The following is a 121,896-nucleotide window of genomic DNA, read 5'->3' as shown; positions in this document are numbered from 1 at the left end:
TAATTGGCCATCTAATCATGTTGTTCAAGATTTATTAAGAGGGTCTAAATATCACCAGAATCTCAGAATGTTACTACATTTAGTATGTCCTCCAGATTGTCTTGAGTACCATTGGACTTTGCATTTAGAAGAAAACGGTTCATTAGTCAATATGGCTCATACCCCAACATTCAAAAACAAAGCAACATGAAGACTTGGGAGGACTCAATATTTGATTCTAGCTCATAGCCTAGAATCAAATATTGAGTCCTCCCAAGTCTTCAGGTTTTTCCACCCTCATCACTTAATTTCAGCAGCCTCAATTATGACACCCCAACCCCCTGCCTTTTTTGTACAAATGTTGATATGCAATACTGTGGTTCAGGCCAACTTCAGTGGACTAGGAATCATCTTAAAGGTTTCTTTCGAAGTAGGTAAAAACAGATGACACACACACACACACACACACACAGAGGGACGTCTTAGGTGATAGATAAAGATATGTTTATTGACACATATCCATCAGTGCGGCCTCCAATACAATTTAACATGCAATTCAACCAAGACAAAACAGATCATAGTTCCAGTGCTTAATTAACTGAACACATATGTAAAAACCATGTTGGATAATTCGGGAGGTATTCATGATCTCGTTTCATATATTGTACACTGAAGGAGACGGTTTAAAGGGGAAGGTGGGAAAGTGAACTGCTTTTATATATTTTGAGATTAGAGAAAAGTAGGTCGTCATGCCTTCATCATGTTGCATCATGCAGAATGCTTAATAATGAACTCGAACTTTGGTTGACAACGTTTAATGCGATAGAGTGGATTGTTCGAATAAAATCATGACGCGGTAGATATGTTTCTTTTATGTTTTCAAAGGATGATTATAGTTAATATTTGTCTTGTTTTTGGAGAGAAACACAAACAGATATGGCAGTAAAATCGTTATCCAAAAGGCACTAGGTGAGCCAAATGCTACACCTGTTTAGTCTTCTACAAATAACTTACAATTCAAACAGTGCAGTTTTACATTTGTTAACTTAATGTTTTCCTTTTTGAACCATTTATCTATGAATCAAATGTAAGGCAATACATTACAAAAAAGATAAACAAAACATATTACAGAAACAATGTACCCAATGAACACACACAAAAAAGACTTTTCAATGGTTTCTATGACATTTTATATCTCCTGATGCCATTATGATGGTATTCCTATGGCTTGGAGCCTCCAAAAACAATAATAATGATAATGACAAATGCGATAATATTATGCATAGACTGTAATGATCTTGCATGCTCCTCGAAAAGGAAACCCCTCAAAGCTCACAGTACCCAATACTTTGCCCCAAACAGATTTCTTTTTCATTCAGACTTTGAGGGAGAGAATAAGGCAACCAGAGTCCATCAGAGGAAGGCATCAAAGTCCATTTAAGTGGAAATACTTTGCAAATCAGAATGATTGTCCCCAAAGACTTCTTACAGTTAATTCCCCAAAATGTACCCTTTCACCATGGAATCAAGCTATGGTCCCAATCCCAGAAGTTCCGAGTCCAAACAGAGAGACATGGGCTTGTGAGCAGCTTATTGTTTCCTTCCCATGTTGTAAATAAAAGAAAAAGAAGTAGAAAAAAAAGACGTCCAAGCGTTCTTCTGGGAAGTCATGGGGTGGAGCAGTGTTATTGAGAGGACAGGGCAGAAAAGAAGGCCTTAAAATGTCCACGATGCCTCGTGATGGGTGAATCCTGAATTTCAGCACCAATTACTGTCTGTTTTGTTTAATTAAATTGTGAAATGTAACTTTAAGGTTAATTCCAAATTTTGTTTACAATTTTTTTGTTTAATATGTATAATGTTTTTTTTGTTGTTTTTTTCTGAGAGGAAAACAAAAAGTCCCAATTCAATCCAATGGCTGAGATGGTTAGCTGGAAGAAAGAAGAAAAAGAAATGTCCAGTGTATGTTTTGTAAGGTTTTGTAATGAAGTTTGAATTTGGGATCGTATGGTTACTATAGTGCTTTTCATGTTGTGATCCAAAATTCAACACACATCTCAAGTTAGATAACCCAGACGAATCTCACGAAAAATGTACAGGTCAACTTTTCACCCCCAAAATCAAGAAGAAAAAAATTATGAAATTATATTTTGCTTAAATGAAGCCCATATTTGGTACTATTAAACATTTTGCACTGTAAGATCATTTTCATGACAGTTAAGTACATTTTCCCCACCCCCCAAATTCTAATTCACAAGTTTGTTTTCTGAAATACATCGATGTATTATTATGTTACTTAAAAATGATTGTAATACAATTATTTTGTATTTAAATTTGCATAAATTAAAGGCAGTACAACAAATAATGCCATGTTTTACCATGCAAATATATTATAACTTTTTTCACAATAATGAGAATTATTATTAATTTTTTGCATTATGGTAATGAGAATGACTATTTATTATCAAAATAATCTTACAATGCAATTTTTTTTTGGTCCTAAAAATAGGCTTTAAACAATTACAATAAAAATGAATATATATATATAGATATATAGATAGATATGACATATATATATATGAATTTCTTCTTTTTTCTGATAAGGATTGAGGGTGAAATATGAGCCGACCGTATTCTTGACAGGTTTCGTGAAATTAACCCATGTCCCTTAATTTGATACCAAAGTATATAAACAAGGAAGTAACATCTACATCACATTACATCTTGATTCATGTTTTGAGTTTATGTTGACATTACTTTAGACTCCATTTGTAGTGAAAATATGAGCTCCACAATGGCAAATGGAAACCTGAACTTGTGGTATTTTTGACAAATGAGTGCAAATGTGCAGATTTGAAGAGCGTTGGGTTGAATGCCAATTGACAATTTGGGGGTGCACAAGAGCACATTTTCTTACAGACCAAAATGGAAGAATACAGACTAAAAAAAATCTGTTTTAAAGCCAAGCCTGCAGTAGTCTACAGTAACTTCCCTTTTAATGGTCCCAAAGATGGTTAAGTTGTTTAAGGACAGAATGTGCCATTCTGGTGCACAAAACCCCAGAGTAAACAGAAAAAAGCCATCCCACAAGAGGACAAGTCACCACAGTCAACCTCAACCTTAAACACTGTTAATGAATGCACTAGACAAACATGGAAGAACGACTAGACTGAAGACACCATGAGAAAATTAAGGTCTGGAGCAGCTGCATGTTGTTGTCAGCATGTACTGGATGTTGTGTCAGCAGCTTGGAGAATGGACTGCGCCCTGCTACAAGACAACAGCAGATAAAGAGCCAGTCATGACACTACCTCCCCTACAGCCTGCGCTCTCATGGCCTTCATGATCTCAATTATAAATCTCTAAATCTATAACTGCAAGGGTTAAAGGGTGAACCTCACTAAACATGTCAGAGTCACACTTAACTTAAAAAAAGCTTTATATTATATTGTTAAATATTTTTTTTTCCCAAGATGGAAATAAATACATTTTGACATGAAGAGATATACATAGTGTCAAATTTCAGCACTTTCAAAATCTGTGATTAACTACAAAATTCTGTGATAAATCACAATTAAAAAATTGTATCGAATGACAGCACTAATTCTATTGAAATCAATAGAAATTCAAGGCAGAAAAATAAAAACCAACACGATTTATAAATTAGGGCTGTTATTTAACGGGTTAATTCAGTGCGATTACTTATATAAACTATAATGCGTTAAAATCTTTAATGTAATTAATCATGTCCACAGACCGTAATAAGGAAGCTATATCTACTATATGAGCAATTAAAGATTGAAGTACCACCTGTTTTCTCCAGGGGGCAGCAAGCGAAACACCAACCGTATAGGCAATGCACAGCTTACAGAGAACAAACCACACTTACCGACAGCAGGCAGCACAAGAAAAGAAATGCGTTCAAACATAGCACGATGGAGCGCAAATCAGAACTCAGGGGATCTCAAGACTTGTTTTTTTAAAGTTTCAAACTACATTCAACTTAACATTCAACTTTGCGACCTTTCTCTTTAAATATTTATATATGCTATTAATTTGATAAATTAATTAGTATACAATGCAATTAAGTCTATTAAGCATTTCAATCGATTGGGAAGGCCTGGGTAAACTCAGCGAGTATTGACACTGGCCACCACCCCTGGAGTCACGAGTTGGAATCCAGTGTGTCTGAGACTTGTCCTCCGCCACATGAATTGTGGTGAGTAACTGCGCCACCATGAGGACCTACTTAATAGTGGGAATTGGGCATTCCAAATTGGGAGAAAAGGGGATTAAAAAATTAAATAAAAAATGTAATCGATTGGCAACCCTAATATAAATAATTTTTTAATTTAAATTGTATTAAATTATTATAATACAATTATATTCCTTTCCACATTAAAGATTCGATTTGATTCTGATTCATATGGGTTTTTAAATATAAAGTCAAATCGAGATTTTATCGAAACGTGAATCTCATTTTGTTAATCAAACCTAATCTTGAGAACCATATCATCCCATCCCTAGTGATTAGATTTAAATGTTTCTATTTCTGTTGTTATTGATCAACATCTGATGGTAAAGAAGAGAAAGACATTTTTACATGGATCTTGTCTTTGGACACACTACACGGAACTTTTAAATTCGACGAGTCAAACCAAACTTTTACACAACAAATTAGAATTATTTTTTCCATTAAAGTAATGAGAATTCGGAGAAAAATGGGGTTCATTTTCTTTGATCAAAATATAATTTATAATTTCTTTCTTTAGATTTTGGGGTGAAATATGACCCGGACATGTTCTTGACAGGTTTTGTGAGATTTACCCATTTATTTAACCAGTTAATGCTCACTGGTTAACTGGGTTAATATACTAAACTGCAATGAAAACGTCTCTCTTGCTAAAGCAAGTAGTGTGTGATGCATAACCTGATTTCAGATGAGAGTGGTACTGCACGGTTGTAGTTACCTTGGCTTGCCTGGGTTGTTTTTGGGGTTCTTGCGGAAAGACTGGTTTGCTACGGAGCGAGTGGACATGGTGCGTGGAGATGCCCTCGAAAAGTTTGAAGGTGGAGTCTTAGGGATCTTCTTGCCGAGATGCCCGATCCATTTCTTCTGCTCATCTTGAGACAAAGCCAGAAGCAGCATGTCTCGAGCTGACGTAACATCGTAATTCACTGAGGGTTAAGAACAAAATGAAATATGAGTATATTTTAAATCAGGCACTTTCACATATACAAGCTTTGCCATTACATTTAGCCAATTTTTTTTGTTTTAAATGTCACGTGTAAGCAAGTCCGGCATATCAGCGATGGAAATTTGCCAGATTAAGGAGTTGTAATATTGCTGGAAATATTTTGTTTCGATGCCATGTGTGAACAAAGCCATTATACAAATGCTTTGTGCAAGCACACACAAGGTTAGGTATGCTGTCAAAGGAAGTGGTTCGCCCAACAACAGACTACTATATTTGCAGTAAAGCTGGTTAACCATAATTTCTGGAAAATTACATAAGAGTGTTTCAACATCACATAGCTGGTGAAGTGTGATTGGTAACAATACAGTGGTTTATGTAAGATTTACTTATTTAGATTGAAAATCTTATGTCAATAATTTTCAAGAAACACTTGCCTATAAAACAAGAATCAAAGTGAAAGCAAAATTCTGTAATTCTATAAATCACATGGATTGCACTACAAACCTGATGGATTTAAAGGATCCTAATGTAATTGAGAAAAGAACAAACATCTGTTTCTGCTGGTGTCTCACCTTTGCAGGGGGCGATAACATCCTCCTTCTTGTCCAGATGGTCTTTGTGGCACTTGACATGGCATCTGCGGCATTCCAGGGCTGGCGGGGGCTTGAACACGTGCCACAGCGGTTTGGAGCAAGCCTCACAGTTAGAGGGGAAATGGTAGAGGGTGGGGATGAACTCGTGACCTTTGTGGGGCAAGCAATTGGCTTTATCGCCCTGAGGAACGCTCTCCATCTCTGCTTCTTTCCTACACTCCCCTTCATTGGCATAAAGGATCTGAGGAACAAAAAATACATTTTTCATTTTGCTTCATCAGTGGAATATAAAAGATGTTAAGAACAGTGTACCAGGTGCTCTTTTCCATACAGTGAAAACATAGTGACCAGGAATGTGAAGCTGAAACAAGAACATTAAAGCACCCTAAAATAATCCATACAATGTGCGCTATAAACCAAATCTTCTACAACAGCTTTGTATGATGAACAGACCGAAATCAAGAATGTTTTACTGAAAATCTTCCCCTCCACCACAGCTCTAATATGTCTTAGTCTTATGTGAATGTTAACAGTTGAAGTCAGAAGTTAACATGCACCTTAGCCAAATACATTCAAACTCAGTATTTCACAATTTCTGACATTTAATCGTAGAAAACATTCCCTGTCTTAGGTCAGTTAGGATCACTACTTTATTTTAAGAATGTGAAATCTTAATAATAGAAGAGAGAATTATTTATTTCAGATTTTATTTCCTTCATCACATTCCCAGTGGGAAGTTTAAATACACATTGGTAGTATTTGGTAGCATTGCCTTTAAATTGTTTAACTTGGGTCAACATTTTTTGGTTTGTAGCCTTCCACAAGCTTCTTACAATAAGTTTCTGGAATTTTGGCCCATTCCTTCAGACAGAACTGGTGTAACTGCTTCGGGTTTATAGGCCTCATTGCTCGCACACTCTTTTTCAGTTCTGCCCTTAAATGTTCTATTGGATTGAGGTCAGGGCTTTGTGATGTCCACTCCAATACCTTGACTTTGTTGTCCTTAAGCCATTTTGCCACAACTTTGGAGGTATGCTTGGGGTCATCGTCCATTTGGAGGACCCATTTGCGACCAATCTTTAACTTCCTGACTGATATCTTGAGATGTTGCTTCAATATATCTTCCTCATGATGCCATCTATTTTGTGAAGTGCACCAGTCCCTCCTGCAGCAAAGCACACCCACAACATGATGCTGCCACCCCCATGCTTCACAGTTGGGATGGTGTTCTTCAGCTTGCAAGCTTCACCCTTTTTCCACCAAACATAACGATGGTCATTATGGCCAGAAAGTTAGACATTTCTCCAAAAGATATTTGTCCACATTTGCACTTACAAACTGTAGTTTCCCTTTTTTAATGGCAGTTTTGGTGCAGTGGCTTATTCCTTGCTGAGCAGCCTTTCAGGTTATGTTGATATATGACTTGTTTTACTGTAGATATAGATACTTGTCTACCGGTTTCCTCCAGCATCTTCACAAGGTTCTTTGCTGTTGTTCTGGGATTGATTTGCTCTTTTCGCACCAAACTACATTCATCTCTAGGAGACAAAATGTGTCTCCTCCCTCAGTGGTATGATGGCTACGTGGTCCCATGGTGTTTATACAGCATACTATTGTACAGATGAGTGAGGTAACTTTTTTAGGCATTTGGAAATTGCTCCCAAGGATGAACCTGTTTGTGGAGGTCCAAATTTTTTATTTTTTTCTGAGGTGTTGGCTGATTTCTTTAGATTTTTCCATGATGTCATACAAAGAGGCACTGAGTTTGAAAGTAGGCCTTAAAATACATCCACAGGTACACATTCAGTACACCTCCTATCAGAAGCTAATTGTCTAATTGTCTAAAGGCTTGACATCATTTTCTGGAATTTTCCAAGCTGCTTAAAGGCACAGTTAACTTAGTGATGTAAACTTCTGACCCACTGGAACTGTGATATAGTCAATTAAATGTTAAACAGTCTGTCTGCAAACAATTGTGGGAAAATTACTCATGTCATGCACAAAGCAGATATCCTAAACAACTTGCCAAAACTATAGTTTGCTAATAGTAAATCTGTGGAGAGGTAAAAAAAAATGAGTTTTAATGACTTCAACCTAAGTGTATGTAAACTTCTGACTTCAATTGTAAATATGCCATATGAAAATGTTTCGTGGCAGATTTGACATCAAGGATTCTGAACGCTACAGTTTCTCTTGTGAAATTTTAATAAGATCTAAGAGCTACAGCAGAGTGGAAGATTTTCAGTGAATAACAACTTGCACTAAGCTATAGCATGACTTCAGAAGACTTGAAATATAGCGTACAAGATGTGTGGACTACTTTTATGATGTTTTATTTCATTTGTAGAGCTTGACAGCAAAACTCCTGTTTTATTGTGTAAAAAAAGAGCAGTGTAAAAATTCTTAGAAGAATTTCCTTCTGTGTTCCACCAAGGATAGAAAGTCGGAAGGGTTTGAACAACATGAGGATGAATAAATAATTATCAATGATGTGAATTGTTCTTTTTTTGTGTCAGGATCTTTTAAATTATTAAAAAATACATTTAAAATGCCATTCACACAAAACAATTACTTGAATAAACCTCTACTACGATGAACATGAGTTCAAAATCATTTTGATATATTGGATTCAAAGTTAAAATGTCTAAGTGTTGTAACCATCACCAGACAGTAAACAATCCAAATTGTATTAAAATCTGAAACTGGTTTGAAAAAAAAAAAAAAAAAAAAAAATGGAATATGTAGTTTAAAATAATCTTTTATTGATATTTCTTTAAAAACAAAAGCAGTGAAACTATTCAGTCAGTTGGTCTAACCAACATGAAGGTGGCCATTTTGTTGTCATCAAAAAAATATTTTTATTAATATTTAGGATCCTCAAGACCCTCAAAAAAATTAAATAAAGATATTGACATTTTTATAAGAAATAGGTAATACGGAGTAACCCTGTGAAACTTTGTTTAATTTCACTCAAAATGAAAAAAATGATTCAAAAAATCATACCTTTAAATATATGTTTGTATACATTTATGAAATTAATGATTAAGTTGTGTACGCTCAAATTTTTTTAAGGTGCAAGGAAAGTATTTTTTTTTTTACTTGGTCACACCACCTGACATTTTTTATCTCTCTCTCTCTCTCTATATATATACTTACTATACATATATTTATTTATAAATTTTTAAGACAATGCTATAAATATTTGTCAAAAATGTATGCAACCAACATGGACACAAAAATGTAATTCTCAAAACTTGATACGTGGGTTTTAAACTAGATTTTTAAAAGATTTTCTCTTTTTAAAAAGATTCCTCAGGTAATCTTATTTGTCATCTTGTTGAAAAGGGCAGTGGTGGCTCAGCGGTTAAGGCTCTGGGTTACTGACCACAAGGTCAGGGGTTCAAGCCCCAACACCACCAAGACACCCCTGTTGGGCCCTTGAACCTATCTGCTCCAGGGGTGCTGTATCATGGCTGACCCTGCACTCTGACCCCAGGTTAGCTGGGATATGTGAAAAATAAATAATTTCACCATGTATATGCAGAAATGTATGTATAATGTGTGACAATTGATCAATTTATTTATTTATTAAAACAACTAACCTGAAATATTCTGGGAATTTCATCTGTCTCAGCTCGATACACGTCGCCTTGTGTGACAGGACGTACATGAAACAGTTTGCTGTTTGCAAAAGTGTTAACGTGTTAGAAAAGAAAACATTTCGTTTTATTGTTCAGCTTCAATTTGAAGAAAACTGACATGAAAACATTTTAGATATTCATCAGAATACTTACTCAATATCTAGTACCATAGAGGGGTTGGACTGCTCCTTGTCTTGCTCATCATTATAAAACAGTATTTTCTTACTGCTTACAACAACATACTGACGGAAACAAAAACACATGTTTTTTTTTTGTTTTAAAGGCAGTAAACTTCTTTAAGCAGAACCACAATTCTTCATGTATTGCAAAAATCTCACCTGCTTCTTCCAGCCATATCTTTTAATGTTGGGCTTATTAGGTATTGAGAGCCAACCTTCAAGCCTTGATTCTGAAGACAAATGAATAAGTATTAAAAAAACAAGCCAGATTACATAAAACAAACTCTTGAAATAGACATGCAGTAAATGTAAAGATATCTGGGAACAGAAACTAAAGTCGACACACAATGCATAAACATCAAATAGCTTTTACGAACATGCGTAAACCAGGTACACCTTAAAACAACTGCCTCACAAAGTTGTAGTCTTATCATCCCATGCTGTTGCTTTGACTTGAGCACACTTAAAACCCAATGAATGTTTTGTTTTTCTTGCGGTATAACGGTATTAGTGACCAAAATAATATGCATCGTATTAGTTATTTAATTAATTTTGTTATATTTATAAGGTTAGTTCAAAAGCAATTTGAACTATCATGTCGTTCCAAACCTGTATGACACTGACGGTTTTTCTTCCAGCGTACAAAAATAAAAAATAGATTTTAGGCAGAATGTTACAGACTTACAGCCTCTGTTAACATTCACTTTCATAGTAGGAAAAAAACGATGAAAATGAATGGTTACTGATGCTAACCTCTCTTTCCACAGAAAATATAGAGTTAAAAGGGTTTGGAGTGACATGAGGGTGAGTATATGATGAATTTTCCACTTTTGGGTGAACTATTCCTTTAAGTTAAAGTGACAAGACTGGTTAATGATAAGCGTGTAATGCCAGGAAATGTCAACCAAACATTATTTAACAGACTGTGACACAATTAGGTTAAAATGTTACTGGTTTGAAAGTACACTTTCACACAGTGGTGGTAAGACAGACAGGTAAAAACAGGATATGTTGAAGGATTATTTGGATAAGCATAAGACAAGTATTTTTTACTTATTTCAACTGCTATATTGCAATTTAGTGCAATACGTAATTTACATACAATCACAATTAAATTAAAAGAATGTTAGAAGTTCTATCGACAGCATTTGTGGCATAATGTCAATTACTACAGAAAATAATTGACTTCATTTTGATCAATCGACTAAGTTTGGAAAAACAAGTAAAAAGCTTGTTTACAATAATGCACTTACAATATAAGTCAATGGGGCAAGGCATTATACTGGAATAGTCATTAAAATACACACAGTTTCAAAACAAAACTTAAACACTATACCTGTAAACGTGAATTGTGTGATAAAGTCACTCACTAACTTTATGTGTGAAAAGTCATATCCATTTTTCAACTCATGTAAAGCTGATAAAACCAGAAGCTCATCCACCTAGTACAGTAGTCTTACCACCAAAAGGATCATTTAACAGATCAAATAACACACATTTGTGTAAGAGTTAATATAGCACTTTAACAAACATACAACCTGCACATTTCTGTTTTAAAACCTTCCAGAATATCTTGCCCCATTGATTTGTACCGTAAGGGCATTTCTGCAAAAATGATTTTTGCTTGTTTTTACAATTAGGGCTGGGTGTCGATATAGATTTCTCAATTCTCACGCTCCTGATTCACTTTAATTTTAAGTGTTGCTACGGCGGTTACTTCGTAGCCTGATGTGCACCTCTTCCAAAATGTAACTGTTACAGAACAGAAAATGTAAAAGTTACAGAACTGCTCAAACCAGCCCATCTGGCATCAACAATCATGCCACGGTCCAAATCACTGAGATCACATTTTTCCCCATTCTGATAGTTGATGTGAACATAACCTGAAGCTCTCGACCTGTATCTGCATGATTTTAAGCATTACACTGCTGCCACATGATTGGCCGATTAGATAATCACATGGATGATTGTTGGTGCCAGACGGGCTGGTTTGAGTGTTTCTGTAACTGCTGATCTCCTGGGATTTTCACACAGAACAGTCTCTAGAATTTTCTCCGAATGGTGCCAAAAACAAAAAGCATCCAGTGAGTGGCAGTTCTGCGGATGGAAATGCCTTGTTGATGAGTGAGGTCAACAGAGAATGGCCAGACTGGTTTGAACTGACAAAGTCTACAGTAACTCAGATAACCACTCTGTACAATTGTGATGAGAAGAATATCATCTCAGAATGCTAATCTGAGGAATGTGGGTTGGTGCTGTTTTGGCGGCACGAGGGGGACCTACACTGTGTACATTGTATCTACATTAGACAGGTGGTTTTAATGTTGTGGCTGATTGGTGTATATTGGGATATTAAGAATCGATATCGGTATCGTTCATATGAAAATAGCGATTTATCTGAAAATCTATAATTTCACCCAGCCCTATTTACAAATTGAGGGACAAGTCAAAAGATCTTCTGTGGCGTCTCAGGATGTCATAGATGCTTTCAACAGAGCGTGATACAAAAAAATAAATATACAAGTACAAATAATTTTTATTTAATCCAGAACATTCCTTTAAGGCAACACTGTCCTATGCAGTTATAAATACTCAGAGTAGTTTCTTTCTGAGGTATCACCAAAACAAGATGCATCCATACAAAGAACGAAAAGCAAATAGACAAAATGGTGTAAAAAATAAAAAATAAACCACAATCCAGGCATGATGGGAATGATCACAATGACCAGGTTACTCACAGAAGAAAAAGAATAGAAGATACAAAGATAAGGAGGAACCGACTAGACATGAAGGAGAACAAGAGATGAGAGAGAGAGAGGACTATTAACATAGGCAATGGCAATGTACAGCACCAGGCCGTCAAGTTCCGGAGAACTTTTGGAAAAGTGCATTACAGTAAGCTATAAGAGCTCTTTGTATCTTTATAAAGACGGTTATATAAAATGTTATAAAAATACACCATAACCACTTGACCCTAGTTTTAGGCGTTTAACAACCAGTTAAAGGGTTAGTTCACTTAAAAATGACATTTTCGTATTGACTCACTTTAAAGCATTCCAGATGTGTATGACTTTCCTTCGGCAGAACCGAAGTGAAGATTTTTTATAAATACATTTCAGCCTTTTATGTCCATAAAATGTAAGTGAATTTTTGCCATTAGAAAAAGCATCAGTGACATAAGTGCAATGGCGCGTTCACGCGAACAGTCTGAAATGCGCACTTTGTATGCAACAGAAGAATAAATGTCAAATCGTGCTGTCAGTCGATTACATTTTTTAAGCACGATTAATTGCATACTTTTTTTTTTTGTTAATCACGATTATCATAGATTTTGAAAGTGCTGAAATTTGACTATCTATCTATATATATATATATATATATATATATATATATATACACACACACACCTGATTCCTTGCTTTCCTACAGCAATCATGAAGCTGCATTCATGATTTGCATCAGGGCGGCAACACCAGCGTTGAGTGCCACTTTGAACTCGCCATGCGGCGTAAAAAAAACATTTTAATTATCGAACCAACCTATCGGTTTGCTTCAGAAGACATTAATCGACTGGAGTTGTGTGGATTATTTTATGCTGCCTAAATATGATATTTTGACCATCAAATAGCCAGCAGTCTAATGGCACCCATTCACTTGCATTGTATGGACAAAAAGAGCTGAAATGTGCTAATAAACATCTTTATTTTGGTTCTGCTGGAGAATCCACATCTGGGATCAAAATCATGAGAGAATTTAAATTTTTAGGTGAACTAATCCTTTAAAGGTATAGTTCATGCAAAAGTTTAAATTCTGTCCTCAATTACTTGTGTCGTTCCAATCCTAGATTAATTTCTTCCATGAAAAGAGGGTACATGATGACAATTTTAAATTTTGTCTGAACTATCCCTTTAAGGCCTATTCACACTCAGTCTGACAACAGCATCCAAGAAACTAATGGCGACTTATACTTACTAGGTGAACAGGCTTTGCTTAAGCCCAAAGTATACATTTTGTATACAAGCGCTTAGCTAATGCATGCATTTGAACGCGAGCCTTTCAAATTATCCTCCATTTGACTGTGTGCACAAACACAGATGGTTGATGCATGCATGCTATGACTGCTATGAGATACTGGACTATTTCTCCTCAGGAGTTTAGACACATAAAGATGTCTTTATATTCTTCAGACTGGAGTTATAAAAATGCAAGTATCTCCTGACATTGCACACACGCTCTTGATGTGCACATACACCGTTGTTGTTTCCACATTTGTCTATTACATCTTCTAGCACTTCTTCATGATCGGAAAGGCTCAAATGTGAGTGTTGCCACCTTGTGGACCCACTTATTCATGCAAATAATTCCAAACGCTTGCACATTCTGCACTTTAAAAGCCTCACGGTTAGAAAAATTGGGCGTGCAATCAGTGCTCGAACCCTCTGATGATGACGAAATTTGCTTCATGCATCCTGTACCATCTGACTGAAGTATACTTTGGCCTTTAGTTCACCTACAAATCATAACTAAATACAGTGAAGTTTTGTTCTGCCAATCAGTTTGTTTGGTGATATTTCTCCTGTTCGCACACATCTCTGAATTTCTTTACCTAAGAGAACTCGGCTGGTCAAAGAGCATTGATGATTGGTTGAAACTAATTGTGGGTGTGGTTTGGATGTCCATCCATCTTCAAACGCTTATCCGAAGTCGGGTCGTTGGGTTTTCAGCAGGAAACCGATGGAGTGCGTACTCCAGGTAGGGAATGAGGTTTTGCCCCAAGTGAAGGAGTTAAAAGTACCTCGGGGTCTTGTTCACGAGTGAGGGGACAATGGAGCGGGAGATTGGCCGGAGAATCGGGGCAGTGGGGGCGGTATTGCACTCGCTCTATCACACCGTTGTCACGAAAAGAGAGCTGAGCCGGAAGGCAAAGCTCTCGATCTACCGGTCAATTTTTGTTCCTCCCCTCCCCTATGGTCATGAAGGCTGGATCATGACCGAAAGAACTAGGTCGAGAGTACAAGTGGCCGAAATGGGCTTCCTCAGAAGGGTGGAGGGCTTCTCCCTTAGAGATAGGGTGAGGAGCTCAGTCATCCGCGAGGAGCTCAGAGTAGAGCCGTTGCTCCTTTGCGTCGAAAGGAGTCAGTTGAGGTGGTTTGGGCATCTGGTAAGGATGCCCCCTGGCCGCCTCCCTAGGGAGGTGTTTCAGGCACGTCTAGCTGGGAGGAGGCCTCGGGGAAGACCCAGGATTAGGTGGAGAGATTACATCTCCACACTGGCCTGGGAACACCTTGGGGTCCCCCAGTCGGAGCTGGTTAATGTGGCTCGGGATAGGGAAGTTTGGGGCCCCCTGCTGGAGCAGCTGCCCCCACGACCCGACTGGTTTGGATGTGACTTTTTTTTATTTAAAATGGCGCAAGCCAGCTGTTACCTAGGTTACTGATGTTAGAATTGATGATTCTTTCGCAAGAGAGTTGACTGCCTTCCGTGACATCACCCTCAATTAACTAATTTTAAATTGACGTCCAGGATAAAAAAAGTTCAGCTTCTTCCATAGTGAAGCGTACAATGGGACTGGTACTTCTTTCTTACTTGGCTCTCTGAAATGCTTTTTTTCTAAATTTTGTGGTAATTTGAGCCATTCTACAGTCAAATATTTCTGTATAACGTACAAGTAGCGCAAGCTTCATGACTGTATAATCACTCTGGTGTCTCTCTCTGAATTTCTATTTATTTGGTAAGTAGCTGTGTAATAAGTGGGATAATGTACAGTCAGGTCATTATTGCAAAACAAACCCCTCCGCTTCTTGAAAATTTGGCATTGAACACAATTTGAATAGTTTTGGATGCATTTAATTTTTTTTTTTACAATTCAAAGAATTAGACTTGGTGTGAATGGGCCTTTACTGTGGCAACAGGAAACAAAGGGAAATTAGGCTATTGTTGTTTTGATGTTTAGGTCATTGAGATGAGTCATCAAAAATACAATGAACGAATGAGATGTAGTGTAATGACATACAGTTGTATATACAGCAAGTGTATACTTGGTGAAATATGGATCAATTAAACAAAAAAAAAAATCCTCAATTTTCATTTTGCAAATGCTCAATGACATCAGAAGTTTTATGAAACAATCACTCATATTTAATATTTAAATTCCTCCCATAAATATGGATGAAAACTAGACCCATGTGTGTCTTATAATTTGTGAATGTATACTTAAAGTTGCTCTTACCGGCGATGTTGCAGTCCATTTCATCTGTCTGCAAGCTCGTTACGCTGGAGCTGTCCATGCGGAGCTGCAGATCGTTCAGTTTCTCACGAAGTTGCTCAATGTCACTCTCTTTACTGTCTAACTGCATTTGCAGCTCATTGCGATACGTGCACTCTTCTGACAATTGCTGCAAACATGATTAAATGGCATCATTTACATGACCACATTTTAAAATTAGCATTGCTTACAAAGCAGTAAAGGATCGATAAATTCTGAGTTTAGGTTTTAGAGTTTTCATTTCATTAAATTTTATTTGGTTTATCATTAACAAATATACAATAACAAATATTCAACTCATCATATACATAACTTTTGATTAAACCAAAGGGTATAGGCTGAAGCTCAAGGCTTATTGACGCCTATCCCTCTCAATTTTTACAACAGTCAAACAGTGCTCAATTCTCTTCTTACAAACACTTGAAACAACAAAGTCATAGATATTAATTACCCAAAACCTATCTATATGAAAGTATCATCTTGTTTCTTAGGAGCCGTTTAAATCCACTTATTGTTTGTGTCAATTTAAGATCTATATGCAAACAATTCCATAAATTCACTCCTCTTACAGAGATATTTCTACATCTAGTATTTATTCGTACCTTCAGTTTTTTGAACAAACATGTTCCTTTTAACTCATACTTACGATAACGTTTCTCAAACATACTCAAAACTTTATCAGGCAGCATTTTATAGTATACTTTATGCATTATCAATATAACCTTGTAATCCAATAAAACATAACATTTTAGAATGTTTAATTTTAAAAATAAATCGTTAGTATGATCCCTATATTGTGATCTTGTAATAATACGTACAGCTCTCTTTTGTAAAATAAAAAGTGGTTGGGTGTATGTCTTATACGTATTACCCCAAATCTCCAGACAATACGTTAAATATGGAACAAATAATGATGCATATAACATAAATAATTCCTTCTTATTTAACAAATTCCCAATCTTATTTAATATCGCAACTGTCTTTGAGATTTTAGATTTTACATAATCAATATGCTTTTTCCACCCCAATTTACAATCTAATATAACACCCAAAAATGTTATTTCATTTACTCTTTCTATTTCCTCCACCCATATTCTTACTTTCACTTCTGTCACTCTATTTTTACCCCAAATCATAAACTTTGTTTTACTCATATTCAGTGACAGCCTATTAATATCAAACCATTTCTTAACCCATTCCATCTCCCTTTCCACATTTCTCACAATGTCTTTTAACTCTTTCCCAGAATAAAAAAAATTGGTATCATCAGCAAAAAGAATAGGCTTGAGAACACATGAGACCCTACAGAGATCATTTAAATATAAAATAAACAATTTTGGTCCCAGGACCGAGCCCTGTGGAACCCCACAAAGAATTTTCAGGGGACTTGACATAATTCCATCAACTGAAACAAATTGTGTTCTATTATTTATATATGAACAAATCCAAGAATATGCAACCCCTCTGACCCCATGCTTAAACAGCTTCTTCAAAAGAATATCATGATTTATAGTGTCGAATGCCTTTTTCAGGTCAATGAAGACACCCAGACTCACTCTCTTATCATCAATAGCCTTGCTTAACTCATCCACTAGTTTCATTATTGCAAGTCCGATTCGACTGCTTGGCCTGAAATCCATACTGCTGCTCAATCAAAATATTATATTTATTAATAAAACTATCCAACCTTTTAACAAACAGTTTTTCCAATATTTTAGAAAACTGTGGAAGAAGTGATACAGGTCTATAATTTGATAAATCATTTTTATTACCTGCTTAAAACAAAGGTATGACCTTTGCTACCTTCATCTGGTCCGGGAATATTCCCGTCCTAAATGAAACATTACATATGTGTGTCAATGGTTTAAGAATTTCTTCTACGGTTTCTTTCACTAAGGACATATCTATGTTATTGCAATCTTGTGATCTCTTACTTTTATAGTTTAAAACCGTTCCCCTCACTTCAGATTCACTAACCTCACTTAGATACAAACTTTGCAGATTGTTTTCAATTAATTCATCCAATCCATTTTTCCCTTTTGGTTCAACAATATCCCTTGCGAGATTCAGTCCCACATTAACAAAAAAATCATTAAATTCTTCAGCCACATCTTGTTTCTTGTCTATGCACATATTATCTTTTATTATAAATTTAGGATATGCAGCTTCATTGACTTTATTTCTTATTAAACCATTTATAACTTTCCACATTCCTTTCATATTTCCGATATTTTCCTCTAAACAACTACTATAATATGTCCCTTTCCTTAACCTAAGTATTTTCGTTAGTTTATTTTTATATGCCTTATATTTCATCACAGCTTTTTCCGTTCTTTGTCTTAAAAAGACCCTATATAGTGTGTTTTTCTTTTTACATGCATTAAGTAACCCTTTTGTCATCCAGGGTTTTTGTTCCCTCTTTTTCTCAATGTACATTTTTAAAGGACAATTCATTTCATATAACTTTAAATAAATATTCAGAAAAGAGCTATACGCTTCATTTACAAATGGTTTAGATCAGCATTGCCGTTGTCAAGACACGAAGCATGTGCCTTGATTTTCTGTCTTTTGTGTATGAAATTCAAAACACAATATATGACACCGTAAAGGCAGCTACAGAATATGGCTAAATAAATGCATGGAAGACAAGGCCACAGTTCAGTGCAGATAGAGGTAAGAATCAATGTCAATGGCAGACCAAAACACTTTGGTAAATACTGTGGGTTATGGGATTAGAACAACCACCAAGCAGAATGTTTGCGGAATATCAATATTATATCAATATAGGAATAGGAACAGCAATAAATTGCTGCCTTCAAGCACTGTAATTAAACCAATAACCAAGCCACATAAACAGTGAATTCTTGAAATAATACTGAGCTAACAACAGGGATGTCATAAGGACTAGTACCAGAACCGGACGAATCTCGGTTGCCTCCGCGTCTGAGACCATCAGTCCGCGGATCTTATCACATGGCTTATTGAGCGTATTACCGCGGATACATAGCACATGGAGGCTTCACGCTATCCACCACGGCATCCACACACAACTCATCACGCACCCCACCGAGAGTGAGAACCACATTATAGCAACCATGAGGAGGTTGCCCCATTTGACTCTACCCTCCCTAGCAACCGGGCCAATATAATTGCTTAGGAAACCTGGCTGGAGTCTCTCAGCACACCCTGGATTCAAACTTGTGACTCCAGGTGTGTCAGCGTCTTTACTTGCTGAGCTACCCAAGCCCTATTAAAAAATGTATTGTGTGAAAATAATTGATATACATTTTCCAAAACTAACCACTGTCCCACAGTTCTGGTTTCATTTCCAACACACAAATGTTTTTTCACCCCAATCAAGTTTTTTTCAAAATGTTTTAACCAAGTCGACAAATGCTTTGATGAAATACGAGACGTGCAAAAAAATAGATTTAAAAAATATGGGTGTCATTCCAATCAAGCTGTAATTTTTCCAAATGATTTATTTAGTCTTCTAGGCGATGCTTTTACCCAAAGTTGAAGAAACACCCAAATCCAGAAACATGAAGCTCGACCTGCAATGCAAACACGCTCTTTCCAGCTTACCGCTTGCATCTCGCTAAGCTCCTTCTGGTACTTGATGGCCATGTGATTGAACTTCTCCTTCTCCTGGTTGAGCTCCAGCTGCAGTTTGCGATTCTCCTTCTCTTTCTTGCGCAAGTCAGTGGTGCTGCCTTTCTTCTTCTGGTCCAGCTTCATGTCCTTACGGTTCATGATCTCCGCCAGCTTATTCACCGCCTGCAGTAACAAGAGGATGTGGAAAGAGCTTTAGAACTCCATACAAAACATACTGAGATAAATACATCCACAAATGGTTGACATAGTTTCTCTTTTAAAGTTTTGTCTTTTAATGCTCTCTGGTCATACCTGGGTCTTCAAAGTTCTTTCATTGTTAAGAGCCTTTTCATAGATCGCCTTGACTGTGTTCTCCACCTCCTCCTTCACTGCTGCAAACTCTAGAGGGGTGACAGGTGACAAAAATCAGTCAGAACAGTTATTACTGTAAACATGTATGAGATTTTCTTCCCAATAAATTGTATGAACTAAAAGTGAGCAGGGCTTGATTACCCTCTTCTTGAGCTCGGATTCTCTCACTCAACTCCGTCTTCTCCTTGGTGAGGATCTCCACGTCTTTGGTAAGGGTTTTATTAGATTCCTCAAGCTAAGTGAAACAAATGCAAGCTAATTATAATCACATTTAAAACCCCTCACATAACCTCATGGTTGACCATCATGACAAAACAATGTTTTGAATGAATGGACATTAAGACCACATTCACACTAATCCATTTTCAGCTTCTTATCATCACCGTTTTCTAAAATATGCAATAATGGAGTGTTCGAAAGTCTCCATTTTCAGTGGAGGAAAACACTGTACTAATAAGGATGAGCAAAAATGTATTAGTGTGGACGTGGCCCAAGGGAATATTTCACCCGAAAATGAAAATTCTCTGTTCCTCCAAACACATATGACATCTTTCATGCAACAGAAACAGTGTTTACATGCCATATTTTAAGTGAATAGTGACTCCAGGCAATAAAACTCCAAAAAGGACAAACATAAATACATACATACATTTTAAAATCATAATAAAGGTAATCGATATGATTAATGCGCTATATTCTAAGTTTTTCGAAATCTGAAAAATTATCACTTTGTGTGATGACCTAAACGAAGGTCAAGTCGCTATTCACTCTAAAATCTTATTAACAGAAACATGTGCTTTAATCAAATGTGGCGGCTATGTTGATAACATCAAACCTCTGTTGGAGAAGCTAGTTTGAACAGAAGTTTCCCTACTACAAAATGTTAAAAAAGAAAAGAAATTAGCTACACTTCAAGCTACTAACAAAAAGTAGATAACTACATGTAAGCTATTAAAGAATATCTTTTAATATACAGAATATTATATAATAAGAATAAATCAGATTAGAATACATTTTTGTTTATTTATAATATAATTAATGAAAATATATATTTTTGAAATATTTCGCTTCAGAAAGAGGAAGACGCATTGATTGCGTAGAGGCTCAATTGAATCAGTTGAACCGGTTATTTGAAAAGTTTCATTTACTTGTTTACATGAACTGTTCGAATGACCCAATTCATTAAAGGAGGTTGTTAGCTCAGTAAATAAAAGAATCTCTGACAGCGCTTTCCTGTCAGTGATAAAATGATGGAGAAAGAAGCTCTTAACGCTATTTGATGTACAAATAAAGCCTAGATGAGACTCGTGATAGAAATTAAGTATTTTTCAGCCTATGTACGGCATGTTTTAATTACCACAGAAGCACAACAAATCTAAACAATCACAAAAAAGCAGAATGAGACATTGCTGTCTGCAAGAACTTTTCATGGTGAGTTCAAAGCGCCGCCATGGACGCAGCTTCACGATTGCTGTAACAAAGTGGAGAGTCACAGTCTACCGGCAGATTAATATTGTGGAGGATGAGAGTTTAAAGTATTTATTGCCCATTAAAAATGAATGCATCCTATGTAGGGGCTAGTTCTTTCAATTAGTCAAACTCCCACTTAGACTTTGGGAAATATTTAATGTTATTTGAATTGGTGATATTTTAGTGCATTTCAATGTTTATATAGTGGAAGGCTTTGGAAAATGTTAATTAATATGTTAGCATTTTATTGCTATATATTGTTTTGTTTTCTTTCCTAAGATGGAAATAAATGAATTTTGACAAGAAAGTAAGTATATAGTGTCAAATTTCAGCACTTTTAAAATCTGTGATTAGTCGCGATTACACAAAACATTATGTGATTAATTGCGTTTAAAACTTTTAATTAACTGACAGCTCTAATAAATACATAAAAATATATATGAAACTAATAAAAATAAAAAACATAACGACATGGATGAAGTTCTCAAATTCAAAGATGCTCTACAGACCCGCATGATGGTTGAGTCCTTATCAGAGATCTCTTGTTTGTAGCGAGCGGCAGCTTTCTTGTTCTCCTGAGAGATCTCAAAATACTGCTCCTCCTCTAGTGCCCGGGCCAACTGCTCCGACTCAGCCCTCGTCACAGTAAGATCCAACTGAGCAGAGAGCGACTCCCTACAACAAACACATAAATGGTTTGACCCTGGACAACACTGCACAGATGATTTGGTGCAGCATATAACAAAACATTTATTCAGTTTGAACAATATTTCAATGTCCTAAGATGTCACTCTTTGGTTCCTATTTTTCAAAAGCAGTCCTTGTACAGATGTTACTTCATAAAAAGGTTTACTTCTCAGAGTACAGATCCTGGACTTTTCTATGAGTCTCCTGGATTTGTCGGTTCCTCTCCTCAATCTCCTCTTTCAGCTCCTTCACCTGAGTTTTATAGAGTGTCTGAAATAAAGTAAACAATTGTTTGAGAATCAAAAAATTTTCAGATGATTTCTTTTCACGGTGTTATGACGAGCCGTAATGTGAGAAGAATTCTAGGGGTTTAGTGAAATTAATTTCAAAAGCCAGTGGCAGATTGTATCATAGGTATTTATTTAGGGTGGCAATGTTCTCTGGGCGTCAATACAAATCCCAAAATTAAATGTAACCAAAACCACCCCCACTATTTATATACATTCACCTGGCATACAGATGCGGCTTAACTTGAAGTATTTGAAACACATATATATATATATATTTAAGCAATATCACACAAGTAAGATTACGATATGGCCCTACATCAGCATCAGTGCTGATTTAGGGCTATATAGCACGATTGCGAGTGTGATATTGCGTATATACAACAGTTCAATTAACAAGTACATATAAAAAATTGTGAAAAAACACATTTGTGCATGGAACTACTTTCTTACGCAGCGGATCAGAATCTGCTGTTGCTGGTCCAAACGATACGTTCGAGCCTTCTTTAGTAATGAAAAAACGTCACTTAAGAAATAGTATCATGGCTTGTGTGTGTGCACGCGTGTTAGAGAGAGAGACGGAGCGTGTGCGATCACCTGTTGCCACACCCAAGCAGAGATGGTGTCAGCTTTCTGAAGCTTTCTCAGTGGAAAATTAGCCATCCAAGCGGGGGTATATCTCCCCATTTCGCGGTAGCCAGTGTGCAAGGGTCTTTCACTATAGAAACTACAATCTCCTCTGCCATTTTGAACAGTACCAATGTGGAAAGTCTGGTAAGAAGTCAGCGCATTAAGTTCTGTAATCAGTCTGTTGTGTCTCTCAGCTGTGATGAGCCTTAATGTTGACGTTGCTCATTTAAAGCAGTTTAAAGCTATTTTATAGCTTTAGTAGTGTAGTAGTAATACAAGCGATCATGGAGGGCTGTTGTATGTAAACACTAACTACGTTTCCATCCAAGGATGTTTTGCAAAAAAGTTTGAGCATCAAATTACAGCTGATGGAAATGCAAATTATTGCAAAAATTTCACAAATGTAGATATAATATTTTCCCGTTTAACTCTAGTGCATAAACTCTACGACCAAAATAGCATGAAAAGTGGATGGAACAAGGCTACTGGCTGACGCAGCTTCACTTCACGTCACCAAACTGGCACATATTACTTGTACACAAAAATTATCTATTGTCACCATCTGATGGCTAACATATGTAATGTAAAATACAATTTTAAATACACCTAAAAGACACACATTTCTAACTTAAAGGGGACCTATTATGCAAAATTCACTTTTACATGGTGTTTGCACATAAATGTGAGTCGACAGAGTGTGTGTATACACAACCACCGTACAATGTTAAAAGTCCACCCACTCCTCTTTCTTATATTTCAATTAATCATAAAACAGTGTGATCGCTTAGATTGACAGGTCTGCACACAACTGAAATGGTGCTGATATTATCACTTGTTACTTATTCTATGTCATTATGTTTCTGGTTTATTGTGGCATCTACATATATAAGCAGTTCTTAGGTTCAGTAAAACCCTCATATCACTTGCTTGGAAAGGTTTTTTGGATTTTTGATAAAAAGGCTACCTTGTTTCCAAATGCCAACAAAATGAATAAATAAACTGCATCACTTTCTCAGCAGTGTTGTAACATAAGAGCCTCCAAACATGAGCAAAATCTATTTTTCTTCTAATTTTGAAAGGTATTCTGTCAAATAATACCATGCAATTGATTGGATTTTGGAAATATTTGTGTTTATACTTATATCATATTAATGACGCAAGTCTGATTACACTATTCAGCACAAACTGTGCAAAAATAATATGTGAGCGAGATGTACATGTTTGCATTTTTTAGAAAATCAAGATTATGGCAAGATTAAGTCACTGAAATAAGGCCATCAAACACATAACAGATTTTGTAGACTGCAGATTTCACTCACAAAATGTACTTTGTGAGACACTTTTTGTGTTAGAAAGGCCGTATCGTATCACGCTCTTCTTCCCAGGTAAATTCACAGCATGTCTTCTTACAAAAACGATAATGAGCTCAAACAGGAAAGACTATACCTCTTGTTGGTTTCATACGGATTACACAAACAGAGAATATTTGTTTTAGATTTAAATTGGTTCATTTAAAAGTAGACAATTTAAGCTTTCTATTGACCAGGGGTCGGGAACCTATGGCTCACGAGCAACAAGTGGCTCTTTGTTAAAAATCAAGAGGTTCACATGATCATTTAAAACTTTATAGAGATACTTTTACAGCGGAAAGTGTGGGTGCGATTGCAAAGCTTGAAGTCAATGACACTGTTTTGATTTCCTTTCTCCTGAATTTTACAGGCTACTCCTGGTGAACAAGGTTTGAAATGAACACCCACCAAATGCTGATTTTTCAAGCCAAGTATTTTGCAGAAATTAGACACAGACACATGTTTGACGAAATGTGATTATATTTTGAAGAACAGATGAAAGAAAAGCCGCTGATGCGCGTCTGATTTGATGTGTGCGCAGTGAGCTCTGAGTGCAATGAAAGCGCTTCTCCAACACATGAACATTCATAGAGTTCTGGGACTCATTTCCCAAGAACTATTGATCTTAGCTGTTAAGAGCATTTTCTACGAGCGATTTTATGAACGTTAGTTATTTTTTATGTGCACCCAGGGTGTGATATAGCACCCGCAAAATGCGAGACTCAATCCAGTTTCCGAGCTCCTCATCTGAATGCAGGTATTTCATGTGCAATAATTTAGCTCATCTAATGGACTATGACCTGTAAGACGATACATGACAAGAAATGCTGTTATTTAAAAAGATGCACTAGAAACACACTTTATACTTTTATGAACAGAAAAAAGAGAGCCGTCAATGCTCGTGTCTGATTCACTGTTTGTTCAGAGACATGCTGTCTCGTGGAACAAGCCCATGTAAAGAGATATCACACCTTTTTCTCGGTTTCATTCAACTGAAAACTGTTTGCAAGAATAATGTAGTCTATGAGAATGCTGCACATGATCTCTGATCATCTCATGAGGTACTGCGAGTTTAGTTCGATATTACACATTGTGAACGCAACTCTGCAGCTCCAGTAATATATACAGATATATTTGTATTAAATAAACAAAGACAAAAGTGATTAAATCATAAATCATATTAAATATAATAATATTTACATTTATAATTATCGTTAGTTCTTAATTTGTAGTTAACAATATAAGTAATAATTTTTATTTTAATAAGTAATTTTTCAGCTGTTGTGATACTTGCGTGATGGCAAATGGTCCATTGGAGAAATGTTTGGATTTGAGGATATGTATATGAGATTTTATTTTTTTTACTTTGTTATTTTTAATAGCTTTTTTCGTTTCTTTAAAGTGCAATTTAGAAATGTCTTTTTGTTTTACAATAAATTAATCAAAATCTAAATAATTAAAGCAAAATCAATCAAGCAAAAATATTCACCATATATAAAATCGGATATCGCGATATTTTAAATACGATTATCGTTAAAATATTTTTTAATATCACCCAGCCCAAATGGGAAGTTACATTTTCATGAACAATTGCGGAGACCCGCACAAACACGTGTACTAAATGTTACCTATTAATGTTTGCATATTTGTTTGTTTTTGAGTAGCCTATGGGCAATATAAACATTTTATTTTATTATTTTAATTTTTTTGAAAATGTTAAATTATTCATTTGTGGTATGGATCTTTCAAAAAAAATGCATCAACCAAAAATGCATAAATTGGCTCCTTAGTGAAAAAAGGTTCCCGACCCCAGCTATAGACATATTTCTCATGTCTGTGAGGCAAGTATACACTGAGTTTCAGTTCATTTTCATGTCGCACTCCAGACAGAAGTTCACGGAGACCGAGGCAGCAGAAAGTGCATCTTGAATCATTTCTTTATTTTACAAAACCACAACGTTTTGCTGTTATTGTGAGTGTACACAAATAAAAGTAAACCCTTTATAGTTTCAAATGATGTCTTACTCTTATCTGTATGACCAAGTATTTATTTCTGCTGTTATCAGGGAAAAAGTCAGGTGATCGCGCCAGCACCTCCAGTGACCACAGAGGATTGACTTTATGTTATCAATATAAAAAAAACAACTCAAACAGAAGGAATTTAAATATTTAATTTTGGGGGCTTTTCCGACCCTGCGCGATGCTATTTTGAGCCAGCGACTGATTAGCTTGCTTGTTGTTAAGCTTAATGGAGGGCTTTTGCCTAAGTTCTGCTGACTCTGTGGAGATCAGCAAACAATGTCTAAGTTTAGGGCAAACATTATCCTTACCTGGCTGCCACAAATGAAGGCTGGTCAGGTAGACTTCGATGTTGTGTGGAGGCTGTGACAAAGAATGTCAAAGAGGGGGAGGGGCAGGGGCTTGCGTGGTCTCGCAGAATTACAATTTTATTTGCAGATGTCGGGCACATATTTAATTGAGAATTGAAGCCAAGGGACAAATTTAAATAAAAACTAAAATATAAATAAGAAACGATTTTTTTTAAATCCACTAACGGTCGACCTCTGTTGTTTTCATCTCATGAGGAAAGAGTGAAGCCCAAAGAATACTTCAGTCAGACGTGGACACAAATTTCTTCATCATCAGAGTGCTTGAGCACTGAACGTGGGCAGCCTGATTTTTCTAACCGCGCATATGGAATTATGTGTAGTACTTAGTGGGTCCACAAGGTGGCAACACTCACAGTTGAGCCTGCTGTCACAAAGAAATGCTAAAATAAAGTAAACAACAGGAGACGAATGTGGAAACAACAATAGTGGATGTGCATGTCAAGAACGTGTGTGTGAAGAGGTCAGGAGATACCTGTATTTGTGTTACTCGAGTCTGAAGGACAAAAGACACTTTAATGTGTCTAAACTCCTGAAGAGAAATGGTCCAGTATCTCATAACAGTCGTAGCATGCATGCACCAAACACCTGTGTATGCGCACGGTCAAATGAAGGCTAGCGCTGGACTGTTAGCAGACACTAAGCGTTCGCGTCAAAACCAAAGTATACTCTGGGTTTAGGAATGGAAGCATGTTGATCAGTCTGTGATACTCACTGAGAAATACTGCTCAGCCTCCAGCTGGTCTTGAAGTTCCCTCATCTGACCTTCATTCCCTCTGTACTGCCTGAGGACATACAGTTCAATCAGTCACAACCTCTTCAGCTCCACAAACTATATTCATTTAGCCATTCAAACTTCACAAGTTAAAGGTGTTGCAAGTAATTTCCGTCATTTTGCTAGGCTCCACCAGACTTAGCCATTGACTCCCAATGGTAACACTTCTTTTTTAAATCATGTTATGATTTTAGAAAGGACACCATTATCTAGAACAGTAGCCTGAAACACTGCCTAAATAGCTATTTGGCTATTACTGTAACTATTCGGCTATTGTCTATTGGTTATTTCCAGCCTACATGATGTAAGCAGAAAAGGAATGTTGTTTTAGATCCGGACAGGTTAATACATTGTTCACAATAAGACCAGGAACATGAATTAATTAAGTAAATAAAGTCCATTTTTATGTTACGTTGACTTTAAAGAACAGAATATGACAAAGCTAAGCAATCAATCTCCTGTCGAGCTGGGTTAACTATTAATAACCTCCCGGCATACGAGGGAGTTCCACCTGAACCTTCCACAGAAGGGAAGGTGGTGGATTAACAACAGTGGGCGGAATCAGACACAGGGCAATCCTTAATCCACTTGAGTAAATATTGGCAGTCAACAGCTTTGGCAAGGTTTGAACATAAGCTGCAATAATAGCCTTTTCTACGATAATGCCCTTAAATAGAAGACTCTGGGTACAGGGTACAGGGTATTGTAGTAGCGGATGGTAGTAAGACTCAGAGCCAAAGGAATGACGTTACTTGTCCAGTGTGGTTTAACAATTGTGTCAAACTGAAAATGAAACCAACAGAAATGCCTGAACTAAATACAGATCTAGCGATAAATCAAACGTTAGGCTTAATGCTCATGGACATTTATTACTTTGAACACAGTAAATATGCCAAATTAGTCTCTGCTGAATAATGTACATGTAGCTTTATTCTTAGCAATATCCTGTTTTCCCTCAGAGACAATGGACTGGGCCAGGAACTGTTAATATGCTGTGGTTTATAATGAGTGTACTGTAAAAAGGCACTTTCCATGAATAGGGTAAAACACAGGGCTAGAAAATCGTGCATTTTTTCTTTTCTTCAGAAAATGTTGTTTGTACACCTCAGGTGGTCAAACTAAATATTATATGAGTTGTTATATTTTAACCTTATTTTACATAAGGTTTGTGATGTTTGCAACCCTGATGTGAAATATATAAGTAATAGAACACAAGTTTGTGACCTATTTGTGGAAAGTGTCCACAATGGCCACTTTCTGATGACCCTGAGAGGACAAGACATGGCATAGGTCATACTTGGTGAGCTGTGCGAGCTGGAACTCGAGGGAGCGTTTGTTCTCTAGGGCGGCATTGATCTCTTGCTTAAGCTGTTTCTCTGATCCCTTCAGCCGATCGGCCTCCATTGCCCAGCTCTTCAGGTCGTTCTGGGCAAGAGATCGTTTCCCAGACTCCTGCTCCAAATGCACTCGCAGAGCCTTCACCTGCAGAGGGGAGAGAAGACGAGAAAGACTTGGAGCTAAAACACTATGGTAGCCAGTCTATAAAAAATCCTGTTGTAGGGATGGGAATCTGATGGATAAATGAATGAATGATTTCACTAAACTGTTCCGGTTTCAAAATGATTCCATTAATGACACTTTGAGAACTTGAAAGAATGAATGGTTCCAACTATATACTTAACAAATTTACTAAACAACAACATCTCTCTTTTTTTAAAGTACCATTTATTATGACAAAACTCTGTTCTCAATGTGTATTTTTAGCTGCATCTTTAACCACACTGAGCCACTCAATTCAGTCAGTGATTGAGTTGTTAGATTGATTAAAACTGATAGCTTGTTGCATTAGAGACTGATTTTTTACCAAATCGATAAAAAGAAAAGGCTCTTAGTTGTTTGTTCGTAATTCAGACAACACTCTTACCTCGTCCTCCAATCTCTCTTTCTGCTTCATCAGCTGCTCCATCTTCTGAACAGACTGCTTGAGGTCAAACTCTAGCATTGAGCACTGCTTCTCCACCTCCACAACCCGGCTCTCTACCCGCATCCGCAGCATGGTCTCCTCAGATACCTTCTGCTCCACCGCTAGACAGACCACATGAGGTCATTTTTATTAGAGAAAGAGTGAAACACATTCACAAGATCCACGCCCACACTTGATTTCTCATTCGATCATACAAGCTCAAAAACATAAGAGTATATAAGAGTATTATTATATAAGTATTATTAGGTGTCTAATCATATCAGTACCACACAATATTTGAAGCACATAATATAAGGGCATATTTTTTATACTCAATCAGTATAGTCCTTTTCTTTGACAGATTTAATAAGCAATACAGTTATGCATCTTTTCTACTGATTATTTACATTTTTGGGACAATATCGGCAATAGCCATAATTAGTGTTTTTTTTTTGTTTTTATCATATTGATCATATCTTATTGGTCTGATTAGGCAGATACTGAAAACAGATAATACTGGACCTTATTTTTTTCCAGTTTGAACAGTTTAAATAATATATATATAAACTTCTGACCCACTGAGAATGTGATGGATGAAATAAACGATGAAATTAATAATTCTCTCTACTATTATTCTGACATTTCACATTCTTCAAAATAAAGTAGTGATCATAACTGACCTAAGACAGGGAATGTAAATAATTTTTGGGAGAACATTTTTTTTAATAAAGAGGAATTCTGGTCCTCCATATCTGTGAGTGTGATTCTCGGAGGCAGTGTCTAGGCACGCAGCTGAATAAGATGCTGTACAGTGTCGGGGCATGCTGTCGAAGTGAAGTGCCCTAAAGCAGGACCAGCCACAGGTGGCACAGATCGGTGTGGCGTGTCTGGCACGCAGACATACCATGCATAGCAGCTGACTTTGCCTCCTCGATGGACTCGTATTTGTCTGTGAGCTGAGCTCTGGTTACGCGGTGCTCAGTCAGTTCCTGGTCCAGACGCTGCTGCAGAGTCTTCAGCTTGTAATTCAGGTCGATTTCCAGACTGTTCTTCTCCTGAACAGAGACAGAACAAAGAGAAATGCACATTACACTATAAACAATTACTGAATTTTAAAAAATGACTGTAATAAAAAAACACTGGTCCTAATGGAAGTCCATGGAGCAAGGTATTCTGGGGGGTTTAAAATAGGGATGCATGATTTGGACAAAAAAAAATCTAATTGAGAAAGTGTGATTGTGATTTAATGTGATATATTGCACATATGTTAAAAAAAACAGTAAGTGATTCATTTTGACCAAAATTAGGTCATGTTTTGCACATTATTGTATATTAACTTGACAACTATATTCATATTTTTTGTTTTGTTTTTTGGAACCCATTAAACTTGAATATTATAGTATTGAAATATTATACTGAATAATAATAGTTAAATTAATAAACCACAGAAATCCATTACCATTGTAAAAATAGCAGAGTAATAATTATAAAATATATATACAATATTATACAATAATATTTCTGTAATATTTTTTCTTAACTTGCACGTGGCATTGCTACCATTACATGGTGGATGAGTCAAAATGAATTTCTGTGGTAGCATACAAAATGCCACAGATTCTGCTGATAAGGCTCAAGTTATATTTAACCCATAATATTCCTTTAAGGTGTGGAAGAGTCTGAACTTGAATGGCTCTATAAGGTAAAGGGTTGATGTGAAGTGCAATACACACTGCAGGCAACAGGTAGACTATTATTAATATTGCAACTGCGAACACCCGCAAACCATGTTATGTGAATTTCAATGGCACGATCACTGAGAAAAAGGACTGGTAAGTGGTGTAGCAACCATAATAACCACTTTAAATTTCAAGTTCAAACGCAAACTTTCTGGGAAATATTCACATTAAATTTTGAGAGTTTCATATGTCAACTTTAGGATCAAGCAGAAGGCTCAGCCAAGCAGTACCTCATGCCATCTCAGATGTGTGACTTACTTTCTTTTGCTGAACACCAACAAAGATTTTTAGAAGAATATTTCAGCTCTGTAGTTCCATACGATGCATGTAAATGGGTACCAAAGCTCCAAAAAGCACATAAAGGCAGTGTAAAAGTTGTCCACACAACTCCAGTGGTTAAATCAATGTCTTCAGAAGTGATATGATAGGTGTGGGTGAGAAACAGATCAATATTTAAGTCCTTTTTTATTATAAATTCTTCTCCCTGCCCTGTAGGTGGCGATGTGCACAAAGAATGCGAATCGCCAAAAACAAAACAAAAAAAGAATGTGACAGTGAAAGTGGAGATGGATCGTAAAAAAAGGACTTACATTTTATCTGTTTCTCACCCACACCCATCATATCACGTCTGATGACATTGATTAAACCACTGGAGTCTTATGGATTACTTATGGATTTATGACTACCTGCCTTATACGCTGTTGATCTTCCAAATGCTGCCAAAACAGCGCCAACCCACCAATACATGGACTCTACAAGACCCCTGAAGGTCTCCTGTGGTATCTGGCACCAAGAAATATGCAGCAGGTCCTTCAAGTCCTGTAAGTTGCGAGGTGGAGCAATCATGGATCTGACTTGTTGGTCCAGCACATCCCACAGATGCTCAATGGGATAGAGACCTGGGGATTTGGAGGCCAGGGCAACAACTTGAACTCATCATTATGTTCTTCAAACCATTCCCGAACAATGTGGCAGGGCACATTATCCAGCTGAAAGAGGCCACTGCCATCAGGGAATACCACTGCCATGATGGGGTCTACCTGGTCTGCAACTATTTTTAGGTAGGTGGCATGTGTCAAATTGACATCCACATGAATGGCTTGACCCAGGGATTCCTAACAGAACATTGCCCATAACATCAGACTCCCTACTTGTTGTCAACCCACAGTGCATCCTGGTGCCATAACTTCCCCAGGTATATGGTGTACACATACACAGCCATTCCTGTGATGTCAAAGAAAATGGGACTCATTGAACCAGGCAACCTTTTTCCACTGCTCCAAGGTCCAGTTCAGACGCTCACGTTCCCATTGTAGGCGCTTTTTGAAGGTGGACAGGGGTTATCATGAGCACTCGGACCGGTCTGCTGCTATGTAGCTCCATACATTGCAGGGTGCGATACACTGCGTGTTGTGACACATTCCTCCCCTCTGCAGGTGAAGGCTCTGCGAGTGCATTTGGAGCAGGAGTCTGGGAAACGATCTCTTGCCCAGAACGACCTGAAGAGCTGGGCAATGGAGGCCGATCGGCTGAAGGGATCAGAGAAACAGCTTAAGCAAAAGATCAATGCCGCCCTAGAGAACAAACGCTCCCTCGAGTTCCAGCTCGCACAGCTCACCAAGCCTTGCCATTTCAGAGATTCTCTGACCCAGTCATCTAGCCATAACAATTTGACCCTTGTCAAAGTCTCTCAGGTCTTTTACTCCTGCCCATTTCTCCTACATTCAACATGTTGACTACCAGAACTGATTGTACGCTTACCATCTAATCTACCTAGACCTTGACATGTGGCCTCTTTAGGAGATGATCAGCATTATTTGCTTCACCTATGAGTGGTCAATGTTTTGGCTCATCAGTGAATGCTTTTTGGACCTCAGTCAGTCTGGATCGGGAACAGCATCTCTACCACACTGAGCACTGGGGCCCCCCAGGGCTGTGTGCTCAGTCCACTGCTGTTCACTCTGCTGACTCACGACTGTGCAGCAATGCACAGCTCGAACCACATCATTAAGTTTGCCAATGATACGACCGTGGTGGGTCTTATCAGCAAGAACGACGAGTCAGCATACAGAGAGGAGGTGCAGCGGCTAATTGACTGGTGTAGAGCCAACAACCGGTCTCTGAATGTGGACAAAATAAAAGAGATGGTTGTTGACTTTAGGAGAGCACAGAGTGACCGCTCTCCGCTGAACATCGACGGCCCCTCTGTGGAGATCGTCAAGAGCACCAAATTCATTGGTGTTCACCTGGCGGAGAACCTCACCTGGTCCCTCAACACCAGCTCTATTGCCAAGAAAGACCAGCAGTGTCTCTACTTTCTTCGAAGTCTGAGGAAAGCACATCTCGCATCCCCCATCCTCACTCCATTCTATAGAGGGACTATTGAGAGCATCCTGAGCAGCTGCATCACTGCCTGGTTTGGGACTTGCACCGTTTCGGACCGCAAAGCCCTGCAGAGGATAGTGAGGACAGCTGAGAAGATCATCGGGGTCTCTCTTCCCTCCATCAAAGACATTTACAAAAAACACTGCATCCGCAAAGCAACTAGCATTGTGGATGACCCCACACCCACACGCCAGACTGTGTAACAGCTTCTTCCCCCAAGCCATCAGACTCCTCATTACTCAGAGACTGGACTGACACACATGTGTCCTGAGTTGCACTTTAATTATTGTCACTTATACCTGGCTGCTACCTCAATAACTGCTATGTGCATAGAACACTCATCTCATAGTATGTTATGTTTACCTTTGGCATTTTTATAAACTGTCATCTTTTGCATTACTGTGTACTGGTCGGCGCTGCACTGTCTCTCACTGTGCCCATAGTCCTTTTAATTTTTAGTAATTTATTGAACTGTCCCGTACTTTTTGCACACGTTTGCACGTGCACTTTATATAGGTATGTTATTTAGTCTGTGTAGTCTCATGTGGTTCTGTGTTTGTCCTATGTTGTTTTATGTAGCACCATGGTCCTGGAGGAACGTTGTCTCGTTTCACTGTACTGTAATAACTGTATATGGTTGAACGTCAATAAACACCACTTGACCTGACTTGGCAAAGTTCTGGCCACTATTCACTTTCATTGTATGGAGCTACAGAGCTGAGATATTCTTCCAAAAGTCTTTGTGTTCAGCAGAAGAAAGAAAGTCATACATCTGGGATCGCATGAGGGTGAGTAAATGATGAGAGAATTTTCATTTTGGGTGAACTGTCCCTTTAAAAATTAAGAATTTTTGTTTGCAATCCAAAGGACAGTATTTTGAGTAGATTAAGGCAATAAGAAACCTTTTCAAGGGTGTTACATCTCTCCTGGACTTGTTTCCTCTCCAGTTCCACTTTAGAAAGACTCTGCTTCAAGTTCTTGTTGTCCTCCTGCAGACCTGTGACACGAGCTACAAAAAGAGATGAAAAGGAGACTTAATAAAGTGCACTGTAAAGCAAGCTGCCTGTGTGTACCAAAACAAGACACTTTACTTGTGGGTATTTGGGTAGATGCCGTGAAATACTTTTGGAAAGTTGACATGTCCTGCGCTTGACATGCTATATGGTATCTAAAACTATTTTTAAAAGCATTTTGCTAATTCTTTTGTACAATTGCAAGCATCTTTTATGACCTTTTATTAATTGAGACTACATGGAATATCTGTAAAAATGTATGTGTCATACTCCAGTACCATTTAATATTAACCAGGACGGCAAAAGGTCATTAAAAATGGTGCAACATTAGATTTCCCTTATGAATAGATAGATCCTGTATATATACAAACATCAACTATCCATTTATATGTTTTGTGAATGTCATTCCCATGTATAATTCTAGTCTAGTTGCACTAAAATTTTGAGAAATTAATATGGGAACATTCTTACCTTGCAGTTCTCGGATCTCCTCGGAGCCCTGGCTGCAGGTGCGTTTTTCGGTGTCTAGCGTGGTCTGCAGCTGCAGCAGCTCTTTCTCCAGCTGTTGTTTGGCGCTTTCTGCAGCGCGGCTCTTCTCCTGCAGCTCGCGGTTCACTCCCTCCAGCTGACTCACAGATTTCACCATCTCTGTGTGACTTTTCCGCAAACGTGCCACCGTGTCCGACTCAGCCCGCAGAAGATCGTTGGCATCCCCCAGCTGTCAGTGACAGGGATGGGTGAGATGTTATTAATTGTGCAACAGTAATTTCCGGTAATTTAATCTTATTGGATGAGCGCTGTTCCAGGAGTGCTAAATTACAGTCCAGCAGCACTAAGACGCTTTACTTTTTCCATCACTTTGATTCACCATGTTCAAGGCTTTCCAAAATCGTTAAATAAAATTTCATTCACCGATTTGTTCAGAGACCATTTAGGGAAAATGCATATTTACGCCAGTAGGTGGCGACAAATTAGTGTCTTTTCCATTATCATTTGTTAAAAATGATTCACCACCAAAACAATGAAAGTAAATGAGAACAATCAAACGTCTGTCAAACGGATGGTCCCACTTTTTGGGGAAAAACAACTTACGAATGGGTTTACTTATAGTTGACTGCGTATTAAGATGGGATAGGAGAAAGTATTTTAACATTGAACAAAAGTGCTCATTTGTTTTAACTAACAGCAATTTACAACTAATATTATTATCAACTGGTGATATAAAACTGTTGATCCAATTATATCTGAATAATATTTATCTTTATAATTCCAAAGCCTTAAGATATATTGCTCACTTGGTTCTGGAGCTGGGCAATCTTGTCATTGTTTTGGCTAATCTTCCTCAAGTCTTCCAGCTGCTCTTTTAAAGTTGACACTAGAGAGAATAAAAAAAGACAATGAGAAAAAGAGCATTAAGAAAGAAAATAAATCTGTAATACATCTTTCCTCAAAATACTCACTAAAATATGTATTATACCAACCTGCACATCAATATCAGTGTGAATAATGATTTAGTAATGACTTTGGGATCAAAGCTCCATTTCCACTAGCTAATGCGTTTTGTACTTTTGTTTATCATTGTGCAGACCATGGATAAAACCGACCCCTATGGATCGGAGAGACATGTCTAACTGCTCTCTGCTGGTACTAAACTACAGGAATAATTTCTGAACCTTATGAGATAGAAGTGTCAATTCACAAATCTACGGAGAGCAATGCAAATGGATAATGAATATTTACTCCTTTAAATCGTTTGATGAATTTTGAGCAAATATGGTGTAAAATGAGTGTTCGTTTCATTTTAACAATTTTGTACATGTCTCATTTGCTGTCAATGTAGTTGACTACACTCGATATTGCCACTGGTCATTGAAGGAAACTAAAAACCTAAAAGTCTTGACGGATTAATATATTAATGGCTCACCAATCAAAAGCTAAATTGCTTTTATTGTTTTTATTATAAGTAAGAGGGGTGAGAGAGAGAGAAGGTATTCTGCACCTTCATTCTCCAGATTTCGTCGTTTTTCGGCTTCCTGGTCAGCTTTCCTCTGGTGTTCTGTTGCTCTGTGCTGGATCATGATTTTATCTTTCTCCAGTGAAGACATGTTAGCCTCCACACTCTTCCTCAGGCTAGTCTAAAACATGCCACGACAATGGAATGTAAAGATACCGGAAAATAAAGTACTAAAAATAAGTCATTTAGCTTTAATCATCTATTGGAGAATCGTGTACAAAATACATACCTTTGTAATTATTTTAGATTCATGGTTTAGAGATAAAATCATTTCACTCACCTCCTCATCTAACTCTTTCATTATCTTGTCTAGTTTTGTGTTGGATGTTCTGAGGGGAAAGTTAATCAAAAAATGTATTTCAAAAGCTTGATTTTTATTAAGAAAAACATTTCACTGGTTTCAATGGAAGGACGGGCAGTTTGATTTGGAATGAATGGATGAAGTGTTTGATTGGTTTGTCTGTAAGGATGAGGTGTTTGGTTTGGAAGAATAAATAGATAAATTAATGGATGGATAGATGGCCATTTGGTTTAGAATAATGAATGGATAAATGAATGGATAGATGGATGAGGCATTTGGTTTGGATCTATGAATGGATGGATGACGGATGGGCCGTTTGGTTTGGGTGGATGGATGGATAAATGAATGTATGAATTGATGGAGAGTTTGGTTTAAATGGATGGATGGGATGTTTTGTTTGGAGGAATGAACGAATGGATGGGGTGTTTGGTATGGTACAGTGCCCCCCCAAACACTGCATATTTTGTGTCTCTCCCTTTTCTGACACACCCAATTCAGGTCTTGGAGTCTCCACTAATGAGCTGATAAGTTGAATCAGGTTTGTTTGATTAGGAAGATATCCAAAATGTGTAGTGTTGGGGGGGTTCCAGGAACAGGGTTGAGATAGGTTGAGAATGAATGGATGGATGGATGGGGTGCTTGGTTCGATTTGAATGGCTGTGGCGTTTGGATGGATGGATGAAGGGGTTTAGAAGATTAATTGGATGAATGAATGGATGGACGGGGTATTTGTTTTGGATGGATGAATGGATGGTCCGTTTGGTGTGGAGGATGAATGGATGGGCTGTTTGGTGTGGTGGATGAATTAATGGATTGATGAGGTATTTGACTGGTATGGATGGTTGTACGATGGAGGAAGGTTGGACAAGCTTGATTGTTTTGAATAGGAGGCTGGATAAATGGATGGATGATGCGTTTGATGTTTTGGGTGGAGAGGCAAACAGACAAACACCTGCACTTTTGTTCCATCTCGTCTCTCAGCTGCATCTCACTGTGAAGTTGTTCTTCTAGCTGATAGATCCTCTTCTGAAGATTCTCCAGCTAAAAGACCAGAGAACACAGTCACTCATCCTCAAAACACAGTTTAATAGACATGCTCATTGCATTCATTCTGGAGTGAACTTTTGTTTAAATTCTCTGCTTGGAGTTTCTTACCTGACTCTTATCCTCTTTAGCCGAACTGCTTTTGACACTTGTCTTTGTGGTTGATTCCCGAGGAAACCTGAAAGACAGAAATTGTCACATTTCTTCACCCTGGCAGATACTGATACGGATTCTAAGAGCTGATCTGCAGCTGAATACTCACTGGTTATTGCTGTAGTAGGTGAAGCCCACAAACGGAAGCTGGTTGCCAACAAAAGCTTTAGGAATGGGGAACGTCTCCTCCTCACCCCTATCCTCCTCAATGTCATCAAAGTTACTTGTGTCTATGTCACTGCTCAACTCTGGCACAACTGGAGCAGCAGCTGCAAGCAATGAAGGCACATTTTAATAAGACTAACCAAAAATGTTACACACAACAAAGTCAAGTAACTAGCTTCTCGTTCTAGAGAAGATTTTATTGGACAATAATTTGTGCGAGATAAATATTTGTGGTAAATGTGTGCATCTACTCAACTTTTAAGAATACACTAGTATAGAGATGGCTTCAAAGTTAACAGACATGGACTAAACACTCTAAAATGTTAAGGTAAAACAAATGGAAATACAACTAATCAGCCAGAAAGTGTGTAGATTATAAGTTTGACTGACCGTCTCTGAGGTTCTCCCAAGCCCACTGGTCATTCTTGAAAAACGGATGTCGCTTGATTTCGTCCACTCCATTGCGTCCCAACCGCACCTCCCTGATAAGAGGAGATGAGCAAAACTATTTAAAATAATTGGGAAAACATTCATTTTCAGTTAAATAGCTTTAGTTAAAAGCTTTGCTACGCAAATGAATAGCACTGAAAACATGTGGCCCTGCAAACTGATTCAGGGCGTGTTTTAACAGAAAGCTCACGAGAGGTTGCGGTGCTACGAGAGGGGTCATAAATCAACATCTTATCATGTTACCCTGATGTTTTGAGATGGATGTGAAAGCTTTGAACTCCCTCACAGAAATATCCTCTCGCAATGCTTGGCCTTACCCATTCAAGGCTTTGTGGCTATTAGCCTAATCTAAGTCTTAAAACGAGTTCATTACAGAAGGGGTGAAAACAAGGAGGCATGCCCACAGGCTGATGAAATTGAACTACTGAGAGGTACTAAGAGCACTAAAACTATTAATGGTACCAGACAGATGTCACATTGCCTGAGGGGACACCATCAAAGAGAAGCTTTATCTGCTCTGCAGTGATTCGGCACATGGGTTAAACTGGTTACTAAATAAAACAAAAGACAAATCTCTGTCCAGACACCTACACCACTAGCTGGTCAAGATGAAACAAAACTTGCTACACAAGATTTGCATAAGAACGGAAGTCACAAAGGTTTGCCATTTTTTAGATTAACTATACCCATTAGATGTCACCCAATATGCTTTTTGTAACTATTGGTTATCAGCAAAAATCTAGGTCGATAATCTTTTCAACTAACTTTTCAAAATAAGAGTCCCTGGTGTATTTAAGCTTGTTTATAGTTAAAAGTCTTGCATTATGGACCAATTTATATTTTCTGTTTCATGGTTTTGTATAGATATTTACAAATTAATTGTATAGATTTTTTAAATATCAGCTTATTTTTAAATTAATCGGTTAATGGCCACTCTCATCACCTTAGTTATCGGTATCTGCAAAATCCAATATCGGCTGACCAAAATCCAATATCGGTTAGTACCTGTGAGTATTTTCTAAACCAAAATGAAACTGTGTCCACAGAACTGTTATACAAACTGAACTGCACAATAAAATTAAGGACCTACACTAGGCCACAAGAGTTGCAAGAATAGATTTGACTTAAAATGGGAAAGGAGGCGGCGGGGACTGGCTGAAGAGTCAAAGTAATATTTAATTTAAACTTAAACAAAAAGACACAAACACAAATGCACACACGGCAGCTACGTGTGGCTCTCCGAACTGCCGTATCTGGCTGAATTTATTCCTTTCCTTGGCTGATTAGCCCGACTGGGGGCCGGACGTGCATAGTCGCGGCCCGGCCCCGCCCTCCTCCTCATCATCAGAATTATCTATTTGCAGAAAAAAGAAGACAAACTTTATATGCAAACCTGTCCGTGAGGAAAGCACAGATGAGGTTTTTTGCATCCTTGGAGATGTCGCTGTCATCAGGGAAGGTCAGGGCGTTTTTGTGGTTCATAATCTTGCTGTAGGTGCCCACCAGTGAGTCGGCATAGAACGGTGTGTCACCTGAAGACACATTAAATGACACAGATGTTTATAAACTTCCCTGCTTTGAGCTATCTCAGTTCATCAGGAAGTCTCACATTCTTAGGAATCTCATCCTTTTCATGCAGAGTTTAGTTTAAAGATTTAAATCAGAGTCTAAATGCACAATTACTCTAGTGTTTCTGCCTGGGAAACCTCCTGACTGTGGGGAACTACACTCTGAAGTGTAGCTTTTAATAGAAGACTTATGGAAATCTGCAATGTAAGCAGCATTCTGACCTCAAGAAAAAGCTCTAAAAATGCATTTTCAGCAACAATGAGAAAAGGTGTACCATAGACTTGGAATTATGGTTAAAAGGTTACAATAAATTGCATCAGAGGGAAAGGACAACAATGACTATAAAAAAAAAAAATGTTGCGTTTCTGAAAAGAGCAAGCTCCTAAAATGAAATGCATGACACTGGAGCTCTATGATATACAAATGTGATATTCAATGAAAATATCAATTTATTAAATTCGAGTAGAATTCAATTCAAAAGAAGAATGAACAAAATATTTTATCATGGGAACACCATACCACAATGTAGTTATTTTTGCTTGAAATTCAACAGCAACAACAACAACAACAACAAATGGTTTAAATGAGTAGAAGGCATGAAGTAACACTGTATTTATACACTGTATAAAATAACTGTTTTAAGCCACATTTGGACAAATTTTATATGAGCATGCATTTGTTTGAACTCATAGTATTTGAGAGACCACATAGAAAATGTCTACTTTTAAAAATCCACTAATCACAACGCAGGACTTAAAGATAAAAAGATTGAAATGGTAAGAATCTTGGTAAGAAGTTTTGTTGACCAATTACACTTTCCCTTAGAGCTTCATTAAGATTTTAATCTAAAAACTTACATACAAAAAAAAAGGTCTTTGAACAACTACCCATATTAAATAACCATGTGCTAACACCCATTTTTAAATAATTTAATAAATAGTCTACGGTAAATGCTTTCGATCTTCCACATTTCTTTTGTTTAATTACTTTTAGTGACTGATTGAATTAATAATAGCAAATAATCAACGACTGCTTAAATAATAATAACCCTAATATCTACATCTATCTCCGTAAAAGATCAAATAAAAAAAAATTATTAAATTAAAACTGACCTTTTCATTTAATCCTGTCATAATTACAGTGTTAACGTTAAGAAAATGCTTGGGGGAAAATTAAATATTTACAATTTCTTTTTCACATTTACATTTTCATTTTAACAATGCCAATTGCCTCAATATAGCAGTGCAAATGGAATATCAACATTTTAGTTTTCAATTTGACACGGACGTCACAGTGTTACTGTGGGAAAAAAAATGGAATTAGTTAATTTTGGCACATACTTTGAAAACACTTCGCAGAAATGAAATGGTTCATAGGGATTTAATATTTTTTACAATGTAATTATTTATTTCAAATTGGCTGAAAATAAGCTCCACAGCAAATCAAAACACAAGATTATTAATAACAAATCAGTAGGTCTGGCTGCGCAAAAGCAACTTCACATTGTGTAACATTTGCATTAAAAACAGTCAAATTAACTATATAAATTGGATAGTTCCGATTGGATGAGCCACATTCGAAGCCATTTACAAAAGAGTTGCTTCGTGTTGGGCCTAAAACATTTCAATATCTAGTTTAACTCGATCTACCCATGTTTAGAACTCAAATATGGGAAAACAGGCCATGGAAATCAAAGATTTTATCTATTCAAAAACAACGTCTGGACGCCAATTTTTGCGTACATGCAACACGTAATACAATAGACTATATACAGTAATCACATCATAATGAAATTAAATTGAGTAATCATGACAGCATTATTACAAATATTAACTGTAAGTTTAGGTCAATGCAACAACCAATAGAACAAGGGACAGGAAGATCTATTGATGGTTTATGACCATAAGTACTGATACTGGATTACACTGAAACTCACCAACTAGCATCTCATACAGAAAGACCCCTACAGACCACCAGTCACACTCTCGGCCATAGTAGCCGTCTCCACCCTGTGACTTCAGTACCTCTGGAGAAATATAGTCTGGAGTTCCTACTGCTGTGTCACATCGTACCATACCGTCCTGAAAGGGGAAAACCAGAGAATTAGCCACAGAACAGAATCTAAAGCAGAAATGAAAGAGAACTAAATGTGACTGAGTACCTTGTTCATTTTCATGCAAGTCCCAAAGTCAGCCAGCTTCAAGTGGCCTGATTTGTCTAGTAACATATTGTCAGGCTTCACATCCCTATGACAAATATTAAGAAAAAAATAATAAAATAAATTGTATTGGTTATTTCCTAAATTTCAAGTTGGAATGTTTCCCAGAAGAAATGGGAAGATGTTTGTCACAAATAAATCTGTTGACATTGTCTATCTATAACTTCACTTTGTCAGATGAACAACCAGTCAGTGATGATACTGACTAAAGCTTTACTAACCTAAGTACATAAAACGATTGCTAGTTAATTTCGAATTGGACATGACTGAGAGTAATGACTTGTGGTTCAATGACAGTCTTGACAGATTCAGTGAGTTCATTAAATGAAGGATTCATTAGACTGATTCAAACCATGAACGTTCATTTAAAAAACCCACCAATATGAGTGATTTGATCGCTAATCGGACTACACTATTCATGCTGTATGATTGTTCTTGACGCAGCCAGTGTAGACAATGCAAAAGAAAGGCATGTTGCCTTTGGAGACTGAAAAGATGTGTGATGATATAGAATTTATGCCATAGTGCTGTAAATATTGGTGCAGGAAACACTGGTTTAATGTGCGACAGAATAAAACACATGGAAAAGAGGAAAAGAGAGATTCAAACCTGTGAATGAAGCCCATAGAGTGGATGCCGTCCAGTGCCAGCACCACTTCAGCAGTGTAGAAACGCGCCCATTTTTCAGGAACGTCATAGTTGCTCATTAGGTTCACCAGGTCTCCACCTGGCATGTACTCCATCACCATGTAGAGGTAGCGGTTATCTTGGAATGCATAAAACAGCTGGAAAACAGTGTCAAATAATATAACCAACGTTTTAAGGCATAAGTAAAATAAATAAACACTCTGCTAAAACACAAAAATGTAGTAAAATGTCTTTGCTTAATAATTGTGATTAATCAGTTGACTTATACCTGTACTACCCAGCTACTATTGGCAAAGGCCATAATATCCCTCTCTTCCCAGAAGAAAGCGGAGTCCGACCTCTTGATCATCTCAAACTTGCTGAGCAGCTTCATGGCGTACACTTTCCTCGTGGCTTTGTGCCTCACCTTTTATGAAAAAGAAAACTCTCTATACATATAGCCTATGGACTAATTTACAAATATCAGTTGCAGATTTAATAGAGTCATGGGATATATTACAGACAAACAACAAGAGTACAACTGTTTTAACAAGAGCATGGACGAAGAGAATATACAATACACTCACCAGTTGCACTTCTCCAAATGCCCCTCTGCCAATGACCTTAACCACTTCATAGTCCTCTGCTTTCATTCGAAGCTCTCGAATTTTGCTGATTGTGTCCTTATCTAGAGACAAGCACACAGAAGCAATGGAAAGTGATCAATCACAGGTAATATGCACACTTATTCGTTGGGCTGTGTATTGCCAACTACCACATTAAAAAATGATACAAACCGCAATAGGGCTGGGCAATATGGCAAAATCAGCCTATAGACTATGTTCGATATATATATCTCGATAATTATGCATTTGCTCTAAAACGGCTCAAACGTGATTTTTATGCATGTCAGAGGAACCATAATTTAATCCAAACAGCCATTGTAGCTATGCAGAATCAGATTCATTAAAAGGTGTAGAATAAAAATACATTTTTAAATAATGAAGGCACTTTTCCTCAAAGAATGGGATCTAATCAGTTTTAATGACATGCACATTTATATTTTATATACAATGATTTATAGTAGCTTAATAATTCATATATTATTTACTTAATTTTTTTGTGAATGAACAAGGTGGAGCTTTTATTTTGACATTACTTTCACCTGGAGCATTTATTTTGACACAGATTGTGTTGTGTCCATCACAATGTTCAGCATCTTGTGAAATGATTTCATCTCCTCGTTTTCTGTTATAGAGTACCACCTTTGTAGATTTTTATAAATGGTGGTTTAATAATGTTTGGAATTGTGAATGCTAAAAACCTGCAGTACTTTTATTTCACAATGCATGTGAACTGCTCTAAAAGCCCATAAGCCCCGCGCATACACAGAACAGTGCACCTACTGAAGAGCACACAGACATGTTAATCTGTCTTTCACTGCAGCCTTTTGCGGTTTAATAATCACATATGACCATAAAGCAATTTGGGTGTTATTTAATTAAATGTACAGCACTGAAGGATTGTGAAATTAGTCAAATTATGCTCTTTATGAAATTATATGGCCAAATAGAAAGCATTTTAAAATCATCCCAATATACACGATATTGCTTATTTGTATATTGTCAGCAATATCATCTTGATTACATCATTAATATTCTATATATTGCCCAGCCCTACATTGCAATACATGTTGTGATTCAATATATTTGGACCATATTTAAGACCTTCTTCATCAGTTGAGAACTGTAGGAAATAATACACATTAATACAAAATAAAACAAATACAAAAAAAAGTATCTAAAGTATCGAATATGCAATATTGTGAGAAGAAGAATCACAATACAATGATACACAATTGTATCGGAACAGTCCTAGTAGATATGGGCATGGGCACCAGAGTACTCCGAAGTAACAGCAGTTATTGTCATTAAAACAATGTGCCCTTCAAGTGGAGTCGGAAATATCGTAATTATGAGTTCCGAGCACATAAATGACCAAGCAAGTCAAATTAATGCATGGGAAAGTCAGACTAGATGATACCCGAGTTTCCGAGTTGGGATGATGGAAGAGGCATTTCTACATGAAAGATGATGGAAACCAATGAATTGCAAAATCATGTCATAGTAACAAATGCTCAACTCAAAAGGTACGAGCTTCCCAGGTCTACTTGATGGCAGCATAATTGTGTGACAATGTGTCATAAAAACACAACGCTCATAGCGTGTGACACTAAAAAAATATGCAATGGCTGTCGCCTGTCTGTACTGCAATTTAAGCCCAAAGTACAAAGTACACTAATAGTTAGAGTATTTTAGTATGCGTTCTGTTGCATTAGAAGAAAAAGGTGCATTCAAGAACCGTTAATGGAACCAAAAGTCATGAAAATCATACAGTTCCAAAAAAAACATAAATGTACAATTCAAACTAGGTGGAATAATAAATAAATTCCAGAATAAATCCACAGGATTCTTCATGAACATCAAACATCTACATTATGTACAGCTAAAAACAATAAAGTTAATTCAATCTTATAAATTAACTTAAATCTTTAGGCATTCAACACTGGTTGTCTAATCTTCATCTCGATCTCGCCACTCAAGCTGTGATTTGACCAGAACTGTTTAATCATATGCACTTCTTGCTACATCTTTAAACAAGCATCTGCATCTTGTTAAGAAACTAAATTGAACCAAAGAGAGAGAGGAATGAGGCGACCTCTCCTCAGAAGGAAGGGAAAACCCTCTGAACTCAACAAAGAAACCCTCTGGCCAGTGCGAGAAGCCATTTAGCTGAATCTGTGTAACAAGCACTGAGGGCCCTCGTGGCTTTATCTAACATAACAGCTCGGATTCCCTCAGGGACAGAAAACATTCAGCCAAATTTGGTCATTGCTGAGCAAGAGAGATTCTTTTCTTACTTGTACGGGTCACATTTGGCAGAAGCATGCACGGATTGGGCGGAGGGGCATCCAAGTTCAGTGCATTTAAAAATACAGCAGAGAAACACTCTAATGCACAGAAATGATATGATTTGAGTAGTATTTTGTTGGTAAAGAGAACCCAGCGACTAGAAAGAACTTGAGACGGATTTATGGACATTCGCCATGCTTGACAGTTTGCAAAAACATTCCAGTGGGAATGAAATCTTTCAATTCAGTCACTTTTGATGTGGAACAAAACTGCACTGATGACGATTTGCGAATATGGCTGGGCAATATAGCTAAAAAAATTATCTCTATATATTTTTCAATCCACATTTCAGTATTTATGCTCTGGAATGGTGTGATAAGAGTGATTTATTTTGTTCAATCAGAGGAATCATTATTTCAACCAAAAGCCACTGTAGCCAATTAGATTCAAAATGATTAATGCAAGTAGTAAATAAACTAGCTAAAATGTATTCACAATATTTACTCTGGTTAAACATTAATGACATGAATTGAATCAAACTTAACCACTTTAATTCCATTCTTGTTACTTAAGTTTAAATCAGAGTGTGGCAAGGAGGAGGGCAGGGCCGGGCCGTGATGACGCATACCCGGCCCCTAATCAGGCTAATCAAGCTGACGAGAGGGATAAAGGCCGACGGAGGTGGCAGTTTGGGAGAGAGAGAGAGAGCTACAGGCAGTTGCCCTTTATGTGTTTATGTTTGTGTGTTTTTGTTTAATTAAATATTACTTTGATGCTTCGTCTGGTTCTCGCCTCTTTTCCATTTTACTCCGTTACATTTGTACGGAAATCCGGGAAGGAGGTAGGATGCGCCGTAGAAGAGCCCTCGCCACTACTATCCAGCCCAAATGACCAGCCGCGGCCATCCACCGGGGGACTGAGGAGCCCGGCCGCTTGAAAGTGGAGGAATGACCGCTGACCACGAGGGGAGTAGGGGCTCCCTACCGACCACCCGCCTGCAGTGGTTGGGCTGCTAAAATGCAGTGGGGTCAAAGAGACGACCGCTGTCCGCGAGCGGGGAGGGGCTCACTGCTGACCGCCTGGAGTGGGAGAACCTACCATCCACCAAATCGCGGAGGGGTGTTCTGTCCGCCAGGTGCTAGAAGACTGCCTCCGATACACCTGGGGAGTAGTGGCTCTCATCCAATAGAGGGAGGAGGAGTGACCGAGGACCAGGCTATGGTGTATCAGAGAACCGGCAAGTACATGGGGCTGGGCCGTGATGATGCATGCCCGGCCCCAATCAGGCTTATAAAGCCGACGAGAGGGATAAAGGCCAACGGAGGCGGCAGTTCGGGTGAGAGAGAGAGAGCTACAGGCAGCTGCCCTGTACGAGTTTGTGTTTATGTTTTTAATTACATATTACTTTGATGCGTCGTCTGGTTCACGCTTCTTCCTTTCCCTTTTACCCTGTAACACAGAGATTATTAAAACGTTTCGGTTTAAAAAAAAATTACTTTCATGAAAGGAGAAGGGAACAAGAAATTAATTACCGTAATTTCCGGAATATTGAGCGCACCTGAATATAAGCCGCACCCACTGAATTAAAAAAAAATTATTATTTTGAACATAAATAAGCCGCACCTGTCTATAAGCCGCAGGTGCCTACCGGTACATTGAAACAAATGAACTTTACTCAGGCTTTAACGAAACACGGCTTGTATCAAAAATAAATAGGCTTTAATGAAACACGGTGTGGCAGCGGGGGCGTGGTCAAGCACCCGTCCGGGAGAGAAAAGCGGTAAGGGCGCTTACATCAAGTGCTGAAAACTGTCACACTGGTGCCAGTGTGACAGTTTTCCCAAGAAGGACACGTGAAGCAGGGCACTTGACGTTCCAGGTAAGGCTTTTAATGGCCACAGCAATGTTTACAATCAATGTTATAAAGTTTCTCAATTCTTGGTCTTCTAGGCGCCAACACTAGACTGACGTGTGTCTGTCTGTCACTCACTCACTCTCTCACAGCTGCCTTTTTATGCCGCTCTCCCCACTCTTACTGAAATTAGACACAGGTGTTAGACATTAGCTCAGGTGTAAGCGCCCTTACCGCTTTTCTCTCCTGGACGGGCGCTTGACCACGCCCCCGTTGCCACACACGGCTTGTAACAAAAAATAAAAAATTAGCAGTAAACAGTAGCCTAGCAAGAAAGTCATTGGTCACTATCTTCCTCCTCTTGTGCACACGAAACCACTGAAGTCATCTCCTTTGGTGTCGGAGTTGAATAGCCTCAGCAGAGTCAATTCATCACGCTGCTGTTTCCAACGTCTCCCGTGCAGCAGCTCTATTTCCTTTTCCAACAGCCAGATCAATCGCCTTCAACTTGAAAGCTGCATCATATGCATTTCTCCGTGTCTTGAGGGTGACAAAATGACTACCGTAATCAGAATGATGGGAAGTTTGAGCGCGCTCGATTTAATCTAAACAGTAAACAAAAAAGTTGTTTGACCTTAACCCGTTCGGCAATTTCATTGGTCTAATGAAAGCTTCATGCCGCCAAAAAACTGAGCATGTCACAGAATGTTTTTTTTTTTTTTAAATAAAATTTGAAAGCGGGAAAAATCCATATATTAGCCGCGTCGTTGTTTAAGCCGCAAGGTTCAAAGCGTGGGAAAAAGTTGCGGTTTATAGTCCGGAAATTACGGTAACTTAGTCAGATTACCCTAATTGCTGCCTTTGATATTGTACTTCTCGGCAGCTAATTACGAACACAATTTAGGTATGCAGATGAGTAGTATGAATACATTCCAGGACATACTTTATATGGGAACGTGGGCATTGTCCCTTGACCCGAGTATTTGACATAGTAACAAAAACTGTGGAAAAAACATTAAATACAAATTATGTCGATTTTCATACAGTTGCTTAATTTGGACACACTTTACACCAATCAGCCACAACATAAAATTTGCCTGCCTAGTTTTGTGTAGGTCCCCCTCGTGGCACCAACCCGCATCTCAGTGTACAGAGGGGTTATCTGAGTTACCGTAGACTTTGTCAATTCTAACCAGTCTGGCCATTCTCTGTTGACCTCTCTCATCAACAAGGTGTTTCTTTCCACAGAACTGCCACTCACTGGATGTTTGTTCTGTTTTTGGCACCATTCGGAGTACATTTTTAGAGATTATTGTGCGTTAAAATCCCAGGAGATTAGCAGTTACAGAAATACTCAAACCAGTCCGTCTGGCACCAAAAATCATGCCACGGTACAAATAATTGAGATCAAATTTTTCACCCATTCTGATGGTTGATGTGAACATTAACTGAAGCTCCTGACTCATATCTGCATGATTTTATGCACTGCTGCCACACGACTGGCTGATTAGATAATTGCATGGATGATTCCTGGTGTCAGATGGACCACTAGTTGCTAAGCTTTATGATGAAAATAATATCTACTGTCAGATCAACCCTTCAACATCTAAGACACAAGTAAAAGCCCAGAGGCAAGTCAGTATCCAAAAGACCATTAACACATTTTATCATGTGAAGATAAAGTCGGGGTCAGCATAACTTGTGACTGGAGTGTGAACAAAAGGATCACAATAAATTAGGTTACATATGTGCTAGATGTTGCTTTCATCTAATAGAGAGAATAAATAAGCTGGAACTGATACACTTGAGTCCCCTGAGGGAGTATGTGTGTTTTAGGGGGCTTTTAATGGCCACAGCAATGTTTACAATCTACGGTAACTTAGTCAGATTACCCTAATTGCTGCCTTTGATATTGTACTTCTCGGCAGCTAATTACGAACACAATTTAGGTATGCAGATGAGTAGTATGAATACATTCCAGGACATACTTTATATGGGAACGTGGGCATTGTCCCTTGACCCGAGTATTTGACATAGTAACAAAAACTGTGGAAAAAACATTAAATACAAATTATGTCGATTTTCATACAGTTGCTTAATTTGGACACACTTTACACCAATCAGCCACAACATAAAATTTGCCTGCCTAGTTTTGTGTAGGTCCCCTCGTGGCACCAACCCGCATCTCAGTGTACAGAGGGGTTATCTGAGTTACCGTAGACTTTGTCAATTCTAACCAGTCTGGCCATTCTCTGTTGACCTCTCTCATCAACAAGGTGTTTCTTTCCACAGAACTGCCACTCACTGGATGTTTGTTCTGTTTTTGGCACCATTCGAGTACATTTTTAGAGATTATTGTGCGTTAAAATCCCAGGAGATTAGCAGTTACAGAAATACTCAAACCAGTCCGTCTGGCACCAAAAATCATGCCACGGTACAAATAATTGAGATCAAATTTTTCACCCATTCTGATGGTTGATGTGAACATTAACTGAAGCTCCTGACTCATATCTGCATGATTTTATGCACTGCTGCCACACGACTGGCTGATTAGATAATTGCATGGATGATTCCTGGTGTCAGATGGACCACTAGTTGCTAAGCTTTATGATGAAAATAATATCTACTGTCAGATCAACCCTTCAACATCTAAGACACAAGTAAAAGCCCAGAGGCAAGTCAGTATCCAAAAGACCATTAACACATTTTATCATGTGAAGATAAAGTCGGGGTCAGCATAACTTGTGACTGGAGTGTGAACAAAAGGATCACAATAAATTAGGTTACATATGTGCTAGATGTTGCTTTCATCTAATAGAGAGAATAAATAAGCTGGAACTGATACACTTGAGTCCCCTGAGGGAGTATGTGTGTTTTAGGGGGCTTTCACACAAGCACTTTTGGTGCGCACCCCGGTTCAAATGACGTCAGAGTTCGGTTCGTTTGGATGATGTGAACGCTGTCTTCCGAACTCGGGTGCGCACCCGCGAACCGTACTCGGGTCCGCTTAAAAAGGTGGTCTGGGGTACGGTTCATGTGAACTCCAGTACGGTTCGCTGCTGATATGAACGCAATCGAACCAAACCGCGGAAGTGAACCGCTATTGATGACGTATAATGTGGTCTCACACGCGTCACTTTCAAAATGAGCAGAAAGAGTTTACTTTCGTGCGTGCGTGTGTGTGTATATACACTTACCTTGACGAAAAGCAGGATTGACGCACACGTACACGCACTTTTGAACGATTTCAGTATTTTTGCGGCAGACAGACGCAACTGTGTTTCTGTATCTTGATGTTGAAAACAAAACCAAAGGTTAAAAAATAAAAGAACAAATGTGAACCGAGCAAGTCTATTCATTGAATTTTGACGCCTTTTCATTTCGCGGTTATCAAGCAACACGATTACGCACCAGCTGCAGCTTGATGACGCAAGCGTACCGCGGTTCGGATACAAATATATAATGCGAACACAGTCCATCGGGGGCAGGGGGGAGCAATCGAACTCGGGTTCGGAACAGGCAATCGAACCAAGTGTGAAAGCCCCCTTAGTGTACTATCGAGCTGTAGAGGCTTTCTGACGGAAACCACCAACAAACGTGTGTGAACTTTGATCTTGATGTACTACAGACACAATAAACTTAAAACACACCCAAGCAAAGCCATCTATTATTCAATTATGGGTTCATGGAGGGTCACAATCTATAAACAATGTGAGAAATAATTAGTTTAAATACATTTTTTTAATTTTCTGAAGAAAATATGAGCAATGCGTCACAATTACAATGCTAGGATGTTGTTGGTGGTTCATCAATCCTTCAATCTTAAATCCGACCACTTACAATAGTAACAACACATCAATCCTTAACAAGCCACACGATTTAGGCACCATCCATGTCTGTAGCACTAACTTAGTTTAACACTTAGGGAAATGATATGAAATACCACCCTCCACTGTAACAGTGTAAAAGGAGGGGGGTTGGAATCATGTGGAATATGACATGCAGGTCACCACCACACAATTCTGAAAGGCCTTTTGTTGAGGGAATACCAGGACAAACAAAATAGTGTCTGACTGAGGGTACTGACCCAAAAACAACCCCCACCCCTGCACTAAAACAGCCTGAAAGTGTTTTAACATGTCACTCTGAACTGATGAACCTGAAAGACACTTTAAGATGTGAGAGACACATTCTAGACAAAATACTTACATCTATTTAAGAAGTTATCAATGCTTTTGTTTTTCCTCAAGGCTGGAAAATCAAGGTCGTAGACCAGAGCATCCAAACTGTCCTGGAAAAGAGGAAAACATAAATATTAGTTAGATGGAATGTGAATATTCATTCTAATAGCCTATTTGGACTATTATCTGTTATCTCAACCATTGTAAAGCTGTAATATTGTTTATTTTGCCCATCATAAAAAATGCTTATCTGTTAGTGTCTCAATGTTTGACTGACAACAATTTAAGTTTAGCATTATAAGCCAGTTTTTACTGGTAAGTATTGTAGAAATCTGAGGAAGAATGAGGAAGGAACAGGAATTATGCTGATTATATCGACACAAACATTTGCTCTACAGTCTGCATTGATATAAACTCAGTGAAACTGAGATAAAAAAAAAAATAAAATAAAAAAAGCACAATTTTTTTTATTAGTCAGCAGCCATATCACCCTGTAGCACTAGACTAGTTTCCTACTGAAGCCAAGCAGGATTGAGCATGGTCAGAACCTGGATTGGAGTCCTCCTGGGGAAATCTACGGTTGCTACTGGAAGAATTGAGGTATTAGGGAGCCCAACAGGGGGCTCTCAAACTGCAGTCTATGCGTGTCCTAACACATCAGTATAGTGACAGGGACACTTTACTGTTAAAAGGCACCATCCTTTGGATGAGATGTTAAACTGAGGTCCTGACTCTCTATGCTTGCTAAAAATATCGAGGAATTTCTCAAAGATTATGGATGAAACCCCACTGTCCTGGCTAAATTCCTAACAATCCCCCATCCATGAATTGGCTATATCCCTCTACTCTCTCCACTGGTGGGTAGCAAGTGCACTGGCGCACTATGGCTTCCGTCGCATCGTCAAGGTGAATGCTGCACACTGAGGTGGTTGTAGAGAGTCCCCTGTTCACTATGTAAAACGCTTTGAATGTAGTGTCAGAAAAGTGCTATAAGTGTAACGTTAATTAATTCATTCATTACAATTAGAACTAAAGGTGTAATTTTGTAGGGCTGTCATTTTGATGTGCAATTAATTATAAGGACAAATGTGTGTAAAAAAAATTATGCAATTAATCGAGCCCCTGATTTGAATACCATCGGAGCAATTCAAGCTTTATGTAGCACCTTGTTGCAGTAGGGGGCAGTCAGCTCCACATGTACAAGCAAGATGCCACATTAAACCAACGAGACAGCTCAAAGTCAGCTGGACCAAGCTAAGCTCTCAAGATGCATTTTTCAGCATTTCAAACCACATTTAACTTGACACAGCATCCTAAAAAGACTGGCATTAGGACTAGAGACGCTGAAAACTAGTGAAATGTGACAAAACCAAAGTGATACATCCCAAAAGCTCTCAGTAATGTTAATTATGTAATGTTCTGGGATCAGCTTTTCAAAGGATACTTTTTTTTTATCCCGAGCCAATACGGATGCGGTCAACGCTCATGCAATATGTTTTGTGATACTCTTTAAGCACAGTCAATGCCAGTCGTATGCGCCAACGTTGTGCAAAGTTGCAGACAGTCTGCATGTCAACAAAATCTAGGCTGCACATGGACTTATAATAGTTTTAAGCAAATTTTATGCAAAAATAGTTTACTTTGGCCTTTTGAAAAATCTAAACATTATTTCTGCAATACTGTTCAAGAATACTTGTAAGATGCAAAAGCACAAATTTTTAAAAAAGTAGTATGGGAACGCTTGCCAGATTCATTCTGGAACTTTAGCACAATGGCTCGTGAGATCTCTGGCTCTTCTTGATAAACCATTTTTTAGGTCATCCTTTCAAAGAGCCCATTTCTAAAACTTCTGTTCATTGCTGTTTGTCTTCTGCCGGTCAGTCACATTTAGAATAACAACTTAAAAGTCTCGAGTCGAATGTCTCTCAAGCATGGATTAAATGTTCTTTTGACTTTCAACCAGAGATGGAAAAACCGTCCTCTCTATAGCCAATGCAATTTGATAACGCCTGATTCTTCACAGAACGTTCAACTACTTTGTTCTAGTATTTTATTACTGTCACCATCCGGCCAATACAGAAAAACAAACCAACAAAATCAGTTGGACTGAAACCTTTCGGCAGGATCAGAGATAGATTAAAATTCATAGTGGTCTAAATTTCTCCTCAGATAGTGCTTCTCTGTTTAAAAATCTCACAGTCCTTGGTTAACCCTTTGCAGGGGAATCTGGCCCTTACTTAACAAGGATACGAAAAAACACATGATACATTTTATTTTATCTATACAATGTTCCTTTGTGCCCTGACTTGTCAAAACTCCTTTATGGTTTACATTTAGGTTTGAAACAGTCACTGCAAGTATGCAAATGCAAATACAAACGCCTATAGTGATACAAATACGAGTAACTTTAGCCATTTATTTGCTCAATACAGTAATGCTAATTTTTCACTACTAAGAATTTGAGGACAGAACAATTTAAAGGCCACAGACAATCTAGGCAGGTTAGCAGTGGCATAAATGACATCAACAGGATTACTCCTAATCTGCTGTAATCCTGGAAGTCTCAGTCACTCGTGAGGAGTAGTTCAATGTGGTCTATGTGGTCACTCAAACCCTTGGCCTCATGTGAAGAGCCTAATGTAGTGTGTTTAATTCATGTGACCTCCTATACACCCTTCAACTCTGAATGTTTGTAGATGGAGCACAGTTTCAACACATATTGGAAAAAGTTTCCATTTGATTTTTTTTTTTCCTGGACTGCTAACATCCAAGAATGTTGTTTTTATGGGACAATAAAGCAATTTGCTCCGTGATGTTGCAGGAAGAGTTAATTGGCAAAGTTGAATACTTAGTGTTGGGGTTTTAAACCTAAACCCAATACATGAGCAATAAATTGTAATGCTAGCCTTAGCAAACACCATAAAATAAGAATAAAAAACTGAAATGTGTAAGTAACAGAAGAAACCCTTTTCTAAAACCACAAGAGATTAAATCAATATCTCTGAATGTCATTTAACCAGCCCATTCATTAAATCTGATTCAGTTTCAGTCTTCAAAGTTCTCAGTTCTGAATTGCTGTCATTCATAACTGCTTACACAGCAGGAGTCAAGTTAGCAGGAAGACATTAGAGAATCTGCGGTCTTATTTAAGACCCACTTGATGACTCAACACTTTACAGCGTGAGTATGAGGAGTATCTCTCGCCTCTGTGTGGGTGAGAGAGGGTGAGAGAGAGAGAGAGAGAGACTAGTCAAATGAAGTCCTACAAAAGAGTGGAACATATGTTTTCTCACAATAGATCTAATTAACAGACCACAAATACAAAATTCAGGTAAAAATTCAAGTATAAATCTACAACTTACATTTGGTAATAAATAATGATTACAGATTAAGTAGATTTTTTTTAATGCTTCTATGGAAAATATTATAATTCAGGTCAATAAAACTTAAGATGTCCCAGGTCTCCTAAGCAACCAAATTGGATCGGTTATTAGGAAGGGTAGAGTCACATGGGGCAACCTCCTTGTGGTCGCCATAATGTGGTTCACTGTCAGTGGGGTGCGTGGTGAGTTGAGCATGGATGCCACGGAGAATAGCGTGAAGCCTACACACATGCTAAGTCACCACGGTAACACACTCAACAAGCCATGTGATAAGATGCGGGGGTCGACGGTCTTAGACGCGGAGGCAACTGAGATTTGTCCTCCGCCAATAAAATAATAAATAAAATTACAAAACACACCAAATCGTGACAATTTTGCGAGACGAATCTCTGACGGAAGGTTTATTCACAGACAGTCATGAAATGAAAAACTAGAGATGTTAGAGATTAATATATTCGGTGATGATCTGGGGGTGCTTCAGCAAGATTGGAATCGGGCAGATTCATGTTTGTGAAGGATGTATTAATCAAGCCTCGTACAAGGTTATCAAGGTAAGAAAACTTGCTTTCTTCTGCTTTGACAGTGTTCCCCAACTCTGAGGATTTTATTCTTCCAGCAGGACAATGCTCCATGCCACTCAGTCAGGTCAATAAAGGTGTGGATGGAGGACCACCGGATCAAGACCCTATCATGGCCAGCCCAATCTCCAAACCTGAACTCCAGGATAATGGATTGTCACAAACCATCAAACACCGCTGAGCTGCTTGATTTGTTTTTGTGCCAGGAGTGGCATAAAGTCACAGTAATGTGAAAAGACTGGCAGAGAATATGCCAAGACGCATGAAAGCTGTGACTGAAAATCAGGGTTATTCCACCAACTTCTTTTAAAAATTTTTTTTATAATACCTGTATAATATAACACAAGGTACAGTGATATAAATACACATGGAATAATGTGCATTAAGAATAACAGTTTAGTATAAAATATGATGCATATATTAAAAATAATATAAAAGAAAATACTGGCTCACTGCCTTTTCTTTATATAAATTATAGCAATATTTTGTTATATTATTCTTGCAATAAAAATAGCAGTGTGGTTCTGCAATTCGTATGTCTAAAACATTGCATGTAACATATTACAGCTGGGCGATATGAAGATATATATTGTGGTGACAATATAAAGTGTCAATCGATAAAGATTTTGCTATATTATGTATATCGCGATATCTAAATATCCATGTGCGTAGCATGGACTTATCTATCAGTGGGCAGGGCTTCACGTGAGACTGAGAGAATTGAAGAAATGTGGACAGAGTTTTTCCGGCATTTAATCTTTTTCTGTGGCTACCCAAGCAAATTCAATGTCATTGATTGTTTTATTGACCTTTCAGCATTATTACAGTTTCATAAAGACAGTTGTCATTAAAAACACTGAATTATTTTGCTGTTATAATGGGACATCAATACTTTAAATAATTAAAAAAATCAACCAATTTATTTTTATTTAAATTAGATCATTTAAGATCTAGTATCTCATATCACAGACTAAATTCTAAAAACGCAGTCATTTAGGAGTCTGCACATATAGAGGATTGGTGAGCTCCTGTATCCTGAGTTCGACATCTTGGGATGTCAACTGTTTTGAAGTCCTTGTATGCCTACCTGTGAGCACTTGGACTTAAACAGCTATCTTGCAAAGCCAAGAGAGAGATCTCTCTACCAGATGCACAATCAGAGAGTGCAGAAAGCCTCTGGGTACCCTGAATACCTCTGAACAAGAATGTTTTAACAAGCCCCTTTCTGCACACCTTCAAGTCTTTTGACCTGGTCTACAGTCAAAGAACTGTGCCATATAGGGACTGCGTACTCCAGTACATAGCCTGTATAGATGGAAACCGATTCTGGGTCTCGGACACCAAATTTCTTCAGGTGACTAAGAGCAAATAGCTTCCTGTTCGCTGAGGTCAACATGTGGTCCACCTGACTGTCCCATCACAAGTTACCCTGAATCGTGATCACCAGGACTTTGACAATGTCAGACTTCCAATATGTTCTGATCAATGGAAAGAGTCGGCCGGGCTGGTGTATGTCTCATGCTAGTGACATGAAAACTTTACATTACTTTGGGTTGAGTTTCATTTTATGCTCCTCTTCCCAAGTGCCAAGACCATTCAGGGTCTGTTAGAGGGTACAGGGTAGTTGGGGCATACACATCTGGGCCAGAGTCATATCTTCCACATATTTCCAATGATCTATTACACTCCAACCAATTTTAGAGGGAGAACATTCACAGATTGCCAATATGGTGACCAATATAGTCACATTTTGAGCTGGAATGAAAACAGACCTTTTCTATGTGGATTGTGCACCGTTATGACTATGCAAAGGTACTCAGAATGTTGCTTTGTTAAATATTTTTATCAAAGAATATTTGACATTGTTATTATGCATTGTCAACAAATTCTAGAAAAGAAAACTGAGGAAATAAAGAATAAATAAAAATACAATAAATAGTTTAATAAACATCTGTACTGTATGTTCAGTATCGGTCAATGGCTGATCATTAAAAAAAAGCAACTTTTGAAACAAAAAGAAAAAGGTTAGAGTGAAAGAAAACGGACATTGGACAACAGATAATTGGAAAAGAGTGTTTTGGATCTTAACCCCATTGAGCATTTTTGAGATCAGCTAGACTGTAAGGTGTGAGAGGAGCCGATAAGACAGCCACATCTATGGCAAGTGCTACAGGAAGCGTGGGGTGAAATGTCACCTGAGTATCTGGACAAACTGACAGCTAGAATAACAAGGATCTGTAAAGCTGTCATTGCTGCATGTGGAGTATTTTTTGATAAGAACTCTTTGAAGTAGTTTAAGAAGTTCTGAACACTATATATTGTGATCAGCTGAATACCACTTTGGTGAATAAAAGTACCAATTTCTTTCCATAATAGCAAAATCTGTACATTATTCCAAAGTTTTGGCCATCAGTGTATATCCTGGAGAGCACTGTTGATCAGTGCTAGGAAGACTATAGGCCCTTGTACGGTTCCCTGCGCAACTCAACATGTGGGGTATTCCCAGTCAGAGATGCCCCTGGTAGTGCACTTTCTGGCGACGGTTGGTCATGAAGCTGCAGATAAATGGAATGAGACCCTGTCTCACTCCAAGATAGAGGAGGTACTGTACTGCCACTGTGTGATCTACAGCATCAAAGGCCTTGGCAAAATCATTTGTAATTATTGTGCACACTGAGCCCGAAACACCACAATCCTTGTACACAAAGTCCATCAAACTAACTAAATTGTGTGTTGTTGAACAGTTCTGTTGGCTCAGATACTGCATAGGATCTAGATTTGGCGTGATGTCATTCAAAATCCATTGTGCAGCAAACTGTTTGCAAATTTTGGAGCTGTTAATGAGATCAGCCTCAATTCGTCAATGTTTGGAGGGGAAGATTTCAGCTATGGGGACAACAGTAGCCTATTTCCATTGTTTAGGAATTACCCCTTCATCAAACAAACTATTGATTATGTCACAAAGAGGTGTACTGATCTCACATGCAAACTCCTTCAACATTCTTGGGGTATTCATGTCTGGGCCAAAGGATTTAAAGCAATTAATGGAAGACAATCTGCTATATATATATCCCACACTGGAATAGTAGGCAGTGGGAGGGTTGGTAAAAAAGGAGATAAAGCTGAATGTTCAAAAGGTGGAAGTGACTGGGACACTTTGACAACCTTTGTGTTGATTGCATTAGCAATTGTCACAAAGTCCTGGGACATTAATTCTGCACGATATTGGAAAAAACTGACATGCAATATTTTGTTTTTCTGCTATATATATTGCGATATGAAAAAATACAGGATGACTTCGCTAGATGACTTGAATAGCTCTATTTGAGAAGAATGAATTATTCTAGAATGATTGGGGTGATTTTGTAGGAACTGCATCTTCATGGAAAATTTTTATTTAAAAAAGAAACTGAAAATTACTTTTTACTTTGAATTATTTTGGGTAGTTTATTTTATTATAATAAACACTGTTTAATTCACCATGGTTCCACTGTATTCATGTAATACTCCTCTATCAATTCACCCTAAAGTCAATGATCTAACAAGTTATGATATTAATAATAAATGTTGCTTACCCTAAAATAAAGGAGCTCATTTGTGAATGAAGTGTGGTCTCTAGAAGGGATCCAGGAGATTACAGGAGGCTTTATCTCTGTACTCCAACAGGTTAAAACAGAGCATTACACTAAGGAAGTTTCATTATCACAATAGGGCATTAATGTGAATGTAATGTAATAAAATGTTAAATTACTTATTTTGTCAAATTAGATTACAAACCTCTTTTTTTTTTTTTTTTTAAGTAAACAATAAATAGCTTTTCATATTCGAAAAGAGTGCAGCTATACACCAACCCTGAGTGGTTTACAAAAGAAATAACTTAAAATAGTTGCGTGATTGTATTACATACCGCTTGTCAAGCGACCAGATCATGTTTTTAAAACCCTAATTTGTAAACGTGTTAATTGGTACCATGTCTTTCGCAAGGTGAAATGTTACTGAATCTGTGATTTTTCTCTGCTGTTTGGAACCGTTCTCGTATGATGTAACACTGTTATGCACAAATGTATTGTTATGTTCTCTATGCACAAATGCATGAGGCAGCCACCATGGGCCTCCTTATCTTCTAAACATACTTCATAGCAACAACTGATCAAGCATTTGGTGCTTTAAAGGTGCTAAATATTCTTCTCATCTGACACATGAATGTTTCATGTGACATTGGCGCACGCTGTCTCTGGAGCTCCGAAGTGCATGTGAATCCAGCAGGCTTTATGATATTTGTGCCCCAGAGACAGCAGAGCTCAGAGCGGGATCACTCACTCTACTGAATAATGTTTGACCCCGGAAAACCCCAACTGGAGTAAGAAATCTCAACAGAATGGAACGACTGCCAAACAGGTCAAGAAAATGAAGAGGAGGTTGATATTAAGACAGGTGCAAGATGGTGTTCATAGCAGAAAAATGGCATCTGTAAAGTTTTTCGCACAACGATAATAAATTGTAATACAATATGTTTTACCACCTCAAAATGAAGCACACAAAAGAATATTATTAAAGTCAAAATATGAAAACAACACCAATTCGGATTTAATTTTTTTTATTTATTTAGCAAGAAGTGATATTTATTTTCTTTGGATATTTTCTTTTCTTTGTCACGTTGCTTTGAGAAGATCTTAAGTTTCTTGAGCACAGTTTATAATAATAATAATAATAATAATATTATTGGTCAACAACATTTAAACTGATGAATATAACATGCTGTTATATTTATCATTTTGGTAAATTAAGATTTTTAAAAACAAGCCGATTTTTATTTATTAAATTTACTTTGACATTGATTGCTGTGTTCCAAATATTTACACTAAATATAATACTAGTTTTAATTTATTACGTATTTAATTCACTGACTTGAGTTCCAAAAACAACCATTACAATATGGTCATTTAATATATAAACTTTTACTATATAATGATATATATCGTTATTGTGATATAAAATGTATCATATCATGATATAAGATTTTTGTCATTTGAGCAGCTGCATCGACTGACAAAATTCTCTTATCTCATTGGTCAGTTAGTTTTCATCAATGTCCGAAGAAAACAAAAATCAGAAAAAGAAAAAAAAAATCATCGGATTGTCGGAGAATGAATTGTCAGACTCTGTATGAGTAGCAGCATTGGAATCCATAGTTAACTTACAAAAGCTTGTTCGGAAAGAACATTTGTACCTAAAAAAAAAAACTGATTTGGTGTCCAACTTTCTGGTTAAGAACTACACTACACGTGATACTGAAGGGAAAAGATCCACCAATCAGAGAATCACTGCCAACAAAGTAACCATTCACTTGCATGACGCTCTCCCTACACTCTCAAAATATTTACATATTTGTATATTATCTGAATATTATGCAACCATCGCGCAATAAAATGTATCCATGCCAATTAATTGGACGATATTTGGCCATTTTACGATTATCGGCATCGGCCTTTAACCATGTTCCCTTGGCCAATTAACAGAAGTGTTAACTTTCCATTGTGTTGGTTCCAAAATCTACCAATAGTTTTGTCAATGCATAGTTAACACTTTGTTTTCAAGGTTTTTTCTTTTCAAGTTTATGCAAATTAGTAAATATTGAATAAAATAAATGTTTGTTACACTTCAGAAATGTTGTGCACATCTGATTTTCTGTTGTTAAATTGTATTATGTTTATCAGCATTTATATCGGCCATCCTGCTCTGTAGATATCAGTATCGGCCATTAAAAAAAAACAATATTGGTCGACCACTAATGAAATGTATTGTTTCTATTCTTATAATCAATAACTTTAAATTGTTTTTTTATTTTACCATCATTTTAAATTTGATTACATAATTTGCAATGCTACATGAAACATGTAAAGTACACAGCTTTGTACCTTTTTTGGGTCCAATTTTCAAATGCTTTTATGCTTAAAATCATTTTATTTGATTGGTTTATTTAATGTAATGTAACTCCTTTTATGAAATCCATATAGAAAAAAATTAATGGGGAAAAATACTTAGAACAAAGATGGCTGAAAAAGAGGATGGACACATCCATACAATATAATGTGATGCATTGCTATAACTGGTTCACGATTTAAACTTGAGTTTGCACTTTATAGAACTTGCTTCTTCATTAATTGTAGTTAATTCATTCATTCAATAAATGTAGGAAGTGATTTGATGATCTGATTTTTTTGACAAAAGAGTCCTTGTTTTTGGACTTATAGTCCAAAGCAACTTATTTACATAATTTCAATGTTGGCCAGTCAAACACACTACACACCAAAACACTTGTGCTTACACACAAACAGATGAAAACCTCAGTCATAGAGATGGTACGAGTGTTTTTAAGCAACCTAGTCCGAGTGTGTTGACTTTATTAAGTATTTTTTTTGCAACCAGTTGAAATATTCTGTCCATCATAACATTATTGTGCCAACAAACTCCAGATCGACAATTAGTGCATAGCAAATAGGGTTGCAAATATCAGACATATCCATGATCTACAGACATTCAAGTTAATGAATAATAAACAACAAGCAGACTGTTTCACTCATAGAAACTATGCATTTCTCATAGGGTTCTCTAAATAGCTGGTCCTAAGGAAGCTCTGTATAATTACGCCAGTTTAGGGTCATGTTCACTAGACTCCTTTCTGACCTGTTAATGGTCTCATCACAAGGGAAACTGAGAAATATAGATAATACTGTGAAAAAAGATGAAAATTCAAGATTGAAAAACTAGTAAATAATCCTGACAAATACCTGGCACATATCTGGTATTTGTAACAGAAACATGTGGTTTTCTGTACTTGTCACAAATGAGAAATAATGAAGGATTTAGTATATTAACACTAGAGCTGCACAATTAATCAAAATAAAATAGAAATTGTGATTATGGCCTTTCTGATTATTAAAGCTGCGATAGGGCTGCGATTGAATTCAATAAATAAATAGTCTGCTTGTGCTTCTCATTTCAAAGTTTGTGTGTGCTGCTCTGTACAGTATTGTGCATTATTACCATGTTTTCAGAGTGCTTCTGTGCTCCACAACACAATCTTGTGCTCAGAGAGTAACAGATGTGATCTGGGTTAGGTGTTTATCATATCACAGTTCAAATTACAATAGCAATATGACTTTTTCTCCCAAATTGAACAGCCCTAGAAAACACTTTATATTAAGGTTATATTTTGTTAACATTAGTTGAACTATTACTGAACAAAACTTGTAGCCTATAGCATTTATTTATCTGGGTAAATCAGATACTTACACATCTGTTAAATATTGAATGCATTATGAACTACCAGAACTAATAAAACTAAACTATATATGTAAATTAACATTAAGAATGTTTAAAAACACTGGAAAAGTTAGGCTAGTTCATGATACCTAATGGATTTATTATGTTAATGAATGCAGCCTTGTTGCAAAATGTTACCGATATCTCAAGCCATGTGCCAATGTGCTGGAAGATGTGCTGGAGTGATATGGAAGCCCAGTTGCTTTTCATGCAAAGTGTGGGATATTTATTAATTGAATTGGTGGAGTAACTCCAGTTATCATTTTAGGCCTTGTATCAAATGTCATTCATGATGGCGTCCCTGCTGGCCAATACCGTGAGTGCATGTTGGTTATAAGACAGCTTCCAGATCAGCCACGCACATTTGCATAACATCCTGCCACAGAGTACTCTGGACGGCCACAGTCGCATTCCGCAGTAGGACGTACACGTCAGAGAGCTATTTTAAGAATGTGGCCAAACAAGCTCAACAAAGTGGGGGGAAAAACAGCCAAGTTCACAGTCAGAAAGTATAGTAGGTCTTATTTTTAATTAACACCCTTGGGTTAAGACTAAACATTACTGAAAGTGTGAGAAAGTGATGGAAAAGAAAACAGGAGTGCTTAAATCATGGAGAGTTTTAAGGTTTTGTAAGAACATATAAGAAGAAAAGCATGAAGACTGGGAACAGTTACTAAAAACAGGTCACGAGCCAAGGCTGTAATAAAGAGTAAAAACAAACAGACCCAGTTCCCATAATTTTTTTAAACGTCTATAGTAACCTCTGCAATTATAGCATAGAGGTTAATTGTCTACAAACATCTCCAAAAATCTGGCCACAAAATATAGTGTTCTGTAAAATCTGGTCTCATAGCCACAAATTAATTGCAAACCATTCTACTTCCAAAATCAGACATATTTCTGTGTGAAACAGGATGTTAAAAAAAAAAGAGGAAAAAAATGTAGAATGGGACTTGATTATATTCATAAGCAATTGGATGGATTGTGAGGAGATCCAGGTAGGGGCCAGGTTATCAGAAGGGAGGGGTTGAAAACTGTAAAATTGAAAAGTGACGTCAGCCGAACAGGAAGGGCAAAGCAAGTTAATATATTTTGATTAAAGATCACAACGACAAATTATATATTTTTTCTTTTGGAATAACGTGCAATGATGAATCATTCATAATAAGACCAGAAATGTGTATTAAAGGAATAGTTCACCTAAAATTATTATTCCCTCGTTATTTACTCATCATTATGTTGTCTCAAACTCGCATAACTTTTATATAGTTTTATACAGTATCAAGATATTATAATGCAGATATGACATCTGTTTGTCCATAAAATGCAAGTGAATGGTGACCAAACCTTCAAGCTCCAAAAAAGAGATAAAGTAATCCATAGGACTCCAGTGATTATATCAATGTCTTCTGAAGTGATCCAATCGATTTTGGGTGAGAACAGACCAAAATGTATATCCTTTTTCACTGTACATTTTGACATTGCAGTCTCTAGGCAAGATCATGATTTCAAGCTCGATTACACTTCCTAGTGCTTGACGCATGCGCAGAGCACTAGATGGCGCTAGGAAGTGTTATCAAGCTTGACATTATGATTGCCAAGGAGACTACTGATGTCATGATTTATAGTAAAAAAGGAGTTATATTTTTCTCTGTTTTCATCCAAAATCAATTTGATCACTATATACACTCACCAGTGTTCCCACTCTTTTCAAAGCAAAAATTTCAAGGACATTTTATGTGCCCAACAAGTGTAATATTTAAGCGAAAACACATTTTCATTTTGCTGTTTCTGTGTGTTTTTGATGGTAGGTTCTCACCTCAACATAAGCAGTTTGCCCCATGGCCCTGTGCGATTATTAAACCCCATAAAGCTGTGATTCAACATAATTAATACATAGTCTGTATGTGCTGCACACTTCAGAGTACTCTGTCACTTCACACACAAGATCATGATGAGGTTTTTTCAGTGCAGGGTTTCCCGCAGCACTTTGAAACTAAGGCGGCCGCCTAAGCAACACACGCCTGCCGCCTTAACTACGTCGTCAAAAAATATATATATGAGCGATATTCGCTGTTACTCTGTCCTGTTTTCTCCCTTTCCATCTTTAAATATGTGATAAGCCTTCGTGTTCGCTTCAGTCTTGTTATCAGCTGTTCTTCCAAGCAGCGGCCGAAGTGTGTGTGTGTGTGTGTGTGTGTGTTCATCTGAGCCTCATTGGTCTGTCACTGCTCATCAATGTCAGAATATCTGAGATGACCAATCAAATCAAAGTAGGCGGGCTTTATGTTCACAGCGCAAATTTTAGCAGAGCGACTCGACGCGCTTCAGTTTACGGTCGGTCAAGTGCTAGCTAGATAAGATGTAAGTTGCTAAACTAAACATTTGCTATTTGACTGTTTTTTAGGTCATAAATGTTATTTATGAAAATATGCATAAATGGTCCACTCGTAAAAGAGTGCAATTACCGAAGGGCCCTTGAAATGTTGTTTTCTAAACCAAGGAGGATAGCCTGTAGCGATGCTAGGTGTCAGCTCTGCCATAAGCAGTGATTGTAATAAGCTTTGCACATTTTGACGGACTATTAGATGTAATGTTATTACCTTGACAAACTAATACATCATTAAAAAGATATGACTCAAGTTTCAGTATTTGTCTTAATTTGTGTCAGGAGTTATGCAATCCCACCCCCCCACCACCTTAACTAACAAATTTTCTGCGGGAAACCCTGCAGTGTATGAGCAGCCGTCTTTAAACAATCACTTTGAAGTGCACATCACTTGCAGATTATTTATTTATTCAATTAAATCAGAAACATTTTTATTTTAACACACATTTAAAAAAAGAAATACAAAAACAAATCAAACACCACATAGTGAATAAGACATTTACTTGTAGCACACATGAAGCATTTTTACTTTGAAGATGCACTCACACACGAACCTCTGGATTTTTTCTGGATGCTGGATTTTTGTGAGGTTCGTGAATTACATATTTTTAAACAAGATATCTGCATATTTGCAGATTGTAAATAATAGATGTTTAATTGATATTTTCCTTTTATCATTAGAAAAGTTACAGGGAACTGTTGAGGAGAGACTGTTAGAATACGTGCTTCAGAGGAAGATTTATGAGTGCTCCATAGGATGCTAGATCTGCTGAAGTTGTGTGAGGCTGGTTTATTACATCCATTTAAATGAGATAAGCGCATATTTGCAGATGGTATATGATATTAGTTTTATTGATATTTGCCATTTTATCATTAGACAAAACAGTTAAAAGTTACATGGAACTGTTGAAGAGAGAGAGGGAGAATGAAACAGGCAAGTACTTTAACATTATGAGCTCAAATGCGTCTGCCGTGCTATGAGGACCGTTTAAATGACACTGTGTTGCATATTGGCCTCGGTGATATATCGCTTTAGTATTATTACATACAATGACTCACACATAGCCTCAAAGATTAGGCTAAATGCATGACATAAATAAGAAGGTCAGTACAGCAAGTAACAAATGCAGGTCTGAATGAACATCAGGCCATATTGATCAGTTACAGTATAACTCAATTTGGTTAATTTTGGTCAAGGCTTGGCTTCACATTTAGGATTACTTTCTTGGAAGCCTCTTGAGTTTCATGCATTCACAGTGAACGTAATAGTCCACTTCTGCGTGAGCTTGGACCTGGCATATTAAGCAGTGTTTGTGCCCATCAGACAGAGGGATATAACACTTACAAGGGGGAAAACTTTGCAACATTTTGAAAAAGACGACTAAGTAAATGTTTCTTATAAGTGCTTTATAGTCAATAAAATGCACAACACAATTGCAATGCAATACCGTTACAAATATGTAAGTGATAAAAGGATACGCTGTTTGTCAGAGCACAAGCAGGGAGGTATAAAATAATTCACACACTGTTAAAGTGTGCTGTTTCAACAACGTAGCGAAGATTCAGGCATTCAGAGCACGAGAGATTACATTGCGACCCTGAAGAGAAAAATTCAGATGAAATGGTGCTGTGCTCTGGTTTATATGCTTGTGAGTGTGTCAGCGCACAAACCGCCATACACCAATAAATTATCGTAATTTTAAAGGGCTTTAGAGATTGTCACTTCTGGGAGGAGGTTCCCATTGCATCAGCTACTGACACAGTGTCAAAGTGACTGACTTGAACGGGAACTGAATTTAGGCTTACAGCAAGCAGACAGTTAGACAAAGTTAAGCAAACTTACACTTGTAATGTTCACTTGCTAGCTCCTTGCTTCAGCTTCTGACATGGTAATTACATTTCTTTAAACCTTGGGGGAAAAAATCTGTGGAAGCACTTTCCAGCCATCGGAACATTAATGTTTCCACGGAGTCAACCACATCATGTCTTTCCAGCAGAGTACCAGTGGCCTAAGGGTTGTGCCTCTCATTTTGTATCGCCACCTCACACTCAAGAGCACCCAAATTTAGGCCCTGTCGTTGCAGCTCAACGCAAACACTCCCTATACCAACTCCCAGGCACAATAGAGCACTTCTTTCCCTGTGAACATGTCTTTGCAGAGCGATTTAGACATACTGTACTGTGGCACATCACCTCTCAAAAGGGCTTGTCTGTGAGAAACACAAGTGGGATCTCTATCAATGGACCCTCTGTTCTGAAACCATCATGAAAAGAGTATTGCTTCTACAACAGGATAAAGATCCTAAACACACCTCAAAATCCACAATGGACTACCTCAAGAGGCGCAAGCTGAAGGTTTTGCCATGGCCCTCACAGTACCCTGACCTAAACATCGAAAATCTGTGGATAGACCTCAAGAGCAGTGCATGCAAGACGGCCCAAGAATCTCACAGAACAGAAGCCTTTTGCAATGAAGAATGGGTGAAAATCCCCCAAACAAGATTTGAAAGACACTTCGCTGGCTACAAAAAGCATTTACAACCTGGGATACTTGCCAAAGGGTTTTTTTCTAAATACTGTCCATGCAGGGTACCCAAACCTTTGCTTCGGGCCCTTTTCTTTTTTGTTATTTTGAAACTGTAAAAGATAGAAATTAAAAAAAAAGTAATATTGCTTAAAATATTATACACATGTGTCATCTTTAACTTTATGCCTTTTGGAGATCAGGCCATCTTTAACTCGCTTGGATATTCACAGCAACAGACATTTTGATCAGGGGTGCCCAAACTTTTGCATGCCACTGTATATATATTCCCAGACAACGAAATACCCGACCAGTAGAGAATGCACAGATGAAGTAGGTTCTTTGCCAAAGAGATGTTGCTCATCACAACTGCTGTAAACCCATCTTTCAAAACGTTGAACAACACACATTTTAATTGCACGTAATTGTTTTCCAGTTTCATTTGAATCTTCAGTTAAAATAAATAAAACATAAAATCCAAAGTTTGAAACAAGGTGTCTTGCTATATTGTGTAGGCTTAACCCTAAACCTGCTAAAAGAAAATTACCCCCAAAATACCACCTAGCGTCAGACCTGCGGTAACCTGCAGTGTTCACCGGTTTCCTGTGTAGTTTTTTTTTGCGACCAACCGACCAATCAAAACTTAGCCTAGTCGACCAAGATTCTTCTCATAGACTAATGTTGATGACTATTAGGAAGCAGCTCTAGTTATAATGTTGTGATGGATTTCACTGTTCTATTTTGTGTGTAACCAAAATAGAACAGTGAAATGGTGGAAAAACCTAGTCAGAAATTCTCCGCATTTGGAGTTTGATTCATACATCGACAGATCGTTAATCTAGTGAATTAAATGAATCATTGAGATAGGGCGAAACAATTAATAGAAATAAAAATCAAAATTGCGATATGAAGTAGTGCAAATAATCAAACTGCAAAGGCTGCGATTTAATAAAAAAATTGTTTGCACATGCTGCTCACTGCATCTACTCAGATCTGTTCTCAGTACAATATTTACACATATGTAAAAGCATGCTTGAGACTAATGAGCTGAGTGCATTATATTTACAGCAGTCTAGATTCACTAACTGCACATTTATAAAACAGACCTGTCCTGGATGCTGATTGGTCAACAGCTGTGCTTTATTCACTCATAGCTGACAGTTATTCCTGTTGCATAGCAATATATGTTCTGGTGGAAGGATGGCATTTAATGATTTTATTTGAAAAATATAAAGTTTTAATGAATATTAGTGTCCTTAATATATTTATTATGTGGTGACTGGCTCGAGGGTGTGCCATATTGTGAAATTAGTCACAGCTAATGGTGTTGCAGCCAGGCACTCCATTTCGCATCGTGCCTAACAATGATATGACAATATACACAATATAGCACGGCCTTTGAAGCCTTATTGCTTAATTGCGTATTTCCAAATATGCTTGGCCTATCAAAATAAAATGTAATGTCATAACACCTGGTTTTGTGGACAGAAGAGCATTAAAGAGCATTGTCAACTCTCCCAAAAACAGAAATGTAAGTATTCTGCCATAATAAAAGCTTCTGCCAAAATAAAAGCTTAAGGGTCTAGCCGGACAGAACATGCTACATGCAGGTTAACAAAATAAGGTAGATACTGTTTTCTAATATGGTAATGTTTATAATAATACAAATAAATAATAAAAAAACGAAAAATATATTTCCATAATAATTTCCTATCTTCTTATCAGGTTCCAAAAACTGATACCAGTGTTTTTGCAGTACCGGTAGAATCGAGCACCGACTCTATCCGTTATCAGAGCGCACGCAGTATGACTGGCACATGATAGCTTTAAAATGCTCACAGGCTTATTTTAATGCATGCTCTGTAAACCCTTGTACACTGACATGGAAAATTACATCATATGTAAATCGTGACATGTCCTAGTAGTATTTATTAAACCGCTACAGGCTGCAATCTTAAGTGTGGAAGAGCTGCGTACTGTGTACTAACCCGACCGCTCAAACACTAGAATCTTCACAGACATTGAGAATCATTCACGCTGTTTGAGATGACAAAGCAGATCACTAATCCATTGTGAACAACGCAGCACATGTAAACTATATATTTACATAATTAAATTACAGCATTTGCGCTTCAATCTCAGCTCTACTTGTTTCGCATTTAAAACAATAGATTTGACAGTGCTTCACAGGAGCTCTGGAAAGATCTGGAAAATAATAATCATTATTAAACTATAATTATTCAAATAATTAAGCAATTAAAAATAACTAATCAGGTGTGTTCACTAGCATATTATAATATTAGCATATTTTTGCTGTCTCGAATTTGGTATTGAGAACATGAAATTTCACTGGTATCGGTACCGACTACTGAAATTGTGTCACCATTATTACGTTTTGTATGCCGAGTGTTTATGTCTGCGTGTCTAATAGACAACTTAAGAATGATATCCTTAAGAGGCAGTATCTGTTCACCTTGTCACAACTGTATTGCATTGACCACACTTTATAACCACATTTGGTTAGTATTACAACATATTGTGGAAATATGTATATTTTCATGGGAATGGTGAATTTCATGTTTTTTTGACTTTCAATTCATACACATAGGATGAAGTCATGTGAAGGAGGGACAAGCCACAATTATTTGTTGTGATTATCAACATTATGCCAAAAACCCTTGCAAAAACAGAGAAACTTATAGCAAATTGGCCATTGTTGCCAAAGATTTGCTACATGAACACCCCTACCCGTAAAGAGCTTCAAACCTCTGGCAAACATTTGCGGTGAATCACAAGACAATTTGCATGTTAACATAATGAGAGGCAAATTTGCGGCTAGTTTGCCAGAACTCTAGATTTTTTTTGTAAGGGAATGCTGTTGATTGAGCTTAACTTGTTTTGAATCTGAAATATTCCTTTAACATTTTCAATACACTTTAATATTATTTGCTATTTGTGATTTATTATTAAAACCAGATGCCGTCTAGCATGACATCATATTTTGTCCGTTGTGGTGTCTTAAGTACTTCTGCATTCTAAAAGCCTCGTTTTTGCTTAACTGACCATGCTAACCAGCTAATCCTTGACCCTCTGATGATATCAGTAGATCACACCTTCAAAATGTAAGCGATCGGTTCATCATTGATCATTTTTTATCGCTGCATCTGCGATGCTCTTGACTCGCCTAAAAGTCCAGAAATCAGATCAGTTTGTGCTCTGATATACGCACTGCGTTTATAGGCACTGGGATAGAAAGGAACAGTGAATAAAAGTAGGCCTAAACACAGTTAGCCTTTATGTTATGACCCCTAAACTTCTCTCATCATTTACTCACCCCCTCATGCCATCCCAGTTGTGTATGACTTTCGTCTGCTGAACACAAATGAAGATTTTTAGAAGAATATTTCAACTTTGCTAGTAAATGGTGACCAGAACTTTGAAGCTCCAAAAACAACATAAGGTAGCATAAAAGTAATCCATAATCCATAAGTGGTTAAATCCTTGTCTTCAGAAGTGAGAAACAAATCAATATTTAAGTCCTTTTTACCATAAATCTCCACTTTCACTATGAAAATGTGAAAGAATGTAAAAGTGAAAGTGGAGATTTATGGTAAAAAAGGACTTGGTGTCGATTAGTTTAATCAAACTTAAAATCATGATCGCCAAGGAGACTGCAGATGTCAAGATTTATAGTGAAAACTAGTTATATTTTGGTCTGTTCTCACCCAACACTGACTGGATCTCTTCAGAAGACATGAAATCACTGGAGTCTTATGGATTATGGATGCTGCGTTTATGTGCTTTTTGGAGATTCAAGGTTTTGGACCCCATTCACTAGCATTGTATGGACCTACAGAGCTGAAATATTCTTCAAAAACCTTTATTTGTGTTCATCAGAAAAAAGAAAGTCATACACATCTGGGATTGCATGAGGGTGAGTAAATGTGAAATGATGAGAGAATTGTTATTTTTGGGTGATCTATTTATATAAAATACAAAACCTGGTTGCAGCTAGAAGAATTAATAAGCTATTAACCAGAACATTTCGTGTGGAATCTATCATGCTTCATTTACCTGCCATCAAAATCACACCTAAATCGCTTCAACAGCCTCAAAGTCTTACAAAGGTGTGGTTCTTCCCTGCATAAGTGCAAGTGACAACATCACAGTTGAGACACTACTTGAGCAAGCACCGACAAAACCACAGAAGGGTGTTTCTCTACTAATTATGTGACACAAAGCTGGAAGTCTTTATTCAGTGAACACAACCTCAGGGTGAGAAAAAAATCTGGCAAAAATCCCGCTGGGCCGCTACAACTGAATTGTATCAGGAAACAAATATGTATATGTATATGTATGTGTGTATACATATATAATCTGAACATTATTCCAAACTATAAAAGTTCAGAATAATGTACAGATTTTGCTCTTATGGAAAGAAATTGGTACTTTTGTTCACCAAAGTGGTATTCAGCTGATCACAATGTATAGTGTTCAGAACTTCTTAAACTACTTCAAAGAGTTCTTATCAAAAAATCCTCCACATGCAGCAATGACAGTTTTACAGATCCTTGACATTCTAGCTGTCAGTTTGTCCAGATACTCAGGTGACATTTCACCCCACGCTTCCTGTAGCACTTGCCATAGATGTGACTGTCTTATCGGCTCCTCTCACACCTTACAGTCTAGCTGATCCCACAAAAGCTTGGGGTTAAGATCCAAAACACTCTTTTCCAATTATCTGTTGACCAATGCCTTTTTCCCACTCTAACCTTTTCTTTTTGTTTTTCTGCTCTCACTTTGTGATCAGATGAATGTCACTTTGGCGAATTAAAATACCAATTTTCTTCCAAAACAGCCAAATCTGAACATTATTCCAAATTCTGGCCCCCAATGTGTGTGTGTGTGTGTGTGTGTGTGTGTGATATATATATATATATATATACACACACACAGTATAAACCTTAAAAGAAACTGTGAACAATTACAGCATCAAAATACATACACTTTCCCTTAAACAAATATATACATTTTAACGATGAAACTGTTTATGCAGGGCTCTACGCTAACTTTTTTCCCAAGGAGTACATGCGCTCCTAAATGAAAATATTTAGGAGCACACAAAGAAATTTAGGAGCACAGTGAAAATTAAATACTGAGTTTATTAACAAACAATTTATTACATACATATTTATACTGTGTGTATGAGTGTGTGTGCGCGCGTGTACTAAGGGACACACATCTGTGGAACAGCACATACCTCCCAAATCACATATTGAACCCATGCCTACTAAAATCAAAGGATATCAGTTGTCCAGCTGCTTTTGTATGTTGAACGTCTGGCATACTTAGAGGTCAGCCAGCAATCTCTCATTATGTCAGCAATTTGACCGATCATCTCCACACGTTGTCGTATGTGGGATTCATGTAAACTCAGTTTTTGTGGTGGAGTCTGATAAGCGGCCCAAATTTGACGAAAGGTTCTTCTTTCACAATAAAGTATGTGCTGTTTATCTTTATTTTCAGCTACTTCCACTTCTCCTCCTCAGACTGCAGCACTTGCCTCCTCAAGGCTGCTGACACAGAGCCTGATGGTTTCTCCGGTCTCATCCAGAGCACTGGATATGCCGCCGCGAGATGTTTCGCTACACTATCTCTTTTCAGATTAGCGATGGGCATTCCGGCTCTTTTCATAACTGGTGTTAAAACAATTCTAATTAAATTATTAAATGTAATTACACTCTACCTTAACCACAATGTATTTAAAAATGCATTGATTTGTTAAGAAAAATAATACTATTAAACATTTTGCATTTAAAGTATAACTTATTGTATATAAACAAAGTGCATATAAATCTAACCAATCAAAACGAATACAGTCTGAACAGCATAATAGACAGGGCCACCGCTGGCCAAATTGATGCGTGATATGAGCGTGAAGCGATTGTCTGTTCCGCAACTGCTTTCGGGTCCTTGAATAACGTATAGCGAAAGAGTATGGGCAGCCGGTGGCCTTTCTGGTGCCATCCTAGGGTAAGATGGTACCCCCCTAGGGAGTTGATGCCCTACGCAAACTGCGCAGTATGCATGTAGGTAGCGGCGGTACTGATAATAGAATAATGCACCATATCAAAAAAAAATAATAATTTGCAAAATTGCAGCATCCCACAAATCGAAATAAATGTAAAAATTAGGATGTTATTTCACGTGTGCATTTAAAGTATAACTTTTCAATGTATATAAACAAAGTGCATATAACTGTAACAAATCAAATACAATCTGAACAACATAAGTTGTCTCCGCCCTCCCTCACGCATCTTTGGTTCATTGGTTGACACTGCGTGTCTGATTGACAGGAACAACAGGTGAGGCTTTTAGTCTGAGCGGACAGTCAGAACTAATGTGTGCGCTTGAGCATTTAGGCCTATATTATTTAATTCTTTTTTTCGTTATTTTTAAATCTTTTGATTATTCGTATCTTAATTTGTTTTTAAATATTTTTATAAATAGATTCTGATATGCGAGCCGGCTCCCAACGTTCACGAGCCGAATCGTTCGCAAATGACCATCACTATTTTAGATGCGTGTTTCCTGACACCAAGGACGAGATGCCCACCTGTTTCTGCCCTCTACGATATTTGCAGAACATGATGTTGTTATCGAACTCTAGCCATGAGAACATTTTGAGACAATTTTCATTGAATCTGTTCTCCCTCCAGTCCTACAGTGGACGTTGAAGTGACAGCTGTGGTCACGGTAGCTTTGCTCTCAGCATCCCTAACGTTAGCCGTCTCCGGTAAACCTTCTGAAGAGACTTCATTAGTTGAACCTTGCGAATCCCCCTTTCTCCTCATCTCTTTTTCGCTTAAAATAAAATGCGATGTCGCCTATACCGATACTTTTTTCCATTGTTCACCTTTCTCTCTCTGAATGGACCGCGTCATCACAGAAAACTCCGCTTTTGGAATGTGGGTTTTGTCATTTTTAAACAAATATCTTAAAAGGGGGGGTTACGTTTGTAATCTTTAATCGCACACTGTGCTCGTAAATAATTTTTCCAGTTCGCACATATCTATTTTTAGGGGCAAATGCGAGTGAAATACTCCATTTCTCAACATCTCTGATACATTATTTTATATTCTATTCAGGAACAATACTATAGGACTGGGACAAAGTGTTTTCCAGGAGTGACAGGTGATGTACTGTATGTTGTACAGTGTAGGACTGGTCTAGGAGTGAGACTTTTTTAAGCTAAAGATTATTCAGTTGACCATATACCCTAAAGGCTTCTTTGCACAACTTTACACACCAGCAACACTGTACAGGTGGAGTATGTAACAACTTGTAGTCTGGTTATCTTGTCAATAAATGCTTAGTTGACAAAAATTCTACGTGAGGCATCTTACAGTCAAATTTGATTATGTAACAGTTAATTTGCTTTTTGACGTCACTAAGCTCCGCCCCCTTGGTTATGGTCGCTCACTCCGACAAGCTCTGGAACTGACCAGTTTTTGGCTATATATTCTCATAAATGGAATGGATAATATCACATGGGCTGGAAGAGTGACATTGTAAAGCATATTTATCTAATGTTTAATTGTCAATTACACAGTAATTTGATTGAAAACAGTGGAGACTATGAATCAGAATAAAGAAAAACAATTATCACAGTCACTTGAAAAGAGAAAAGCGTCATTTGATAGTGATCACAAACCTCCTACTGAATTGGAGGTGTACCAGTGGATGTATTTTAAAGCCTACCTTCAAACTCAGTGCCTCTTTGCTTGACATCATGGGAAAATCAAAATAAATCTTCCAAGACCTCATAAAAAATTGTGGCCCTCCACAAGCCTGGTTTATCCTTGGGAGCAATTTCCAAATGCCTGAAGGTACCACATTCATCTGTACAAACAATAGTACTCAAGTATAAACACCATGGGACCACGTAGCCATCATACAGCTCAGGAAGGAGACGCAATCTGTCTCCTAGATATTAATGTAGTTAGGTGCGAAAAGTGCAAATCAATCTCAGAACAACAGCAAAGGACCTGGTTAAGATCCTTAAGGAAACAGGTAAAAAAGTATCTATATCCACAGCAAAATTTGTCCTATATCGACATAGCCTGAAAGGCTGCTCAACAAGGAAGAAGCCACTGCTCCAAAACTGCCAGAAAAAAGCCATACTACAGTTTGCAAGTGCACATGGGGACAAAGATCTTACTTTCTGGAGAAATATCCTCTGGTCTAATGAAACAAAAATGTAAGTGTTTGGCCATAATAACCATCGTTACGTTTGGAGGAAAAAGGGTGAGGCTTGCAAGCCGAAGAACACCATCCCAACCGTGAAGCATGGGGTTGGCAGCATCATGTTGTGTGGGTGCTTTTCTGCAGTCTTATTTGAAGTTGTTGCATACAATGTCTTTGAGTTTGAGCAACTGCATTAATGTAAACACATTTGCCCAAAAATTTAAAACATCCCCAACATTACCGACTGCATATGTTCAGATACAAAATAATACCTCACCACATTTTCAAACAAGCCTACACTTCCAGCGCAGCCGAGTAGATGTCATTTCCAATAAACAACGTCACATAGATTAACAGCATTTGGTGCTGATGTGTGAATGAATGGTACCATCAAAACGGAAGATGGAAAGTCATTGCATGTGTGAACAGCATGTGGTTAATTAACCAATAACGGCAACCCAACAATTTTTGTTGTCATTTAACTGGTTGCATGTCATTTAACTGGTTGCATGTGTGAAAGGGCCTACTGAGATATAAATGAGAATTACAAAGAATGTATTCTATCTATTATGGCAATAAAAAAAAAATTATTTCCCCACATCACAGACAGTGTTAATCTCGCCAACTAAAATACTGACTAAAATGTGAATTGATGAAGGGTTTTTTGATTTCATCAATGATAATGAAGACGAGACGAAATAGACACGTCATGACAATAAGCAAACGATTTTAATGAATTAAAAATGTATTAATAAAAATTCATTTTAAGCAAACTGTTCACAAAAAAAAGCAGAGAAAAAAATGTAAAAGATATTTATATAAAGATATTTACAATACATTAAAGGAATATTCTGGGTTCAATACAAGTTAAGCTCAATCAACAGCATTTGTGGCATAATGTTGATTACAAAAATAATTAAATATTTTGACTCGTCCCTCCTTCACTCTAAAAAAAAAAAACTAAAATCCAGGTTACAATGAGACACAATGAAAGTGAACGTGGACAATTTTTGAAGGGGTTAAAAGGCAGTTATATGAATTACTCTATTAAATCTCATGTATTATTTGAGCTGTAAAGTTGTTTAAATCATAACTTTTACAGTCATTTTAGGGTTTGTTGACAACATTGTCATGGTATGTGTGAAAATTCCAGGATATCAGCAGTTACAGAAATACTCAAACCAGCGCGCCTGGCACCAACAATCCTCCATACGACTATCTATTCAGCCAATCGTGTGGCAGCAGTGCAGTGCATAAAATCATGCAGATACAGTTCAGGAGCTTCAGTTAATGTTCACAACAACCATCAGAATGAAGAATATTGTGATCTTAATTTGATTAAAGCTGTTCAGTATGTATTTAATTAAATACAATTTGATCATAACTTTTATTAAAACATTTAACATGGAATCCAGAAAAATTTAAAAAGTCATAATTTGTATCTATAAAACTTTATGCAGTTCATTTAAAAAAGAAGTTTCTGTGTATTTTCATCAAAAATCTGCGTTTTTTATACATTTGTTGCATAAGTATCGAGTTAGTATCGATACAGAGGTACCAGAGCTGGTATCGTATCAAAGCCAAAATTTTGCAACTCAAATATATACAGTGCCTAGCTAAATGCATTCAGACCCCTGACCAATTCTCTCATATTACCGAATTAAAAATGGTATACTGAAATTTTATTCTGATTGATATTTTATTTTAAAACACTGAAACTCAAAATCAATTATTGTAAGTTGACATTGTGTTTTTGTTGGGAAATATTTTTTATGAAAAAAAAATATATATATATCTTGCTTGCATAATTATTCAACCCCCACACATTAATATTTGGTCGAGCCACCTTTTGTTGCAATAACTGGTTTAAGTCTTTTGGGGTGATTTTGATTTTGGACCATTCTTCTCATTCAATCCAGGTTGATCAGGTTGGTTATGTGTCTAAATGGGATTGAGATCAGAACTTTGACTGGGCCACTGTAGGACATTTATCTTTTTTTTCTTGAGCCGCTTCAATGTTGCTTTGGCCTTGTGCTTGGGATCATTGTCATGCTGAAAGGTGAATTTCCTCCCAAGCTTCAGTTTTTTAGCAGACTGAAGCAGGTTCTCTTGCAGTATTTCCCTATATTTTGCTCCATCCATTCTTTCTTCAATTCTAACAAGATGCCCAGTCCCTGCTGAGGAGAAGTATCCCCACAGCATGATGCTGCCACCACCATCTTGTCTTGAGGCATAGGAAGTGTTAGGTTTGCACAACAAATAGCACTTTGAGTTTTGGCCAAAAAGCTTTTTCTTGGTCTCATCTGACCACAAAACCTTCTCCCACATCACGGCTGGGTCACTCACAGGCTTTCTGGCAAACTCCTGACGTGCTTTCAGATTGTACTTTTTGAGTGATGGCTTTTTCTTGCCACCCTCCCATAAAGGCCAGCGTTATGCAATGCTCTTGATATGGTTGACTGGTGCACCATTACTCCACTCCCAGCCACTGAACTCTGTAGCTCCCTCAAAGTGATTGTTGGCCCTTCTGTGGTTTCTCTCACAAGTCTCCTTTTTGTTAGAGCGCTGAGTTTTGAGGGACAGCCTTTTTTGGCAGTGCCTGGGTGGGGTGGTGCAGCTTCCACTTCCTGATTATTGATCCAACTGTGCTCACTGGGATATCCAAACATTTTTATATTATTTTGTACCATTTCCCTAGTCTATGCATTTGTATTACTTTATCTCTAACTTCTGTGGAATGCTCTTTGGTCTTCATTTTCCTTCAGATTCACAGCCTGACCAATAATACTTCAACAATGGGTTTTTTTAACCAGAAAATGTGATTTCAACTTTAATGATTCACAGGTAGATGCCAATGGTAAATTAATTGTGTCCTCATTAGGGCAATGTCTAACCTGGCAGCTTCCAAAGCACATGAGTTAAATACTTGTGCAAGCAAGACATTTCAAATCAAATCAATTTTCAGTTTTTTTTATTTTGTTTTTATATTTCCCAACATAAAACCAAATTCAACTAACTAAATAATTAATTTTGAGTTCCAGTGTTTTAAAATAATATATCAAACAGAATGACATTTTATTGCACCATTTGTAATTCATAATATGAGATAATTGGTCAGGGGTCTGAATACTTTTGCAAGGTACTGTGTGTGTGTATATATATATATATATATATATATATATATATATATATATATATATATATATATATATACACACAGTGGGTACTGAAATTATTCAGACCCCTTAAATTTTTCACTCTTTGTTATATTGCAGCCATTTGCTAAAATCATTTAAGTTCATTTTTTATTGTACACACATATTGACAGAAAAACACAGAATTGTTGACATTTTTGCACATTTATTAAAAAAGAAAAACTGAAATATCACATGGTCCTAAGTATTCAGAACCTTTGCTGTGACACTCAAATATTTAACTCTGTCCATTTCTTCTGATCATCCTTGAGATGGTTCTACACCTTCAATTGAGTCCAGCTGTGTTTGATTATACTGATTGGACTTGATTAGGAAAGCCACACACCTGTCTATATAAGACCTTACAGCTCACAGTGCATGTCAGAGCAAATGAGAATCATGAGGTCAAAGGAACTGCCTGAAGAGCTCAGAGACAGAATTGTGGCAAGGCACAGATCTGGCCAAGGTTACAAAAAAATTTCTGCTGCCCTTAAGGTTCATAAGAGCACAGTGGCCTCCATAATCCTTAAATGGAAGACGTTTGGGACGACCAGAACCCTTCCTAGAGCTGGCCGTCCGGCCAAACTGAGCTATCGGGGGAGAAGAGCCTTGGTGAGAGAGGTAAAGAAGAACCCAAAGATCACTGTGGCTGAGCTCCAGAGATGCAGTCGGGAGATGGGAGAAAGTTGTAGTAAGTCAACCATCACTGCAGCCATCCACCAGTCGGGGCTTTATGGCAGAGTGGCAAGACACATGAAAGCCTGCATGGAGTTTGCTAAAAAAACACCTGAAGGACTCCAAGATGGTGATAAATAAGATTCTCTGGTCTGATGAGACCAAGATAGAACTTTTTGGCCTTAATTCTAAGCGGTATGTGTGGAGAAAACCAGGCACTGCTCATCACCTGTCCAATACAGTCTCAACAGTGAAGCATGGTGGTGGCAGCATCATGCTGTGGGGGTGTTTTTCAGCTGCAGGACAGGACGACTGGTTGCAATCGAGGGAAAGATGAATGCGGCCAAGTACAGGGATATCCTGGACTGAAAACCTTCTCCAGAGTGCTCTGGACCTCAGACTGGGCCGAAGGTTCACCTTCCAACAAGACAATGACCCTAAGCACACCGCTAAAATAACGAAGGAGTGGCTTCACAACAACTCCGTGACTGTTCTTGAATGGCCCAGCCAGAGCCCTGACTTAAACCCAATTGAGCATCTCTGGAGAGACCTGAAAATGGCTGTCCACCAACGTTTACCATCCAACCTGACAGAACTGGAGAGGATCTGCAAGGAGGATTGGCAGAGGATACCCAAATCCAGATGTGAAAAACTTGTTGCATCTTTCCCAAAAAGACTCATGGCTGTATTAGATCAAAAGGGTGCTTCTACTAAATACTGAACAAAGGGTCTGAATACTTAGGACCATGTGATATTTCAGTTTTTCTTTTTAATAAATGTGCAAAAATGTCAACAATTCTGTGTTTTTCTGTCAATATGGGGTGCTGTGTGTACAATAATGAGGAAAAAAAATGAACTTAAATGATTTTAGCAAATGGCTGCAATATAACAAAGAGTGAAAAATTTAAGGGGGTCTGAATACTTTCCGTACCCACTGTGTGTGTATATATATATATATATATATATATATATATACACACACACTGATCAGCCACAACATTAAAACCACTGACATGTGAAGGGAATAACATTCTGCTCATAACAATGGCACCTGTCATTGGGTGGGATATATTAGGCAGCAAGTGAACAATCAGTTCTTGAATTTCATGTGTTGGAATCAGGACAAATGGGCAAGCGTAAGGATCTGAGCAACTTTGATAAAGGCCACATTTTGATGGCTAAACTCTAAAATGGCAGGTCTTGTGGGGTGTTTCTGGTAGGCAGTGGTTAGTACCTACCAAAATTGGTCCAATCAAGGACAACCGGTGAACCGGCGACAGCGCCCAAGGACCATTTATGCTCGTGGGGAGCAAAGGCTAGCCTGTATGGTTCTATCCCACAGAAGAGCTCCTGTAGCACAGGACTTACACAACTTAATGCTGGCCATGACAGAAACGTGTTGGAACACACAGTGCATCACAGCTTGATGAGTATGGGGCTACATAGCCACAGACCGGTCAGACTGCCCATGCTGAACCCTGTTCACCACCGAAAGCTTGTGCGCCGTTTACCTGGGGAAGAGATGGCAGCAGGATGCACTATGGGAAGATGGCAGGCAAGCGGAGGCAGCGTGATGCTCTGGAAAATGTTCTGCTGGGAAACCTTGGGTCCCGGCATTCATGTGGATTTGCAACTTGCAACTTACAGGAATTAAAGGATCTGCTGCTAACGTCTTATTGCCAGATACCACAGGACACCTTCAGAGGTCTTGTGGAGTCCATGCATCGATGGGTCAGACCTGTTTTGGCAGCACGAGGTGGATCTACATTAGGCAGGTGGTTTTAATGTTGTGGCTAATCGGTGTGTGTGTGTGTGTGTGTGTGTGTGTGTGTGTGTGTGTGTGTGTGTGTGTGCATATTATTTAACTCAGCAAAAAAAGAAATGTCCCTTTTTCAGGACACAAATTTACACATGCTAAATTTGCTGAAAATAAAAGCAGTTGAATCTGAGAGGATGTTTATTTTTTTGCTGAGTTTATATATACATTATTATTATTATTTTCATTTATGCAAATTATTGTATTTACAAATAAATTATTTTTATTATCTACATTTTTTTTCTTTTTTAGATTATTACTATTTTACTCATTTTATTTATATATCATATTATTTATAATTATTTAGTATAAAAACTATAATGTAATTGTATAACTTTGTTTAATTTTACCAACACTTGAAAACACACTTTTAAAAGGATTCCTGGGTTACAAAAATTTAAATTAGGTCAGTTTGTGGAAATAAAATATTCTGTATGAAAATGTCTTTCCTAACACATTCCTCCAGGAATGTAAAGTCTGAGGAAAATATAAGAGGCTGGAAACACTGATGCAGGTCATTTGGTCCAGGGAATAGAGTCATCCCCAGTGTACCGCGAGAAACTGTCACAAACTCTCCAAGAACACAGTGGGTTTGATCGGCCCTTTGCCCTGCGGTACATGCAGTTCTAGAATCTCTGCACACTGCAGCTTTATTAGACAAGTCATATCTCGAGCTACCTCTGTAACAGGAAGTATCACAGGCGGATGCAGGGACAGGTGAGTTGATACACATGGAAAAGACAGGTAAGAACAGGCCAGAGGTGAGGGAAAGCTTCAGATGAATAAAACAAAAGTGCCTCTACTCTTACTCTTTGCGCAAGTAAACACAAGGCTTAGGTCTATACAAAGGCTGTGTAACTAGGAGGTTACGGAATTGATCATAATCACTTGTGCCATATAATACACAATAGTTTGAACAGGATCTTTCTATAAATCCATCAGTCCAAAGCTACAGATTTAGAAGACACTGCAGTAACCCAATAATGGGTTACTGTTCCTTGTCTTTTCCTGTGAGTCTCCAAGCTCCCAAACAATGCATGGCAAAGCATATTTTGAGTAAAAGTACCATAAGAAACTTTGAGAAAGAGCATTTTAGTCAACCAAACATTTCAGTCAGTCAAATGTTAGATATAGGCAAACTGCGAATTCTACACATAAAAAATGCCAAAATCAACAGTAATGTCACATTCTATTAAGTTATCTCAAACTGATTTCGGTTCTGATTTAAAACTCAATACTACAATGGATGACAGGCTTGCATGCATCATTTGCTGTGTGTTGCATCAAATATATTTCTTCATTCTTTCACTTGTTTACTCATTCATTTATTGCTGCTAGACTCAATACAGCCTACTCTATTTAGTCTGCTCACTACAGTTCCACCTACACCATTACATACTCCAATTGTGTATTCTGCTGCTGAATGTCTACTGTGCATTACTGAACTGCATATTGTATATTGTGTCTTGTATATTCTGCATACTATATATTGCATGTAATGATAAATGATGAGTAACTGGAATTTGTTTTAAAAGCTTTGGAGCAAACCACATGGCCATAAGACATGAATTTGGATTCTGATTTAGGACTGGGATGAATGGTTTTATGTTGATAGAGGCCTACGATAAGTTAAAGAAAATGAATAGGCCTACAAAGTTCACTGCAATGTTTCATAATTCTATCAAACAAGTTAGCATAGTACTATATTAGACTTAGCCTAGTGATAGAGCCTAGTCCAAATAGCCAATGTTTTGGCTATCTGAGATTGTCAGAACAGGCATATAAGGAAAATATTTCAGTGTATATTTACACTGGTGGCCAAAGGATTGAAATAATGTACAGATGTTGCTGTTTTGGAAGAAAATTGGTACTTTAATTCACCAAAGTGGCATTCAACTGATCACAAAGTAGAATTAGGACATTACTGATGAAAAAAACCAAAAAAAAACAGCACCAACACTATTTAAAAAAATATATATATTTGATCAAATCTTGACAAGCCCCATTTCCAGCAGCCATCAATCAGACACCTTATTCCTGAGTAATCATGTTAAATTGCTAATTTGGTACTAGAAAATCACTTGCCGTTACATCAAACACTGCTGAAAGCTATTTGGTTAATTAAATTAAGCTTAACATTGTCTTTGTTTTGAGTTGCCACAGTATGCAATAGACTGGCATGCCTTAAGGTCAATGTTAGGTAAAAAAAAAAATGGCAAAAAAGAAACCGCTTCCTCTAGAAACTCATCAGTCTATCGCTGTTTTGATGAATGAAGGCTATACAATGCTAGAAATTGCCAAAAAACTAAAGATTTCATACAAAGGTGTTCACTACAGTTTTCAAAGTCAAAGGACAACTGGCTCTAACAAGGTCAGAAAGAGATGTGGAAGGCCAGATGTACAACTAAACAAGAGGATAAGTACATCAGAATCTCTAGTTTGAGAAATAGACACCACACAGGTCCTCAGCTGACAGCTTCATTGAATTCTACCCGCTAAATCCCAATTTCATGTACAACAGCAAAGAGAAGACTCAGGATCTGCAAAGCTGTCATTGCTGCACGTGGAGGATGTTTTGATGAAAAATCTTTTTAGTTTAAGAAATTGCGAAAACAAAATTCAAATTGTAATAGTAATTTTTCACGTTATTAATGTCCTGACAATACATTGTGATCAGCTGAATGCCACTTTGGTGAATAAAAGTACCAATTTCTTTCCATATGTATTATTATTAACATTATTCCAAACTTTTGGCCACCAGTTTAAGTAAATAAGGAACTTAAAACCCCATTTCAGTTAACCAATTATAGGAATGTTCTTGAAGAATGCATATGGTCCAATTGCACATACACACCGATGTATCAGCCATGTACCAGTTTGGTATCGGTCGCTATAAAGCTATTATCTGGACAAATCGGACCGATTGTTTATAAACAGCTGATGATCCGGTCCATTTATTTCCAGTCAATCAAAAGGGGTTTTGTGATGCGTATCGATATAAAACAATATCAAAATAAATATCGTAACAATGTTTTTGGCATATTTATTTTCATATCGTTCAATATCAGTTTTTATCACGATATACATTTCATACCATTAATGGGGAAGGAAATGCGCTAAACATGTTTGCTAGACCTCAAGAATAAATGTAGACATAACTTGTTCATTTACAAGTAACCTCCACTGAGTAAGATACCTTTTAATTTGAAGTTCAAGAAGTATACTCAGTTTAGGATTTAATCCTATATGGTGTGATCTATTTTGTTTTATGACATTTTGCCAATTTCATCATCTTCAGCAGATGTTTGACTCCACCGAAATATTTTTTTTGTGACGCTCCACACTCCAGCTCAGTAAGCTGAAATGCATCCACCAATAAACATTACAAGAAGAAGAAACACTTTCTTGCCCGTGTCAAATCATAAGCGGATGTGACAGCGCTATGGATAATGAAAAAACATTTAACTAAATAGTGCATAAATAAACAGCAATCGTGTTGATGTCGGAGTTGTTGTTGCGTTCAGTTGGTAGCTGTATTGCATTGTCAGTGCTGTCTTGCTCGATACACAATGATATCATATTAGCCAGCTACAATTTCTCCGGAAGTGACGATTTCATCCTTTTGAACACCCTTGGATGAAAACCCGGCTTTAATCACACATTGTTTTTGCAATAATATGGTTTTTCACGTAAATTAAATTCACAACTTGGAAACATAGCTACTGACAGCAGAGTTGCAATTTGCAGGATTTGCACTGCAAGAATTTCATAAGGTGAAACTACCATTAAAACATTTATCAATAATTTGATTACTCACCCTAAAATTTGATACAGCAAGGAATATGACAAGTATGGGGTAGGCTATTTTAAATTCAAACTTCATTATTCAGAATTCTGCTATTGTGAGATAAAAACATTCAGAAAATGTATTCTACCAATTTAATGTGAGCCTGACAGGAGGCTATTCAGAATTCATTTAATTGAGTTATGTGCTTCTTCTTTCAGAGTTTTGATTATAATTGAGAAAAACAGAAAAAGCCTTTATTTAAATGTATTTCTATGTTGTGTAATAAATTATCAGTGGTTTGAAACAAGGTGGCAAAACCTAAACACAAATGTTCCTAGTAGATACAAGTGGAAGAAAAATAGGCCCCAACAAGTCACCACAATGTTTCATAATTCAATACATAAGATATACTGAATATTAGACAAAAATATATTAGAATTAGTGATAGACTGATATATTGGCCATTAAATGCAATATACTTACAGAAATCTGTGCAAATCGGACATCAGATTATTGTTTACAAACAATGCAATTAATTACCAGTATGTATGCCCCGATCAGGATTTTCACAACCAATAAAATAAATAATTTTCTTGTCATCTAATGGTACGATACAGATACCGATCCCTAACCTATTTTTCAGCAGCTCGGTCATAACTGGTTATATGTAAGCTTTCTGCTGCCTTTTCATTTTGTTCGTTGTTGGTAATATTAGTTCCTCTTTCAGTTATTCTCATTGGAACTTTAAGTTTCGTGAGGTAAGAAATAAAAAGAGAGCAGAGGAAGAGCACGTGAGTGAACTGAAGAGTTGCTAATGGTGATGCCATTTGCTCGAGCGCTATTTCATAAAGATTTTTGAATTATAACTCATCTTGTAACCTGTGTTATTATTATTATGATACCTATGGGATGATAATAAAGACAGTTTCACAGCACACAGCGGTTAACCTTTGCAGTGTCGCATGTGAAATGCCATATACTGTACATAAGCTTTTTATTTCCGCCACACCACTCACACTGCATCGTTCTTAACTACAGAATCAAGTTTGTTGTCTTACAACATTCGGCCAGTGTCCCCCACACACATGTGATGACAAGACTTAAAGGAGTCGTGCATCTTTTGGGACATGGGCGATCGGATTATGCGTTTTGCCAAATGGTGAACGATACCAATCGGTGGCTGATGTCATAAGAAGTGTATATCATCCAAAACAGTTCGGTGGCCGATCGATCCATAGAAAGTGAATATGGGGCGAAACCGATCGAGTCATAGGAAGTGAATGTCGTCCGATACCGATCGAGTCATAGGAAGTAAATATTGGCCAATACTGAACAAGTCATAAGAAGCACATATCGTCCGATCCCGATCAGTGGCCTATCGATCAAGTCATAGGAAGTAAATGTATGCCGAAACTGATAGGTGGCCGATCGATTGAGTCATAGCAAGTGAATACCGGCAAATACCGATCGAGTTATAGGAAGTAAATATCGGCCAATAGCGAATGAGTCATAAGAAGTGGATATCGTCGGAAACTGATCTGTGGCCAATCGATTGAGTCATAGGAAGTGAATATCCTCCAATACCTATCAAGTCAAAGGAAGTGGATATCGGCCATTACAGATCGAGTTATAAGAAGTGTATATCATCCGACACCGATCAGTGGCCGATTGATCGAGTCATAGGAATTAAAAATTGGCTGATACCAATTGAGTCATAGGAAGTGAATATCGGCCGATACAGATAGGGCTGGGGAAAAAAATCTATTCTGTTACAAATCGCGATTCTTGAGCCAAACAATTTTAAAATCGACTCCATGATGAAATTTGTTTATATTTAATAAAAAAAATACATGTTTATCTTAATGCTACAATGATTTATAAATAAATATATTAAGCTATACTTGTGCAGAGTTCCACATTAACAAGGTTTTCTCTCCGAGATGTTTTGTCACTTTAATTATTTACATTTACATTTAGTCCTTTAATGCACCGCTGCTACAGCCATCAAGCGCCATATGTTCACTGTCAAATGTCAAAATCTTGTGCTGTGATCATTGTTCCTGTAATTATGCATAATCCAAAAAATGATATGAGATGTTGTTGAGAGTATTTGTCAGGAGTCATTCTGCAGATTCTGTCTGACACTGCTTTAATAAATAGCTTAGTTGTAAATTGGTTAATCAAACCTTTGGATGCCGTAAACTAGGCTACATGTCATGCCCCCAGAGTTTTTGTATCAGAACATCCAATGGCAATACTTACACAATTGCAATAATGCACTACATATCGAATCGGCTAGGAAATATCATTGTAATATCGAATTGGGTGGTCTGCGGCAATTCCCAGCCATAGATACCAATCGAGTCATATGAAGAGTATATCGGCCGATCGATCGAGTCATAGGAAGTAAATATCGACTGATACTAATCGGTGGCCAATCGATCGAGTCATAGGAAGTAAATATCGACTGATACTAATCGGTGGCCAATCGATCGAGTCATAGGAAGTAAATATCGACCAATACTAGTCGGTGGCCGATCGATCGAGTCATAGGAAGTAAATATCGACCGATACTAATCGGTGGACGATCAATCGAGTCATAGGAAGTTAATATCGTCCGATACCGATCGGTGGCCAACCGATTGCAGCATCCCTAATTATCAATTATTTGATCATATACTTTCAAATAATTTAGCGATATTATTTGATCGTTATTGTTTCATTTAATGCATATTACTGCTATACAATCCAGCTTCGATCTAAAGGTGATGATAGTTTTATTATTTTTGCCATTTCTCTCAACAAGGGGGATGGCATCCCTTCGCATCCTGCCTCAATCGGTGCATCCCTATTGTCAGAATTTAACTGTCTCTTTTTATTATGCATACTGTTCCTGAAATTCATTGACTTAACAGGCCATAACAGTCAACAAAATAATTACAGTTTTAAATGTCTGATATTAGGTGTTAGACATTCCTGGGCATTGCTTGTACAAATCTACAACAGTAGATGTAGTAGTTGTCAAAGTCAAGTATAATAGTGGCATCAATGCCAGTCTCTGAAAGTTCAGTTTGAAAACATGCAGTTATGTTCGGATTTGATACTTCATCCCCTTTAATTCAGCGAGACATTTAAGACCACAACTTTTCAATAAAACAAACCTATCTATGTGCTCATGTGTGCAACAGCCTTGAAGGCATTGAATGAATCAGATCAAATGAATTGCTTTGCAAGTTAGTATCACAGCAACATAAAATTACACTGGATATTGAGTTATGAACTTGATATTACTAAACATTCGCACTGTGTGTACAGTCACTTCATTGAGGTAAAACAAGCAAACACTTAATGCAAATACAGATCATATTTAAGTTAATTGCTAAGCAGTGGATTAGGCTAGTGAAGCCTAGTGGTAAAAGGCCCTGGCTGGCAACTGAAAGGCTGTGGGTTCAAACCTGGTTGTTACAAGGGGGGTTGAACCTGTAACAAGTCGTGTAGTGTCAATTGTTTTGGACAAGATGGGACCTATAATTAGTAATTCGTTCGTGTATGTTCAATTGAATGGCCAATAAGATCAAGTACGATTCTGTTTCTGAGTTGTTTTGTATACGGTATCCTACAATGCTGTGCATTTCACATTTATGTAGGGTTGTGTTGATTTTGGCAAGCAATTTAACAGATAAAATGTCTAGTAAAACGAATCATATCTTCTCAATAAAACGTATAACACTTACCAGCAGACAGTCTGTGTTGATCTCTGATTTGGGATCCTTCAGCATGGCATCGATCTTCTCGAAACGAGCTGTCAAACTTTCTCCAGCAGACATGTTGATTACTTGTCGGATGAGTTTAATTCAAGAGATATGAGTTTATCCGGCTAAATTTAGCGAGTTAGCTCGCTAACTTCCTCTGCCCTCACAAAGCAATAAACACTAGTCTTATCAAAGCAACGTTTTGTGTCTTACAGCCTTGTTATCACTCTCGCTGAAACGTATAAAAGACCGAGAGTTGATAAAAAGCCACATTTTCAAGAAAAATCAAAACAACAACAACATAACGAGATGTCTGGATTAGTCCATGACAATTTAGCAAACAAACACAAAAAGTAGCAGCAACAGATTATACTGTGCTAAGCTAATTTAGCTTCAGGAGGAATGAGGGGATCAGAAGTCTTAAAAACATACAAGTTGATCACATTTACGCACAAGTGCGTGATAAAATAAGTGTTGCAATGTTAGTATGCGGCCACATGAAGTTCGTTTCTCCAGGCCTGTGTCCATATAAATGAGTGCCAGGCCAAACGAGTCTGACAGCTGCAAAGAAGTGGCGAAAAAAATTTCGCCTTGCAAATTTCGATCAGTAAAAACACGATCCTGGTTAAAACGAGCTTTGGTAAATCCTTCTGCGTTTAATCTCTAGTGGTCCGCAGGACAGCTTTAAGTTTCCCAAAGAGCATGTAATCCATGAGGTTGTAACAATACGCATAAATCAGGCTTTAATCGGTGCTAGTTTAAAAAACAAAAACAAAAAAACGAGGTGCCCGATTTTCTCCCACTGCCTGACCAACATGTCCGCCTTCCTGTTGAAACACCACGAAGAGTCAACTTCGAAATCTCGCTAACTGCGCATGTGCACAACCTCCGTTGCGCTTACAGGATGCAAAATCACGAATCCTACTATGGTAGACGTTTAGCTCATGAATATTAATTAGACAGACGTGCCGCTGCGTTTTGATCTTCCTGGCGCGTAAAGTTATGTTTCCGTATTAATATTCATAAGACAAGCATTCACCAGTAGCATTTGTTAATTCAAAATCCGTCTCGTTTTAGCTAATTAAGTAGTTGTTTCGGCCAACTTTAATTTACATAATTAATATTCATGAGTTACGCCTTCACAATAGCAAAAATTCAAAGTATAGGTTTAGGTTTATGGTTAGGGTTACAATTCAAAGGATGGAGGCATGCCGCTTTATAAGAGTGTGCCCCCCTGACGTGAAACACTTCAGTAATATTTTTACACACCTCAAAAATATGCATCATAATGTGCTATAATGTGTAAACTCTGACATAGTCTAGATGTATGTATAAGAACATTATTTAAAAATATTACAAACTGGGGCCTGGGTAGCTCACCGAGTAAAGACGCTGACTACCACCCCTGGAGTCACAAGTTTGAATCCAGGGCATACTGAGTGACTCCAGCCAGGCTACCTAAGCAACCAAATTGGCCCAGTTGCTAGGGAGGGTAGAATCACGTGGGGTAACCTCCTTGTGGTTGCTATAATGTGATTCCTTCTCGGTGGGGCGCATGGTGAGTTGTGCATGTATTGCACTGGAGAATAGTGTGAAGCCTCCTCATGTGCTGTCTCCACGGTAACACGCTGAACAAGCCACGTGATAAAATTCTGGGATTGAAGGTCTCAGACGCGGAGGCAACTGAGATTCGTCCTCCGCCACTTGGATTGAGGCAAGTATTTTTAATTATTAAATGCAAAAGTGCTTGGAGTCTTCAGTTACAGAAACAGAATGAGCTTTATTGCCTAGTGTGCTCATGTAAACAAGGAATGTTTTTGGGTGATAGAAGAAACAATTGCACACAGAACATTACAGTGAGACACAGAATATAAGAGTATAAATAACAGGACATATAACAGAATATAACAAAGTGCTAATGTATGTGCAAGGTAGGGGTATGTACAGTTATTTTAACAGTTCAAAGAGGCAGTGGGCAGGATGTGTGGGGTCCAGAATGATTCTACCAGCACGTTTCCTCACACTGGAGATGTACAGGTCTTGGAGTATGGGCAGGGGGGCAACAATAATCCTCTCAGCAGTCCTGACTGTACATTGTAGTTTCCTTCTGTTTGATTTGGTGGCTGAACCAAACCAGACAGCTATAGAGAATAAAAGTATAACAAATATTATTAAGAGTCCACAATCAAATATGTCTTTGTTGTTGACAAAACTTTGTGATTTTTGGGTGTTGGATGTATCCAATTACAAGGTAATTAGTTACTGTAATTGCATTACTTTTTAGTACAAAATTAGTGTAACACATTACATTTTAAATTATTGTAATCAGATTCAGTTACTGACTTTCAATTAATTACTTTTAAGAACATTTCTTGCACTAAAGTAATCTGTTTAATACATTTAAAATATGAATTTATTTGTTAGCGTTCCTGTGACAGCTGAATGGAGTGCGACAATGAATAAGGAAATATGACGTTTTGAGTTTAAGCAGAAAACCAAAAATGTTTTTCGAAAGTAACTTAAAATAAAATAATTAGTACTGTGCTTACTTTTTAGATTACATAATCAGTAAAGTAATCAGATTTTTTTTACAAAAGTAATTTGAAATTTGAAGTGTACTACTTATTTTAAGTAACTTACCCAACACTGAGTGTTGGAGGAAACATCAGTGTCTAGATATGAGTGTATGTTAATAAAAAAGTGGCATAGCACACAGTAATGCACATATGTGTACATTACATTCATTACTGTACATTATGTGTACAATCTCACACTGGACTGTCCTAAAATATATTTCTCTTAATGACACACTGGCAACTGCCTATCAACCGACAGCCTGAATGTCAATACAACCACTATACAACCATACTGCATATTTATATATACATTTTTTATAGTATACTGTGTATTCTCTATTGTATGTATTGTATAATGTGCATTGTATGTTATTATTTGTTTATTGTGTTGTGTAAAAGTGTTTCCAAACAAAATAAACATATTTATGAAAAAAAAGTTAAATTATGACAGCCAAATAAAACATCTTTATATTGGTCTCCCTAGTGTGATAAACTTTTGAATCCGATTTTTGTAATCTTACTACGTTGAAGGCGTTTTTCTTAATATTCATTAGTCAAGCCTTCGCAATTGGCCGGTAAGTGGGCAACGTCAATATTACGTAGTTAATATTCATGACCTAAGCCGTCGTCATATTCCTCGCCAGGTTTACATGATCGCTGGCCGAGCGCATCGATTCTTTCAGCATGCAGTTGCAGCGTCATTGTGGGCCACTGTTTGAATGAAGTTAGGAGACAGACAAATCTTCCGCATCACGATTCACATCCGGCCTTCGCAACTGCAGAGCTTTAAAAAAGACAAGAAAACAGAACGATGCCCGTATTTACAGGTTTGTCCACTTGTACTTGTACCTAAATCATAGTTTAAAATTTAAGAGATGTGAGAGAAGAGGCAACGCATTTAGCACGAGACATTAGCTTCAGGCCTCAATGGCTAATATCGGTTAAAAAATAAATAAACACGGAAAAGCAACAAAACAAGTAGACAAACTTTCTGTCATGTCGTGCTCTTGGGGAGACATGTTCATTTTATATGTGAGATTACACTGTGAGTGTTAATATGTCAGAATTGAGATTCAGCGATGCAGCATGTTAGCTCACCGGCTAAGCAGCACATAGTGTAATAAACTGGCTTTAAAATGTTTTATAGCTGTTGTTAATCAACAAACAATGTTTACTTAATAAAACCTGTTGACATTAGTCTATAACTGAACATATATCTATGTAAATGCATACAAACTTCACTTATCATTGTGTGCATTAGGTTTAGCAGCTTAGCTTGTCATGCTCTTGAATGCCCAAAATACGAAATAAAGAATCCATTTAAATTAAGGCCAGCTTGCTTCGTTTAAAGAAGAGTTGTATATATAACCTGCTTCTGTGAATCGAAATTTGATGCATCACAGATTGTAGTTTGCATGATACATGGTAAATTTAAGTAGGTCTCGAGCCATTTATTGGCTTGAACTGTCAGAGCTATGCTTCATTTGGTCTGACACATAGAAGTTGATAATGCAGTATCGTCTTTTGGGACCAAAAGCAGTCTCATGTCGTTAGCCTGTCTTTTGTCGTCTGTGTACAGAACATGGTGTGATTTAATGGGTTTTGTCTGGAGAAAAAGGTTTGTGTGAATGGAGTTTTAAGCACTCTTGACATAATTTCTGTTGCGTGAAAACACACTGTGTGAAAGTTTCTGCCTTTTTACAAAGTGTATCAATATATCAAGTTTTCTGTGGCTATACAACTCCTGTATCGTTCTTTGCATTTTTTGTGTGGTACTGATTAATTTTGCTGTGTCACTGATTTAGTGAATGTGAAATGGGGAAAGGAGAAGTTTGACGCGGTGGAGCTAAACACAGAGGAGCCGCCAATGGTGTTTAAAGCCCAGCTCTTCGCTCTGACAGGAGTTCAGCCAGAGAGACAGAAAGTCATGGTGAAAGGAGGAACACTGAAGGTAACGGCTGTGATAAGTCATTCAGAGCTTTCTATTTGTTGTCTGGGAAGTTTTTGTGATTGTGTGACTTTGTTTTTCTTCGTTTACCAGGATGACGAGTGGGGAAATATCAAGCTGAAGAATGTAAGTATCGCTTAATGATTTTTTGGAAATTATGTGAGTATAATCAATGAAGTTTGACAACTTTCAGATCTTTGCATTTCCTTCAATATCTTCAAGAGGATCAGTTCAGTGTTCTTCTGTATTTTTGCACTGCACGTATAGTAATGCACTATAGTACCTTTTAACAATTAAGCATGAAGTGCTTCACAAAACATAAAATCAAAAACACACACACAGTAAAACAACTCTTTCACATAGTAATAAACGTAAGTCTATACAATGAGTTTCAAAACTTGTAGCGTCTAAGACTTTAAAAAAAAGACACAAATTATGCATATCTAATATCCCAGGACTGGCTGTAACATAATTGTGTGGCCTTCACTACAAGTGCTCTGTAACCTGTTTTTTATCTGCACCTTGGAACAGCCAACAGTTCATGACAAGAAGATCTAAGAGGTCTAAATGTTTCATAAGGTCTTAAAAGTTCTGCTAAACATTCAGGCACCAACCCATGTAATGTCTTATATGTAGTTAGTAAAATCTTAAAATCAACTCTGTACTGGTTACCAATTCATTTTCAAGAAACTAAAACTGGAGTAATATGATTAAAAGACCTTGTTCATGTTAAAAGTCTAGCTGCAGCATTTTGCACTGATTGTAGCTGTGCTAAAATGTGTTGATTTAACGCTGAAAAAAAGGGCATTAGAATAATCAAGGGGAGACGAAATAAAAGCATGTATGAGCTTCTCTTTATCCTTGAATCTCAAGACATGTCTAACCTTGGAAATGTTCCTTAACTGGTAAAAACGAGAGTGATCTTACTTCCGGACGTGATATTCAAAAATTTTAATTAGTATCAAAATAGACTCCCAAATTTGTCACCACCTGCTTGATATGTGGGACCACTTGATTAAGTGCTGACTCAATCTAACTTTTTTTTTTATATCTACTATACACGTTTGAAGAACATTTAAATGACTCTGATCATTGGGATTCAATGACAAATACAATTGCAGTTCATCTGCGTAGCAATTAAAATTATATTATTTTTATTTTCGAAATCATAGAACCAAGCGCTAACATATATTGAGAAAACAAAATTGGCCCTAAAAGGGATCCTTGCGGAACGCCACAATATATTGTTGAAGAGGAGGACTTCTCATCTCCAACAGACACTACAAATTTCCTAGTCATTTACATTTACATTTACATTTATGCATTTGGCAGACGCTTTTATCCAAAGCGACTTACAGTGCAATTATTACAGGGACAGTCCCCCCGGAGCAATCTGGAGTTAAGTGCCTTGCTCAAGGGCACAATGGTGGTGGCCATGGGGTTCGAACCAGGGACCCTCTGATTAACAGCCCTGTGCTTTAGCCACTACGCCACCACCACATCTACTAGTCATCAAGTAGAAAACAAACCAGTCTAAAAAGCCACCCCAGATATTCACACCCATCTCTTCAATGTTTCGATTAAAACTGAATAATCAACTGCTGCAGTGCAGCAAATGCTGCTGTTAAATCAAGAAACACTCAAATGGAGTACTCTCCAGCATCCTCCACCATAGATAAGTTTTGTCACCCTAAGAAGTGCAGTTTCTATACTATTACAAATTGAATTGAATTAAATTGACATGAAATAAGGATTTGAGTTGAAATTGCATTCATTTGTGAGAAGAGATCGCAAAGTCTCCTGAAACAGCTGAAGTCCACCTTCAGTTTGCATTGGAGTTCTGTAAGTTGTTTATATATTTGCGAATTTGACTTCTCATCATTACTCTGCTTATTACAAGACTTTAGAAATTAATAAATATATAGGCATGAAATATTGATTTGAGTTGTAATTATTTTATTAAGTAGCTTGTAGAGATCGCACAGTGATATGAGAATTAGGAAAGAGGCATGCCATACCTGTATGACTGTTGAAATATCATGTTATCCCCGGATTCGTGATCATTTTTTAAAACATCAGACTGCCGAATGCCGCAATTGACAATCAGAATCAAGTATTCCAGAGAGCTGTGTAATAAGTAGCCTAAGGGATAATGGTATCTCAAATTAGTTTGTTTCTTCTATCACTCCACGCTCGTTCGTCTCGCATACTAAAACAATTTATACTCAAATCAATATTTCATGTCCATTTATTTATTAATATTTAGTAGCCATGTAATAAGTGGGATAATGCACAGTCAGCAAGCCATTGCGAAATAAACCCCTTCAGCCTGATACAATTTCCCAATAATTACTTTCTGACTACATTATCACTTTCATCTCACTTTATTAACCATATGATATGTCTTTCGATCTAAAGTAGTTTATCCTTTAGTACTCCTTCAATTTTGAGTGTTCTTAATTTAATTGGATCTCCTATGTAGGGGATGACCCTTCTGATGATGGGTTCTGCAGATGCCTTGCCTGAAGAGCCTGCTGTACGACCCATGTTTGTAGAGGACATGACAGAGGAGCAGCTCGCATCTGCTGTGAGTGTTCAGACTAGTATGAGATTTAGATCTTGGATCAGGAGTTACAGGGAATGGAACAAGTCTTCACATGTTTAACCTTCAAATTACATTCCAAGAACACTTGTGAAAATATTTCTCTAATTAATATCATGTTCAGATGGAGATGCCATGTGGATTGACAAATCTGGGCAACACGTGCTACATGAATGCAACAGTGCAGTGTCTGCACTCTGTGCCTGAGCTCAAAAATGCTCTCCGGAGGTACGTTTTAAGCATACCCTTCATGTCACGCTCCGTTTTTATATTACATTTAAAGTTGGTTTTGCTGTAACTGTGTTTTGTGCTGCCTTGCCTCCACTTGTAGGTATTCTGGTGCCTTGAGGTCTTCTGGAGCTAATGCACCCTCCCAGTACATCACAGCAGGTGATGAGATAACATTTTTGCAATGTAACATAATAGTTTTTAGTCATTCATATGCATGATACAATCCATCTGTTAATGGGTAAATAATGTGACACTCTTTGTCTGGAGTAAACATTAAAATGCAGTTAACGCAATTACTTTGAACTCACATGTTCATCATAGTAGAGGTGTATAGTCATTTTGATAAAAAAAAAAAATTCTGTGGCTAAAAGTAAAAAATATCTTGCTTGTATAACTGTGTGGATACAGCAATAAAATAGCAAGATTAGTGTGAACTGTCCACTTCTACGGTGAGGTTTTTTCTTTTAACTCTACTACTGTCATGGTGGAGCAACAGTTTGAAGAGACCATTACTGAGTAAGTTGTTAAAGTCAAGCAACTTACCTGAATAATAACACATCCAGTTTAATGGCACAGACGTTTGAAGGTAACTCTAACAGCCCTTGAGTAATGAGGTTTGTTCTCGCCACAGTAACGCACGTTAAGCTTGTTCAACCGAACCACGTGTTGGCAAGTGACTAAGCGCACTCATCTGCGTTCACGCACTTGTGTAGAGTGTTTCACCATATGTTGTGTACAACCGTGTATTCAAGCTGCAAGGAAAATATTTGAATACCTTTTCCTTTTAATAACGTTTTCATTTGTCAACTTTTATTGGAACTTTTCTCTACTAGTTTGTTACCATTATGCCTGTAACTGTTCAATGAAGGTTTTTTTATTAAAAAATAAATAAAATAAAAAGTGCAGGGTTAAAAAAACATTGCTTTGTTGTCGGACAAATGTTGTTCCAATGTGAATAGGAATGCATTGCTTTGATTTTCACAAAATTCATGGTGAGCAATCGTGATAGACTGATATATTGGCAAAAATTTGGCCATTTTGCCATGATTGCTTGGCTGATTAGCAGAAGTGTAAACCTTATCTTGTGTCCGTTCTGATTTGCTGTTGTTAAATCGTATTTATATAGTTTATCGGCCATCCAGTTTTCTAAATATTGGTATCAGTATTGGTCATTGAAAAAAAAAAACCATATACTTAGATCTCTAGTGAACAACTCTCTGTGTGAATAGGCCTTTGTAGCTTGTGACGTGAGTACTACTAACAGCATGTAGCACGTATTTGATAAAATACATTTTCTGTTCAGCTCTGCGTGATTTGTATGAGTCCATGGACAAGACCTCCTCAAGCATTCCACCCATTATTCTGCTGCAGTTCCTGCACATGGCCTTCCCACAGTTTGCAGAGAAAGGAGACCAGGGCCAGTACCTCCAACAGGTCAGAAGATAAACTAAAGTAAACGGATATGGTCTGCTCTGTCACATGAATATGGAGTTTCTGTAGGAATAATGAACTTGCAGGTTTCATAATCTTGGCTGAATCCATTAATTCTGGGTATTTTTAGCTGAAATATGGTTTTTTACCCAGGATGCCAACGAGTGCTGGGTCCAGATGATGCGAGTCCTTCAGCAGAAATTAGAACCTCTAGAACCAGAAACCCCAATGGAGGTCAGACTACTTTATTATCTATTCCAATGACATTGTTACTGAAACTAATCGAGATGTAAAAAATTTAAACCGTTCTTTTAACATGGTTTTAAATATTTGCAAATGAGCCCTTTTGAGACTTTCTGCTGAACAAGGGTTACCATGTAGAGATATTAACTGTTTGTTTTATGAAAATTGTGTACTTTTTGTCTTTGTTTTTGTGATGAAATTATAATGTTTTTTTAATGATTGTATTTAGAAGCATATAGATCACAAATGACTACATACAGAAAGATGCCCAAGAGTTGCCCAAGTTACTAGAAAGATCAAATAAATAAATTATAATAAAATAAGTACATAAGACTCGAGACCTAATTTGGTGTAAAAACACCATAACCATTTCTGCCCAACTTTTTACAGTCTTGCAATGGGTCCTTCGATATCTCCATGTTTACTTTTTGCGTGTCTTTCATTGAATTGTAGACTGCGACGGAGAGTGAAAGTGGAGCGGTTGCCGCTACAAAAAAGAAGAACTTCATCGATCAGTATTTTGGTGTTGAATTTGAGACTACGTATCCTTTTAACCTCTTTGATTGTTGTTGTTGTATGAATAGGATCTATATCAGGATTGCTTTCTCAATCAATACTCTCATAGTCTTTTGTGTGCTGTGGTTCCTTTCACTTTAATGGACTGCGCAGCACTCAGTTTGGTTCTCAGGCCTTAAGGCTGATTTATTCTTCTGCGTTGGAGCTGCGCCACAGCCTCTACACGGTGGTTTGCATTTATGGTTCTGCATTGGTGTGTCTGCATGCACACAGCCAAAATACTAGTGCATTGAGAGAAAATGCCTTCATTTCAGAAATGATTGCACATTTCATAAACAAAAATTCAAATGTATTTAGTAAATTATTGTAGCATTAAATACGAGTTCATGCTCAAGTATGTGAACATGTTGATATTTAGGTACATAATATTATTATACACGTCTTCCATGCAGAGAGATAATTAATCAGGAATATACTGTATCAATCATATTGTTTTAAGGTGTGTACACACTGCCAGCGACTTTATCGCTGCAGGTTGCCAGTGGCTGGCGGTGAAGTCGCTAGTGGGTGTTCCCACTACTGGTTGCCTAGTAACGTTTATAAATGACATTCACGGATGCCACTCCATTGCTGTTGACAGCGAATCTCTTTTCTTGCCACTAAAAACAAACATTTTGGAGGAAAAAGACTAACTGTAAATGGAATCAGTACATAAAGTGCTTTATATCAAAGATGAATGAGAAACCAGGTGTTCTGTTTGCCATAGCGGCTGTTTATCTGCGGCGAAAAATGCAAATGCCGGTCTGTCTGGGTACATAAAATCCCCGCGATCTCAGATACACCTTTCCACGCAGTATTTTTCTTAAAAATGTCCTTGTACGTGGGAAGAGACATATCATAGAGCACTGGAAATTTTCTAACAGCAAGAATTAGCCTTTCATCCATCTTTCCGTTACTGCAGGTTCTGAGAGAGAGAAGGATCACGTGAGCTCTCCCGTCTTCTCTCCTATTGGCTGTCGCTTCCGTTAGTCGCTCTTCATTTGAATAAAGTTGAACTTGCCCACACGCCCACATCTAGTTGCCAACAGTCGCAACAGCTCGTGTCGCCGGAAGTGGCTGTGCACTCATTGAAAATGAATGGTATGGAGTCGCTGTCGCACGCGATGTTGCTGGCAGTGTGTGCGCACCTTAACTCCCATACCAAATATATATGACGTTTAAGCCATGAAAGAGCAGAGTTTATTAGCTGTAAACTGGGTTTTTGTCATATTTGTTCTTGTAAATTCTTGAAATAAAACAGCAGATGCTTCTGATTAAAACTAGCCAAAATACAATGTGATATAAAGCGTAGATCTTAAAATTAGTTTTACAAAGCCACCTCCGATACATTAGAAATAATCCTGGATGAGTGTATCTAGTTACAAATCAGCTCTGTTGTGGACTGCGTAGACATGACATATAGTTCAATTTTTGGAGAGGTGCACATCAGGATACACTGTAGGTTCGACTCTGAAGTATAAATCTGCCTTTAATCAAGTAAATTGTATTATCAAGATTATTTTTAAATTAGAATGTTGTTTTTTTCTTTTTCAGCTGACAAATTATTTAATGAATATTGTCGAGAGACTACATGGAATATTTGCACTTTAAAGTTCTTTTGTCACACCATAGGACCATTTAAAATAAGTGAAGGCAAAAAGTGATAACATTACAAACTTAAAAGAAATGATGACCAGTTACAGGAACTACGATGTACACTTTCCCATATGCATTCATTTCAATTTGATCCTAATATTGTGTCGAAGTCCATGAACCCATTATGTGTCAACTGCTCAAGTATGGCAGTGTATGTATCTGTTAAGGCCCTTAGCCTGTATGTGTTCAGTATGAAGTGTACCGAGTCAGAGGAAGAAGATCCAACCAAAGGCACAGAGAGCCAACTGCAGCTCAGCTGCTTCATCAACCAGGAAGTCAAATATCTCGCCACTGGACTCCGACTGGTGAGTGTAGATCAGATCATTCACTCCACACAGTAAGTGCTACCTACCAGTGATCACAGTCCCTGTTAACCTTTACCTTTTCCCCCCATTCTAGAGGCTACAGGAGGACATCACAAAATTATCTCCTTCCTTACAAAGAAATGCCCTCTATATCAAATCGGTAAGCTTTTTTTTTTGTTTGTTTTTAAGAATGTTTTATCAAAATATTTAATTAACAAATAACAGTCACTCCTTATATTTCTCTAAGTCTAAAATCAGCCGTCTCCCGGCGTACTTGACGGTTCAGATGGTCCGCTTCTACTACAAAGAAAAAGAATCTGTGAATGCCAAAGTCCTTAAGGTAGGTCTTTTACTCTGGGGTGAGCTATATCTACTGTATATGTTATTCATTATGTCATTATATCATTTTGCTGTGTTTAGGATGTTAAATTTCCTCTAATGCTGGATGTCTATGAGCTGTGCACTGCTGAACTTCAAGAGAAGATGGTTTCCGTGAGGTCAAAGTTCAAGGAGATGGAGGACAAGAAACTGGAGCAGCAGACGAAAGTAAGTGCCGTTTGATGTCAGAATAAAATCACATTTATAAAATAGCAATTTTCATTTGCCTGTTGTTTTATTTCTCGTTAAACAGGTGAATCAGAAGGTTGTGGTATCTAAAGACACTAAATATGAACCTTTTTGTTTTCCTGACGGTGAGTACTCTGTGCTAAACCTGTATGACTTGCTTTAATGGAGCACTAAAGGAGATGTTGGGTACAATGTTAGCCGCAGTCTAGTTTCTCTTTAATTGCCTCCTTTTGGTCATAAAATTAAAGTAAGTGTTGACTGAGACTAACATTGTTCCTAACATCTCCCTTTATGCTCTAGTAAATTATGTCAGATCTTTATTACTGAATGAACCATCATTTTGACCCCGGAAGTGGGTTTGCATAATTATATCTTTTTGTTCTCTTTAGACTTTGGCTCAAACAATAGCGGTTACTATGATCTGCAGGCGGTTCTGACACACCAGGGGCGATCCAGTTCATCTGGCCACTATGTTGCTTGGGTTAAAAGGAAAGAAGGTGAATAATTGGTGATATTTCACTCTCCAATTCAAAAATAATGTTGATGGGCCTTGTTCATGAAACGCGAGCGTAATCATTTTCTGTGTTCATTTTTGTGAAACTATTCTTATTTAAATTGTAGCATTAATTTGATTCAATGTGTGCATCTATTCATAAACTGTTTGCAAACGTATGCCAGTGACATATTCTAGGGTTAACATTTGCTTTCAAATGTAATTAAACCAGATGCAGTGTTACTCTGGTAGCTAGCTATTAATATGTCGACAAATAACTTTACAGCTGAAGTGTGTCATTTCTGCATCAATTGAGTCAACGGAATTGCAAAGCAAACTGAAAATTGTTTTGAATACAGCTTTCTGAATACACCGCCTGTCTTTCATTGAAAAGCAAGTCTAAATATCTTATATGCTGCTTCTCAGGATTTTTAGATATTTTAAAACATTTTTATTTTTAATATTATATTCAACATTCTTAGATAATTATTGTTTATTCAGCAGTATAGCTGCTAAAGTAAATGTGTGTTGTTTTAAATTATTTTTAGATATTATTTTTGGAAAATAAGCCAAAACAAATCAAAAACGTATTTTGTTGCAATGTATAATGGGGTGAAGACTACCCTCTCTCACCTTTCTGTTCAATTCAATCCATCTTTAACTCACAAAAAAACAAACTCTCTTATTAATAAAGTTGGATAATGCCAATTTTCTTCACGATAAGAAATTCAGTGACGTATTACTGTATTTTAATTCAATAATTCATGAGCCATCACGTTATAATCTAGCTGAATTAAGCGTGCATGCTTGAGGGACGAGCGTCCGCACGACAGTGCGTGCATCAGCCGGATTCAGTTTCAACCTCTCTCCCTTAGATCGGGACATTCGTGCAACTCATAGAAGAGGTGCTGACCACTCAGAGAAATGCCGACCACTCAGAGAAATGCCAGTTTCTGAGTTTGTAGTTATTTACATGATCTGCTTCCTTATTATTTAAACTTTAATAAGAGCTTTAACACATTAAATTTAACGCCGGGGTGTTTCCTTTAAAGACGCTCGACACGCAAGTTTGGCTTCAGCGAAGCGGCAGCTCTGCTTAATTCACAATGAGAGTGCTTCTGTATTTACTTATTTTGTATTATTCCCTCATACTTTGTGATCTACATCACCTGAAGCGGTTTGGAGTGCATCTGGACTGTGAGCTTTGTAATTCTTCCTATTCTCAATCAGGCTCGAGCTGCAGCGCTGCTCTCCACGTCATCATTCGTTATATATATATATATATATATATGATCTCATGTTGCATCAAACGATTATTGTATTCTTTATTGTCGATAACGTTGACTAAACGTTTCAGCCCTAGCTCGGTCCCAAATGCTGCACTTGATGTGGACTTGGGATAGCCACCACGTGCATACGTTGTCCCATTTGGCCTTCTCCGTTTCAGAAGTGTTTGCACTAATGAGTGTACCCCCTTTGTAGCCATTTTCTGCCTTGAATTCACCCCTCATGCGAGCTTCACAGCCGACCTCTACCCACAATTTATATGTGGTGTTAAGTCAAGGAAGTGTGGATTCAGAGGGTCTAGTGTGTAATTTGGGAAAGGCTCAATATTTCTGGCAAACCTGGAAGGCTAATTCGCCTTGGGTTCCTTCAGGATTTTCAAAGTACACATTCACTTTAAGAAAGTGTGTAATTTGTTGTACTCGTGCAAAATTTAATTGTGAAAGTGACCAAGCTTTTAATTATTTTTGCTTGCATGGTTGGATAATTTCAGGTCATCATTGGATGAAAACCAAGAAAATTGTCAATCCATTAAAATTTTTACATTTCCATGGTCTTTAAAAGTTTCTAGCTGATATTGATTGATTAATTACTCTCTATACAGATGAATGGGTGAAGTTTGACGATGACAAAGTCAGTGTTGTAACACCAGAGGACATCCTAAAGCTGTCTGGTGGTGGCGACTGGCATATAGCATACGTTCTTCTGTATGGCCCACGACGTCTGGAAATACTTCAGGAGTAACAGTGGTTCACAGAAGAAACTTAAAGTATACATAATTGCCATTTCAAAGCACTGTCTGTATAGATGTGCAATAAATCCTGGTGTCTTTAAAAACCTGACCTTAATATTTTCTGAACTCTTAATGCATCAACACATGTGAGTTGAGTGTTTCTTTTTCCCCCCTTTTCCATGGATGATAGATTTGATTGAAGCAATTGCTGGATACCCCTATCCTTGTTTGGACTTGGAGCAATTATTTTCTAAATGCATTGGTTATTTTTTAAGCCTCTGTAAAGGTTTTCATGCTTGGTATCCCATATCCCACAGCAGTCATTTCTGGAGATGTAGATAATTGGTTCATGAATGATATTCTTGGCCAAGTTTTGGACATTTTACATCAAGATGAGGGTGTATGATATGGGAGGGGGGGTCATCAAGGATATGTTGTGTGATGCAAGGCCTGGTTTGAATATCAAAGGTGGATTTTGTTACTGAAGCATTTGAGGAGGATGGCTTCTTGCTCAAAACCCTCCTATCGTCAAGCTACCATGCAACAAACGCCATTGTAATTTCTGTCCTGTAATACTCAAATACAGTAATGTAATAAGTTATTGACTGCTGGCTTTTTATAATCAGTGAAAACAAATAAACATGCCAATTATACTCTTGGCTGTTACTTGCAAACAAAACCATTGGATTCATTTGGTATGGACATTTTATTTCAAAAACTTATAATGGTATTGAATACAATTCATTTTGGTACAGCAAAAACATACAAATGTTTCATGTTGAAAATGCTTAAAACTAACCAATAAGTTGAAAGAGTAAAGGGGATGCTGTGGAGTTATGTTTCGTTAAGACCATCTGCGATGTTGCTGAATCCAGCTGCATTAAGGGCCGTGACCAGGCTCTCCATTGTAGCTTGGGAGCCTTCTCGGTCCTGCCAGGCCACCAGCAGCATCTTCGCCTGCAACTCCACATCCTCACTGTCTGACTCGATCACACGGATCTCCTTCTCGCTCATCTCCAGATGGTCCGCCAGCATCTTCCACTTTGCTTTGAGTTTTGTGGCGATATCATCCATCTGACTGTTTGTCACCATCTTGCTCTGAATGCTAGGACCTGAAGGGAGAAAAGTTAAATGTCCCTTAAAAGTCTATGGGATTCTTTCACCAATTTTTTTCATATCTGATTGCTTAAACTACTAATGCAAGCCACACGATTGGAGGTTATGTCAGTAACACAAACAGTGTGTTGGCAAACACCATAAAATTCAGATACAGTCTTCCAAACGATTCACATAACTTAAGGGCAGATGATATACTCACTATCATTGCTCTCTTTCAGCAGGTTATCACCACTCTCATCATCCTCCTCTCCGGTTTTTATCTCCTCCGATGGAAGGTCTTTCTGTAAGAAAAAAAGATGCTTTATTTCACAGCTAAATGTAAAAGGCCAATTTGGTAGCTGAAAGAGTGATTTTTGTCTCATTTGCTATTATTAATTGAGACCACATCCACATTAATCCAGATAAATTTGAAAACTGCATTTTCGTTTTGAAAGGCTTTCATCCACACTGCCGTTTTCAAAAAGGTGATCGTCTACACACTAAAACATTTAAAAACGCTTAACTCTGAGGAGAGCCTTTTCGAAAAAGTTCAGTTTTTGGGTTCAATGCTGTTTCAGTGTGAACGGAAGGCCAAAACATTGAGTAAAATATATTTGTTTTCAGATTTATCAGTTTTAATTATATTGGGTACCCTTCTCTCTAGATATCAGCACTGACACAGAAAAATCCATATCAGTTGACCACTAGTTCAAATGTTATCTGCCATTGCTACACCTTTCTCTTAGCATCAGATGAGGTGGACCTACACTCACCGGAAGCTCTTTGGCCAGTTTAATGACCATGTTTTCCAGATAGTCAGCCAGACTCTTGAACAGCTGATTGGTGGGCTGGAAGAAGTGGGGGCTTCGCCGGGACAACAGCCGCAGGGCTCGCCAGCCGTAATTTGAGTTACGCACAACTCTGAGGAAAAACAGCAAATTATTCAATAACCTATTCTGAAGACTCAGTTAAGTGTGATACATATATTATTTATTTTTTTAAATGAGACTGAATTAGTAAACGGCTGTACTTGTACTCCTCCTCCACCATGTTTGTAGGATCGGCCTGTTCGATAGCCTCTACAAAAAAATCTTCCAGTGATGGCATGAACTCCCTTCAACCAAGATCAAGACATGAATTAATACAAAACCTCTGACTAAATGAATAAAGCAGGATCTTTTCCAGAGTGTCAATGAAATACATACCTGCTCTCTGACTTGCAGGCCTCCATGTTGTCAGGATTTAGATTCCATAGCCTTGTGAGCTCTTCACTGATCAAGGTGAACACCACAGGGAATCATTAACAGAAAATAAGATTGCACACCATCAGTTGTCTGGAACACTGGCTCAGCAATATGAATTATGGAATAATGAAATATTAATATCTTACTTTCCCATGAGGATTTTACGATCAGGGCCCTTCCCCAGAAAGTCCTCTGGTGCTGGTCTCTTTCTGCTGGGCCGGATGGGTTTGGTCTCTGCTGGTCTGAAAAATTATTTCAATTTTTTCACACTCAGTTTCTTACCACATTATATAATTTAGTCTTTTTAGAAACCTTGCACTAAGAATTAACGTTTCAGAATAAAATGTAACAATACAATTAGAATCATAAAATGAGACCGATGTCGTCAACATCATCATTATTATTACCTTTCTTTCACAAAACTTGGGCAGCCCTCATTCTTCCACGAGTTCCAGTTCTCTTCTGTGTTCAGGATGTGCTGTTGATGATATCATGAATAAATTAAGATGACACTAAGAGATCATTTAGTTATGAGTAAAACTATATTTTTCAACAAAAGGAAGAGTACAAATGATTTACATGCAACATATATAATATTTTATTAGTGCCCGTTTCTTTCACAGCTCAGTACAGTCCCTACATCTTTATATACACCGATCAGCCACATCATTAAAACCACCTGACTAATATGGAGTAGGTACCCCTCGTGCCACCAAAACAGCACCATCATGCATCTCAAAATAGCATTCTGAGATGATATTCTTCTCACCATAATTGTACAGAGCCGTTATCTGAGTTACCGTAGACCGTGTAAGTTCAAACCAGTCTGGCCATTCACTGTTGACCTCTCTCAGCAACAATACATTTCCATCCACAGAACTGCCACTCACTAGATGTTTCTTGTTTTTGGCACCATTCAGTGTAAATTCTAGAGACAGTTGTGTGTGAAAATCCAAGGAGATTAGCATTTACAGAAATACACAAACCAGCCTCACATTTATTTTCCCATTCTGATGATTGATGTGAACATTAACTGAAGCTCTTGACCCGTATCTGCATGATTTTATGCATTACACTGCTACCACATGATTGACTGATTAGAAAATCGCATGGCTGATTGTTAGGGTTGGGCTGGTTTGAGTATTCCTGTAACTGCTGATCTCCTGGGACAAAGAAGAATCTGCCCGATTCCAGCCTTGCTGAAGCACCCCCAGATCATCACCAATCCTCCACCAAATTTCACAGTGGGTGCAAGGCACTGTGGCTTGTAGGCCTCTCCAGGTCTCGATCTATCCATTAGACATCCAGGTGGAGTATCGTTAATTATCTGGGAGTGCTTTAGCCAGGTTGGAATCGGGCAGATTCATGTTTGTGAAGGATGCATGAATCAAGCCACATACAAGGTTATCCTGGAAGAAAACTTGCTATCTTCTGCTCTGACAGTGTTCCCAAACTCTGAGGATTGGTTTTCCACAAGGACAATGCTCCATGCCACACAACCAGGTCAATCAAGGTGTGGATGGAGGCCCACCAGATCAACACTCCCTCATGGCCAGCCCAATCTCCAGACATGAACCCCATTGAAAACCTCTGGAATGTTATCAAGAGGAAGATGGATGGCCACCAGCCATTATAAACAAAGCAGAGCTGCTTGAATTTGAAAGTGTGGCATAAAGTCCCCCAACAGCAATGTGAAAGACGCATGATAGCTGTGACTGAAAATCAGGGTCATTCCACCAAATATTGATTTCTGAAATCTTGCTAAGTTAGTACATTAGTATTGTGTTGTATAAAAATAACTATTTACTTCTGTATACATGCGGCTCGGACAGTAAGCAGCAACAGTGTTTCCCCGCGACACATTGTTATTGTAAATAACAAACTTGATATCAGAGGAAGACTGCACTGTTTTATCCTATGTTGCTTCACTTTATTTCCAGATCTTCCAGAGTTGTTTGTTTCTTTAACTTTCTATCCTGACCTGCAATGGAATTGCACCGCAACAGTGGGGGTTCCCCTCTTACAAAAAACTCTGGGATTCCCCCAGCGCATATATACATGAACATGAGAGGCAGTCGATATTTTACATTGGTGTGTATAAATGGGTATAGTTTGTGCTTTTCCCACTATAGTCCCAGAATTCTATCTGCTGTGTTGACTTTTTGATATGATGTTTGGCTCTATCCTATGACGTTTGTTATTCAATCTGTTCATGCACATGCACACTCAAAAACCTGTTAGAACCCTGCTGATGTGTTTACATGACCGCACAAGCAGCTTTCTGTATGTGTTAAACTGCTTTCTCTTAATCCCTTAAATCAGGGGTCGGGAACCTGTGGCTCTTTGTTATAAATCAAGTGGCTCGCTGGGTCTCTCACCATTCACCAACACATGATCGTTTAAAACTTTCTAGAGATACTTTTCCAACAGAAAGTGTGGGTGCGATTGAAAAGCTGGAAGTCAATGACACTGTTTTGTTTCCTTTCTCCTGAATTTTACAGCCTACTTCTGGTGAACAAGGTTTGAAATGAACACCCTCCAAATGCAGATTTTTCATACAGAGTATTTTGCTGATGTACCAGCCACTGTGGAAGGCGACCTGAAAGACTTCTCAGAGTGATATATAACAAGAAACTAGACACAAAGACGTGCGTTTGACAAAATGTGATTATATTTTGAAGACCAGACAAAACAAAAGCCGCCGATGCGCATCTGATTTGATGTGCGCAGTGAGCTTTACGAGTGCATTGAAAGCGCTTCTCCAACACATGAACATTCATAGAGCTCTGGGACTTGTTTCCCAAGAACTATTGATCTTAGCTGTTAAGAGCATTTTCTACGAGCGATTTTATGAACGTTCGTTACTTTTTATTGTCAACTAGGGTGTGCTATAGCACCCACCACCCACAAAATGTGTCTTGGTGTGACACATGACAAGAAATGCTGATGTGTTTGAAGAAACACACTTTATTATATTTTTAAGAACAGACACAAGCCGTCAATGCTCGTGTCTGATTCACTGTTCAGAGGCGTGCAACAGGACCCAGTCTCGTGAAACAAGCCCATGTAAAGAGTTATCACACCCTTTTCTCTGTTTCATTCAAATGAAAACTGTTTGCAAGAATAATGTAGTCTATGAGAATGCTGCACATGATCTCCGATCATCTCGTGAGGAACTGCAAGTTTAGTTCGATATTACACATTGTGAACGCAACTCTGCAGGTCCAGTAATGTATACAGGTATATATGTATTAAATAAAAGACGAAAGTGATTAAATCATGAAGTAATACAGGACACGTTCACATTCGTTAACAAACACATTCGATAAGAACACATTCGATTTTCTTAGGCTTATTTAATATTATGATTATTATAATTATCTTTACATTCATAATTATCTTTAATTCGTAATTCATGTGCTAGTAATTTTCACCTGTTGTTGCATACTGATACTTGCGTGATGGTAAATGGGGCCGTTGGAGACGGTAAATGTTAGGATTTGGGGAGGGGGTTATATATCATATTTTATCACTTCGTTATTTGTATTGCTTTTTCGTTTCGTTTAAAGTGCAATTTGAATTTAGAAATGTCTTTTGTGTTTCAATAAATTCATTTTTAAAGAAAAAACAATAAAGCAAAATTATACACCGACCACGGGGATTGACCATTTATTTGGATATTGATATTTTAAACGCGATTATCATTCAAATGTTTTTTACATATCGGCCAGTCCAAAAGGGAAGTAAAAATTTTTCTGAAGTAAAATGAAGTCATTTTATGGAGACCCGCACTAACACGTGTACTCAATTCCATATTGCAACATGTTACCTATATGTGCATATTTGTTTGTTTTTGAGTAGTCTATGGGCAATATAAACATTGTATTTTATTGAAAAACCTAGTAAAATAGTGGTTTTTGGATCAACCAAAAATAAAATAAAAAATGTCTTAACTGCAGGTAAATGTGGTCATTGCTTACCTCAACCATAGATGCAAACTTGTCACCATCTGGTGGGGTTTCTCTCAGTAACTTAAATTGAGGAAAGGCAAGTGAATACAAATAATCCAAAAAATAAGTTTGACAGTAATTTCACAGGTATCCCCCACAATAAGTTATTTGTATGGAAACAAACCTGATAGACAACTTTGGTTGTGTCCTCAATCCATAAAGTCTGATCATCATTTAAAACACAGCTTGAACTGCAAGGGTTGAGAAGACATTAGGTGTGGAAAAACAACAAATGACAAAAGCAGGACAAAATTGTACTTAAAAGATTACTGTAAGTGCTACATTGTTGTCTCTCTGACCTCTTGAACTTGACTTGGCCCTTGAGGTACTGGAACAGGATAAGGTATTGAAGCAGAATGTGTCGTCTGAAGTTGCTGTCGCTCAACTGAAGGTCCATCAACTGCAGAAAGATGGAAAATTCCCCTCAAGTTAAGAGGTTTATGATGGGAGTATAATGTTCATTCCGCTAGACTGGATTTTTAATGAACGGATGAGTGCTAATGACTGGAAGCACCCACTTTCTCACTGGTGAGAAACTTGGCAAAGTAGACGTGGTCTCCAGCTGCAGTCCTCATCTCCTCCAGCTTTCTCTTAGATGCCTGCATGTCGTCCAGTTTATAACTCTTGAACACGGCTAGTGTCTCGTCGGAATACTGTAGAGAACACAATGAGTCAAAAAAATCAGTGCCAGCAACTGGGAGACCAGAATGATAAACAAATGTAGGCAGATGGACTATGTTCAGAATATTCTACTACCAGCTGAATCCCACGATTTTAAAAACAATGCAGTATTCAATGTGTATGCGGTGCACTGCACAAATAATTTATGCATACATGAAATACCTGGATGATCGGCAACATTCTGCAAAACTGTTCGTCTTTACCACAAGCAAGTCTTGTCAGTGTTAAACTTCACTGAGCGAATGAGCGTTTACATCCTTATCAATCAAACCGATCGCAACACAGTAATGGATGTGCCATTATTTTGATTACACTGTGCTTTGCGATTTAGTAAACCTACAACATCATTCCACGATTTCAGTTTCAATGTAAACAATTGAGCAGTTTTCATAGAACTGGTGTCTCAGAGGTCAAAGTCTACAGGTTTACAAAAGTTTTTAGATGGTTTACCCTTATTGTGTAAGTGCATTTTGTTAGCGCGAGAACCAATGCAAGCGTTAAAAGCGCAAGTAAATCTGCACTGCACGAGATACCTTTTAAGTTAACAGATGATTGTACTATTTTAAACTACTTTATATAATGCTGAATACATTGTATATTAATGCTATGGGAGAATATTTGATGGTCCTAAACAACCATTCAAATTTAAGTTATCTTGATTTAAGCTTTGTTTCAATTATTGTGATTGTATCAAATTGTTAATTCAGTATTGTGAATTAAACCGAATCATGAGATAAAGCATTAAGCCCTTAATAATTTGTTTTTTTTTAAATACAGGAAATAAAATTATACTTTTTATCAGGTTAATTGAAGAAATAATCGAAGATTAATCGATTATCAAAAGAATCGCTAGTCGTAGCCCTACAAAAATGTTAATTGACAAAGTGTTTTGATTTGGCCAACGCTAACGTAGATGAGGTGAAAAAGATGCATCATTACGATAATCAAATTATTTTGACATACCGTTTATGAAAATATGAGAAAAACAAGCAACTGCAAGATATAAACATTTTATGAACTGTGTGTTGGTTTGTTTTTAAAGAAAAATCTAGAAAACAACTGGTTTAAATAATCTATTCATAGTATGTTCGGGATTTTACCGCATAAGCAGTTTAAAACTTAAAAACTGCTTTAAAATAGTGGTCAACCGATACGGGTTTTTCAATGGCCGATACCATTATCTGGAGAGCAGGATGGCCGATTAATCTGCCTGGCCGACATATTGGTCTATCAATCCTTTAAAACTATGATCTACACTTACAATGCAGCGAATGAACAGGTGAACTCAAACAAAGTCCCTTTCAAGGCAAGTCAGTCCAATTGGCGGCCATCTTAGGAATGCTCCCAGGTAGTTTGGGCAGCCGTTTCTACGGATACCAGCTAATGCACATGAGTGTTCTCGAGTTGACTGACAGGCCATGTCTGTATCTTAAAGGTGACTGGCTTGTTCACCTGTAAGGCTGGACTTCCTTTTCTATATCGGTTGGCCGTTCCAATTGCTCCTGTTCATTTTAATAGAAGTGGTCTGTCTCTGTGAAATAGTCTCGGACTCATATTTTTGCACGCTAGTCAGAATGCGCAACTTGCATTGTGAATATGCCATTTCTGTAAGAACACGCTACATGTAGGCTGACGCAATATCCTAAACTGTCCAAAAACACAGAATACTGTAGTCTCTCAAGCAGGAAGAAATCACAAATTTAGTTAATACTTCATAGTATTCATTATAAGCCATTATTTCAGGAGCTCTGGTTTTCAAGATGGTTTTCTCAGGTTGTTTATACTGATAAATCTTGAATATGTTTGATAGATAAAGAATTAAATGTTTATAATTTTTTGTTTTTTTTTTAATGTTTGAATATTTGGCTCAGTCCGTTTCAGTTTGAAAAGTTTTTGTCCTTTTTTGCACATTTTCGTAAACTAAAATTTGTTAAGTCGACTAACATTATATGCCATTTTAGTCAGAGTAAAAGTGACTAAAATGTATGAATATGACACAATGAAATATTGACTAAATTTTAATTACATTTTCGTCAAAAGACAAAAAATATGACTAAATTATGACAGTATAAAACCAGACCACGCTGCATGACATACTGTCTCCCTCAATGCAATGTGCTCAATTCCTTCTAAAATGTGCAATTTCATTGTTCCATTCTACAAATTGTACAACATACTATATTTAAACAAAAACATCTGCTATATACAGTATTGTATACTATGTTGTAGACCATAACTGTCAAACAAAAACGTTCTTCTGTTGTTTTCTGCATGTTCTGAATTGAGGTACCTTGAGGAAAGTCATCCATAAGAACTTGTCGTAGCATTGTATGGGGTTTCTGAAATAGTCCTGCAGGGTCCAGAACTTTCTGTACAGGTTGTAGTCGATGGGAATAGAGCTACAAAATAAAAGCACTTCATCTTAGGCTTCATTCAAACAGTATAACAACCCTAAATAAAGGCAAAAAACAGGACGTTGACTTTGTAACTAAGATACAAACATCTCTTACCAGGGAGCTGGTGCATCTTCATCACCCATCTCCCCCTCCTCCATCCCCTCCTCCTTCACTTCTGAGTGCTAGGAGATTGAAAAATGCATGTTAATTAATTTCAAAGATTACATTTCAAAAATATTCATTTTCAGTATATCTAAAGTTAATTTGTGAGCATTCATTTACCTGCAGTCCAAGTGTGCTCTCCTGCTCATTTTTGTTGAACACGGTGATGTTATCAAGGTTGAACTGACTCTGTAGGTTCAGTCCTGAAATATAGGGAGAGGACATTAGAAGTAGCTACCGCTATTTCGGTTTTACCGCTTTTTGAACTTTCACTTATCTGCAATAATCATTATGAATTAGTCACTTTCATTACTGACAATATTCATCCATATTTTTATCCTCACGTCAGTGCATATTTTGTTTTTAGATAAACTGATTAGAAAAATTCTTGGGATTTTGGTAGAAAAAAAAAAAATGCTTTTGGGATTTAATTTATTCAAATCAAGTGATTTTTATTTGTATAGCGCTTTTCACAACACACATTGTTTCAAAGCAGCTTTACAGAAGATCAGGCATTAACAGAAAATTAAATTGATATCTATAAATTCTTTGAGTCATCGTTGTGTAGTTTGATTTAATATGATTATGAGGTGTATAAAAAGAAGTAATTATATATATAGGATAATAAGATTAATGAGGTGAATGGATGAGGTTCATTTATGTGCAACCAAAATACCAATAATAATCCCCAAAGAAAAAACAGATTAACCCCTAAACAAATAATACAATACATATCAATATAAAACCTACCAGATTTTTCTGACAAAGGGAAGAGACGTGCTAAAAATAGCTGAATTCGTCCACAAAACACTGTATTCTGAGATTTGGAGAGTCTTCTGAGGAGATCTGTAGGGGAACAGAGGTAATGTCAGGATACCTCAAACTATAATATGATGACAGTTATCTTGGTGATTTATCAGCATCGGTCAATATTAATGATCCGCAATTATCCGATTACTCCAATAGTATTATTATTTTTAATATTTATCCTCATTTATACATTAATGTTTGGGTGCCTGAATTTTCTTAGATAAGCGTTTAAGTGTTTCAAAGTAGTATAGATGCAATAAATGCTTATATAATTAAAAACATCACAACTCACCATTACACATTCTTAACAAATAATTTTTTCCAGCAGAGTAAAATGTATTCTGTAAACATGAGAGAAAGTACACAATATGAGAGAAAGCACAAAATCACAAATACTAGCATAACTAGAGGTAAATAGAAGTAGACCGATATATTGCTTTTACAGATAAATCGGTGCAGATAGTTGCTTTTTGGAACTATTGATTATCGGCCAAAATCTCTGCCAATATTTGTTTTATACCTCATCTTGTAAAAAAAAAAAAAAAAACGGTAACTCAGATAACCACTCTGTACAACTGTGGTGAGCAGGTTGGCGCCGTTTTGGCGGCACAAGGAGGACCTACACAATATTAGGCAGGTGGTTTTAATGTAGTGGCTGATTGGTGTATGTATGTATGTATATATGCATATACTTATACTGTCTATACAAACTCTTCATCTGGTAACTATATAGGCTATACAAAGTTTAATTTGGTAAATACTTTACTAATATTGTAACTGAGCCAAGTCCCTAGTGTATTTTTGTCTTGTTTATAGTTAAAAGTCCCATATTATGCAACAAATCAGAATTGTTCTGTTTATTATTGGGATTTTGGTTGCACAATAAACTGTGTTTGGGATTTTATTCGTTTTGGACTCTTGTAGCCTCAATGTCTGTGCCTGTCATAGTAAGGAAATGACTAAAAAACATTTCATCATTCTAGATGACTAATCGGTTATTGGCCTTTTCCACCACCTTGGTTATCGGTATCGGCAAATTCCACTATCGGTCGACCTCTAAGTGTAATTACCCTGAACAGTTTTTATATCAACCACTACTACCAATTAAAGAAAACTAAAATATACTTCCAAACTTACAGACTTCCACGTAGAAACATTTTCTTCAACAAATGTAAAGATTTTGTCACATTGATCGAGAGGGAGACAGTCGAGAACATCTGCCAGAAGAAGAAAGGGACTGGTGGCCGAGCAGATGCCTGTGTGGACATGAAGACAAAAATATTGCTGATCTCCAACTTATTCAACTGCTCTCTGGAACACTTGATTCTGATTGGTCAAATGCAGCATTCTGTGGTCAAATACAGTTATATACAGATTATATTATATACAGTAAAGTACACTATATTATAATGAACACGTTCCTTAAGCAATTGATTTCCTATATAGCTTAAATCACTCCACTTCACACATACAATAACACCACTTAGAGGTTTTGAGTCCTGATCATATTACCGAGGTTTATTTTGCAATAATGACTGACTGACTGTACAGTATCCCCATTATAGAGACTGCAAACCACAGATGGTTTATAAAATGGTATAAGTGTACATACCTTCAGTCACACCATCTATACTGATGTAGATCAGAGAAAGAAAATCCTCAACATTCACTTTCTGCTTCACCTGTAAAAAGTACATTCACATCAGACTCATAGACAAACCATTCAAATAACAAATCCAAGCACCTCGATGCTATAAAACGAACATGAAATCATTAGTAAAACTGTGAACTCACTATCTGTTCTTCAAGGACTCCTCGGAGAGCTTGATCAAGAGTGGTTTTCTTCTCCGTTTCACTGTGAGCAGTCAAATAAAGAGCATCTCAACAGTGATCCATACAAGATTATTCAAATCTTCCAACATTAGCACATGTGCAAATGAATCATTGAGAAAACAAATGGTTCAAACACAGCAAATCAACGCTGTGCTGCACAACTGAGGATAAAATCAATGAGATTTGAAAGATAACTGATAAACAAAATTGCTTACTTTCCATGCAGATGACTGAAAGCGCTGGTCAGGGGTTTACAGTTCTTGATATCTACTGCACTTTTGGTGGCAGCCTGTAAGGGGAAAAACACACTTTTAGTATGATTTATTGAGATATAGATCCTGTAGATTTTAATGCCTATGCTATTTTAGACAAAAATCATCATTATTTTTGATGAAATCACGTTTTCTTTTGGTCATGTTACCATGATATTAACATGTTTTTAACGTATTGTACCATGGTAATACCTTGGATTTTTGGACATGTACACTTTGAAGCACATGAATACCATTGTATTACAATAACTGTACCATGATACCCCTGAACTGTCCTCCACAAACATAATCAGCTATCTAGGGGCCTTCATTAACAAATCACTGTCTATGTCTAAATATCAAATAGATCAAATGCATTAAGAATAGCCTTTCTGTTTGGCTACTGTGATCAGATATGAGTTTATTGTGGAGATACACGACCATGCTCAACTTTAGCTGCCAAGATGCTCAAACTAATAATTTTTCATAGCGGAATCGCCTGGCAGTGTCAAAGCACATCTGTCGGCCACTGATACTCGTGAAATAACATTGACGGTTTACCGTAAATTTCTCTCTGGCTTCAGTGAAGTTGAAATGGGACGGCGGCGACATCTTTACGAGCGCTTTGTCCGTCTGACTCCTGACTCAATGTACTTCCGGTTCATTTAAAATGTGAGCGGAATGTGTGACAGATGTCCAGCAGATGGCAGTCACGCCCCTTTTACACACGCGAGCATTTCAATCAACAATCAAATATGCATTATTGTATTACACCATTATATTGTGATTATTGCAACATAAATATATAGTTACATCAATAAAACTCTAGTAACTTAGTTTTAGTCGATAGGAGAAGATGGAGGACGATATGTCCCACTAAAGACCAATGTACATTTACTTTTGAATTTGAGAAAGGAGATGATATTAGTTAATTATGATTTTGTAGTAACTTTAGTAAATTATATTCCATGCCCAGTAGTTGTAGATATGCACAAATAAACGTCAAAACAAAAGAAGAAGAATGTAAAAGTGGATAAAAAAATTGCTTAAATATTGACCTGTTTCTCATCTACACATCACATCTGAATATTCACTGCATACTCAATTATTAGGCAAATTGTATTCCTCAGGATTAATTTTATTGTTGAACAAACACAATGCTCTCAGTCAATCCAAAATGTTATTGAACCTCAAATCTGAATGTTTAACAAAGAAAAAGTTAGTTTTGTATTTCTCAGGGGAATATATTAGTGTGCACAATTATTAGGCAACTAAATTACAAAAATAATTTCTCCCAACTCACTTGATTATTCTCAATTTTTTGAGTAAGCGCAACAAATAAATAACACAAAATGACAATTAAATAACATTTTTGGCCTTTCAAAAATATTCAGTGACCAATATAGCCACCCTTCTTTTCAATAACTTCCATGAGCCTTCCATCCATGGAGTCTGTCAGTTTCTTAAATAGTTCACAATCAGCTTTCACTGAAGCAGCAACCACAGCCTCCCAAATGCTGTTCAGAGGTGGATTGTCTTCCGTCACTGTAAATCAAGTTTGAGTTCTCAGTAGGATTTAAGTCAGGTGAAGAAGGGGGCCACAACATTATTTGGGCATTTTTGAGGCCCCTGCTGGCTAGCTAAGAAGTGGAGTACTTGGATGCATGTGATGGAGCATTGTCCTGCATAAACATCATGGCCTTCTTGAATGCTGAGGACTTCTTCCTGGACCACTGCTTGAAGAAAGTACTTTCCAGAAACTGGCAGTAGGTTTGAGAGTTGAGTTTCAGGCCATCTTCAACTCGAAAAGGTCCAACTACCTCATCATAAATAATAGCAGCCCATGCCAGTACCCCTCCTCCACCTTGCTAGCACCTGACACGAAGTGATGCCCTGTTTCCATTAGTGATCCAGCCATATGCCCATCCATCTGGTCCATCAAGAGTCACTCATTTCATTTGTCCATAAAACCTTCATGTCTTCGTGTATTTCTTTGCCCAATCTTGATGCTTCAACTTGTGAATGTATTTAGTGGTGGTCATGTTTTCAGCCTTCTTGGCCTTGGCCATGTCTCAGGGGGATTTGACATCTTGTACATCTGGCCATTCTACGTAGGTTGCAGTTCTGGAATATGGTAGCATTAGAGAATAATAGGTTCCTGGTAGCTTCACGTTGAATTCTTCTCAAGTCTTTAGCAGTTAATTTGCATCTTTTCTTCTCCATGTGTTTTTTGTGCCCCAGTTGACTATTCCCAACAAAACATTTGATTGTCCGATGGTCATGCCTCAATAGTTTAGTTATTTCAAGAAGGCATTTTACAATATTTCACTTTTCAGTGTCAGTTAAATCTCTTTTTTGGCCCATTTTACCTGAGGTAATGAAGCTGCCTAATAATTATGCACACATTGATATAAGATGTTAGTCACTTTCACCACACCCTCCCTCATTACACAAATACATACCATCTGAAAATGATTGAATCCAATAAGCATTCAAGTTTATATGGTTTGGAGTTGGAAAATGTGTATGGAAATAATGATAAGATCAGAATACTCACTTGCCTAATAATTGGGCATGCAGTGTATAGATTTAACCACTAGAGTCGTATGGATTACTTTTATGCTGCCTTTATGTGGTTTTTGGATCTTCAAATTTTTGTTCACCATTCGATTATGTGGACCCACAGAGCTGAAATATACTTCTAAAAATCTTCTATTGTGTCCAGCAGAAGAAAGAGTCACACATCTGGGATGGCATGATGGTGAGTAAAATAATGACACATTTAAATTTTTTGGTGAACTATCCCTTTAACAGTAAAAGTCACCTATGAAAGATTTCCAAAAGATTATAGAAGATTTCCAAAAAGCAAAGAATTAATGACCTTGTGGCAAGTGCATTCATATGAGTACTAGGACAAGTTATTTTTGGAGGTGCAATATAAAAAACAATGAAACATCAGTGTCTTAATATTAATAAGACAAATTAACTTAATGTTTAACTCTTGTGCGTCAATAAAAAAACTGCCATAAAATATTCCATCCATCCATCGTCAACCGCTTATCCTGTGTACAGGGTCGCGGGGGGCTGGAGCCTATCCCAGCTAACATTGGGCGAAAGGCGGGGGACACCCTGGACAGGTCGCCAGTCCATCACAGGGCCACACATAGACAGACATACACTCACACTCACCTCCACATCCACACCTAGGGCAATTTTTTTGGAGACACCAATTAACCTAGCCTGCATGTCTTTTGGATGGTGGGAGGAAGCCGGAGTACCCGGAGAGAACCCACGCAGACACGGAGAGAACATGCAAACTCCACACAGAAAGGCCGGGGCAACCAGGGTTTGAACCAACAACCTTCTTGCTGTGAGGTGACAGTGCTAACCGCTGCACCAGCGTGCCGCCCCGCCATAAAAGCCAACATCAGTCCTGATCATAACTACCATTTCATTCTCAGGATTTTAATCCTTTAAATATTACAAGAGTGGCAGATATAGTGAAATTCCTAGACGAGCTCTTCCCAAGTGTGCTCGACATAACAGGACTTTTGCACTAATGTTGGAAGGTGGTCTGTATAATCTTGTTTTTGACACACTATTTATTTTGTCTATTATATCAAAATGTCAAATGTTAATTTGAGTGGGTTATCTTTCTCCACGTGGAATGTGAATGTATTGGGGCACCCCATAAAAAGAAGGAAGGTTATTTCTTTTCTTAAGTGTAAGAAATGTGATATATTGTTTCTGCAAAAAACGTCTAGGTTATGGATGTAATCTCCGTTCCCTGATGGAGGGAACGAAACGTTGTGTCAGAGAAGCGACACTAGGGGTCTCTCTTGAGCACCGAATATACCTCTGATCTATGAACAAAGGCCAATGAGAAGTTGGCAGCCATTATTTGCACACCCCGCCCCCGGATATACGGGTATAAAGGCGAGGAAATACTAGAGTTCATTCAGGATTTTTCTGAGGAGCCGGAAATGGTCCGGCCACTACAGCGGCTCGGCTCAGCGACGTGGCCGGGAAGACACAACGTCTCGTTCCCTCCATCAGGGTACGGAGGTTACATCCGTAACCTAGACGTTCCCCGTCTGCCGCTCTCTTCTACGTTGTGTCGGAGAAGCGACACTAGGGGTCCAATTTAAATCACGCCATGCACTGAGCCGTGTACGTTTTCTGCTGACACAGGAGCGGGCGGGTGTTTTACGTGCCAAGACAACCGGCTGTATCAGACTGCACGTACCCTTCCCCAATGCCCCAAAAAAGTCGTCGGAGTCCTTCTGGTTCCCTAGACAGGGGAACAAGGTGACGCTTGCCAACCTGGGAACGGGCCAAGCCTGGCTGGGCCTCTGTTGGGAGGCAAGGACGCATCCCAAGGCTCTGGTGCTGAGAAAGGAATCGAAGCACTTACCTTGCTCCGCAGTCCTCTGGACTCGTCAGAACCGGCCGGGGGACAGTCGTGAGGCTGAAGGTGGGTCTGGGACCGTGTCCAGCATGCCGGGACTGTTGAGATCTGGTGTCAGAGTGCTGTGAAAATGGCATTTGCGGGCCAGATGACCCAGAGACAAAGGAAATAGCTCTTTTATTGAGAATTTGTGTACCGCTGCCCCGTTTAAGGGGAGCGGCAAATTAAATAAATTCAAAAGAAGATTCTCCTCCCAGCCCTCCACCGGGGGACGGAGTGGTCTTACCATCTCCGGAGCTAACGTCTTTGGCTCTGGGTCGTCCGTCTCAGGAGCGCCTGGGAGCCTTCCGGGTCCTTGAGGGGGCCGTGAGACAGAGAGATGGCCTCCGTCTGTTTCTTCACCACGGAGAACTGCTGGGTAAAGTCCTCGACGGTGTCACCAAAGAGGCCGAACTGGGATACTGGGGCGTCGAGAAAGCGAGAAGTTCAGCCACAGATGTCGTTCCTGGACCACGAGCGTGGCCATCGCCTGCCCGAGTGACTGCACTGTGATCTTCGTGGCTCTAAGGGCGAGGTCGGTCGCTGAGCGCAGTTCCTGCAGCACATCGGGATCAGGGCTACCCACATGCAATTCTTTAAGCGCCTTGGCCTGGTGGACTTGCAGGAGGGCCATGGAGTGCAGGGCGGAAGCGGCATGTCCGGTGGCGCTGTAGGCC

General features: G+C 37.7%; 3 protein-coding genes across 4 annotated transcripts; 1 reads left to right on the top strand and 2 right to left on the bottom strand.

Annotated features, from left to right (window-relative positions):
• Positions 1-468: 468 nt before the first annotated feature.
• LOC127649785 (rho-associated protein kinase 1-like) lies at positions 469-90,486 on the bottom strand. 2 transcript variants are annotated; one of them, XM_052135017.1, is made up of 33 exons: positions 89,646-90,486; positions 52,021-52,102; positions 43,635-43,735; positions 43,337-43,474; positions 43,030-43,205; positions 42,364-42,448; positions 42,139-42,283; positions 40,027-40,165; positions 38,574-38,665; positions 38,128-38,287; positions 37,977-38,043; positions 37,774-37,862; positions 36,801-36,849; positions 36,506-36,641; positions 35,802-35,881; positions 34,978-35,224; positions 34,396-34,502; positions 30,274-30,424; positions 29,331-29,491; positions 28,704-28,888; positions 27,347-27,416; positions 22,145-22,248; positions 21,801-21,966; positions 19,963-20,056; positions 19,762-19,850; positions 19,441-19,632; positions 15,820-15,985; positions 9,750-9,820; positions 9,565-9,653; positions 9,373-9,451; positions 5,750-6,011; positions 4,950-5,157; positions 469-3,249 (listed from the first exon to the last, which is right to left on the bottom strand). In XM_052135017.1, the coding sequence occupies exons 1-33, from the start codon at positions 89,736-89,738 to the stop codon at positions 3,198-3,200; spliced, it is 4,125 nt and encodes a 1,374-aa protein (XP_051990977.1). In that variant the 5' UTR covers positions 89,739-90,486; the 3' UTR covers positions 469-3,197. The 2 variants fall into 2 exon arrangements, with proteins under 2 accessions (XP_051990977.1, XP_051990978.1); XM_052135018.1 differs by having other exon boundaries at positions 469-1,910.
• Positions 90,487-92,905: 2,419 nt separating this feature from the next.
• LOC127649787 (ubiquitin carboxyl-terminal hydrolase 14-like) lies at positions 92,906-104,956 on the top strand. The gene is made up of 16 exons (XM_052135020.1): positions 92,906-93,066; positions 94,045-94,190; positions 94,281-94,313; positions 96,670-96,774; positions 96,914-97,017; positions 97,121-97,179; positions 98,324-98,454; positions 98,605-98,685; positions 99,148-99,236; positions 101,096-101,210; positions 101,305-101,370; positions 101,458-101,550; positions 101,631-101,756; positions 101,842-101,902; positions 102,167-102,274; positions 104,159-104,956. The coding sequence occupies exons 1-16, from the start codon at positions 93,051-93,053 to the stop codon at positions 104,296-104,298; spliced, it is 1,473 nt and encodes a 490-aa protein (XP_051990980.1). The 5' UTR covers positions 92,906-93,050; the 3' UTR covers positions 104,299-104,956.
• Positions 104,957-104,983: 27 nt separating this feature from the next.
• On the bottom strand, positions 104,984-117,416 carry LOC127649786 (THO complex subunit 1-like). The gene is made up of 21 exons (XM_052135019.1): positions 117,334-117,416; positions 116,737-116,810; positions 116,483-116,543; positions 116,301-116,370; positions 115,826-115,944; positions 114,981-115,029; positions 114,629-114,724; positions 113,999-114,081; positions 113,831-113,898; positions 113,611-113,719; positions 111,158-111,292; positions 110,939-111,039; positions 110,764-110,830; positions 110,610-110,660; positions 107,037-107,107; positions 106,776-106,871; positions 106,591-106,656; positions 106,416-106,499; positions 106,159-106,306; positions 105,606-105,687; positions 104,984-105,399 (listed from the first exon to the last, which is right to left on the bottom strand). Exons 1-21 carry the CDS (start codon positions 117,382-117,384, stop codon positions 105,122-105,124), a joined length of 1,959 nt encoding a protein of 652 aa, XP_051990979.1. The 5' UTR covers positions 117,385-117,416; the 3' UTR covers positions 104,984-105,121.
• Between the last annotated feature and the right edge of the window lie 4,480 nt (positions 117,417-121,896).

The sequence above is a fragment of the Xyrauchen texanus genome, chromosome 9 (genome assembly GCF_025860055.1).
Source record: "Xyrauchen texanus isolate HMW12.3.18 chromosome 9, RBS_HiC_50CHRs, whole genome shotgun sequence".
NCBI classification, from domain to species: domain Eukaryota; kingdom Metazoa; phylum Chordata; class Actinopteri; order Cypriniformes; family Catostomidae; genus Xyrauchen; species Xyrauchen texanus.
The sequence above is the reverse complement of the archived record's forward strand: the minus strand, read 5'-3'. Positions and strand labels throughout refer to the sequence as shown.

Coding starts and splice junctions, on each gene's coding strand:
- LOC127649786 (XM_052135019.1), bottom strand. CDS start 117,384: ATGTCGCCGCCGTCCCATTTCAACTTCACTGAAGCCAGAGAGAAATTT. Junction 114,082..114,628: donor CCCTTTGTCAGAAAAATCTG/GTAGGTTTTATA, acceptor CCTATATTTCAG/GACTGAACCTACAGAGTCAG. Junction 110,831..110,938: donor GGCCAAGTCAAGTTCAAGAG/GTCAGAGAGACA, acceptor CAACCCTTGCAG/TTCAAGCTGTGTTTTAAATG.
- LOC127649787 (XM_052135020.1), top strand. Junction 97,018..97,120: donor CTCAAAAATGCTCTCCGGAG/GTACGTTTTAAG, acceptor CTCCACTTGTAG/GTATTCTGGTGCCTTGAGGT. Junction 99,237..101,095: donor GGTGTTGAATTTGAGACTAC/GTATCCTTTTAA, acceptor GTATGTGTTCAG/TATGAAGTGTACCGAGTCAG.
- LOC127649785 (XM_052135017.1), bottom strand. CDS start 89,738: ATGTCTGCTGGAGAAAGTTTGACAGCTCGTTTCGAGAAGATCGATGCC. Junction 38,666..40,026: donor TGTGCTTTCCTCACGGACAG/GTTTGCATATAA, acceptor TCCTCTTATCAG/GGAGGTGCGGTTGGGACGCA. Junction 21,967..22,144: donor CAGGATCTGTACTCTGAGAA/GTAAACCTTTTT, acceptor TGTTTGTTGTAG/GGAGTCGCTCTCTGCTCAGT.